The sequence below is a fragment of the Budorcas taxicolor genome, chromosome 18, assembly GCF_023091745.1.
Source record: "Budorcas taxicolor isolate Tak-1 chromosome 18, Takin1.1, whole genome shotgun sequence".
Taxonomy (NCBI): Eukaryota; Metazoa; Chordata; class Mammalia; order Artiodactyla; family Bovidae; genus Budorcas; species Budorcas taxicolor.
In genome coordinates this window covers 61,259,202-61,374,695 of record NC_068927.1, presented here as the reverse complement: position 1 = coordinate 61,374,695, position 115,494 = coordinate 61,259,202, and the positions used below count along the sequence as shown (strand labels likewise).

The following is a 115,494-nucleotide window of genomic DNA, read 5'->3' as shown; positions in this document are numbered from 1 at the left end:
CCAACCATTGCATCCTCTGTTGCCCTCTTCTCCTGCCCACAATCTTTCCCAGCATCAGGGTCTTTTCCATTGAGTCCGCTCTTTGCATCATGTGGCCAAAAAGAGCAACACATCTTTAAAAATTGATGAAAACTGCATTGTTCCTTTAGTACACATTCTAAACTTCTACTGGGAGAAGGCAATGGCACCCCACTCCAGTACTCTTGCCTGGAAAATCCCATGGACGGAGGAGCCTGGTAGGCTGCAGTCCATGGGGTCGCAAAGAGTCAGACATGACTGAGTGGCTTCACTTTCACTTTTCACTGTCATTCATTGGAGAAGGAAATGGCAACCCACTCTAGTGTTCTTGCCTGGAGAATCCCAGGGATGGTGGAGCCTGGTGGCCTGCCGTCTATGGGGTCACACAGAGTCGGACACTACTGAAGCAACTTAGCAGCAGCAGCATACATTTGGTTATACAAGAAACAATAATCTTGTGAAACAGGCAAAATACAAATAGTATAGCTAATAACATTAGTGGAATTAAAAGTAAATAATTTAGCCATGAGCCTCCCACACCAAACCAGTTATTTAAAAGATCATCAAGACTGGGGAATGGTCACTTAAAGCAGAAATCTGGTTTTTCATATGGTTCATCAAATGTGTTACATTAAAGGATTTATCAGGTATGAAATTATAACATTCACTTTGAATTGCAGCACTGATATCTCCCTGAGATGCTGTAAGGTGTCAAGGGCTTTGGAGTTGTGCACCATGGTCTTTCTCACCATAGAGATCTCAGAATTCAATAGGTTAATGGCCCAGTTACTATCATTTAAAGCTTATGTAAGTTGTCAAGGCTTTGATATGGCAAATTACATCCTCCAGTCCCACTGAAGGCACACACACACACAAAGAAAACAGCTGCTAAATGGTCATAGCAGTAGAACACAGATCTTTTGACCCATTGGGATCATACCAGTGGTAGGTTTGGTTGGGGTTACCTCTAATTTGTTAATGTGTATGATCTTAAATTCATGGGAATCCCAGGCTACACCTTTGTACCCATCCCTGTAGATGTCAAGGCCATAAATTAGTGCTGCAAATCCACTGAGTTTTACACCGATCACTCTCTCTAAGGGTAATAATAGGCGTAGTTCATAAGCACCTGGCTGTGTCTCATAATATTACTAGGTTGATCATTTTTAGCATGATTTAATTGTTCCCAACATACAGGAGCTTTTAAACTTAAATAACCATAGCCTTGTGTTAACCATACAGAATACATCCCATAATTTGAGAGTTTTCCTTTTAATAGATGAGAGGTTAATTTTGAGACTTAGCTCGTCACTCTGATTTTGAATGACGAGAGAAATTTGAGCTTGAATGACCCTAAGAGAAAATTTAAATCTATGGCCAACATCACTCAGTCATGTCCGACTCTTTGCGACCCCATGGACTATAGCCTACCAGGCTCCTCTGTCCATGGGATTCTCCAGGCAATAGTACTGGATTGGATTGCCATTTCCTTCTCCAGCAGATCTCCCTGACCCAGGGATTGAACCCAGGTCTCCTGCATTGTAGACAGACGCTTTACTGTCTGAGCCACCAGGGAAGTAACATCAGAGCAGGTATTATTAATTGGCCGGGTGAGAGGATCCTATTAGTAATATTATGAATAGACAGAACAGGACTGAATGCTCATCTAAAATAAATTTCCTAGGTGGTATCCAATCAGAGCCCTGAAGAACAGAACTCCAGCAAGGTAACCCAGAAGTACTAGACACAGATAATTGGCCACAACCCAACAATTGGATTGAGTTTTAAACTAGCATAGAATTGTACCTATGATAGAAAACATTTGACTGATACGCACAGGTTCAAGGAATCATGAAAACATTATAAATGATCATACGAGTCAGGTCAGCATCTTGGGCAAGCTGTCTACTGATGTCGTCATTTTCTCATCCTACTGTAGTACAGTTTCATCTGTTTGAGCATTGCTTTAGGGTGAGTTTGAGGTCAACAGGCCTCTCTATAGACTAGTCCAGCTTAGGGGCCTTTGGAAGTGGGAATTAATCTAAGAGTCAGTTTCCTTTCAATTTCACCATGCATGAGCTAGTTAAGAGTACCTATAAAAAGGTCCTGCCATCCAGGTTTGAGACAGTTTCTCAAATTAAGTCTTTTTCCAGTCTTGGTTGCAGGTTGTGCATGAGACATCTGATCTTCATCCAAGGAGAGATTACTGAGATAACCTTCAGAGACAAACCTAGAGTATCCTTAATAATTTAATTAAAATTTACATTAATATACCCTAACAGCAAAGAACTATCCAGGGAATGAGTCTTACTAGATACAGACCACCAGAGGAACCAGAGATCAAATTGCCAACATCACCTGCATCATGGAAAAAGCAAGAGAGTTCCAGAAAACGTCTATTTCTGCTTTATTGACTATGCCAAAGCCTTTGACTGTGTGGATCACAAGAAACTGTGGAAAATTCTGAAAGAGATGGGAATACCAGACCACCTGACCTGCCTCTTGAGAAATCTGTATGCAGGCCTGGAAGCAACAGTTAGAACTGGACATGGAACAACAGACTGGTTCCAAAGAGGAAAAGGAGTATGTCAAGGCTGTATATTGTCACCCTGCTTATTTAATTTATATGCAGAGCACATCATGAGAAACGCTGGACTGGAAGAAACACAAGCTGGAATCAAGAATGCTGGGAGAAATATCAATAACCTCAGATATGCAGATGACACCACCCATATGGCAGAAAGTGAAGAGGAACTAAAAAGCCTCTTGATGAAATTGGAAGAGGAGAGTGAAAATGTCGGCTTAAAGCTCAACATTCAGAAAACAAAGATCATGGCATCCAGTCCCATCACTCCAAGGGAAATAGATGCAGAAACAGTGGAAACAGTGTCAGACTTTATTTTCTTGGGCTCCAAAATCACTGCAGATGGTGACTGCAGCCATGAAATTAAAAGACGCTTACTCCTTGGAAGAAAAGTCATGACCAACCTAGATAGCATATTCAAAAGCAGAGACATTACTTTGCCGACTAAGGTCCGTCTAGTCAAGGCTATGGTTTTTCCAGTAGTCATGTATGGATGTGAGAGTTGGACTGTGAAGAAGGCTGAGTGCTGAAGAATTGATGCTTTTGAACTGTGGTGTTGGAGAAAACTCTTGAGAGTCCCTTGGACTGCAAGGAGATCCAACCAGTCCATTCTGAAGATCAACCCTGGGATTTCTTTGGAAGGAATGATGCTAAAGCTGAAACTCCAGTACTTTGGCCACTTCATGGGAAGAGTTGACTCATTGGAAAAGACTTTGATGCTGGGAGGGATTGGGGGCAGGAAGAGAAGGGGACAACAGAGGATGAGATGGCTGGATGGCATCACTGACACGATGGATGCGAGTCTGAGTGAACTCCGGGAGTTGGTGATGGACAGGGCAGCCTGGCGTGCTGTGATTCATGGGGTCGGAAAGAGTCGGACACGACTGAGTGACTGAACTCTACTGAACTGAACCAAGGGCATTGCCAATGAGTGAACGGCAAAAGTATTTACTCTCTGCCTCCACGGAGATTGAACCCCATTCTGCTAAAGCTGTTGACTTTCAACATCCCTGGAGGGACTTCGGAGTGGAGTGAGGCACTCTGTTCCAGGGACTGATAGGACTGGTCTGTAGATAGTTGGATGTTTTTAGGAACACATTTTATGATCTCAATCCTTGCGTCTCCTCCTATCTAGAGAAGCACTAAATCCCTTCATGGTGACATCAGATCCTCATGACTAACAAAAAACCTTCTGTGAAATGAGTGCTTCATGGTATTGAACTTCCCCTTCACCAAAACCTTATATATTGAACTTCTCCCACTGTTGCTTTGGAGCAGTCTCTCAGACTGCTCAGATTATTCTACTGGTATGAAAATGAAGTCGCTCAGTCGTGTCTGACTCTTTACGACCCCATGGACTGTAGCCTACTAGGCTCCTCCGTCCATGGGATTTTCCAGGCAAGAATATTGGAGTGGGTTGCCATTTCCTTCTCCAGGGGATCTTCCCCACCCAGGGACTGAACCCAAGTCTCCTGCATTGTAGGCAGACGTGTTACTCTCTGAGCCACCAGTGAAGTCCTGGTGATATGATCATTTAGCAAATATGACCCTCCTTGGGGGGCATTTCATGACCGTTTGGTCCCGCATTGCTGGGAAGGCTCATTCCCAGTTCTGAAGAAGGTTTTTGCTGATACGCCACTCAATGTGCTATTACTGGACTAGGTCTTAATAGTCAAAGATCTCTGGACACCTGTCAGAGCTATCTGAGATGATGCCTCCCTGGCTGCAGTCCTCATTTTCCCCAAATAAAACTTAACTCGCAACTCTCAAGTTGTACATCTTTTTTAGTTGACACACCCTCTTCCGACAACACGAGATGACTCTACACAAGGACATCACCAGATGGTCAATACCAAAATCAGATTGATTATGTTCCTTGCAGCTGAAGATGGGAGAGCTCTATACAGTCAGCAAAAACAAGACCAGGAGCTGACTGTGACTCAGATCATGAACTCCTTATTGCCAAATTCAGACTGAAATGGAAGAAAGTAGGGAAAACCACTAGACACCATTCGGGTATGACCTAAATCAAATCTCTTATGAATACACGGTGGAAGTGACAAATAGATTCAAGGGATTAGGTCTGATAGACAGAATGCCTGAAGAACTATGGACAGAGGTTCATGACATTGTACAGGAGGCAGTGATCAAGACCATCACAAGGAAAAAGAAATACAAAAAGCCAAAATGGTTGTCTGAGGAGGCCTTACAAATAGCTGAGAAAAGAAGAGGTGCGAAAGGCAAAAGAGAAAAGGAAAGGTAAACCCATTTGAATGAAATGTTCCAAAGAATAGCCAGGAGAAATAAGAAAGCCTTCCTAAGTGAACAATGCAGACAAACAGAGGAAAACAATAGAATGGGAAAGACTGAAGTGAAGGGTTAATGCAGCCACAATAGGGAAAGTGGAGATGTGCCTGCAAACGGGGCTCTCTGCTCGGGCTGAACATGCTTGCAAACGACGCGTTCTGCCAAGGAGTCTAGACACAGCCTTGAGTTTAATGGTCCCTTGCAAACGAGGGAACATTCCCTTCTTGTGATAAGAAGAAAGAAAGGGCTCTGGACAGACTCTGCAGTAAGCAGAAATTTCACTCCCTTTTGCTGTACGATAACATTTATGCACATGCGCTATACTGAAAAGGCTTAGTCATACAGTCTGGAATTCTGCCCGGGGGGGCTATATAAAGGTAAACCACAAGCTTGCTTGCTTGCGCAGTGCTTTTTCCTCTGGCCAGAGTGGTGTCTGTCTCTTGTGTGTGTCTTGTCTTTGTGTCATTTCACTCGCAATCTCCGACATCTGGCGCCCAACGTGGGGCTCAAGTGAAACCGAAAGGGTGAGTAACCCCAGGGGGATTTTAAATCCATAGCAGGGGAACTTTCAGGAAAATCATGGGGAATTCCTCACCCTAGCAGGGGAACTTTCAGAAAATCATGGGGAATTCCTCATCATCATTACGGACACAATACATGGAGTTAGTCAAAGGACTTCTCCACTCCATAGGCGTTAAGGTCTTGACTTGCGATTGAGTGAGCTCTTTCGCTTGGTGGAGAAATATTGTCATTGGTTTCAATATCAAACTAAGTTACAGTTAAATTCGAAGGAATGGAAAATAATTCAAAAAGAATTGAGAAAGCAACATCAGAAGGGTAATGTGATCCCTTTGAAGTTATGGACTTTATGTAATGCTATAACACAGGCTTTGACTTTTTATCTACTGATAATGAAACTAAATCTAATGCTTCAGTGAAGGAAGAGGCAATTTATGAGGATGTGCCAAACGTTGGTGGGGCTTCTGCATTGCCTGAAGGCAAGGATACAGGTGAACCTCCTCCTGTAAATGGTGAAACATCTGATAGTTCAGAATCAGAATCGGAGGCTTCTTCAGTTTCATCAGAGGAGGGCAAAGAGATTAAAGAAATGACCCATCTATTCCAGGAATGGTGGAAATCCCGTAAGGAAGAAAAGAAATGTGCGCCTTCTGCTCCTCCTCATGCTTCTCTTTTCCCCACTGCGGTTGATCGGCCCGATGTGGGCAGGGAACATTGTCGGTTCTCCTTTCCTTTGTCTATGCTTCATGATGATGACTTACCTGCTCCCCCTGGTGGTTTTATCGATTCTCTACAATTATTTCCCATCCAGAGACAGCAAAATGACAATGTGATAAATGTTCAATACACTCCTTTGGCATATAAATTTTTTAAAGATTTTAAAGCTGCACTAGCGCATTACGGTCCTTAATCTCCCTTTGTTTTGGCTATGCTGGAATCATTGGGAAAAGGCAAATTAATCATTCCGTTAGATTGGGAATCTATTGCCCAAGCTGTCTTGGAGGGTTCTCAATGGTTGCAACTTCGTAGCTGGTGGGAAGAAGAAGCTAGAAAGCAGGCTCAGATTAATGAAGGACAGAATCCCCCTGGTCCTCTCGAGAACAAGTTAATGGGAGAGGGCCGTTATCGGGCTTTAAGAGAACAGGCTCAGTACTCTGATCAGGACTTACAACAAGTCTGCCAGGTCTTTTTACGAGCATGGCGCCGTGTGGTGCCTACTGTCCACGCCCAGCCCTCCTTTGTTAAAACAATGCAAGGCCCCAATGAGCCATATACTGATTTTCTAGCAAGATTGAGGGTAGCTGTGGAACAAGCTGTAGGGAGGGGTGAAATTTCAGAGATATTATTACAAACTTTAGCATTTGAACATGCAAATACTGAATGCAAACATATACTGGGACCATTAAAGGGACAGGGTGCATCTATAGCTGAATATATCAGAGCCTGCTCGGGAGTAGGAGGAACAGAGCATCAGGCTAATGTCTTTGCTACAGCCTTGGCCAAAGCTATGAGACCACAAAAGGGAGGTAACTGCTTCCATTGTGGAAAACCTGGTCATATGAGAAGAGAATGTCGAAATTAAAAACTGATCAAGGTGCAATTCCTAAAGACAGATCTTTTGCTGGGAGGAATAAGACTCCTCCTAGATCTTGCCGTCGATGCGGGAAGGGGCTTCATTGGACTAATGAGTGCAAATCTAAAACAGACAAAATGGGCAACCCGATACCGGGAAACTATCTTGTGGACCTAAGTCCTTGGGGCCCAGGAACAATACCGGGGACTTTTCCTCCTTGCCCTCCTGCCATCCCACCTGCACCAACCCTGTTCCCTCCCAGCAACAGTTACCAGTCGATGCCTCATTAAAAGGACCTCAAATGATGATTTCAGACTTACAGTCTGCTACTTCAGGGAATGCTGCTGCTGATTTGCCACTAGCTGAGAATGTTCTTTTGTCACCAGGAGGAGGCATTTACAAATTAAAAACAAGTGTATTCGGACCACTGCCTAAAGGCACCTTTGGCTTAATATTAGGCCGTAGCAGTGTGGCTTTGAGAGGTCTAACCATAATTCCTGGGGTAATAGACCCCGACTATGTTGGGGAAATTTTGATTATGGTTTCTACTTCTACCACGCTTTCATTATTAGCTGGGGAACGTATTGCTCAAATACTTCTCCTACCTTATCATCCCTTTTTGGCTCTTCCTAATGAATGAACAAGAGGATTTGGAAGTACTGGGTGACATATATTTTGGGAAATGCTTATCAAAGATCCTCACCATGTTCTCTCCTTGATTATACAAGGAAAAAACTTTGAGGGACTAGTAGACACAGGGGCAGATGTTTCAGTTATTTCTTCTCAACAATGGCCCCAAGATTGGAAAAAAGAAAAAAAGCCCTCTAATGCTGACGGGACTGGGCTCTGTTGCAGATGTCTGGAAGAGTACCCATCCCTTGCAATGCCAATTCCATAATAGAAGATCAATGTCTGTTACCTTTTATATTGTAAACATACCTATTAATATGTGGGGACGAGATCTTCTCTCTCCTTTGGGGCCTTCTGTAACCATTCCATCGGAAAACTAGTAGCCACTGCTCAAATTCCTCGAGCACTCCCATTAAAATGGTTAACTAATACTCCAAAATGGGTTGAGCAGTGGCCATTACCACAAATGAAGCTCGAGGCATTAGAACAATTAGTACAAGAACAACTCCAACTTGGTCATATAGAGCCTTCTACCTCCCCCTGGAATTCTCCTGTTTTTCTTATAAAAAAGAAATATGGAAAATGGAGAATGTTAACTGATTTACGACAAGTTAATAAATGTATTGAACCTATGGGAGCATTACAACTGGGACTCCCCTCTCCAGCTCTTATTCCTCAGAATTGGTTCTTAATGGTGCTAGATCTTAAGGACTGTTTTTTTGCCATTCCCCTACAATTGCAAGATAGAGATAAATTTGCTTTTACAATTCCTGTTCTTAATCATGCTCAGCCTGTTAAGCGTTATCAATGGACAGTCTTACCACAGGGAATGCCAAATAGTCCTACTTTATGTCAAGAATTCATAGCTCGCTCTTTACAATCCCTCCGTCAAGAATACCCCAATTATATTCTATATCATTATATGGATGATCTCCTATTAGCAGCTCCTAGTATTGCCGAACGTCATGAATTCTTTCTAAAAGTACAGGAGGCTTTAAGACTATACAATTTGCAAATAGCCCTGGAAAAAATTCAAAAGGACTTTCCTATTTCGTATTTAGGGACAATATTGGAACAACATAGAATAAGGCCCCAAAAGTTGCAAATCAGAAGAGACCACCTCAAAACCCGAAATGATTTTCAAAAGTTATTGGGAGATATCAATTGGCTACGCCTGGTACTTGGGATTCCTACTTATCAATTACAACATTTGTTTTCTACTTTAGAGGGAGATACAGCTCTGGATAGCCCCCAAACTTTAACCCCATTGGCTTTACAGGAACTTCAATTTGTTGAGCAACGACTAAATGATGGTTTTTTGACTTACATGTGTCTCAACCTATTCTGTTTATAGTATTTCATACCCCTTATTCTCCATCTGGTGTAATTGCTCAAGAAAAAGGATTAATAGTTGGGTTTTCTTACCTAACAGCTTTTCCAAAAAATTGACTACATATGTGGATAAATTAGCCTTCCTTATACAGAAAGGTTGCCGTCGTATTTTACAATTGTCAGGATGTGAACCACACCAGATTGTTACTCAGTTAACAACTGCTCAAATATCTCGATGTTTACAATTTAATGAAAACTGGCAAATTTCTCTGGCCTCATTTCCTGGTTCATTTTCTAATCACTATCCGTCATCTAAATTGATTTATTTTCTCCGGACTAAGTCTATGATATCTCAATCCCCAATTTCAGATGTTCCAGTTAAGGGACCCACTAGTTTTACAGATGCAAATAAAAATACTGCTGGATATTGGACCCCGGAAAGTTCCAAGGTTCTCCCCCACTCATTTTCTTCTGTACAGCCCGCTGAATTTTGGGCTATCTATTTAGTTTTGCAAGATTTTCCCCAGCTTCCTATTAACATTGTTTCAGATTCTCGATATGCTGTTCTTTCTTGCCTACAGCTTCCACATGTCTCCCTTCCACTGACCCTTAAAACAGCGATTGATAAATTGTTTTACCAAGTACAACAATTGCTCTTGCAGCGTTCAGAATTAATTTTCTTTACTCACATTGGAACACATTCCGCCCTTCCTGGACCCTTATCATTCAGAAATGCTACAGTTGAGGCCTTACTTTATCCTATAGAAGCAGCAAAACAAGAACATTTCTTACAGCATACCAACTCCTAAGGGTTACAAAAATCTCATACTATTACTCAAAAACAAGCTCAAAATATTGTTCATTCTTGTTCCATATGTGCACCCTTTAATTTGCCATTTACCCCATCAGGTGTCAAAATGAGAGGACAACAAGCAAATCAGATATGGCAAATGGATGTAATTTACATTTCTTCTTTCAGACAACAAAAATATGTGCATCATACTATAGATATATGCACACATTTTCAATGGGCCACTGCATTGCATTCTGAAAAGGCTGACGCTGTTATTACTCATTTGTTATCTTGTTTTGTAGTTATGGGATTACCAATTGAATTGAAAACTGATAATGCACCTGCCTACCAATCCACAAAATTAGCTCACTTTTTATCCCAATATCATATAACTCATACTTTTGGTATTCCTTATAATAGTCAAGGGCAAGCTATCATTGAAAGAGCTAATCGTACGTTGCGTGAATATCTTGAAAAAATAAAAAAGGGGGAGATGAAGGGTTAATGCAGCCACAATAGGGAAAGTGGAGATGGGCCTGCAAATGGGGCTCTCTGCTCGGGCTGAACGTGCTTGCAAACGACGCGTTCTGCCAAGGAGTCTGGCTGGACACAGCCTTGAGTTTAATGGTCCCTTGCAAACGAGGGAACATTCCCTTCTTGTGATAAGAAGAAAGAAAGGGCTCTGGACAGACTCTGCAGTAAGCAGAAATTTCACTCCCTTTTGCTGTACGATAACATTTATGCACATGCGCTATACTGAAAAGGCTTAGTCATACAGTCTGGAATTCTGCCCAGGGGGGCTATATAAAAGTAAACCCTAACCCTAGCCCTAACGCTAACCCTTGCTTGCTTGCACAGTTCTTTTTCCTCTGGCCAGAGTGGTGTCTGTATCTTGTGTGTGTCTTGTCTTTGTGACATTTCACTCACAATCTCCAACACTAAAGATCTCTTCAAGAGAATTAGAGATACCAAGGGAGCATTTCATGCGAAGATGGGCACAATAGAGGACAGAAATAGCATGGACCTAACAGAAGCAGAAGAGATTAAGAAAAGGTGGCAAGAATACACAGAAGAACTTTACAAAAATGATCTTAATGAGTCAGGTAACCATGATGGTATGATCACTCACCTAGAGCCAGACATCCTGGAATGTGAAGTCAAATGGGCTTTAGGAAGCATTATTGTGAACAAAGCTAGTGGAGGTGATGGAATTCCAACTGAGCTATTTCAAATCCTCAAAGATGATGCTGTGAAAGTGCTGCACTCAATATGCCAACAAATTTGGAAAACCCAGCAGTGGCCACAAGACTGGAAAATGTGAGTTTTCATTCCAATCCCAAAGAAAGGCAATGCTAAAGAATGTTCAAACTATCACACAATTGCACTCATCTCACCCAGTAGCAAAGTTAAGTTCAAACTTCTTGATTAGAAATCAGCTTCCATCATCAGCTCCTCCTCCTCATCGGGTTGGGGAATTTTCTTGTCCTTACATGGTCAAGCTTGGACTCTCATGGCTCAGTGTAAAGGTCCCAAAATTTGGTAAATCATCTCAGGTTTCAGAATAATGTCACCTTTTCCTTATATTTTTGTCTTTAGCGCAGACAAAGAAGCATGTCCTAGGGGGTCATTAACTTACTGAGCCCGCTGGGCAGGAGGTGGGGCTCATGCCACAGCTGTTTTATTGTTTGGGGGCAGGTCCTGTGCCATTGCCACATGGTTTTGTTGCTGAGCAAACCTGCTTTCTTGACTGATCCTTTAACTTACAGAGTCTCCCATACTTTTCTCTTTACTTACAATCCCCTAGTGGCATTAACTGTTTAGCCACCCACTCTGTCTCTTTTCTCTATCCTTACCAACTTGATTTACTTTAGTCTACTTGGCAGTCCTGGGCGACCAAGGTTCCTGTGTTGGGTCCCCAGCTGGGGAGGCCTGACAGCAGCCTTTATTTTTAGCATGAATCATGCAAGTTTGAGGGGCTCGCTGGATGGTCTTCCGCAGATTAGGCTCCATTAGGAACTTGTGAATCTGTTGTGGCATCTCTCCTGGTGTGGGTGCTGTTACTGTGGTGTGGCACAGTGTACAAGAGGGCCTCAGGAGTCAGGACAGTTCCATATGCACACATCTCTCCCGAGTGTGGTGTGGTCCAGAGTGAATCCCCACTCCTTTTCTGGATATACCACCTGGTATTTTGACAAGTTGATCTGTAGTGACCCTCTCATGGCTTGAGAATCGCCTGCCTTTGCTGCCTGCCTTTGCAGCTTGGTCAGCTAACTGGTTGCTTTGGATTATATGAATTTCACCCTTCTGGTGGCCTGGTCAGTGCACTTCGGCCACCAGTGAGGGCTTGTGGATAATTTCTCATCGTGACAGGATCTCAAAGCATGTTTTCTGTCTTTATTGTCTGAAGCGAGGAGCCCCCTTCTCTGCAGATGGTCCTGTGAGCAGACACTGCAGAGAAAGCAGAGCAGGAGCCTCTGTACGTATCACTCACGTGCCTTCAGGGAGCAGTAAAGCTATTGTCAGAGGAGTGACTTCTGCCTCCTGAGCTGACCTCCCTAGGGGCAGGGCTTTTGCTTCTACCACCTTTTCAAGGGTTAGCACCACAGGACTTCCCTGGCGGTCCAGTGGTTAAGACTGCACTTCCACTGCAGGGAGTGTGGATTTGATCCCTGGTTGAGGAACTAAGATCTTGTAGGCTGTGTGGCAAAAAAAAAACACACAAAGGGTTTTCACTACATACTGAATATGTCCCCTGCCTTGGTCCATGAAGCTGCTTCCATCCATGAACAGGTCCACCTCCGACTCAGCCAAGGGTTGTGTGTAGAGCCCAGTCTGCTCGAGGCAGTCATGCTCAGGGGGTTGTGCAGCAACCGTTGGGAGCAGTGACGCTGGACTCAGGGCCAGAGTGACCTGAAGTTTTAGAGTGGAATTGCCTGAGAGAATGGCGTGGTACTTCCCCATTCTCCCAGAAGTCAGCCAATAGCCCCCTTTTTGTTCCAGTGAAGAAAGGACATGAAATGAAAGTCACTCAGTCATGTCCGACTCTTTGCAACCACATAGACTATACAGCCCATGGAATTCTCCAGGCCAGAATACTGCAGTGGGTAGCCTTTCCCTTCTCCTGGGATCTTCCCGACCCAGGAATCAAAGTCGGGTCTCTTGCACTGCATGCAAATTCTTTACCAACTGAGTTACCAGGGAAGCCCGAAGAAAGGACATGGTGAGAGAGGTACACAGTGGTGGGTTGCCCCAGGGTGAACTGCTCGGTTTCCTGAAGTCTGGAACAAGGACTTGCCACAGCTCGAAGGCTAGGGGGCCACCCTGAACACTCTTTCAGTTGAGAAGTAAGTAGTGGGCCGAGGGATGTTCCCTGGAGCTTGAATTAATATGTGAGACTCAGGCCTTGTCTCTCATGGACCTACAGTGTGCAACATTTAAGTCTGCTAGTTCCAAAGCTGGAGCTGAGACTAACCTTGTTTTTATCATTTCCCAGGCTGTTTGGTGTTCTTTTGTTGAAGTAAGAGCTCAACATATGTTTTTTTAAGGCCTGAATTCGAGATCCTAATTGGACAGAATCCTGCCTTTTCCAGAAGCCCCTCAGCTCTGTGTGTCTTGGGTGTTCCCAAGCTGGCAGTTGCCTATTTTCTGTCAGGTAGAGGATAAAACCCAGGTATGTGATTTGTTAGTTACATATATGAGCCTTCTTCTGGGAGCCGTTCCATCCACAATTGGCCGAGTTCAGGGTTCTTATGGTATTTTTTAGACACTTTGCTTGTTGAGAGCAAGTCATCCACACACATTAGAGTAAGAGCCTAAGCCAACATTTCCCCAAACAAGGTAGGGGAAATCTTCAGTCCCTGAGGCAACACTGTCCAGCAGTACTGTTGGACTCCCTGTGTTTCCGGGTCCTGCCACCAGAAAGCAGAGAATTGCAGTGGTTCTTCTGCAGTAGGAATGCAGGGAAAAGTATGCTTCAAGTCCAGAACTGAGCACCAGCAGTATTGTCCCACAGTAGTTGTGAGCACAACATATATGGATTACTTACTACAGGCTGCCAATCTTGGGCTGTCTCACAAATGGCCCTCACGTCTTGGACAATGATTCATACACTGCTGAGTTCGGCTCTTTGGGAGGATAAGAGTTTGATATAGGAATCTACAAGGTTTAATTAGTCCCAGTTAAGCCAACTTTTCAAGAATTGTCTGAATTATCTTTGGGGTCTCTTGCCTCAGAAGGTATTGTTTTAAATTAGGTGTCCCAGTGTCCTTTTTTTTTTTTTTGCGGCTGTCCTGCACAGTTTGCAGGATCCTAAGTTCCCTCACCAGGAACTGAACCCGGGCCACTTGTGCCAACTTGTAGCCACTGACCCACCAGGGAATCCCTCCAGTGTCCCTAATAACAGGATTTGTATTGGCCACGTGTTTGTCGGCTTTCCCTGTGGTGCTGTCAGTCCACACTCCCTGCCTTACCTTTCTTTATACCTGGGGAGGGGGAATCAGTCTCCTTCTCCAGAGTGTCCACAAACGTCATCTGCCTGCTTACCGGGTGCCCTGACAGGATGCTGAGATCAAACTGTTCTAGTGAAAAAATTATTTGTGCATTTAATTTACAGAAGAGGGATTGGACATGTTGGCATATATAAGCAACTGTGTTTCAGGTTGAGGTCCCTTAATCGGCATTGCAGAGGTTATAAGAAAGAATAGCTTTGCACTTCTCCCAAAAGTCCTGTGACTGGGATGGACTGAGTCGTTCTCTGCGCCATCTTGGTATCTACCAGAGTGTGCTGCACTGTAGCTATCAGAAGGTCAGTCAGCTTGTCCCCACTGTCACAGGTACCCAGGGCTCCTGGGGCATCAGAGTGTTCATCTCTTTCTACTGCCGTGACAGGCTCCTGTCTGTTACTGTTTTCCTTCTTACTCCTTAGCCAAGGACAGTCTGTTTCCCAGTGCCTTCCTTACACTAAGCGCGTTGTTCCCTCCCCCATGGTGGCTCACCTCTCCTCAGGTTACTCGTGCTCTGGGAATCCACTGCTGCCACCAGGTAATGTGGCTTTCAGTCTTGCATCTTCTTGCTTCTTTTATTGCTCCCTGTTGTTGAACACTTTTAAAGCAACATCTGCCAGTTGAGAAGGGGTCATTCCAAGTGGACCTTCTAACTTCTGTGATTTTCTTATGTCTGGGGAGCTTTGTCCAATAAAGGTTATGTTTACCATTCTCATTATTTTCAGAGGCCTCAGGGTTTGCTTCAGAGCAGTGCCTATAAGTATGATCAACTCTTTCTAGAAATTCTGATGGATTGTAATTGGGTTTTTGGTGTAGCTCTTGAATTTATCTAAGCTCTTTTGCCTGGATACTCCTTTTCAAAGACTTGCTCAGATACACTTACTGTAATGCTCTCAATTCAGTTCATTTCAGTCTCTCAGTCATATCTGACTGTCTGTGACTCCGTGGACTGTAGCATGCTTGGCTTCCCATTCCATCACCAACTCCCAGAGCTTACTCAAACTCATGTCCATCGAGTCAGTGATGCCATGCAACCATCTCATCCTCTGTCGTCCCCTTCTCCTCCTGCCTTCAATCTTTCCCAGCATCAGGGTCTTTTCCAATCAGTCAGTTCTTTGCATCAGGTGGCCAAACTATTGGAGTTTCAGCTTTAGCATCAGTCCTTCCAATGAACACCCAGGATGGATTTCCTTTAGGATGGACTGGTTGGATCTCCTTGCAGTCCAAGGGACTCTCAAGAGTTATCTCCAACATCACAGTTCTAAAGCATCAATTCTTCAGCATTCAGATTTCTTTATAGTCCAACTCTCACATCCATACCTGACTACTGGAACAACCATAGCCTTGATTAGATGGACCTTTGTCAGCAAAGTAATGTCTCTGCTTTTTAATATGTTGTCTAGGTTGGTCATAGCTTTTCTTCCAAGGAGCAAGTGTCTTTTAATTTCATGGCTGCCATCACCATCTTTAGTGATTCTGGAGCCCCCAAAATAGTGTCTCACTGTTTCCACTGTTTCCCCAAGTATTTGCCATGAGTGATGGGACAGAATGCTGTGATCTTAGTTTTCTAAATGTTGAGTTTTAAGCCAGCTTTTTCACTCTCCTCTTTCACTTTCATCAAGAGGCCCTTTAATTCTTTACTTTATGCCATAAGGGTCGTGTCATCTGCATATCTGAGGTTATTGATATTTCTCCTGGCAATCTTGATTCCAGCCTGGCATTTCGAATGATGTACCCTGCATATAAGTTAGATAAGCAGGGTGACAATGTACAGCCTTGACGTACTCCTTTTCCTATTTGGAACAAGTCTGTTGTTCCATGTCCAGTTCTAACTGCTGCTTCCTGACCTACATACAGATTTCTCAGGAGGCATGTCAGGTAGTCTGGCATTCCTGTCTCTTGAAGAATTTTTCATAGTTTGTTGTGATTCACACAGTCAAACAGTATTCAATGGAGCAGAAGTAGATGGGAGGACTATTCTATTTAAGGGGCAGGGTTTCTGGGAATTGGGCCTCTGCCTGCCTTTTGGCCTTTTATGGTTATCCTGTGAACTATCATTGTGCCTGTGTGTATGTCGTTTAGGTGATGTGTTACAGTGAGATTGTAATGAGGCTTAAGGTCAACTGGAAGTAGACTCTTCCACCATCTTGTGCCTAGTTTTGGTCATATCCTTTTTTTCTCAATGACTGTGGCATCCCGTCCCCTCACTTATTTTAATGGTTGTGCCCTGCCCCCTTCCTTCTGTCTCATTGTGATCCTTAAGAATATTGAGAATGTTGTCTTCTAAGGAGTGATGTGGCTTGGTGCCAGAGGAAGAAAAATTGATCTTTATGGTTGAACAGGGTCTTCCATCAAGGTCTGGTTAACAGTGGGCTCATGCAAAAGGAAGGAGGGGGCCAAAATGGGCAGAGGGAAAGTTTGCATTTAATTTTCCTGTCTTGCCTTAAACTGTTGAGTTTTCATTTCATCAGTGCTCTCTCAGGAGGCAGATATCTTACTGCATCTGACCTACTCTGAATATGTGGGCAAGAGGGATCAGGAGACAGAGTGACTGAGAGAAATAGAAACGAGAGGAGAACAGAAGAGTGGGCGAGATCAGAGGGCAGTGTGGAGGATGGGTGTTTCACAAAGAGATGGTAAGAATGAAAGAATAAACAGTGAAAGAAGCAGATGATAAAAAACAAAGTGAAAGAAAGCTGGGATCTCTTGGGACATGAAGGAGTAAAGACAGAATAGGAGAGGAGCCCCTGATCAGTATGAAAAGGGAAGGTTCGTCCCTTAGTCGTGTCTGACTTTTTGTGATTCCCATGGACTGTCGTCCACTAGGCTCTTCTGTCCATGGAATTCTCCAGGCGAGAATACTGGAGTGGGTTGCCATTTCCTGCTCCACGGCTGATCAGTATAGTGAGGGTATAAAGGGTGGAAGGCATGACCTAGGGAGAGACTTGATCCTGGGAGAGAAGGGCTGGAGTGGGGACAAAGTGAGCAGAGGAAGAGAGGGTGGAAAGGTAGTTCGGCCACCAGAGGCGGGGCAGAGTGGGGTTGAAGGGCGTGTCACGAATTCAATGGTGGTAACCTGGAGGACTGAAAGAGAGGGACACAAGGAAACAGGTCAGAAAGGTTGAGGGGGAGCAACGTGCAGAGAGGCAGAACAGCAGAGGGGAACAGAGAGACAAACCAAATGAAAGGGAAAGACGTGGAAGTGAGGGGGTGGAGATCTGCACCCAGATGAGTGCTGAGCTGTTTGCTTATGCATGATTAAGTTGTGATGTATTTGATTTGTGGCTTTGGACTCCAAAAAATACCTTGTAAAATTATTCTGATAAGGATGAGAATTGAAACTGCCCTGTCTGTATGTGTGCATCTTGTAACTATTTGTATCATAATAGAGCTTCCATCTGCTATCCTGTTCAGCCCAGGGGACAGTGCCTTGACTCAGACAGCTGTGGGTCACCCCTTCTGTTTCCTGGTGTGGAGTAGAGGACTGGGAGACTGGTGGAGCCAGAAATGACATCTGTCACCATGCAGTGCCTCTCTGAAGGAATGTTAAAGGTGCTTTTATTCCTTCTGGTGATGGTTTTGCTTTTTGCTTTACATTGAATTGTTTTCTATAAAGAATTATTCTGAAATGTACTTTGCTGCCTTCCTATACTCCACTCATATTCTTATGCTATATTCTAAAAGCTTTAAAAATATTTGGCTATGCTGGGTCTTCATTGTAGCATGTGGGATCTTAGCCACTGGACCACTAGGATAGAAGGACTGTGACACTGGAGTTTTTTTAATTAAAAAAACTTTATAGTTTTTTTTTTTTCATTCATTTCAAGTATAGATCAGGACATGTATGCTTTCTCCTCTTTATGTTACATGTTGAAAAAGTTCGTTGCTAATAACTTAATAATTTTACACTTTTGATGAGTACCTGGGAAGAAGTATTACCAAGTATTACCAAGTACTTGGAGTGTAGTCTGCCAGGCTCCTCCATCCATGGGATTTCCCAGGCAAGAATACTGGAGTGGGTTGCCATGCCCTCCTCCAGGGGATCTTCTGGACCCAGGGATAGAACCGGGGTCTCCGAATTGCAGACAGACTCTTTACCATCTGAGCCACCAGGAAAGCCCAGTAAAGAAAGTTGATGATCATTTGACAGTCTCTTTCCTTCCCTTTTTTATAATGTAAAACAGTGAGCTGTGAGGTACTAAATAGACATTCACCTAAGTCCGTTCTCTGTAAATGAGAATCTGTCTATTCATGATGAGATAAATAGACATGTCTGTTCAGCATATTTCTAACCTAACTCCATTTCAGTGTTTTCCTGAGGAGTAGCTATGTTTTTGCAACTCAGTATATTTTTAAAGTATTTTATTTAGATTTTTCTGGCAAAGAGGAATTACATGGTTGTTATCAATGTGACGAGGGATTCCTTGTTTGCTCAGTGGTAAAGATTACACCTGCCATGCAGGAGGCACGGAAAGACCCTCTAGAGAAGGAAATGGCAACCCACTCCAGTGTTCTTGCCTGAAGAATTCCATGCACAGAGGCGCCTGGCAGGCTATATAGTCCATGGGGTTGCAAAGTGGGACACTGAGCAACTAAACCACCACCAGTGTGATCAGATCTTGAAAGAGAGCTTTCCTTTGTGCTTATGGACACAGAAGATGGTCCCAGTGTTTTTAAATGGGATGCACACTAAGGACAAACTGCCCACTGACTAGCCCATCATGTGACCTCTCCAGAAGTCAGTTATACCTGGTTGTTTCACTCAACTCAAGACAGTTTCAGAAATGTCTCTCTGGTGGGCCTGAGGGAGATTGAGAGACCCCTGAAGTGATTGGCTCAGTTGGGTGTGTGTCTGTGTGTTCACGAGGATAGTGCCTACTTGTAATTCAAATTTTGAATGGATCCCAACAAATTCTCTGGCACTCCAGTGGTTAGGACTCAGTATTTTCACTGCCTCCGGCAGGGACTTGAAGAACTAAGATGCACAAGTCGTGTGGAATGCCAGTCCTTTCAGAATGAAAAACAAAAAATGTCAGAGTGCAGGCTGGTGGGGTCATATGTCTTTCTCTGCATTAGGATAAACATGAAAAATTATGTGTCCAACAGGCTTCTAGTTGTCTGTCCTCTGGACATGTAGTCACAACCCCACCCTAGGCACCGACCGTTTTCTCATGGTTCTCTCTGCTCTGGTCACTTTCACCTTTTCTTTCTCAAAGCTGAGTTTCCTGTTCCTCTCCTTTGTCTCTCAGATCTTCAGGTCTAAGGCTCAAAGATATCTTCCCATCCATCATGAACTTCTCCCATGGTTTTATGGCCTCCCTATCAACAACCACATCAGAACTGCCCATCTCCTTTGATTGAGTTTTCCTTCCTGTCTGTTCATCGACGACACACAATGTTTATTTTCTTCCCTGAATGCCTACAACATGTCACTCTAGGGATGTGTGTAGGGGTTAAGATTGAGTAATCCTTAGGAAAGACCAAAGGATCAGGACAGGTTTGGATGGTTCCATCTTTGTTCTGCAAAGTTCAAATGAACAACCAGTGTCCTTGGATTTGCAGCTTGTGTGCATTCCTGTTGTGACACCAGTGCCTGGAGGGAGGAGAGTGTGGAGCTCTAAAGGAACCCAGTGAATGGTGTGCATCGCAGGTGATTGTGGGATCAAGCAGTGTGTGGAACTGCTGGACATCTCAGGTCTGATTGGAAGCCTGAGGCTGAGTTTATGGGTAGTTTCCGGATCAAGGAATTGGTGTGAGGCGCCACAGTGGGTGGTGAAACTCAGATTTTCATGCCTGGGGTTTGAACTGGGTAATTGATAATCATATCTGGCACAGAAAGGAAGGAAGCAGAATTAGGTAAAGAGAATATTATCAGAAACCAGCCTTGAGCTGAGCTCACATGCAGTGTGCTCAGTGAAGAACAGGGACCTTGGCCCTGCGGTATTTACTCTTTTTGCTATGGCAGACTGGGAGTTAAGGAAAACTCCCATTTGCCTGCCATTCCTTAATCTCTCTTTCTGACTTTTAGTGCACAGAAAATGCAACAGATTTCTGTACGTTTAATATCCTGCAACTTTCATCAAGTTCACTGATGTGGGCTATAATTTTTGTTTTGGTGATATATATTTATAATGTCCCCAGACAGTGACAGTTTTACTTGAATAAAAGTGGTACTGGGCATCCTTGCCTTATTTTTTGATCTTAGAATGTTCAGCTTTTCACTCTCAACTGTGATGTTAGATGTGAATTTTATGAAAAGGTCTCTTTTGCATGTAACATTTACTTGACTGGAGTCTTTTCTTACGAATGCCACAGGTGTTACTTTGTTTCTGCAAAAATCCCACAATCAAAATGTTCATATGGTCTTGTATCACCTGGATGAATTTACAATTACTGAATCTCTTCTGGTGCCCATGGGAGATCCACTTGATCATGGAATGATTCCTTTTAACCGTTTCTTTTACCAGGGTGTTTGGTGGAGGCCTTGTTGAATAAGTCTTAGAAGCATCCTTCTCTAATTTTTTGGAATAGCTTGAGAAGAATCAGTGAAGTCTGACTTAGAAATCACCCTGTAAGCCAATCTTGTATTTTCTTTCTGGTTCATATTTGTCATTTCATTGGCCTAGAGTTTTTTTATTCTTAAGTATTTTGTGGTGTTGATTGTAATTTATTTTTCATTTTATTGATTTTGACCCTCTTTTTTCTTGACTTCTTTGATCTTTTTTATTATCTTCTAAAATTTCATTCCTGTCTGTTCTGATCTCTTTGGGTTTTCTTCTTTTTCTAGGTATAAAGATTCTTTGAGATTTTCCTTAGGTGGTAGGTATAAGTTTCCCACATGTGAATTGTGTTTTCCTTTCATTTTTGTCTCAGTTCAGTTCAGTCGCTCAGTCGTGTCCGACTCTTTGCAACCCCATGAATCACAGCACGCCAGGCATCCCTATCCATCACCAATTCCCAGAGTTCACTCAGACTCACATCCGTTGAGTCAGTGATGCCATCCAGCCATGTCATCCTCTGTCGTCACTTTCTCCTCCTGCCCCCAATCCCTCCCAGCATCAGAGTCTTTTCCAATCAGTCAACTCTTCTCATGAGGTGGCCAAAGTACTGGAGTTTCAGCTTCAGCATGATTCCCTCCAAAGAAATCCCAGGGATGATCTCCTTGCAGTCCAAGGGACCCTCAAGAGTCTTCTCCAACACCACAGTTCAAAAGCATCAATTCTTCGGTGCTCAGCTTTCTTCACAGTCCAACTCTCACATCCATACATGACCACTAGAAAAACCATAGCCTTGACTAGACAGACCTTTGTTGGCAAAGTAATCTGTCTGCTTTTCAATATGCTATCTAGGTTGGTCATAACTTTTCTTCTAAGGAGCAGGCGTCTTTTAATTTCATGGCTGCAGTCACCATCTGCAGTGATTTTGGAGCCCAAAAAAATAAAGTCTGACACTGTTTCCACAGTTTCCCCATCTGTTTCACATGAAGTGATGGGACCAGATGCCATGATCTTCATTTTCTGAATGTTGAGGTTCAAGCCAACTTTTTCAGTGTCCACTTTCACTTTCATCAAGAGGCTTTTGAGTTCCTCTTCTCTTTCTGCCATAAGGGTGGTGTCATCTGCATATCTGAGGTTATTGATATTTCTCCCAGCAATCTTGATTCCAGCTTGTGTTTCTTCCAGTCCAGCGTTTCTCATGATGTACTCTGCATAGAAGTTAAATAAGCAGGGTGACAATATACAACCTTGACGTACTCCTTTTCCTCTTTGGAACCAGTCTGTTGTTCCATGTCCAGTTCTAAGTGTTGCTTCCTGACCTGCATTAGTTTTCTCAGGAGGCAGGTTAGGTGGTCTGGTATTCCCATTGCTTTCAGAATTTTCCACAGTTTATTGTGATCCACACAGTCATAGGCTTTGGCATAGCCAATAAAGCAGAAATAGATGTTTTTTGAAACTCTCTTGTTGACTTCACAAGCTAAACAGTTTTATCACTTACTGGATCTGAAAATGCCACACACCAATGCACCACTAACTGAGAATTCAGCTTGTCTTTTGTGCCCTTTGACAAGCACGACCAAGAGAAGCTGCCCACGTCCAAGATCGGGGCAGCAGCTGAGAGGACCTACCCCACATCCAAGGTCAGGGTGGCGGTGGAGAAGAGCTACCCCATGTCCAAAGTCAGGGGTGATGGCCGAGTGGAGCTACCCCATGTCCAATGTAAGGAGCAGAGGCTGTGCTTTGCTGGAGCAGTCATGAAGAGATATCCCACGTCCAAGGTAAGAGAAACCCAAATAGGACGGTAGGCACTGAGAGAGGCTATCAGAGGGCAGACAGACTGAAACCACAGTCACAAACAACTATCAAGTCTGATCACACGGACCACAGCCTTGTCTAACTCAGTGAAACTAAGCCATACTGCGTGGGGCCACCCAAGAAGTATGGGTCATGGTGAAGAGATCAGACAGAATGTGGTCCACTGGAGAAGGGAATGGCAAACCACTTCAGTAGTCTTGCCTTGGGAACCCTATGAACAGTATGAAAAGGCAAAAAGATAGGACACTGAAAGATGAACTCCGCAGGTCGGTAGGTGCCCGATATGGTACTGGAGATCAGTGGAGAAATAACTTCAGCACAAATGAAGGGATGGTGCCAAAGGAAAAACAACATCCAGCTGCAGATGGGACTGTTGATAGAAGCAAGGTTCAATGCTGGAAAGAGCAATATTGCATAGGAACCTGGAATGTTAGGTCCATGAATCAAGGCAAATTGGAAGTGGTCAAACAGGAGATGGCAAGAGTGAACATTGACCTTTTAGGAATCAGGGAACTAAGGTGGACTGAAATGGGTGAATTTAACTTTGACCATTCTATCTACTACTGCAGGCAGGAATCCCTTAGAAGAAATGGAGTAGCCGTCATAGTCAACAAAAGAGTCCAAAACGTTGTACTTGGATGCAATCTCAAAAACGACAGAATGATCTCTGTTCGTTTCCAAGACAAACCATTCAATATCACGGTAATCCTAGTCTATGCCCCAACCAGTAATGCTGAAGAAGCTGAAGTTGAACTGTTCTATGAAGACCTAAAAGAACTTCTAGAACTAACACCCAAAAAAGATATCCTTTTCTTTATCGGGGACTGGAACACAAAAGTAGGAAGTCAAGAAACACCTGGAATAACAGGCAAATTTGGCCTTGGAGTACAGAATGAAGCAGGGCAAAGGCTAATAGAGCTCTGCCAAGAGTTTCTCTTTTAGTCCTCCATTAATAATGATATGATTTCTAATAGATAATAAATTATTGTTACTCTAAGGTGTTTTGTCTCTTACTCATGGTTCTCTTCTAAACCTCAGCAACCGCAATCTTGTCCAATTATTTCAGTAGTTGGCACCAATTTACACTTGTTCTTGACTAAAAGGAAATGTGTCTTCTCTATCAATCAGAATGAACCACTCTTGCCTAAACAAATACAACTTCACCTTGGATAATCTCTCTTCTAGGATTATATGGTAATCAGTGTACCTACATCTTATTTAAACATTCATTGGCGACACTGACTGATGCAATGAAACTAAAGACATGGTCTGCAGATATTGTGGGTTCATTTCCGGACTACCCCAACAAGGCACTTATCACTGGGTCATGGTGGTGCTAGTGGTAAAGAACAATTTGATCCCTAGGTCAGCAACATACCCTGGAGGAGAGCATGGCAATCCACTCCAGTATTTTTGCCTGGAGAATCCCATGGACAGAGGAGCCTGGGGGCGCTACAGTCCATAGGGTCACAAAGAGTCAGGCATGACTAAAGCGCCTTAGCAAACACACATGGTGCATACAAAAGTTATATTTTCACTATTCTACAGACTAAACTATGCAACAGAATTATGTCTTAAAAAAAAGTCTAAATACATTAATGAAATGTTTATTCTTTTTCTTTTTCTTCTGGGAGGTGGCCCACTGGACACAGAGATTTATTGGATTGCCCAAACAGTTTTGTTCAGGTTTTTCTGTTAAGTTCTTCCAACAAATCTTTGTAAGTACACGGAGGTCATCCTAACTGCCCAGCAGCATTTGATTTTTGTGGGCACAGAGCTGGTGGATGGCCCTACTCTCTCAGAATTACTATATGCAGAGTCCACCTGCACCTGGTCTGATGCCTGAGGTGCCACCTCAGGGAACCTCCCCTCAGCTGTTCCCCCAGAAATACAACTGTGACGGGCTTTGTGCCTGCCTGCACCTCGGCCCTGTTAACTGCACCAAGAATTACTGTAGCCATGCCAACAACCTAGGCCTCAGTGTAGCAACATGGTGAAGAGATCTTTGAGGTGAGACAATGTGGATTCAAGCCTCCAATTCAGTCACTTCCTGGGACGGGGTGCTTTTGTTCTGTTCAAGTTCCTTCATACGGGAAACGAGAAACAACGTCACTACTTATTTTGGAGTTCAAGTTCAAAAAGATAGCATGCATAAAGTATTAAAACAGGGATTTTCAAACTGTGATATAAAAGTGATTTTGAATCAAATTTAACATCAGTTATCAAGGAAAGTATTTTCTGTTGGGAACAAAGAACACATCTCACTTTCTCTGCAAGATCTTCGAGCTCTGAATGTGAACACAACACTGAGAAACAGCAGGATGGCTTGCAACCATTTGGCACTGGAGACTATTTCCCTGTCACAAAACACAGTTGGAATCTGTAGTCACTCCCTTCACTGTGTGCTTGTACAGTTCTGCTCACTTGACTTTCAAGCACCTGATCACAGCCAACTCCCAAATTAAACATTTCATTTCACCATTTTGCCATTTCAGTTTTTTCATGGAAGTGAACCCCACCCCTAAAGAAACTCAGCTTCTTCACTGCACCTACTTTGTACACGTCATGGCATTTATGAGCATATTCAGGTCACAAAAGTTTGAAAACATCCCACAGCTTTATATATACCTTGGTGTAAAGAGGACAGACAGCTTCTGGGAGCACCTGTTCATTTACCAGGTGGGATACTGACCAACCCATGAATCAATGAATAAGGCCATAGGGATCTTTTAATATTTACTTGTGAAGACCAGTGAGCCCTGATTAAAGGAGCCCCACAGGAATGGGGAAAACAGAGACTTCACTCTTAACAGGTGCAGACGAAGCCTCATGCACACTGAGACGAAGCTGAGATGAAGAGCAAAACACAATCGTTTGCTAGGATCCTGGATGGTGTGACCTGCCTGCTGGTCTTGAAGAATCTCCAGGGGGTGGGAGGTGGGCTGTGGTTCACTGTGGGGACACAGATCCTGAGGGCAGAACTATGAGAGAGCACTCATCTGCGTGAGGTCTCCATCTTGGCCCGACACTGGCTCCACTCAGAACCTGTAGGCTACAGCAATGGGGCCCCTAAGGCCAAAGGATGAAAGGGCCAGGATGCAGCCCTAACCATCAGCAGACAGGCTGTCCAAAGGCTTCCTGTACACATGCCTTTCAATGTAACTCTATCCACAAAAGGGTCAAGACCCAGTTCTAAACATCACTGTGCAGGCACAAGCCTCCACACCAGCCTCACCCAGCAGGGTTGTTGGTCAGCTGCTCAGTTGTGTCCGACTCTGTGACCCCATGGAGTGCAACACGCCAGGCTTCCCTATCCTTCACCATCTCCTGGAGTTTGCTCAAACTCATATCCATTGAATCGGTGATGTCATCCAACCCTCTAGTCCTCTGTTGCCCTTTTCTCCTCCTGTCCTCAAACTTTCCCAGCATCAGGGTCTTTTCCAATGAGTTGGCTCCTCACAGCAGGGGGCAGACACCAAAAGCAAGAAAAGTAGAGACCCACAGCTTTAAAACCGAGTTCACAAATACACGTGGGACACCACCCTGGGATCAGATGTCCTCTGGCTCTTGGATCAGGAGAAGGATGCCTGGGTTATCTTCTGCAGATGGCCACTTCTCCAAGGTCAAGAAACGTCACTACGCTACCAGATAGATTAAAATACAAATAGAAATTTACACAAAATGAGGTAACAGATCAATATGTTTCAGAGGGAGGAACAAGACAAAACCCTAGAAGAACTAAGTAATGTGGAGATAGACAATCTACCTGAAAGAGTTCAGAGTAATGATAGTAAACATGATCAAAGAACTTGGGAGAAGAATGCATGACTTGAGAAATGATAAGTCTTTAACAAAGACTTAGAAAATATAACAACCAACCAAACAGAACTGAAGAATATAGTAAATGAAATGAAAAAAAAAAACCCCAGAAACTAAAATGAATCAGAACAGGCTAAATGAGGCAGAAAACACATCAGTGAGCTAGAAGAAAGAGCACTGAAAATCACCACTCCTGAACAGAATAAAAAAGAATAAAAGGAGGACATTTTAAGAGACCTCTGGGACAAGAAGCCACTAATATTTGCCCGGTAGGGTCCCAGAAGAAGACAGGAAAATCTTAGGAGGAGAAAACAGCTGAAACCACGCTAATCTTGGGAAGGAAACAGTCACCCAAGTCTAAGAAACACCAGGAGCCCATATCTAAATAAAAACGTCACAGTAAGGACAAGCCAAAACTCTGTGACACACAATGAAAATGCACATGAAAATACCCTCAACATCCTGAGACTGTCCACTGTGTCAGGCTCGTTGGCGCACCCATTTACCAGGCTGTATTCTGCCCAATGCATCAATCATTGAATAAAGCCAATTAGGGACTTCCCCAATGGTTCAGTGGGTAAGAATCCACCTGTCAATGCAGAGAATACAGGTTCCATCCTTGGTCTGAGAAGATCCCACATGCCACAGGGCAATTAACAGCGTGTGCTGCACCTACTGAGTCCATGCTTTAGAGCCTGTGAGCTGCAACTACTGAGCCCTGGCACCCAGAGGCTGTGCTCCCCAACAAGAAAAGCCAACACACACAGCAACTAGAGAAAGCTTGCATTCAGCAACGAAGACCCAGCACAGCCAAAAATAAAAATAAAATTAAAATAAAGCAAATTAGACCTTTAAATTTATTTGATGCAATTTTTGCACATGAATGGAAGTCGGTCTAAAATGCACTGCTGTGCTATTTGGATTACAGTCATATGAATGTTCTGGTATCGAGTGTAGAGAGAGTAACTTTAGTTACAAATTATGACTACGTACCCCCCAAATTTTACGTTGTTTGATTCCATGGTGACAAGAAATTGTTCTAGATTTATTTAAACCTGAGAGCCTAATGCTGCCTTCTTAGCTGCTGTTACAAAGTACTGACGTGAGATAAAACTGTGTTGATGGAATAACACAATTCATCCAGGGTTATGACACAAGTGTTTCTATTTTATTCATGGAGACAGGAAACCTTGATACATTCAGAATGTAGTTCTTTGAATACAAGAGTAGCAAATGGTAATGACAGGTGTTAAATGTGATTCATACAGATACAGATATTACCCTGGTTCGGATCAAATCTGATGCTCAAGATAATTGCTCTGTGTCAGGGGACGTTCAACTTTAAGGGATGCAATATGTTATTTTCTTTTTTGTGTGCCGTTTCTCAAGGACTCTCTATTCCTTATCAGTTCCAGGAAAACAGAAACGAGCAGAGCTGCACGCAGTTCTCAGGACTGAGGTCATGAGTAAGGGCATCTGCTTGGATTTCTTTCAGTGACTCCCTTCAGTGACCTTTTACTTAAAGGTAATCTATTCGGTTATGCCCCTCTTACTCAGGATATGGAATGCTTTCTGGCCCTTTCAAGACTGTTATTTGCTTGGCTTTGTTTTTGCTCAATATTTTTTACTGCCTAAAGCCACCTTGTATGAAGATATAGAAACATGCGTTTCTGCAAATAAAGCACACTTGTTTCATTCGAGACTTGGGTCCCCTGCATCCTTCTTCTCATCAACTCCAGTCCCCAGGTCCTGGTCTACAAAGACCGTGACAAGTGGCGCCCAAACAGGGACCTGGTGAACACCCTTGGCAAGCGGACGGAGTGACTGTTAGGACCTAAGGAGGTCAGTAAGTGCGGGATTATAGGACAAACAGCTGGAAAGCCCCACCACTTTTCTACTTTCCTTCACCATTTATTTAAGATTCAAGGACTTTCAGTTTTGTGTCAATGGATAGAGGCTTTTCTTCAAACAGTGGTTAAATATAATCCCTGGTTACCCGATGAAGGCAGTTTTGATTTAGAAATTTGGAGACGGGTTAAAGAAAATGTGAGCAAGCTGCAAGACAGGGAGAAAATATTCCAATAAGTTTCTGGCCCTTGTGGGTCGTCATTAAAGCCATGACCTTGCCATATCAAGGTAACTCTAGCCCCCCTGATATTCGTCAACAAGCAGAATGCTCATTATACGAATATAAATTAGATGATAAGACTTTACAGAAGGCCCAATTACAACAACATAACATGTTTTAAAACTTTCCCACCATCCCTGCTCCGGCTGTCCCAAGCGCTCCTCCTCCTCCTCTTGTAACGGGCATGAAGCCAAAGGTCCCCTCAATTAGAGGACAAAATTAATCTGATGATGATTCTTCTGATGCTCTCTTTGACATTAAAGCCAACAATACTTTTTTTTATATGACAATGATAAACCCCTAACACACACTCATATTTATGAAAACAGATGATTCACTTATTCTCCTTCGTGACGAAGGCCTTCTGATTTACTGGCTTTGCAATCTCGAGTCTCTGAGGCTGATGATCTTTTTGCCTTTCCTGTGTTAGGAAATGTTTATGCTCAAGGGCAACTAATATCGCAATATGAAGGCATTGATTTTTCTCACATGCAAGAGATGAAAAAGGCTGTAACTGTGTATGGCCCTCATTCACCTTTTACTGAAGAACTTCTAAATGCTATGGCATCTTCTACTGGAAACTTTATTCCTATGATTGGCTAATTTTGATAAAAGCTCTTCTTAAACTACAAAAATATCTTCAATGGATAATGTAGTTTCAGGATGTGACCCGAGATCATGCCAATTCTAATGCTCAAGCCAGCACTCCCCCAAACCAAATTACTTTTAAAATGTTAACTGGTGTGGGGCAATTTGATTTGGTGAGAGCTCAGATACAATGTCCTCTTTTGTTGCATGAACAATTGAAAGAAATTGCCCTTGAAGCTTGGGATCGAATTACTCCTCAAGGGGAACCTAATAGTAACTACACAAAGATATTACAAGGGCCTAATGAAGCCTATGCTGATTTTAACTAGACTGGGAGTTGCTATCTCCCATAATGTTGTTGAAGAAGAGACATGAGTGCAATTAGAAAAACTGCTTCCATATGAGAATGCCAATCAGGAGTGTCAAAGAGCCATTGCTCCAATTTGTGAGGCCAGGAATGTTACTGATTATTTGAAGGATTGTCACAACTTAGGATCAGAAACTCAGACAATGCAAATGTTAGCTGAAGCAATGGCTGCTGCCTTTAAAAAGGGGGATGAAGGATGTTTTGTTTGTGGAGATAAGAGCCATTTAAAAAACAATGGCCCTCAAAAACACACAGAAAAAAAAAAAAATAACACTACTAAAAAACCTCCAGGAGTCTGCCCTCAATGTCATAAAGGGGTACATTGGGCAAAAAAATATCGATCTAAGTGTGATGTTTAAGGGAACCCTATTTAAGGAAACTCAAAGATGGGGACTCCCCGGGTCCCCATCCACAAATACCAGGGGCAAACTCCATCTTTTCCCTCAAACCTTCAACATTCAGCAATGCTGCCATCAATATACCAGCCCTAAATGATTTTCTTCTTTTTCCTCAAGCAGTCCCTTCTAGAATACCTACCAGCCCTTATGGACCCCTACCCCCACCAACCTTCAGCCTTATACTTGGCCAGTCTAGTCTGACTTCTAAAGAAATTACTATTCACCCTGAAATAATTGATTCAGCTTATGAGAAAAAAAATTCAAATTATGATGTCATCTCAGATACTATGACAATTCAAAAAGGGGGACAAAATTGCCCAATTACTTCTTTGACAATTCTATTAACTCCTCTAATGGTATACAGACAGGTGGATTTGGTAATACAGATCAAAAGCAATCCTTGTGGACAACGATAGTATCTGAATATGCACAACCAAATATCAATATGAAAATTAATGGCAAAAGATTTTCTGGTCTTGATACTGGATCTGATATTATCATTATTTCCAAACATTTATGGCCCAAATCTTGGCCTATACAGAGAATTTCTTGCTAAATTGCAGGAATTTCTCAAACCAAAATACAAGAGATTTATCAAAATGTTCAAATATATCCATATGAGGAACTAGTAGGCCAGCCTGCAACATTACAACCTTTTGTGATAGAAGCACCCCTTATTTAATAGGAAGAGATTTACTTATGCAATGGCAAGCTCAAATATATATTCCACATATTTCCTAGGGGCCACCACTCATTTAACAAACAATACAATTATTAAAATAACTTGGAAAAATGACGAGCCTATTTAGACAGAGCAGTGGCCCCTTACCAAAGAGAAATTAGAGGCTGCTATGGTCCATCTAGTCAAGGCTATGGTATTTCCAGTAGTCATGTATGGATGTGAGAGTTGGACTGTGAAGAAAGCTAAGTGCTGAGGAATTGATGCTTTTGAACTGTGGTGTTGGAGAAGACTCTTGAGAGTCCCTTGGACTGCAAGGAGATCCAACCAGCATGTTCCAAAGAACACCCAGGAATGATGCTAAAGCTGAAACTCCAGTACTTTGGCCACCTCATGTGAAGAGCTGACTCATTGAAAAAGACTCTGATGCTGGGAGGGGATTGGGGGCAGGAGGAGAAGGTCACGACAGAGGATGACATGGCTGGATGGCATCACTGACTCGATGGACGTGAGTCTGAGTGAACTCCGGGAATTGGCGATGGACAGGGAGGCCTGGCGTGCTGCGATTCATGGGGCCGCAAAGAGTCGGACGTGGCTTAGCGAATGAACTGAACTGAACTTAACTGACACCCTCTTCCTTATCATAATCATATTGGGCGTCATAAACAGTATCAATGGACTGTGTTGCCTCAAGGAATGATGAATTCTCCCACCATGTATCAATATTATATAGCCAACGCCCTTGAACCTGTGAGAAAACAATGACTTTGTTATTCATTATATGGATGATATATTGCCTTCAGCTCCATCTATTTTAGAAACTCAACAGATGTTTGACATAGCTCAACAATGCTTAAAACCTTCTAAATTGCTCATTGCCCTTGAAAAGATTCAAACATCTACACCTTACTATTACTTAAGATTTGTTGTTAAGAGACAACATATTACTCCCCAACTAACACAGATTCATATTAATAAGTTATCAACCTTGAATGATTTTCAAAAACTTTTAGGTGATATAAATTGGATTAGACCCTCTTTCAGTTCAGTTCAGTTCAGTCACTCAATCGTGTCCGACTCTTTAACTAATTTATTTAACACTTTAAAAAGAGATCCTGATTTAAATAGCCCTCATTCACTTTCACAAGAGGCACGAGAAAAACTGTTTAATACAAAATAAATTGCAAAAACAATTTCTTACTCATATTAGACTTGATTTACCTCTAGAATTATTTATACCCACCTCTCTTCATTCTCCCACAGGACTTCTTACCCAATAAGAATATGGATCTATACCCATTTTAGAGGGACAAAGTCACTTACACCCTATCTTGATTTGATCATGCTAATCACTATCAATGGAAGAAAGAGAGCTAAGACTCTAAGTGGCTCTGATCCTCATAAAATTGGAGTACCTATTAATAAATCTCAATTCAAGAAGGCATTACAAACGTCTACTGATTTCCAAATAGCCTTTCTGGAATATTTTGGAGAAATTTCATTTCATTATCCTTTTAACAAACTCTGGAATTTCTTCAAGAATACTGAATTTATTCTCTTTCACATTGTCACATCACAACCTATACCTCAAACTGATGTTTTCTGTATAGATGGGACTAAAAACGCCAAAGCCTCATTTTGGTCTCTCAAAGAATATAAAATCTTTTATACTAAATTTCACTCTGCTCAACAAAACGAATTAGATGCTCTCATTCAGGTTATTCACCTACGTTCTTATCCTTTTAATATAGTTTCTGACTCCTTACATTCAGTTTTTGTATTAAGAAATATAGAAACTTCTACCATAAATTCTAATCAATCTATTATCCAACAACTTTTTCTTGAACTACAGTTATTGTTAAGAACGACACTTCCCCCATTTATATTCAGTTGATTTCAGTTCAGTTCAGTCGCTCAGTCGTATCTGACTCTTTGTGACCCCATGAGTTACAGCACACCAGGCTTCCCTGTCCATCACCATCCCCCAGAGTTCACTCAAACTCATGTCCATCAAGTCGGTGATGCCATCGAGCCATGTCATCCTCTGTCGCCCCGTCTCCTCCTGCCCCCAAACCCTCCCAGCATTAGAGTCCTTTCCAATGAGTCAACTCTTCACATGAGGTGGCCAAAGTACTGGAGTTTCAGCTTTAGCATCATTCCTTCCAAAGAACACCCAGGGCCGATCTCCTTTAGAATGGACTGGTTGGATCTCCTTGCAGTCCAAGGGACTCTCAAAAGTCTTCTCCAACACCACAGTTCAAAAGCATCAATTCTTCAGTGCTCAGCTTTCTTCACAGTCCAACTTTCACATTCATATGTGACCACTGGAGAAAGCATAGCCTTGACTAGATGGACCTTTGCTGGCAAAGCAATGTCTCTGCTTTTCAATATGTTATCTAGTTTGGTCATAACTTTTCTTGCAAGGACCCATATTCAAACACAATCTTGTCTTCCTGGCCCGATGGCTCATGGCAATGAACAAGTTGATAAACTTGTCTCTTTTGTTACTCCTGAAGAGCATCATGCTCTATTATACAATATTGCTGGCTCATTACATCAATTTTGGAAAATTCCATACCAACATGCTAAAGAAATCATTAATAATATCTCTACTTGTTGGCCCCTACATGTTTGACCCTTTGCACAAAGTATCAATCCTCGAGGATTACAACCCAATGAACTATGGCAAATGTATGTAACTCATTGCCCTTAACTTTCTCCCTCTTCTTTCGTATATATCTCAATTGATACAGATTCTTCTTTTATATGGGCCACACCTCCCCGAGGTGATGCTACACATGTTATAACCCACCTATTAACTTGCTTTACAATAATGGGAACACCTAGTTCTATAAAAGCAGACAATGGCCCTACCTATATTTCTAGGCCTTTCAAACAATTTTTACAATCATTTTCTATTAACTATATTACAGTTATTCCTTATAATCCACAAGCATACTGCATAGTTGAATGAGCACATCACACACTGAAACTACAAATAAAAAAAAATTAAAAGGGGATATACACAGGAACACTTCTATATTCCTTATCTGTTATGATCTTTACAGACTGAGACCTGGGGACTAGAGTCGATGAAAAGAAGGCAAAAGAAGGATACGGGGGACCCAAGTCTCAAGTGAAACAAGGGTACTTTATTTTCAGAAACGCATGCTTATATATCTTCAATAAAAATGATAACTCAGCCATTAAGAGTGAAATTCCATCAGTTGCAAGAAAATGGATAGTCCTATAAGTAAAAGGTCACTGAAGGGAATCACTGAAAGGGAATCCAAGCAGGTGCTCTTTCCTATGATCTCAGTCCTGAGAACTGGGTGCAGCTCTGCTCATTCCTGTTTTCCAGGGGAACTGATAAGGAACAGAGAGTCCTGAGAAATGGCACACAAAGGAAGAAAATGCAACATATTGGATCCCTTAAAGTTGAACGTCCCCTGAGAATTCCCCCTTTTTATTTTTTTCATAATTGGGGGTGACCGTAGATACTTTTGTGAAAAAGGCCCTGACCAATTGAGTTTGTTTAGTTTGAACAATTTTAGTTGAAAAGCATCAGTATACTACAAATATAATCACCAGGATAATTATCAGCATTATAGCTCCAGATCTAATACTACATGTAATTCTTTGAAACCATCCTCGAGGGTCTAGCCCAGATAATTGATCAGCTAGCTGTTCCACTCAGGTTTCCAAATTGTTGGAAGAAGGTAGACTCTTAGAGAAGTTTTCAAAGAGTTCCTTTTGTGATAATTGTACATTTAAGGAAGCATTATCATGTATGTCTTGCAAATGAAATTTGATTTGTTCCCAATAGTAGGCACTATAGTTGAACCAAACAAGGGTAAGACAAAATTGATTAGAATTCCAGTCACATTTTAGTATAACTTGTTTTTGTAAATCTACCCCTTTCCCTGTAAGATAATTTCCCAGATTTCCATTGCTTAGTTAGCCCGTCTGGATACCAAATGGGCAGAGGAAGAGAGGTATCCTTTAATTCCTCGAAAGGTTTTTCTGTTTCTGTCAAGATACCTCCTTGAGGTAAGTTTAAAAAATTTAAAACAAATAAAGCTGTATTAACAATAGTTATAGGGTTAGAGAGTATATAGTGTTGAGATCTAGTACAATCTGCTCTGGATAAGGAAGATAGAAATGTTCCTGTGTATTCCCCCTTTTTAATTTTTTTATTTGTAGTTTCAGTGTTTGATGTGCTTGTTCAACTCTGCCCTGTGCTTGTGGATTGTAAGGAATGCCTGTAATATGTTGAATAGAAAAAGACTGTAAAAATTGTTTGAATTGCCTAGAAGTATAGGCAGGGCCATTGTCTGTTTTTATAGAGTTAGGAGTTCTCATTATTGCAAAACAAGCTAATGGGTGGATTATAACGTGCCGTGTAGCCTCACCTCGAAGAGGGGTGGCCCATATAAAAGAATTTGTGTCGATACAGACATGTAGGAAAGAAGATGGAGAAAGTTCAGGGCAATGAGTTACATTCATTTGTCATAATTCATTGGATTGTAATCCTCGAGGATTAACACCCTGTGCAATGGGTCGAAGATGTAGGGGTCTACAAGTAGAGCAATTATTAATGATTTCTTTAGCATGGTGGTATGGAATTTTCTAAATTTGGTTGAAGGAGCCAGCATTATTGTACAATACAGCATGTTTTTCCTCGGGAGTAGCAAAAGAAACAAGTTTATCAGCTTGTTCATTACCATGAGTCATAGGGCCAGGAAGGCAGGAATGTGTTCGAGTATGGGTAATATAAATGGGGGAAGTGCAGTCCCTAATAAGAGACTGTAGTTTGAGAAAAAGTTGTTGAATATTAGGTTGATTGGAATTTAATAGAGCTTTCTATATTTCCTAATATAAAAACTGAATATAAAGAGTAGAGACTATATTAATAGGGTAAGGATGTAGGTGAAAAACTTGAATGAGTATATAAACCGTTTTGTTGAGCAGAATGAAATTTAGTATAAAAGACTTTGTATTCTTTGACAGACCAGAATGAGGCTTTGGTGTTTTTAGTCCCATTTATATAGAAAACATCAGCTCGAGGTATAGATAGTAATGTGACAATGCAAGAGATAATAAATTCAGTATTTTTCAAGAAATTCCAGAGTTTGTTAGAAGGATAATGAAATGAAATATCTTTAAAATATTCCAGAAAGGCTATTTGGAAATTGGTAGAGGTTTGCAGTGCATTCTCACATTCAGATTTATTAATTACAATTTTATGAGGATTGGAGCCAATTAGAGTCTTAGTTTTATTTCTCCCATTGCTAATTATTAGAGTGATCAAATCAGTATAGGGTGTAAGTGACCTTGTCCCTATAAAATGGGTATAGATCCGTTCTATTGGGTGTTCTTGTTGGGCAAGAAGTCCCGTGGGGGAATGGAGAGAAGGAAGTATAAACAACTTGAGAGGTAAATCAAGTCTAACACGAGTAAGAAACTGTTTTTGCAATTTATTTTGTACTAAACGAGGGCTATTTAAATAGGGATCTCCTTTCAAAGTATTCAATAAATTAGTCAGTTGATCATTTGCAATGCCTAAAGTGGGTCTAATCCAGTTTATATCGCCTAAAAGTTTTTGAAAATCATTCAAGGTTGATAATTTATCAACATGAATCTGTGTTAGTTGGGGAGTAATACGTTGTCTATTAACAACAGATCCTAAGTAATGGTAAGGAGTAGAGGTTTGAATGTTTTCAGGAGAAATGATTAATCCAGAGTCTTTCAAGAATTGTTGAGCTATGTCAAACTTTTGTTGAGTTTCTAGAACAGATGGAGCTGAAAACAATATATCATCCATATAATGAATAACAAGAAAGTTAGGAAATTGTTTTCTCACAAGTTCAAGGGCTTTGGCTGTAGGGAACAAGGTATCAGGAAGGTTGGGAAGTGCTTGCAAACAAGACTCTCAACTAGGGCTGAACATTCTTGCAAATGAGATGTTCTGCCCAGTGTAGGGATCAAGGTATAAGGAAGGTCGGGAAGTGCTTGCAAACAAGACTCTCAACCAGGGCTGAACATTCTTGTAAAAGAGATGTTCTGCCCAGAATCCTCTGTTTGTTCCCGTGGGAAAAGAACATTTCTTGCACACAAGGATGTTTCTTTGATTCCTCAAAAGGAACAGACCTGGGGACAAAATGGATTCTAAGTTGATAAGCAAGTTCTCAAAACAAAGTCTTAGCTGCAGTAAATAAGTTAAGGAAAAGGTTATCTCACCCCGCGCCTGGGCACTGTATAGTCGCTGAATCATAGTGTTTGGCAACTTGCCTTGTAGGTTGTTGTGCAAAAGATATAAAATAAAGCAGCTGCAAGAAGCAGCAGAAAGATTCTAGCCACTCTGCAGTGTTGGTGTTTCATTTCGTCGCCAGCATCTGGCGCCCAGCGCGGGGCACGACGGAACCGAAAGGGTAAGCATCCCGGGGCGGGACGCTGAAAGGGGGACTTTCGGGAAAAAGAAAAAAAGAGAAAAAGAAACAAACAAACAAACAAAAAAAACCATGGGGAATTCCCCATCTTTAAAGTCACAATATATGGAGATGGTTAAGGAGCTCCTGCATTCTATAGGAATTAAAACGTCTACTCGCCGCTTGAGTGAGTTGTTTCGCCTTATAGAGCAGCATTGCTATTGGTTTCAATATCAAACAAAAGTACAGCTAAATTTGAGGGAATGGAAAGTGATACAAAAGGAGTTAAGAAGGCAGCATCAAAAAGGAAATGTGATTCCTTTAAAGCTGTGGACTCTATGTAGCGCTATAATGCAGGCTTTAAAATTAATGGCTGCTGACAGTGAGGCCGCCTCTTGTTCTCTTAAGAAGGATGATCCCTGGTATGAGGATGTGCCTATGAGTGAGAAGGAAGGCGAATGTGAGTGGGGGGCTTCACCTCGGCCTCCGCCCAAACCTCCGGATGATAGTACAGATTCATCCACTGAGACAGATAGAGATGTGAGTTCGGGGGAGGATTCAGATTCTGTAGAGGCAATGACTGCTGCCTTTCAGAAGGTTTTATTAAATAGAAAATGAACTTCCAAGGCTGTTAAATCTTCTGCACCACCTTACGCATCCCTGTTTCCCGTGGCTGCGGACAAGGCTGAGGTAGGGAGAGAGAATCAGCGATTTACATTTCCTGCTACTATGTTCTATGATGATGATGATCTTCCAGCGCCCCCTGGAGGTTTTGTGGATCCGCCTCGCCTCTTTCCCATTACACGTCAGCATGATGCACGGGCGGGAATGATTAATGTTCAATATATGCCTTTGGAATATAAATTTTTTAAAGATCTTAAGGCCGCTGTTTCTCAATATGGTCCCCAATCTCCTTTTGGGTTATCAATGTTAGAGAATGTGGGAACTTCTAAATTAATTCTTCCTCTTGATTGGGAATCCATAGCTCAAGCTGTTTTAGAAGGATCTCAATGGTTACAGTTTCGTAGTTGGTGGGAAGAGGAGGCTAGGAAACAAGCAAGAATTAATGAGGGACAAAATCCACAAGGTCCCTTAGAAGATAAATGGATGGGAGAAGGGCAGTATCGAGCCTTGAGGGAACAAGCCCAGTACACAGATCAGGAATTACAACAGGTGCGTCAGGTTTTCTTAAGGGCGTGGCATAGAGTGGTACCTACTGGACAAGCTCAACCGTCTTTTGTGAAAACTATGCAAGGTCCTAATGAGCCTTATACAGATTTTTTGGCCCGCCTTCGGGTGGCTGTTGAACAGACAGTCGGTCGAGATGAGATCTCAAAAATTTTACTTGATACATTGGCATATGAAAATGCTAATCCAGAATGTAAAAGGATTTGGGGACCTTTAAAAGGACAAGGAGCTTCTGTGGCTGAGTTTATAAGAGCACGCTCTGGGGTTGGAGGAGCTGAACATCAAGCCTCTGTTTTTGCAGCAGCTATGGCAAAGGCTATGAAACCTCAGAGAGGAGGAAACTGTTTTCATTGCGGGAAGCCAGGACATTTTCAAAAAGATTGCAAGAAACGAAAAGATGAGCTAAAAAATGAGCGAATGCCAGAAAAGCGACAGCCCCCAGGTCTTTGTAGGAGATGTGGCAAGGGAAAGCATTGGACTCAGGAGTGTAGATCCAAAACTGATTGGGAAGGGAATCCCTTAAGTGCCCCTTTGTCGGGAAACTTCCCAGTGGGCCTGAGCTCCTGGGGCCCAGGAACAGTACCGGGAGCTCCTTGCCAGTTTCCTGCACAAGTCAGTGCCAATCTCGACAGCCAATTTCCTCGAATGGTGCTCAAATGATGATTTCAGATTTGAAGGCTGCTACATTAGGTAGTGCAGCTGCAGATCTTCCATTAGCTGAAAATGTTCTTTTATCCCCAGGAGGAGGTGTTTATGAATTACAGACTAATATCTTTTGGCCCATTGCCAAGAGGAACTTTTGGGTTAATTCTGGGACGAAGTAGTGCAACATTAAGAGGATTGATTGTATTCTCAGGAGTAATTGATTCTGACTATGTCAGGGAAATTTTAATTATGGTTTCTACATCACAAACTCTTTCTCTACTGGCAGGGGAATGGATTGCACAACTTCTCTTGCTACCTTATCACCCGTTTCCTTCATATTCAAATGAGAGTCGGTGGTTTTGGAAGTATGGGACAAAGCATATTTTGGGAAATGCTTATTAATGACTCTCGTCCTTTAATGTCACTGATTATTGAAGGTAAACAGTTTGAAGGATTAGTGGATACAGGAGCAGATGTTTCGGTTACTTCTCTCCAGCAGTGGCCTAATGACTGGAAAAAAGAAAAAAGTCCTCTTGTTTTAACAGGCTTAGGATCTATAGCAGATGTGTGGAGAAGTGCTCAACCTTTGTCATGCCAATTGTCTAATGGAAAGAAACTATTTATTTCTTTTTACATTGTTAATATACCTATTAATATCTAGGGAAGGGATCTTTTATTCTCTTTAGGAACAACGCTCACCATCTCTTCGGAAAACTTGTAGCCACTGCTCAGATTCCTCGAGCTCTCCCATTGAAATGGTTAACTGATGTCCCTAAATGGGTTGAGCAGTGGCCTCTTCCAAAAGTGAAGCTTGAGGTTTTAAAACAATTAGTAGAAGAATAGCTTCAATCTGGCCATATCAAACCTTCCACGTCTCCTTGGAATTCCCCTGTTTTTGTCATTAAGAAAAAATCTGGTAAATGGACAATGTTGACTGATTTAAGGGAAGTTAACAAATGTATAGAACCTATGGGAGCTTTGCAATTAGGTCTCCCTTCTCCTGCCTTGATTCCACAGAATTGGTCTTTGATGGTTTTAGATTTGAAGGATTGCTTTTTTACTATTCCTTTGCTAATTAAAGATAGACATAAATTTGCTTTTACTATTCCAGTGTATAATCACGGGCAGCCCATAAAACGTTATCAATGGCCAGTGTTGCCTCAAGGAATGATTAATAGCCCTACACTTTGTCAGGAGTTTGTTGATCGTGCTCTTATCACTGTGAGGCGACAATTTTCTAATTGTCTTCTTTATCATTATATGGATGATCTTCTATTGGCTGCTCCTAGTAAAGAGGAGCGAGATAAATTTTTTATTCATGTGAAGAAAGCTTTAAGTGATTTTAATCTTCAAATTGCCCCTGAAAAAATTCAAACTGAATGTCCTATTTCATATTTAGGTGCTATTTTGGAACGACAAAGAATAAAACCTCAAAAAGTCCAAATTAGACGAGATAATTTGAAAACTCTTAATGATTTTCAGAAGCTTTTGGGTGATATTAACTGCTTACGTCCCATGTTTGGGATCCCTACACATCAATTGCGTCATTTATTTTCTACCTTGGAGGGTGATGCTGCTCTTAACAGTCCTCGATCTCTTACTTCTCAAGCAATAGAGGAATTACACTTTGTAGAGCAATGGTTGAATGAAGGGTTCCTTACTTATCTACAACAGGATCAAACTATATATTTCATAGTGTTCCATACTCCCTATTTTCCTACTGGAGTTATTGCTCAATCTGCAGGGTTGATCGAGTGGGTATTTTTACCCAATGACTATACAAAAAAGCTTACTACTTATATGGATAGAATTGCTTTCCTCATTCTGAAAGGTTGAGGCCGTATTACCCAGTTAATTGGAAGTGGCCCTCAAACAATCATTACTCTACTTACTTCCACCCAGATTTCTAATTGCTTACAGTTTAATGAAAATTGGCAGATAGCTCTTGCATCTTATTCAGGGACTTTTTCTAATCATTATCCTCAATCTAAAATGATAGATTTTCTTCGACATACATCAATGGTTTGTAAATCCCCTATATCTAATATTCCGGTTGAAGGGAAAACTATTTTTACAGATGCCAATAAAAATATTGCTGGCTATTGGACTGATACTACTTCTAAAGTTGTTCCACATTCCTTTTCTTCTGTGCAGCCTGCTGAACTTTGGGCCATTTGTCTGGCATTACAGGATTTTTTTGATATTCCTATTAATATTGTTTCTGACTCTAAATATGCAGTCTTTTCATGTATTTATCTTCCTGAAGCCACTCTACCGTTAACTTTAAAAACTAATATTGATAAATTACCTTTTCAGGTTCAACAATTATTAATCAGGTGAACAAACCCTGTCTTTTTTACTCATATTCGATCTCATTCTTCTCTCCCCGGACCATTATCTCAAGGAAATGCAAATATAGATGCCTTACTTTATCCTTTACAGTCTGCAACACAAGAACATTGCTTACATCATACTAATTCTAAAGGATTACAAAAAACTTATTTATTAACACGAAAGCAAGCTCAACGCATTGTTCGTTCTTGTTCCATATGTGCACCATTTGTTTTGCCCTTTGCCCCTCCTGGAGTAAATCCCAGAGTATTACAATCTAACCAAATCTGGCAAATGGATGTTGTTTTTATTTCCTTATTCGGTAAACAGAAATATGTTCATCATACTATAGATACTTATTCTCACTTTCAGTGGGCTACTGCTTTCAGTTCAGAAAAGGCTGATTCCATTATTACTCATTTACTATTTTGTTTTGCTATTATGGGCGTACCTATAGAATTAAAAACTGATAATGCTCCTGCATATCAATCCTCTAAATTATCTCAATTTTTAGAACAATATCATATTAAGCACACTTTTGGGATTCCTTATAACAGTCAAGGACAAGCTATAATTGAAAGAGCTCATCGAACTCTTCGAGAATACATTGAAAAAACTAAAAAGGGGGAAAAGGCCATTATGATATCACCAAGGGATGTATTAAATAAAACATTATTAACTCTTAATTTTTTGAATGTCTGGGGAAAAAGTAAGATGACTCCAGCAGAACAGCATTTTGGCAGTTCAGAAGAGAAGACAAAAAGCTTTGAACATTCCCGGGTATGATATAAGGATGAGATACAGGAATGGATTCCAGCAGTACTTCATTTCTTGGGGCGAGGGTATGCTTTTATTTCTGTGAGTGATTCCAGGATCTGGGTTCCATTGAGACTGGTGAAGTTTCAGGATGAGCGACCCATTCGTGCACCAGTTTCAGGAGCTGTCCATGCAGAGGACCTTCACCTTTGTGACAAGAGAGGCAGGTCCACCGGCATGGGGACAGTTGAAGAAGCTGACTCAAGAAGCTGAGAAAACATTGCCCAAAGCAGGATAACCATTGAATCCTGCTAATCTTTTGTTGGCCATGATGGCGGTGGTAACTTGTCAGGTAATGTATGTGGAAGCTGCAAACTATACCTATTGGGCCTATATCCCTAATCCTCCTTTGGTGCGGGCGGTATCCTGGGGTGAAGTAGAAGTCCAAGTCTGTACTAATGAAACTAACTTTTTCCCTCCACCTGATTGTGGAGGGATTGAGCAATTATCCCAGCATGTACAAAATTATAACGTTACTAATCTCACTATAGCAGCTGAAGGTATTCCTTTATGTATAGGAGGGCATTCTTTTTGTCTGTCTACAAAAACACACTCACATCATTCTTATAATACTTGGGGAGTTCAATATAGGGGACAACACTTTGCAGTTTTTACTGTGCTCATTTCTTCTCGTGGTTTTAATACTTTCCAGTCTTATTTAAATAAGAGTAAGGGGGTACATATGTCCCTCTGCCCTGCTTCATTTTTTGAAGCATCTCTATCACGTCTGGAGTGGGAACATTGCAGGGATCATGACCGTCGTCTAGTTATGAATTATTCAAATCATACAATTGTAGATTGCAGTCCTACTTATGGGGAATTTTTAGAAAAATGGTCTAATCAATCTTTAAAATGGCATCGCATAAATGGTACCCTGAATGGTCAAGGAAATGAAACTGTAAAATGGCAACATTTTGCATTGGTTCCACCTCAATTGCAAATGGATGGGTACCCTCAATTACAAGGGGAAATATGGAAATTATGGGCAGTGTCAGGTAACCTTACTATATGGACGGGAAACTTTACTTTGAATATTAATGATCCTAGAGGGCCGTTTCAAGTTCATTTGCGTATTAATAAATCTTACTCTGCTATAGCATGTGTAAAATTTCCTTATTCTTTACTGTATGGGCAATGGATTCGGAATGAAATTTTGGGAGTTATATCATGTTCTGATTGTAATTTGACTCAATGTATAAACGTTCCTGGTGGGAAAATGTTGAAAACAAGATGGTCCTTTCCAGTAATTACTCTTTGGTTATTGTGAAAGCACGGACTGAACTCTGGTTACCTGTTAATCTTACTCGGCCTTGGTCGGACTCTTTTGCTGTCACTCCTCTTGTGAATTCTGTACAAACTCTTCTCCGTCGATCCTGAAGAATGCTTGGCATCGTCATTGCATCAATTCTCGCCGTGGCTTCAGTAACAGCAACAGCAACTGTAGCAGGTCTTGCTTTGCATCAGGGTATACAGACTGCTGATTTTGTCAGGGAGTGGCATAAGGATGCTTATTTATTGTGGCAATTAACAGCATGATTTCGACGCTCAATTGGCTACTGATGTATTGAATTTACAACACACTGTTTCCCGGTTAGGAGATCAAGTGACTGTGTTAGCTACAAGGAGTGTGTTAAGATGTGATTGGAATTCATCCCACCTATGTGTAACCCCTGTTCCCTTTAATATGAGTGAAGGTTGGGAAAAGGTGAAAAGGTCTTTGATGGGACACCAGAATTTAACTGCTGAAATTATGGAATTGGAACAAATTATATTGTCAACTTTTAGTAAGACGCTGCCTGATATTATTGGTTCTGATATACTGAAGAGTCTTCAAGAAGGATTAGATAACCTCAATCCTTTAGGGCATGTATCTACATTGTTAACAACATCCTTTGTGAATATTTTGTTAATTGTTGCTTTATGTTTTACTGCTTTTATAGTCTACCGGCTGCGCTGGTGAAAAGGGAAACAACTGAAAGCAGAAGCTTTGCGTATTCAAGCACCTGCAAGAAAAGAAAGGGGGAGATGTAGGGAACAAGGTATAAGGAGGGTTGGGAAGCTCTTGCAAACAAGACACTCAACCAGGGCTGAACATTCTTGCAAATGAGATGTTCTGCCCAGTGTAGGGAACAAGGTATAAGGAAGGTCAGGAAGTGCTTGCAAACAAGACTCTCAACCAGGGCTGAACATTCTTGTAAAAGAGATGTTCTGCCCAGAATCCTCTGTTTGTTCTCATGGGAAAAGAACATTTCTTGCACACAAGGATGTTTCTCTGATTCCTCAAAAGGAACAGACCCTGGGACAAAATGGATTCTAAGTTGATAAGGAAGTTCTCAAAACAAAGTCTTAGCTGTAGTAAATAAGTTAAGGAAAAGGTTATCTCACCCCACACCTGGGCACTGTATAGTCGCTGAATCAGTGTTTGGCAACTTGCCTTGTAGATTGTTGTGCAAAAGATATAAAATAGAGCAGCTGCAAGAAGCAGCAGAAAGATTCTAATCACTCTGCAGTGTTGGTGTTTCATTCCGTTGCCAGCATTTGGCTACATAATATTGACACATGGTGGGAAAATTCATCACTCCTTGAGGCAATACAGTCCACTGATATCATTTATTAGGCCCGATATGATTAGGATAAGGAAGAGAGAAAGCAAATCTCTCTGGGTCTAGAGGGTGTAAAGGTATAGTAAAAAAAAGCAGTCTTGTAAATCTATAATAATAATATGCCAGTTTTGAGGGATAGTGGAAGGTGATGGAATTTCTGGTGGCAATGCACCCATAGGTTTCAGATAGTATTAATTTTTCTAAGGTCTGTTAAGAGATGCCATTTGCCAGATTTATTACAAAAATAGGAGATTCCAAGGGGAATAAGATTCTTCAATATGCTGTGATTTCAATTGTGTATTGATAAGTTCTTTAGTAGCCTCCAATTTCTCTTTTGTGGGGGGCCATTGCTCTGTCCAACTAGGCTCGTCATTTTCCCAAGTAATTTTAATAATTGCATTGATTGTTAAGTGAGCAGTGGCCCCTAGGAAAAATGTAGAATATATATTTGAGTTTGCCATTGCATAAGTAAATCTCTTCATATTATATTGAGGGGTGTATCTATCACATAAGGTCATAATATTGCAGGCTGGACTTTTGGTCCCTCACATGGATATATTTGGACACTGTGCTAAACCTCTTGTACTTTGGCTTGAGAAACTCCTGCAATTTGGCAAGAAGTTCTCTGTATAGGCCAAGATTTGGGCCATAAATGTTTGGAAATAATAGTAATATTGGATCCAATATCAAGAAGACCAAAAAACCTTTTGCCATTAATTTTGATATTTATATTGGGTCATGCATATTCAGATCCTATTGACGTCCATAAGGATTGTTTTTGATCTGTATTGCCAAATCCACCTGTCCAGATGTCATTAGAGGAGTTAATAGACATGTAAGGTAAAAGAAGTAGTTGGGCAATTTTGTCCCCCTTTTTGAACTGCCATAGTATCTGAGATGACATCATAATTTGAATTTCTCCCTTATCATCTGAATCAATTGTTCTAGGGTGAACAGTAATTACTTTAGAAGTCAAACTAGATAGGCCAAGTAAAAGGCAGAAGGTTTGTGGGGGCAGAAAGAGTATCCACCTCATTAGTTTAAGTGGGACCTTATATACTTCTCAACTAGCTGCTGAGAACAGATAAAAAGAATACCTCAACGTTGTAAGAGGTCTATTAGGCCCTTTCCCAAGACATACATCCTGAGATTACTTTGGTACAAGATTAGCCAGGGACAACAGGTTCCAGACAATGTCTCTATGCAAGATACACTGTTGCTGTGTAAGCAGGGGTACAAGTCTTGAGATATAGGTTCCCAGGCAAGATTTGTTACAATTATAATGATTAGCATAGAGCCTAAGAAAAGCATTTCCATGAGTAAGACATTAGGCTGTGTAATCATTAGTTCTGGACCTAGAGAAAGGTCAGTTCTCTGGCAAGATATGTTGTTGCACAAGGCTTAAGGAAAGCATGAGTGAGAATGTTTGTCTCCTCCTTACAGGGCCTTGGACTGCCTGCCTAATCATTAACTCTTTCATTTCTTCCTGCTTTTAGGAGAATAGTGTTGCCAGGGAAAGGGGTGGAGAAATCGTTCTGTAACTTCTTCCTGCTGGGAAGGGGTGTAGACCCTAAATTGTTGAGGTAACATATTGTCCTTATCCTCATATGGAGGGTCTCTGATCCAGTGGCCCTGAGTAATAGCTAGAGGAGGCAGCAGAAACTGCAGGAGCATGAACAATCACTTGTAACTTAAATGCCTAAGCCACTTAAATACAAAGTTCATTATATAGTTACAGATATAAAAGCAAACAGCAAGAACCAGATGACTACATTTATTACAGTCAGGATAATTTTGCACCAAGCAGGACTTTGTATTTGATCTTCTATAGCATCACATTGCTCTGTATGGGTTAACATTTCAAAAGGAATTTGGTTTTGGGGAGTACCAGCTCGAGCATTAGAATTGGCACGATCTCGGGCCACACCCTGAAGCTACATGGTCCACTGAAGACATTCTCCTGGTTTAAGATGAGCCCTTATCAAAAGTCGCCCAATCATAAAGTTACAAAATTTCCAGTGGAAGATGCCATAGCGTTTAAAAGTTCCATAGTAAAAGGCAAACGAGGGCGTATGTAGTTACAGCTTTTTTCATTTGTTGCATGTGAGAAAACTCAATGCCTTCCTATTGAGGTATTATTTGCCCTTAGGCGTTAGTATTTCTCAAAAACAGGAAACGCAGAGAAACCATCGGCTTCAGTGATTTGAGAATGCAAAGCCAGTAACTCAGAAAGCCTTCATCGTGATGGAGAATGAGTGGATAGTATTTTCTCATGAATACAAGTGCGTGCCAAAGGCTTATCATTGTCATCAAGAAAAGTATTGTCAGCCTTAGGGTCAAAAAGAGCCTCAGAAGAATTATCGTCAGGGTCATCTTGTTCTTGAATTGAGGGGACTTTTGGTTTTGTGCCCATTGCAAGAGGAGGAAGGGGAGCACTTGGGGCAGGGCTGGTGGGAAAACTTTGAAATCTTTTATGCTGTTCTAATTGAGCCTTTTGCAAAGCTTCATCATCTAATTCATATTCATGTAACAAGTATTCCACCTGTTATCGAATATTGGGGAGGAGAGGGGCTACAGTTACCTTGAAATGGCAGAATCACAGCTTTATTAATAAGAGCCCATAAGGGCCAGAAAAATCCTGGAATAGTTTTTCCCCATCTTGAGCCTCGTTTAAGATTCTCTCCAATCTGGTTCCAAATTTCTAAATTGAAACTGCCTTCATCGGGGAACCAGGGATTATGTTCAACCACCGTTTGGAGATAAGCCTCTATTCGCTGACATGAAACTGAAAGTCCTTGAACTTACACAAAGAAGGAAAATGCAACATATTGGATCCCTTAAAGTTGAACGTCCCCTTACACTTATCCAGAGCAGACTTTACTAGATTCCTGTCAGGGAATGTACACTACAGGAGGATTCCTATGTGCTGTTTCTCATAAATCCTCTGTTCCTTATCAGTTTCTGTTGTCAGAAACCAGTGGAGTAGCACGCTGCTCCCAGGACTGAGGTCATAGAATGAGACAGGCTTGAATCTCCTTCAGTAAACATTCTCCTTACAACAAAATGGCTTAGTCTCGATCCTCTTTCTTAAGATATAGATTGTCTCCTGACCTTGTGACCATTATCAATCCCTTGTTCCCTTGGTAACGGTTGCTGTACGTTTGGTTTTCTGATCTTTATCATTATTGAAAGAAATTTCTTATACAACAGTCTATATATACTCACAGAAATATTAAAGCACCATTGCACCACCAGAGCTTGGGTCTCCATGTCTTTCTTTCTTTCTCTCTCTTCCACTTTCTTATCATCGTTCCGGACCGCCAGGTTCTGGTCCATTAAAGGCCCCATAGTGGCGTCCGAACAGGGACTCTGGTATATGTGGCATTTCGGACAGAGGGACTCGGGACCTATTGAAGTTGGGACCTATTGAGGTCGGTAAGTACTAAGACACGGGTCAAATGGCTGGAAAGCCCCATCTTTTCTCTACTTTATTTTACCATCTGTTTAAAGCTCAGGGACTTTTGGTTTCGTGCCAATGAATAGAGGCTTGCTTTCAAACAGTGGTTAAATGAAATCCTTGGTTCCCTAATAAAGATAGTTTTGATTTAGAAATTTGGCACCAGGTCAAAGAAAATGTTGAACGAGTCACCAGGCAGGGAAAAAATATTCGAGTTGATTGCTGACCCCTATGGGCTCTCATTAAAGCTGTAATTCTGCCATTTCAAGGTAAATTCTAGCCCTTCCAGTACTTGACAACAGACAGAACACTTATTGCATGAATATCAAGTAGATGATAAAACTTTCCAAAAGGCCCAAGTAGAACAACATAAAATATTTCAAAATGTTCCTACTAGCACTGCCCTGCTGCTTCAAATGCTCCTCCTCTGCCAGCAGGCACAAATCCAGAAGTCTCTCCTTGGTTAGAACCTAATGATTCTGACAACGACTCTCCTAAGATGTTTTTAAAAGGTTCTTCAGACTGCCATCCTGCAAGCTCCTGCTTTGAGCTTGCCCACAGGGTCAGAATTTAATTTGTTTGTCAGTGAAAGAAAAGGTGTGGCCTTGGGAGTTTTGCCACAACCCGGAGGGCCTCACCAGCAACTTGTTGCTTATCTAAGTAGAGAATTGGATGTAACTTCACGTGGGTGGCCCCACTGCCTAAGAGTAATTGGGACAGCAGCTTTATTAGCACCTGAAGCTTTAAAAATAATTAATCCATGAAATCTTACTGTACTGACTTCTCATAATGTGAGTGGAATCTTAAATTCTAAGGTTAATATTTGGATGACAGACAGTAGGCTTCTTAAATATCAGTCATTGTTGTTAGAAGGACCAGTAACTAAGCTTAAAGTCTGTGGACATTTAAATCTTGTCACTTTCCTTCCTGAGATGGAAAATGAAACACCTGATCACGATGGTTCCCAATTTCTAACTTTAAACTATGCAGCTTGGGAGGATCTAATGGATACCCCATTAGACAATCCTGACATGGAAATATTTACAGACAAAGAGCAGCGAGTAAATATTTACATGGATTCTAAGTATGCGTTTTTGACTTTACACGCTCATGCTGCAATATGGAAAGACAGTTTAAAACAGCAACAGGAGAACCTATTAAGCATTTCAGAGAGATTGAGAGACTTTAACTGCTACGTATTGTCCTAAAGAAGTAGCTGTTATGCATTGCAAAGGGCACAGCAGGGATGGGAGTAAAGCAGCTGAAGGTAATCAGCTGGCTGATTGTCAAGCCAGAAAAGCTGCACTTTAAGAAACCCTTTCACTACAGAGACCCTTGATCTGGACAGGTCCCGTAGAACAGGAAAAAACACAATATACTGAGCAAGAATTAGAAAGATATAAGATAAAGGATAAAGGATGGTTACAGTCTGAGGATGGACGATAAATAATTCCTGAAAATTCTCAATGGAAAATTCTTAAGGGTTTACACCAGAATTTTCATTTGGGTGCAAAGAGTACTTACCAGATGGCATCTCGTTTGTTTGAAGGTAAAAATGTAATGAAAACTTTAAAGAACATTATCCAAACGTGTGAGATTTGTCAGAAACATAACCCAAAGACTGAAAAGCTAGCAAAATCTGGATTACAACGAAGTGGAAAGTATCCTGGAGAGGACTGGGAAACTGATTTTACTCATATGCCAAAAGCTAATGGGTATTCTTGGTTACAAGTTTGGGTGGATACTTTTACTGCATGGATCTTTGCATGGTTCAGCAACGACCTTTCATGCTCTTCTGAACAAAAAGTCCTTGGCACAGACTCATATTTGCAAAAAATCAGCACTTACTCACTCTCCTCTGTGACAGAGGCTCTCTGAATTACAGGCTTTGCTATGACAAGTTTCTGATGGCGATGGTTTCTCCATCTTTCCAGTTTTAAGAAATCCTGACGCTCAAGGGCACATAATAACTCAATATGACGGTATTAAACTTTTTTTACATGCAACAAATGAAAAAGGCTGTAACTATGTATGGTCCACATTCTCCCGTTACTAAAGAGCTTCTAAATGTTGTGGCATCTTCTATCGGAAATTTTATTTCCTATGATTGGTGAACTTTAATAAAAGCTCTCCTTAAACCAGGAGAATATCTTCAATGGACAATGTGGTTTCATGATATAGCCAGAGATCATGCTAACAAGAATGCTCGAGCTGGCACTCCCCCAAACCAAATTACTTTTGAAATGTTACCTGGCGTCAGACAATTTGATACCATAGAAGCTCAAATACAATGCCCTCCCTTATTGCATGAACAATGGAAAACAGTGGTCCTTGAAGCTTGGGATCAAATTAATCCTCAAAGAGAGCCTACAGGTAGCTACACTAAAACATTACAAGGACCTAATCAACGTTATGCTGGTTTTTTAGCTCGATTAGAAACTGCTATTTCCCATACTGTAATCGGAGAAGCAGCCAAAAAAACAGCTAGAGAAATTACTTGCTTATGAGAATACAAATCTGGAATGTCAAAGAGCTATCGTTCCAATTCGTGAGACTGGGACTGTTATTGATTATTTGAAGGCTTGTCGCAATCTAGAATCAGAAAGTCAAAAGATGCAAATGCTAGCTAAGACAGTGGCTGCTACCTTCCAGAAAGGGAAATGAAGGATACTTTACATGTGGAGATAAAAACCATTTAGAAAGGGACTGCCCTAAGAAGGCTAATAGAAAACTTCGAAGAATCTGCCCTCGCTGCCATAGAGGAATGTATTGGGCCAAAGACTGTAAATCTAAATTTGATATTGAAGGAAAACCTATTCTGGGAAACTCCAAACAGGGGATCCCCCCCCACCCCCCACCGCCAGGTCCCCTACAACAAAAACCAGGGGCAACTTCTATCTTTTCCCTCAAACCCTCAGCATCCGGCAGTGTTGCCGTCAATATACCAGCCCTAAATGATTTTTCCCTTTACCCTCAAGCAGCCTCTTCTAGAGTACCTACCGGACTTTTTGGACTCCTGCCCCCACAAACTTTCGGTCTTTTACTTGGCCAGTCTAGTTTGACTTCTAAAGGAATTACTGTTCACCCTGGAGTAATTGATTCAGATTATAAAGGAGAGATTCAAATTATGATGTCATCTCAGATTCTATGCCAATTCAAAAAGGGGGACAAAATTGCTCAATTACTTCTTTCGCCTTACATTGCTATTAACTCCTCTAATAATGTATGGACAAGCAGATTCAGCAGATCAAAAACAATCCTTATGGACATCATTGGTATCTCAATATGCCCGACCAAATATAAATATCAAAATTAATGGTACAAGATTTTCTGGTCTGCTTGACACTGGATCTGATATTACTATTATTTCCAAACACTTATGGCCCAAAACCTGGCCTATACAAAAAACCTCTTGCCAAATTGCAGGAATTTTTCAAATCAAAGTACAAGAAATTTATCAAAATATTCAGATCTACCCATATAAAGGACCAAAAGGCCAGCTTGCAACATTAAGACCTTATGTGATAGATGCACCCCTTTATCTAATAGGAAGGGACTTACTTATGCAATGGCAGACTCAGATATACATTCCACAGTTTTCCTAGGGGCCACTGCTCATTTAACAAACAAAGCAATGATTAAAATAACTTGGAAGAATGACGAGCCTATTTGCACAGAACAATGGCCCCCTTACGAAAGAAAAATTACAGGCTACTAAAGAACTTACAGACACACAATTAGAATGAAAACATATTGAGGAATCTTACTCTCCTTGGAACTCTATTGTTATAAAAATGAAATCTAACAAATGACATCTCTTAACAGACCTTAGAAAAGTTAATGCATCTATGAAACCCATGGGTGCACTACAACCAGGGATCCCATCCCCTACTACTGTTCCTCAAAATTGGCACATTATTACTGATTTACAAGACTGCTTTTTAAATATATCTTTATACCCTTTAGACCGAGAGAGATTCACTTTCTCTCTCCCTTTTCCTAATCACATCGGGCCTCATAAAAGATTTCAGTAGACGGTGTTACCTCAAGGTATACTAAACAGTCCTATTTGTCAAAATTTTGTAGCCAAGGCTTTACATCCAATGTGACAGCAATTCCCTCATGCATGTATCATTAATAATATACTGTAACTACAAAAAGGAGAAGTGATATTTTTGACACTGAATGGCCATGATATTCATTCTTTAGACTCTGGAAAAAACTGATTAAAATAAAATCTTTTTTGAAATTGCAAAACCGGTTCTTCTTACATGTGCAGTTAGGAAAAGGTTAACTTGTTAAAATACTTTTTTGGAGCTTGAAATCTGCCTGGGAAACAAAAACAGGCCTAAGAAAAAAACCTAAAGTTAACTCTTATCATGTCCTTGGGATACACAGCCCACTCTATCTGGGACTCCAGCCATAAACAAACGGGTGGAACTCAGGAAAAAAAAAAATTATATATATATATATCTATATATATATCTACATAGATATATATCAAAAAGATATTTTAAATGTCAAGTGGAAAACTATATCTGTCTATCTAAAATTAGCTATGTCTCAATGTATGTCTTTGTTTTTGGATAATATGAAATTAACAAGCTTTATTTAAATAAATGGTAACCCACTCCGGTACTCTTGCCTGGAGAATCCCACGGACAGAGGAGCCTGGTAGGCTACAGTCCATGGGGTCGCAAAGAGTCAGACACGACTGAGTAACTTCACTATTCACTATTTAAATTCAAGTTCATATGAACTGAAAAATATTCAATATTAAATGTTTATTTAAATATAAATTAAATATAATTGTTTGCTAGTCTAATTAAGACATGTCTTAAATCATCATTATATAATACTTTTATTGTGCCTAGATTTAAGGTAAACTAAGTTTGTCAACAGAAAAGTAACTCTTTATATATATATATAAATATATAAATGAGATAAAACTTTTAGATAAACTCTAATAAAAATAATTATATTTTCAAAATGTCTACCTGAAATAATCTCTTAGGATTGGGTTAACTTAAATTCAAATAATTGTACTAAACGAAATAAGAAAAGTTTATTAAATAGCTAGGTCATTTCCAAATAAAGTAAGATTTTAGAACACTACTGAACACTAACTTCCTCTTACAAAAAGTTTTTCTTACAGAAAAAATAAAGAGATTTTAGACTATTAATACATATATATTTTATTTGTCATAATGATGAACACAAACATATAAAAAAGTTTTCTGTCAAATGAAAGAGAATTTTATGGCAAATGGATGGAACTCACTGCTCTGAACTTTCTTCCTCTTCCTTCTTACATGTCTCGATCAATACAAATTCTTCTTTTACATGGGCCACACCTCTCCGAGATGAAACTACACGTTATAACCCACCTGTTAGCTGTTAGCTTACTTTGCAATAATGAGAACACCTAATTCTATAAAAACAGACAATGACCCTGCCTGTATTTCTAAGCATTTCAAACAATTTTTAAATTTATTCTCTATTAAACAGATTACAGACATTTCTTATAATCCACAAATACAAGACACAGTTAAACAAACACATTACACACTGAAACTACAAATAAAAAATTAAATACAGGGGAATACACAGGAACACTTTTATCTTCCTTATCCAGAGCAGAGTTTACTAGATTCCAATGCAATATGTTCTTTAAGCCTATAACTATTGTTAATATAGCTTTAAATTTTTTAAACTGACTGCAAGGAGATATCTTGACATGAGCAGAAAAACATTTCGAGGAACTGAAGGACTCTTCTCTTCCTCTGCCCATTTGGTACCAAGACAGGTTGAATAAACAATGGAAATCTGGGAAATTAATCTTATAGGAAGAGGGGTATGCTTGTATTTCCTCAGATGGATCCAATGAACTCACATGGCTTCCTCTTTGGAAGATCCAACCCAAGGGGGCCCCTGCCTTCAACACAAAAACGAGACAACAAAAACCCCATGAGGAAGAAATTCCAATACAGGCCATGGTGGCTCTAAAGATCTCCAGAAAGCACCACCCTCGGCAGCATGAACCTTATGATCTCCTGTCTTGGGGAACAAATAAAAACCCTTACTAATCAAGCTGAGGGGCTTCCCTGGTGGCTCAGATGGTAAAGCGTCTCCCTGCAATGCGGGAGACCGGATTCGATTCCTGGGTCGGGAAGATCCCCTGGAGAAGGAAATGGCAATCCACTCCAGCACTCTTGCCTGGAAAATCCCATGGACGGAGGAGCCTGATAGGCTGCAGTCTATGGGGTCACAAAGAGTCGGAAACGACTGAGTGACTTCACTTCACTCAAGCTGAAAATCCGGTTTCTCAATAGAGAATACCTGGGAGTCCTGAAAATATTTTTGTTCCCTGCTTGCTCTGCTTGCTGGCACCTCCCAACTCAAGCTGAACTAATCAATCACACTGGGCTTACATACCCAACCCACCTTTACTTCAGGTTGTAGAGTGGACGGAGAAAGGACCAACGTATTATCCAATGACTCCATGCATATGCCTTCTCCCTGGAGCCTTAAAGGGCCCTCATACCCTGAAGAAGAAGGGAAACTATTATCTCTCTAGATTATGAAGTCCTTCCTTTGTGTATGGGCCCAGCAAAATTATGCATAAACGTTAGCAGACAAATTTGGGCTTTTGCCATGCCTCCAAAAGAGGACTTTCGGATGTTCCTTAGATTATTTACTGCCCTTTCTTTGTCCGTGAACCACGTTTATACTACTGAAACTTTAGGGAAAGAACAAAGAACACTATCCAAAGCGTTTACTAATAAGAACTTTAAATATACTCCAGTTCATTGGGACAAGTGTCAGGCCAAATCAGGAAAATTAATGTTTGTGGCTAATCATACAAATGTCGATTGGGGACCCCATGGTATGTGGTTATCTAACTGCTCAGATATTAACAGCACTGCCTGTGATTATGCTACTCAAGTAGCAAAGAAGGGTAGTAGCACTATAATGGAACATTACTATGACAAAGGACTTCTTGGGTGGCTTGACGGTGGAATGGCACCCACCTGGTCCTCGAAAAAAACCAGATTGGGCCTGAACAATGGGACACCTGGAAACTTGTTGTGAGCACCGAAGAATTTAGGACTTGGACTAGACATTTCACAGGGACTAATTGTAGTCTCAGAAACTATTTCTTTGGTTATACTCAAACATATTTCATACAAGCTTGTGTTCCCCTTCCTTTTGTTCTAGCTATAGGAAGTTTACAATTCAATAAGACTTTACGTTCTGTAACTTGTATAAATTGCAAATTATATACTTGTCTTAGCTCTTCTGTTTCCTTAAGAAATGAATCCCTTCTGATTCTTCGATCTTGACGTAGTCTGTGGTTACCAATAAATCTCCAGCGGCCCTGGGAAGAAGGGCCCATAGCTGGACTTGCTTCCTAGTTACTTACTAAACTGCTCCAGTGATCGAGACGATTCATTGGGTGGCTGATTCTTGGCATTTGGGGATTAACAGCTATTTGCACCACTGCTGCCATCACTGGCATTGCTTTACAAACCTCAATTCAAACACATAAAAAATTTTATCCAAAACTGGACTAAAGATGCTCATACTATGTGGGCCACTCAGGCTCAGACAGAGGAGGATATTCAAAATGAAATACAGGAACTAAAATCAGTCATCAAATGGGTTGGAGATCAATTAATAGATGTACAAAAACAGGTGATGCTAAAATGTGACTGGAATTCTACTCAATTTTGTGTTACACCTGTTCAATTCAATAATAGTACCTAGAACTGGGAACAAATCAAATTTCATTTGCAAAACCTACATGATAATGCCTCTCTGAATGTACAATTATTACAAAAAGAAATATTTAGAACCTTTTCTAAAAATCTGCCCTCTTCCACTAATTTGGAAACTTTAGCTGAACAACCAGCTGATCAATTATCTGGGTTCGACCCACACGGATGGTTTCAAAGCATTACTCACAGCACTGGGTCTGGAACTGTAATTTGGGTGATTGTCTTGACAATTATATTTACCGTTCACCATTGCCTTCATGTAAAATTGTTAGAACTGAACAAACTCCAATGGTCAGAACCCTTTTTACAAATATTATAAATAAGTAGGAATTGTCAGGGAATGTTTAACAGGAGGATTCCAACGTGCTGTTCCTCATAAATCCTCTGTTCCTTATCAGTTTCTGTTGTCAGAAACCAGTGGAACAGCACGCCATTCCCAGGACTGAGGTCATAGGATGAGACAGGCTTGAAACGACTTCAGTAAACAGTCTCCTTACGACAAAACTGCTTAGTCTTGCTCCTCTTTCTTGAGATATGGATTGTCTCCTGAGCTTGTGACCATTATCAATCTCTTGTTCCCTTGGTGATGGTTGCTGTACATTTGGTTTTCTGATTTTTATCGAAAGAAATTTCTTGTACAACAGCCTATATATACTCACAGAAAGATCATTAAAGCACCTTTGCTCCATCACAGCTTGCGTGCCCGTGTCTTTCTTTCCTTCTCTTTCTCTCTTTCACTTTCTTATCGTTGACTCTGGATCGCCAGGTTCTGGTCCATTAAAGAACCCCAACAGATTCCAACGCAATATACTCCTTAATCCTATAATTATTGTTAATACAGCTTTATTTGCGTAAAAATTTTAAACTTGCCACAAGGGGATACTTTGACAAAGCAGAAACATTTTGAGGCATTGAAGGATACCTCCCATCCTCTCCCCATTTGGTATCAAGACGGGTTTTGGATTTCTCCAGATGGACCCAACGAAATCAGTTGGCTCCCTCTTCGGAAGATCCGCCCCAGGGGAGCCACCACCATCAAGATAGAGAAGAAACGGTGAAATCCCCAGGATGAGGAGTTTCCAGTACAAGCCATGGCGACTTGAAAATTTCCAAGAAACACTGCACTTGAGGTCATCGAACTTATGATTTCCCCACTTGGGGACAGATAAAAACGCTTACTAATCAAGCTGAAAATCTGGTCTCTCAACAGAGAATGCCTAGGGATCCTAAAAATATTTTTGCCGCTATGCTTGCTTTTGCTTCCCCCGCTAGGGTGACTTGATTAATCACACTTATTGGGCTTATATACCTAACCCCCCTTTATTGCAGGTTGTCAAATGGACAGATATAGGACTGGTTGTATCCACTAATGATACGTATGGCTCCTCCTTGGAGCTTGGAGGGGCCCTCTCATCCTGAGGACGAAGGAAGATTAATTAACATTCCTGTAGGCTATAAAATCCTTCCTTTATGCATGGGCCCAGCAGAATTATGTATTAATGTTAGTTGACAAATATGGGCTTTCATCCTGCCTTCAAAAAAGAACTTCCACACATTGTTTAGACCGTTTACTGCCCTGTCCTTTTATGAGAACCATGTCAATACTACCAAAACTCTAGGACAAGGATAAAAGTTGGAATGTAAGGTGTTTACTTATAAGGATTTTAAATATACTCCTGTTTATTGAGATAGATGTCAAGCTAAATCATGGAAATTCATGTTTGTGGCCAATTACACCATTGTTGATTGGGGACCCTATGTGGTTATCAAACTGCTCAGATGATATTAACAGTCCTATGTGTGATTATTAAGTAACATGGAAGATTACCAACAGTTCAATGGAACACTTCCATGACAAAGGACTCCTTGGCTGACTTGATGGTGGAATGGCACCTCCTCGCCCTCAAATTGTCCTCAGTAAACAAATTGGGCCTGAACAGTGGGACATCTGGAAACTTTCTACAAACACTGAAAACTTGGAACTTGGACTGGATATTTCACAGGGATAAGTCATAGTCATAACTATTCCTTCCATTATAATCATTCATATTTTATACAAGCTTGCGTTCCCCTTCATTACTGCCATAGGAAACTTACAATTTAATAAGACTTTACGTTCTGTGACTTGTATAGATTGCAAATTGTATACTTGTCTTAATTCTTCTATTTCTCTAAAAACACAAATCCCTTTTGATTCTTTGATCTCAATGTAGTCTGTGGCTGCCAGCAGATCTCCAACGACCCTGGAAAGAGGATCCCATGGCAAGACTTATCTCCCAGTTACTCACTAAATTACTCTGGCGATCTAAGCGATTAATTAGATGCTTGATTCTTGGCATTTTGGGATCAATAGCCATTTGTACCACTGCCGCTGTCGCAGACACTGCTTTACAAACTTCAATTCAAACACAAATCTTTATTCAAGACTGGACTAAACATGCTCATACTATATGGGTCACAGGTTCAGAAAGATGGAAAGGTTCAAGATAAAAATCAGGAATTAAAAAACAGCCATCCAATGGGTTGGAGACCAATTAGTAGATTTACAAAAACAAGTATTATTAAATTGTGATTGGAATTTTACTCAATTTTGTTTCACTCCTATTCGGTTCAACCACAGTTCTTACAATTGGGAAAAAATAAAATTTCATTTGCAAGATATGCATAATAATGCTTCCTTAAATGTACAATTGTTGTAAAAGGAAATCCTTGAAACCTTCTCTAAGAGTCTACCCTCTTCCAACAATTTGGAAACCTTAGCTGAACAGCCAGCTGATCAATTATCTGGGCTAGACCCTCGAAGATGGTTTCAAGGCATTACACATAGTATTGGATCTGGAACTATAAGGCTGATAATTATCCTGGTGATTATAATTGTAACATACCAATGCCTTTCAACTAAAATTGTTCAAACTAAACAAACTCCCTTGCTCAGGGCCTTTTTCGCAAAAGTATCTACAGTCATCCCCAATTATGAAAAAGTAAAAAAGGGGGAACTGTCAGGGGACATTCAACTTTAAAGGACCCAACATGATATTTTCTTCTTTTGTGTGCCAAATCTCAAGGACTCTATTCTTTATCAGGTCTGGAAAACAGAAACGAGCAGAGCTGCACGCAGTTCTCAGAACTGAGGTCATGAGAAAGAGCATTTGCTTGGATTCCCTTCAGTGACCTTTTACTTGAAGGTAATCTATTCAGTTATGCCCCTCTTCCTCAGGGTATGGAATGCTTTCTGGCCCTTTCAAGATTGTTATTTGCTTCGCTTTCTTTTTCCTCAATGTTTTTACTGCCTAAAGCTGCCTTGTATAAAGATATATAACCATGCATTTTTGCAAATAAAGCACCCTTGTTTCACTCCAGACTTGGGTCCTATGCGTCCTTCTTCTCGTGGAATCCATTCCTCAGGTCCTGGTCTACAAAGACCGTGACAGCTCTGTCTTCAATTTCCACAAATAAGAGTAACTCTTCTTTAATCACACATACAACAGTTATTTCTATCCAATGGAGAACATGACCCTATTCCTATGCATTGTTCCTAGCACACCATCAGTCCCTGATAACTCTCCCTCTCCTCCTACGAAAAGCCCAGGCCTTTTAACATCTGCCTACTCTGTTCAAGGTCAGTTGGTAGAATATTATGTTTTATAACAGGCTGGACTATGTACAGAAGGGCTTCCTGATCCTACTGACAATGATGTGTCATGTCTTATTACAATATTTTCTCTCCTCCCTGTTGCTAATTCACACAAACTATTGAATTTTGTAATTCAGGCTGTGTGCTTTTCCAGGAAACATGGATGTGAATGAATTGTATCTAATGAAGTCGGTCCCTTCATCTCATTGAATCCTTCCCAGAGACCATCGTGAAACGCATGTAGCAAATGCATTTGATCAGTGTATTACCAAAGCCAAGCTCTTAGAGCTCACCACACAACAGGCCAATAAACTGAGACTACTTGTTGGGCAAGGAATAGTGACTTTATTCAGAAAGCCAGGAGACCAAAAAGATGGCGGACTACTGTCCGAAAGAATCATCTTTGCTGAGGTACAATTTGGGTTTCTTTTACACGAAAAGATCTCTATAGCTTCTCTTCAAATATGGACTTATTGCAGTTGCAGAGTACCCGAACTAGAGTCATCAGAGAATACATACAGTCAAAAAGCTAAAGGATTTGCCACAACCGCTGAGTCTGGGAAGTATGGCTCCACTATGTTTCTATCTGGTGACTTTTGGGTAAGATCCTTGCCACACACATTACATTGCTATGTGTTTTCTCCAGGATAAATACTCTGATACTACTGGTGAGATGTGAGGATAGGGTTTTTTTGTTTTGTTTTGTCTTTTAATTTGTGAAATTGGTGAGGAATCTTTCTAGAATGAATTCATGTTCTAAAGACCTGACTAAGAAATACATGTATATCTCCCTTCTATCCAGTATGAATTTTCTCATGAAGCCTAAGATGTTGCCACATTCATGATATTCGTATGGTTTTTCAGTAAGATGAATTCTCTGAGCAACTGTAGCGTGTGAATTTTGAGCTTTGAAATTTGAAGACTTCTACCATATACCACATTCACATGAGTTTCTCTCATGTGTGGATTTTCTGATGTTTAGCGAGTGCTGAGAACTGAATAAAGGATTTTCCACACTTGAAACATTTGAATGGTTTCTCTATATGTATTCTCCAATGATTTTTAAGGAGTGAATTTTGACTGAAGAACTTGCCACACTCATTACATCTGAAAGGTCTCTCTCCAGTATGAATTCTCCAGTGAAGTTGAAGATGTGGTTTTTGACCAAAGACTTTTCCACACTCATCACATTTGTAAGGTTTCTCTCCAGTATGAACTGTCTGATGACTTAAAAGGGTTGACTTTAGACGAAAGGCCTTGCCACAGTCATCACATTTGTAACGTTTCTCTCCAGTATGAACTGTCTGATGACTTAAAAGGTTTGACTTTAGATGAAAGGCCTTGCCACACTGATAACATTTGTAAGGTTTCTCTCCAGTATGAACTGTCTGATGCCGTAAAAGGCTTGACTTTAGACGAAAGACCTTGCCACACTCATCACATTTGTAAGGTTTCTCTCCAGTATGAACTGTCTGATGACTTAAAAGGGTTGACTTTAGACGAAAGGCCTTGCCACACTCATCACATTTGTAACGTTTCTCTCCAGTATGAACTGTCTTATGCCTTAAAAGGGTTGACTTTAGACGAAAGGCCTCGCCACACTCATCACATTTGTAAGGTTTCTCTCCAGTATGAACTTTTTGATGACTTAAAAATGTTGACTTTTCACGAAAGGCCTTGCCACACTCATCACATTTGTAAGGTTTCTCTCCAGTATGAACTGTCTGATGACTTAAAAGGTTTGACTTTTCACGAAAGGCCTTGGCACACTCGTCACATTTGTAACGTTTCTCTCCAGTATGAACTGTCTTATGCCTTAAAAGGGTTGACTTTAGACGAAAGGCCTTGCCACACTCATCACATTTGTAACGTTTCTCTCCAGTATGAACTGTCTGATGACTTAAAAGGCTTGACTTTACACGAAAGGCCTTGCCACACTGATCACATTTGTAAGGTTTCTCTCCAGTATGAACTGTCTGATGAGTTAAAAGCGTTGACTTCAGACGAAAGGCCTTGCCACACTGATCACATTTGTAAGGTTTCTCTCCAGTATGAACTGTCTGATGACTTAAAAAGGTTGACTCTTCACGAAAGGCCTTGCCACACTGATCACATTTGTAAGGTTTCTCTCCAGTATGAACTGTCTGATGACTTAAAAGGCTTGACTTTAGACGAAAGGCCTCGCCACACTCATCACATTTGTAAGGTTTCTCTCCAGTATGAACTGTCTGATGACTTAAAAGGGTTAACTTTAGACGAAAGGCCTCGCCACACTCATCACATTTGTAAGGTTTCTCTCCAGTATGAACTGTCTGATGACTTAAAAGGCTTGACTTTACACGAAAGGCCTTGCCACACTCATCACATTTGTAAGGTTTCTCTCCAGTATGAACTGTCTTATGCCTTAAAAGGCTTGACTTTACACGAAAGGCCTTGCCACACTGATCACATTTGTAAGGTTTCTCTCCAGTATGAACTGTCTGATGACTTGAAAGGGTTGATTTTAGACGAAAGACCTTGCCACACTCATCACATTTGTAAGGTTTCTCTCCAGTATGAACTGTCTGATGACTTAAAAGGGCTGACCCTAGACGAAAGGCCTTGCCACACTCATCACACTTGTAAGGTTTCTCTCCAGTATGAACCGTCTGATGACGCGTAAGCTTTGAATTTCGACCAAAGACTTTGTCACAGGTATCACATTTAAATAATTTCTTTCTTGTATGACTTTTCTTATGTCTCCTGAGGTATGAGCTGTGAGCAAATGCCTTGCCACACTCATCACATATGTAAGGTTTCTCTCCAGTATGAACTGTCTGATGACTTAAAAAGTCTGAATTTTGGTCGAAGACTTTGTCACATATATCACATTTAAATAATTTCTTTCCTGTATGAATTTTCTTATGTCTCCTGAGGTATGAGCTGTGAGCAAAGGCCTTGCCACACTCATCACATTTGTAACGTTTCTCTCCAGTATGAACTGTCTGATGATTTGAAAGGCTTGACTTTACACAAAAGGCCTTGCCACACTCATCACATTTGTAAGGTTTCTCTCCAGTATGAACTGTCTGATGCCTTAAAAGGCTTGACTTTACACAAAAGGCCTTGCCACACTCATCGCATTTGTAAGGTTTCTCTCCAGTATGAACTGTCTGATGCCTTAAAAGGCTTGACTTTACACGAAAGGCCTTGCCACACTCATCACATTTGTAAGGTTTCTCTCCAGTATGATCTGTCTGATGACTTAAAAGGGTTAACTTTACACGAAAGGCCATACCACACGCATCACATTTGTAAGGTTTCTCTCCAGTATGAATTGTCTGATGACTTAAAAGGCTTGACTTTACACGAAAGGCCTTGCCACACTCATCACATTTGTAAGGTTTTTCCCTGTGTGCTTTGAGTTCTTGTGTTGTTACAGAAGGATTCATAAAATCATTCCCATATATATTAGAATCACTGGTTTGGACACAAGGAGGAATTCTCTGAAGTGATGAAAATGAGAAACTGTTGTTGACAGAACTCTTAACTTCATTATATTCAGAAATTATTCCACCAGTTTGAAACATCTGCAGTTTATCCTGAAAGTTAAATCCAAACCTGTTTGCAAAGGGCTTAATGCCTGCATCCCTTCTATCATGCAAATCTCTTCCATCAGGCACATTTCCATTAAGGCTTACAGGTGTGCCTTTGTAATTTCTTTTGTCATCTCTCCACTGACACTCGAAGTCATGCATATTTTCCTGACTTTCCCAAAGATGAAAATGTTTGATTTCACAGCTTTCAGGGTTTCCCAGCATCAATGTTTGGAATGTTTCTAGTTTATCACTGTTCGCTTTGGGTTCTGAATGCTTGATCACATGTGTAGGTGAGATATCTACAAGATAAAAAGAATCATAGGTATCCTGCTCACAATAATTCAAAAATAAATGTTTCATGTTGAATATGTATTACACCAAAAGTAATACTTACATCAGGTTATGAAACACCACAATGATCACCTTAAGTGTTTAGAAACACTAAAGGAATATAATTCTTAACTTAAGAAAGCATAACATAAATTCACCATTAATGTAGCCTAGTTTTAAAAACCATATGCCAAACACACTCACATTGGACAATCCTATGCCAACTCTGAAAAACAGAGTGTTTTTCTACCAGGACCCTTAGGAACATATTGCTGCGAGCCAGCACCAGCAGTCCCGCCCATGGCAAAGGTCATGAGGTTAAAGGGTCCTACAGGTAAAGGCGAGTTCGGCCTGAAGGGAGCCTCACTGGATTTTCTTGAGCAGCTATCCCCCAAACCAGAGTCTGCCTGCCATACTGCATTACGGTTTTTGCTTATGCTTCTGACATTAACAGGGGCTGTCCCCCACCACCTGCCCCTAAAAGGAATTAACATAGAGCTCCAGTCAATAAGTCTCCTGGGCGTAAAAAGAATGTCTCAGCTTAAACCCCTCTGATAGCTTTCTAACTTACCTGACCCATCTGACCCCACTTTTACAACTATGCATGTGATTGTTTACAGCCCCCCAACAGCGGGGCAGGAAGCTTAAAACATCTTAAAGATACAGAGCCTTATTTAAAGAGCTAAGAATTATATCAGTGTAGGTTTTCATTGTTGAGTTAATGACTGCTGCCAGGCCTCCATATCCTTTATCTTTTAGGCACCTGGAGGATATTAATCAATGTAATTAGGATGTAGAAAAAAGAATATAGTAGTTTTGATGTTAGCAATACTAGACTTTTGATTTAATGAATTTTCTCTTTGTTATAAATCACTGTACTCCTCTTTCCTTGTTATAAATTGTTGTGTCCTTGCTATGTAAGAATGTAACCTTAATTAGTGCTTTCTGAGACTGGCACCAGACTTTAGTAAGAACAATACTTTTAGGGAAAATAAGTTTTCTGGTTGGCGGACCCTTATCAGAAAAGGGCCATGAAATGCTAATAGGCCTCTTGGCCAAAAGATGATGTAAATCACCTAAGACCTGTGTATACAGCTAAGTATGCAGAGAGAAAGTCTGGTCTCAATAAGGGTCAGGGCTGCTGACCCTACATGACTTTGTATTATCCATTGATATCTATGTACAACTAAAAGTACAAAAGCTTTTCCTGGAAAATAAAGGACGGACCAGTTTCTCAGACCAGTTCCTGGAAAGACTGGCTTCCCCCATGTCTTCTTTTCTTTCTTACTCTATTTTCTGGCTGATTCCCATCTGGAGCATAGAGGCTCATCATGTCTACTTATTTGCCTGGGCTTCTAAGACCCACACGAGAGCGAGCCCAAGGTGGGGCACTCTCCGCTATTCAAGCGGGCACCTGTGGCCTTACATAGACGGTGAAAGTCTCTTGTCTGAGGCTTTATTGTCTTTCTATGTAAACCAAGGAATACAGCCTCTTTCTCTCCTCTCTTCTCTTAACTGCAAACTCTTTCATTCTCTCTCTCTAAATCTATATATCTCTCTCTCCACGCTGTCCCCACTTAGAATTACCCTGGATCAACTGAGGCTGGTCCCTGGCATCATATCAATCAACAGTTGTCTCAAATTGAAAAGAAAAATATTACACTATCATTGTATTCTGCAAACTTACTGTACATAAATAAATTCTAAACATTCATTATATATTGTAACAGTAAATAATCCAAAACCAAGCTTACCCAATTAATAATTAACTTTTCATAATTGGTTGTTTACAACTGAAAACAATGAGAAAATGAAGACTATGACTAAAACAATTTTTTGGAAACAACATAGTTTTTTAAATCTGCTATAGAAGTACATATCCAAAAAGAAAAGGCATTTTACAATGTTAACAAGTAGTATGTGTCAACTGTATTGAGAAATACATGCTAAAAGACCATCATCTGTAAATGACACATAAATTAAGACATAAAATATTCACCGGTTTTCTAACAGCCAATAAACAATGCAATCCCCACTTATGTTGTTGTTGTTCAGTCACTCAGTCGTGTGGACTATCGTGCACCGGACTCCTCAGTCCATGGGATTTCCCAGGCAAGAATAGTGGAGTGGGTTGCCATTTCCTTCTCCATGGGATCTTCCTGACTCAGGAATCAGGAAGCATCTTCTGCATTAGCAGGTGAATTCTTTACCACTGAGCCACCAAAGAAGGCTAATCTCTAGCCACGCACTATTCTCAATTACCTAGTTTAATGGCACCAAAATATAACAAATAAAAAGCGAGTGCTTTGTGTATTTATTGACCAGGGTCAAACACAATATTGCTGAAAAATGTTGCAAGTGAAACGCATAGAAGATATAATGTAGTTGAGGTCTGACAGAAAACATAATTTGGTAAAGCCATTATCTTTCAATTAAAAAATAAATAAAATTTTAAGAAGATATAATGTAGAGCTAGAACAAATAATTCCACAATTTGTATGGAAATACAAAAAACCTCGAATAGCCAAAGCAATCTTGAGAAAGAAGAATGGAACTGGAGGAATCAACTTGCCGGACTTCAGCCTCTACTAAAAAGCCACAGTCATGAAGACAGTATGGTACTGGCACAAAGACAGAAATATAGATCAATGGAACAAAATAGAAAGCCCAGAGATAAATCCATACGTCTATGGACACCTTATCTTTGACAAAAGGGGCAAGAATATACAATGCATTAAAGACAATCTCTTTAACAAGTGGTGCTGGGAAAACTGGTCACCACTTGTAAAAGAAAGAAACTAGATCACTTTCTAACACCATACACAAAAATAAACTCAAAATGGATTAAAGATCTAAACGGAAGATCAGAAACTATAAAACTCCTAGAGGAGAACATAGGCAAAACACTCTCCGACATACATAGCAGCAGGATCCTTTATGACCCACCTCCCAGAATATTGGAAATAATAGCAAAAATAAACAAATGGGACCTAAATAAACTTAAAAGCTTCTGCACAACAAAGGAAACTATAAGCAAGGTGAAAAGACAGCCTTCAGAATGGGAGAAAATAATAGCAAATGAAGCAACTGAAAAACAACCAATCTCAAAAATATACAAGCAATTCCTGCAGCTTAATTCCAGAAAAATAAACGACCCAATCAAAAAATGGGCCAAAAAACTAAATAGACATTTCTCCAAAGAGGACATACAGATGGCTAACAAACACATGAAAAGATGCTCAACATCACTCATTATCAGAGAAATGCAAATCAAAACCACAACGAGGTACCATTTCACATCAGTCAGAATGGCCTCGATCCAAAAGTCTAACAAGCAATAAATGCTGGAGACGGTGTGGAGAAAAGGGAACCCACTTACACTACTGGTGGGATGCAAACTAGTACAGCAACTATGGAAAACAGTGTGGAGATTGCTTAAAAAACTGGAAATAGAACTGCCTTATGACCCAGCAATCCCACTGCTGGGCATACACACTGAGGAAACCAGAATTGAAAGAGACACGTGTACCCCAGTGTTCATCGCAGCACTGTTTATAATAGCCAGGACATGGAAGCAACCTAGATGTCCATCAGCAGATGAATAGATAAGAAGGCTGTGGTACATATACACAATGGAGTATTACTCAGCCATTAAAGAGAATTCATTTGAATCAGTTGTAATGAGGTGGATGAAACTGAAGCCTATTACACAGAGTGAAGTAAGCCAGAAAGAAAAACACAATATACTAATGCATATATATGGAATTTAGAAAGATGGTAAAAATAATCCTGTATGCAAGACAGCAAAAGAGACACAGATGTATAGAACATGCTTTTGGACTCTGTGGGAGAGGGAAAGGGTGGGATGATTTGGGAGAATGGCATTGAAACATGTATAATATCATATATGAAACGAATCACCAGTCCAGGTTCGATGCATGACACTGGATGCTTGGGGCTGGTGCACTGGGATAACCCAGAGGGATGGTATGGGGAGGGAGGAGGGAGCGGGGTTCAGGATGGGGAACATGTGTATACCTGTGGTGGACTCATGATGATATATGGCACTACCAATACAATATTGTAAAGTAATTAACTTCCAATGAAAATAAATACATTTATATTTTAAAAAAAGATATAATGTAGATAAAGTCATATCATATAGAACATGACAGAATATAGATATTACCTTTATTAGACAAATCAATTTTGAGTATTTACTATAAAACATGTACTACTGACAGCACTAATTTGCTTTAAAAGGCTTGAGGTAAACTAACAAGCTTTCCTCTAATCAGAGTAGGAGACACATCCAATTGGCCCACAAAGTGGTAAGAAAACCAGGATATGAATCTGAACCTACTGGGATGACTGAAAAAACTTATTTGTAAACATGACCACTCACCAAATGAATAGACTAGAAAATATTAAAAAATAAATACAAGGAACTTACAAAGAAAATATCAAAGATATACAAGACAGAAGTAATCTGTTTAACTATTATTCAACCACCCCATCTCGAAATGGGTTGTGAGTCATCCTGGATGCACAGAGTGATTTAGGTCATGTCCTGAGAAACCTGTTCAATAAATGATCAGAGATTATCTTTACAGTGAGAGTATGTAGAAGGTGGAGGGACGTGATAGGTAAGAACAATGTTTCCATCCATATCAAGGTACTATGTGAGGAAGGGTCAGGACTAAGAAAGGGCCAGCGTGGAGCATAGGGTACACAGGTTTATGTCAGATATCAGCTTGTGACTGCATGTCTTTGTGAAAATAACTGAGAGCGCAAACTAATATACTGACCTTAAAAGAAAAGAACTGGTTCAGCAACTTTATGGGCATTATACTATGGGTATGGGACAGAAACAAGAGAGATTTTAAAAGTGTGATATATGGAGAAAGCAGGATAATACCTGTTATACTATTTACAATGTAATGTATCCAACTCTGATTTTGTAACTTACAATGGAATGCTTATATTCAAGAAAAACATACACAATATTCCAGGATATTGTGTAACTATCTTATTAGCAGAAATCAGAAGGAAAATCCACGAAAAGGCTATCTAAACCTGGGTTCCTCTGCCAAGTATGATTAACCTCTCCATTGGACATTTACTTCGTTTCTTCTTCCACACATGGTCATCTCATGATCGAGGAGTATCAAAGGAAAGGAGGGACTGACACTGACTCTGGAAGACCTTCCCAGTTACAAAAGCCTTTCTGAGGCATCCAACTCTTTTTTGTAGAAAAAGGCTTTATTCTCCTAGACCTTCCCTGAGTTCAAAAGAGCAGATTCAAACAGTTACTAACACATTAAAGGACATAAAAGGATCATACCATGAGCAAGTGGGATTTACTGCAGGGATACAAGATTTCTCAATATCCACAAGTTAATCACTATGATACATCACAGTAACAGTTGAAGACTAAAAGCCATATGATCGTCAATAGACCCAGAAAAGGTTCTGACAAAATTCAAGTGCCATTTATGATAAAAACCCTTCAGAAAGTCAGCACAGATGGTCCCTACCTCAACATAATTAAGACTGTATATGTCAAACACACAGCTAACATCATACTCAACAGGGAAAAACTGAAAGCACTCCTCTTAACAACATGAATAAGACAAGAATGTTCACTATTGCCACTTTATTGAACATATTTTTGGAAGTCCTAGCCACAACAATCAGAAAAGAAAAAGAAATAAAAGGAATTCAAGGTAAAAAAAATAAAGAAGTAAAACTGTCACTATGATGCTACACACAGAAAATCCCGAAGATGCCACCAGATGACTACTAGACCTCATCAATGAACAGAGTAAACTTGCTGGACACAAAATATATAGAGAACTGCTGCATTTCTATACACTAATAATGATATATCAGAAAGTGAAATTAATGAAACAATCCCATTTACCATCTCAGAGAAAACAATACAATTCTAAGGAATAAACCTACCTAAAAAGTCAAAAGAACTGTACTCATGAAACTAGAAGATGCTGATGACTGATACCAAAGATGACACAAACAGATGGCACAAACATATACCATATTCTTGGACTAAAAGAAGTAACACTGTCAAAATGACCATACAATCCAAGGCAATCTATATATTCAATGCAACCTTTATCAAATTAACAATGACATATTTCATAAAACAAAGAAAAACTTACTTTGTATCAAAATACAAAAGACTCTGACATCTAAAAAGATCTTGAGAAAGAAGTACAGAGCTGGAGGAATCATGTTCCCTGAGTTCAGACTATACTACAAACTGACAGTCAACTAAGTGAAAGTGAAGTCGCTCAGCTGTGTCCAACTCTTTGTGACCCCATCGACTGTAGACTACCAGGTTCCTCTGTCCATGGGATCTTCCAGGCAAGAACACTGAAGTGGGTTGCCATTTCCTTCTCCAGCAGATCTTCCTGACTCAGGGACTGAACCTGGATCTCCTGCATTGTAGGCAGATGGCTTTACCGTCTGAGCCAGCAGGGAAGTGGTATGATGATGGCACAAAACAGAAACACACATCAGTAGAACAGGACAGAAAACCCAGAAATAAACCAATTTACTTAGAGTCAATTATTCTATAACAAAGGAGGGAAGAATATGGAATGAAAAAGTCTCTTTAAAAAGTGATGCTGGGATAAATGGATAATTAGATGAAAAATAATGAAATTACAACATTCTCTAACACCACACACAAAAATAAACTCAAAATGTATTAAACATCTAAATGGAAGACCAGACATGATAAAATTCATAGTGGAAAACAAATGCAAAACACTGACATAAATGTCAGTGAAATTTTTTTGAATCTATCTCTTAGAGTCATGGTAATGAAAGCAAAATCAAACAAATGAGATCTATCTAAATTTAAAACCTTTTTGCAAAGCAAAGGGAAGCCAAAAAAGAACAAAAATTCAACTTTTGCACTAGGAGACTATATATGCGAATGATGCTACCTATAAGGGATTTATTTCCAAAATATACAAACAGTTCAAACAGCTTCATATCAAAACAAACCAACAAACAACCCAATCAAAAACTGGGCAGAAGATCAAAACAGACACTTCTCCACAGCAGACAAAAAGATGGCCAACAGTCACCTGAAAAGATGCCTGATGTCTCTACTTAGGAGAGAAATGCAAATCAAAACCACAAAAATGTATCACCTCACATTGGTCAGAATGACCACCATCAAAAAGTCTACAACAATGAATGCTTGAGAGGGTGTGGAGAAAAGAGAACCCTCCTACACTGTTGGAAGGAAAATAAATTGGTACCGCCATTTGGAGAATAGCATGGAGGTTCCATAAAGAACTAAAAATACAGCTATTACATGAAGCAGCAATTCCAATCCTGGGCATATATCCAGAAAGGATGAAAACTAATTCAAAATGATACACGCACCCCAATGTTTTTAGCAGCACTATTTATACCAGCCAAAACACGGCAGCAACCTAAATGTTCACTGACAGACAAAGGGATAAAGTATATGTGGTACATATATACAAGGGAATATTGTGAAGTGAAAGTAGCTCAGCTGTGTCCAACTCTTTAAGACCCCATGACCTGCAGCTGTCAGACTCCTGTCCACGCAATTCTCCAGGCAAGAACACTGGAGTGAGTTGCCACCTCCACAGCATAAAACACAATGAAGTAATGCTTTTTGCAGCAATATAGACAGACTTAGGGATTATTCTAAGTGAAATCAGACAGAGAAAGACAAATATCATAGGATATTATATGTTGAACTGAAATAAATGATACAAATGTACTTATTCACAAAATAAACTCACCAGAATAAAAAACAAACTTATGGTTACCAAAGGGGATATTACAGGATGGTGATGGGGGCAGGAAAGGGAGAGATAAATTAGGAGTCTGAATATTTACAAACTAATGTATATACAAAATAGATAAACAACAAGAACCTACGATAAGCTCAGGGAACTATATTGAATATCTTGTAAACTGCTGTATACCTCAAACAAAAAATTATAAATTAACTATACTTAAAAAGTGGAGAAGGAAATGGCAACCCACTCCAGTATTCTTGCCTGGAGAATCCCAAGGACAGAGGAGGCTGGTGGGCTGCCATCTAGGGGGTCGCACAGAGTTGGAGACAGCTTAAGCAACTTGGCATGCATGCTTTGGAGGAGGAAATGGCAACCTATGCCAGTGTTTTTGCCTGGAGAATCCCAGGGACAGAGGAGCCTGGTGGGCTGCCGTCTGTGGGGTCGTACAGAGTCAGACACAACTGACACGACTTAGCAGCAGAGGCAGCAGCATACCTAAAAAGAATGGTTAAAACAAAAACAAAAACACCTCTTTCGGTGCTGTTCAAAAGATGTTTCACAAGGGTGTAAAAACTACTAAATGGGGGAAGCAGTCTATGAAACAAGATATGTTGACAAAACTGAGTACCCACCAGCAAAAGAATTTACTTGGAACATTATCGTACACTACAGACAAAAGTGAACTCAAAATGGTTCAAAGACCTAAACCTAAGTCCCACATGTATAAAACTCCTAGAAGTAAACATGCAGGAAATGTTTCTGGAAATTGGACCCACAAATGATTTACCAGATAGAACACCAAAAGCACAGGCCACAAAATAAAACCAGATATTAATAAATTGAACTATATCAAAATTATAAACTACTATGCATTAAAGTGCAGTGAGTTTAAAAAGACAATCAACAGTAGAAGAGAAAAATATGTGGAAATCATACATCTGATAGTAAGTGAGTACAAAGAATATATAAAGAATTTTAAGAGGGACTGATCACCAGTTCCACCATAGGGACCATTCCCCAATCAAACATCCAATGCATTGCAAATACAAAACAGAAACACAAAGAGTAACACAGAAATTTGAACTCAATGATAAAATTAAAAACTAACTACAACGCACAGAACAACAGTGCAGCCAATAGCCCCATAGATATGAGAATGTGAACTTGGACAAAGTTGTCCTGGGATAAATTCCCATATCATTTACAGAGGCTAAAATATATGGTCCTTGATACACAGCAACAACACTGTCATGGTGCCCTTGACAGAGTCTCCAAAGCCAGAAAATAACCTGCAAAGATGTATCAGGCTCTCGTGATACTTTCTCGCTCATAATCCTAGAACTGACCACTCTACGGGCTAGCTTCAAGTGGTGACTTTGTACAGAGCAGGAAAATAACATTAGGAATAGTGTCTCCATCACAGTTTTCTGTTACCTACTAAATCCACTCCGCAGAGACTCACCAGAGGCTGCCAATTAAACATAGGTAGATTATCACAGCAAGGAAACCAGATAAAGTTTTCGGACCCTCAGGAATATATTTCAAAGAAATTGAAGTGGTAAAATGATACAAAGTAAGGAAAATGGAACCTCAGGAACAGCTGATATTCCCAGAATGGGCAGAGCAGCACAAGAGTAAAACTAACACAACATGAAGGTCAGACATTACAGCATCTTGAGATGGGACCATGCACTTGACCTACAGATGGCAAGCTAAGAGCCCGCGAGATTCACATATGCTCCCCTCGTAGGGTCTAGGATCAAAAAGATGATCTTTCTATCCACTCTTACATTCTTGTAAGTAACAACCACAGATGATCCAATCCACCAGCTTGTCCCACTCCTAAACAGAAAAAAACAGCCCTTTTGAGATACTCGTTTTTCTTTATGTGTTGTAGTTTTGGCTACTTTTACATCACTCCCCACTGTCCACAGCTTTTTCTCAGGCTTCAATGTGGAGATAATATTCAGATCAGAAACAGAAATTCTGGGACTCCCCTGGTGATCCAGTGGTTAAGACTCTGCATTTCCAATGCAGGGGGTGCGGGTTTGATCCTTAGTCAGGGAACTAAGATCCCACATGCAGAATGGTGCAGCCAAAAAAAAAAGGAAACAAGCAAGCAAAAACAAACAAGTAGATATTCAGCATTATCAGAAGAAAGAAATCTAAAGTGCTGTGGATTTTTTTAAACCCTGAGCCAAAAGTCAAAAGGTAGAAAATAGGAAATCGGGTTTTTTGGTATTTGTTTGTTAACATTTGCTAGTGAGCTTTGTAGATAATTAAGCTCTGGGACAACCTCAGATATTACATGAAACAGACACAGCATCTGAAGAGGGTCAGTTCAACCTTGTGAAGCTGTGTCATGCCCCAGTCACCAGAACTCTCAGATGAAAGACATCAGGGCCTCCCAAGGGGCACACAGGAAAAAATGCAGATACCCAAGGGCAGCTCTGGAAGGAAGTCATCCTCACCCACAGACAGCAGGTTCCTGTAGGTCTCCAGCATCACGTCCCTGTACAAGGCCCTCTGAGCAGGGTCCAGGAATTCCCACTCCTCCTGAGTGAATTCGATGGCCACATCCTCAGAGGTCAGTCGTTCCTGAAATGAAACCACATGTCACCAAAAGGGCCATGAAAAGTTCTCATTTTCATGCAAAAGAGAAAGGGTAGTAAGAGGTATGGATTGACTTGGTTGAAGTACGTGTTCTAACAGATCCATGCAGGGGTATCTGGAGAAATTATGCATCTCTAATTTTAATTTCTTATGCTGTTTCATATGGCCTTATGAGATCCTCCAATTAATATGGATTTTTCATCATTGTTCAAAATCCATGAAATATATAAAAATAAAGCTCAACACTGCTTTGGCTATACAGAAGTGTCAGATATTATGTTCTACCCAGTGAGTGCAACTCATTATCTCGATGAGGTACAGCATGAGTGGTGTCTTCAGAGATGACAAAGTCCATGGCACTTTTAATGGAAAGGTCAAAATTTTCAGGTATGATGTAGATAACAGCAGCAAGGACCAAAAGTGTCTGAAGGCTTCCTGTTGCTCTAAATTACTGTAATATTACTCTAAACATTAAATAAGTACTTTACAGGCAAGAACCTGTCATCAATATAATAGCTCATTAAAGAACCATCTGTTCCCACCTTAGAGAAGAAAACCTGTGTCACAGACACTCTGAGAAACTTGACTCAGATCAAGAAGGTAAGAAATGTTACATGAAGCACCTGAACTCAGAAGCTTGGGCTCAGCAACTGAAGCTTAAGCATCTAACAGTTAATACAGACAACATTAAAAGTCCTTTGACAGAGGGCTCCTAAAGAAAACTTGAAAGAAGAAGTCCAAGGTGAGCCTTCTCCCTGCCCCTCTGTCTTCTCTGCAGGTGTAGCAGCTCTCGGGCCTCAGGCCTTCATCCCTTGAAAATGGACACGTGTGCCAAATTAGGCTCTACCCCCTCCCTGATAGGGAGAACCTCCCCCCTGTTGAGTGATCACTGTCCACAGAGGTGGTGAAGGACCAGAGACACTGACCCATGAGAGCCACAGCAGCTTGGCAGCCCCAGGTCCCCGGACCATCTCACTTATTCTTAGCCACAGCTTCCAAACCAGTGCCATTTCAAAGGACTTTGACACAGCAGCCAAGTTCCCTGGAGCTAGAGTTGCCACAGCAGGGGTGGCTGGCTCCGGGGCTGGAAGTGGGACTGTGTTTGGGAGCTTCATCACTGTTATGCCAGGAACCCTTCTCTGAAACAGTAGCTCTTCTATGCCACGGGCTTGGCCCTCTCAAAGGCCATGGGGCTCTTTTGCCTGATGGTGGTCTAGCTCATCTTCTTCACCATATGAAGGAGCTGTTTCCACCTCCCACAGCTCTTTCTCCTGTGTCTGCCCTGTATGTTCCCTTTCCTGTAACTCCCCAGGCAGCCTGGGCAAAGTGGTGGGCTCAGGGTTGGACACAAGGAAAACAAATAAATATTGTATTAATATGAAAAAAAAAAAAAGTCCAAGGTGAACAATGTGAAATGGCATGAAATGTCATTATAGATGTGGATACAGAAACACAACTGTTAGTAATTTACTACGTAAAACACTAAGAGGTTTGTTTAGAAAATTTCAAGGCCATAGATTATAATGATAACATAATTTCAACTGAAAAAAAAAAGGTGATATGTAGTTTTTAAATCATGATGTCTTCTATCTAAATCACAGATTTGCACATGCATGCATACTTATCTATAAAAAATTGACTGAAATGAGAGGATTCGTCTTTTGATAGATTTTTTGGACAATTTTATATTATCCTTTTATTCACATGTATTTCAGCATCCTTCAGACGATAAAAATGTATTTTTTGTACTCAGCTGAGTTTGTCAACAGGATTCTATACTAGGCTACCAAAAGAAAACCGGTAAAAACATTAACAAAAAAAAAGAATACTTGAACTCAATTCATAATAACATTACCATATACAAAGATACAATTTTATCCATTTAAATTTACATAGCAAGGCATTAACAGAAGCCAAAGACTTTCTTTGCTTTTTTTCCCATTAATAAAACTGATTTCAAATTAGAAGAGTCATTAGATTATGACAAAAAAGAATTATCACAACAGCAAAGTAAAAAAACTTCTCGGAGAATTAAAAATCATGGCAAAAAATAATATGGAAAAAAATACAGTCATTAAGCAAGACTATCTGAAGAAACATCATGATAGGAAGGAAACATTCAATACATTCCTTCTGAAATTGCAGTGGCACAAAAGGAGCTGTCCAGGGTGCCTGTCTTTCACCACCATAGGATGCACAGGAGCAGGGGCCTCTAGAAGAAGTAACAGGAGGAAAAAACCAGGGCAAGAGACAGAGTTTGTCAGAGAGTTGAAACAGGTAGTACTCACAAACCTAAGGACATGGAAAGGTGAAAAGTGAAAGGATGGAAAAAGACAGTCCATCCTAAAGAGAGCAGGGGAGACTGTTATATCAGGCAAAATAAACTGAAGGAAAAAAAAAGTGCAATGAGATAAATATTGTATAATGATAAAACGGTCAATTTACCAAAAAGCTGTAACAAGTAAAAATATATATACATCTAACATTAGATATCTCAGAAAAATGAAGCAAATATTGAACAGGCATGTACAGATCACATGGCCCCAAAAAAGCAGAAAACACATGTATCTCAAGGACACAGAAACCATCCTCTATGAGAGACCATTCTCTATGAGCAATATGTTAGGCCAAGATTAACCATTTTAAGAGACTGATACCATAAAAGTATCTTCCCTAACAACAACGAAATAAACACAAGAAAAAAAGAAACTTCCTCACATGTGGACATTAAACAACTCACTCTTACACCACAAATGGGTCTAAGAGAAAAATCACATGGAAATTTTAAAATATATGGATCAAAACGAAAAGACAACATTACAAAATTTATAATACACAGAGACCATTGTACTAAAAGGAAAGTCTGAAAGGTTGAAGCTTACAGTAAAAAAGAGAAAAGATCTTAAATCTGAAATCTATTTTTAGACCTCTAGGAAGCAGAAAAGGGAAAACAAACTAAACTCAGGTTAGGCAGAAGGAAACATGTAAGTAAGAAAGATTAAACCAGAGATACAATAGAAAGTAGAAAAATATAAAAATCAACAAACCAAGAGTTGATGTTTTGAAAAAACTGTATAGGAAAACCCCCACCTAGACTAAGGACAAGAGAAAAAAAGATCCAAATAACTAAAAACAGATATGAAACAGGAGGGATTACAACTGATGTCAAAGAAAGTTTCTAAAGATAAGGAAGTACTATGACCAATAATGCCTTAAGTGACAGTATATAGGAGATACTGGCAAATTCTTAGAAACATACAAACTATTTTACTTATTAAGAAATAAAAAAATTGAGAAGTGTTGAAAGTGAAAGTGTTAGCCACTCAGTCGTGTCTGACTCTTTGTGACCTCATGGACTGTAGCCCACAAGGCTCCTCTGTCCATGGAATTTCTCCAGACATGAATACTGGACTAGAGAGCCACTCCTTTCTCCACGGAAGCTTCCAACCCAGGGATAGAACCTGGGTCTCCCACAATGCAGGCAGATTCTTTGAGCCATCAGGGAAGCCAATTATAACTAGAGAGATTTAAAAAGTAGTCAGAAACCTCTAAGAAAAATCCAGGACCAAATTCGACCAAACATTTACAAAAGAATTACCACTAATCTTGCTAATTCTATGAAGCAAGTATGATTCTAATAGTTTGCTGATTTCCCAAAGTCACAAGAAAGGAAAACTAGAAACCAATACCCCTGATGAATACTGATGCAAAATTAAAATACTTGCAAACCAACTTCAACACATATTAAAAAGATCTGGGGAAACAGACACAGAAAACAGATGGAGGGGGAAGGGGAGGAAGGAGAGAGTGAGATGTATGGAGAGAGTAACATGGAAACTTACATTACCATATATAAAGTAGAGAGCCAATGTGAATTTGCTGACTGACTCAGGGAACTCAAACTGGGGCTCTCTAACAACCTACAGGGGTGGGATAGGGAAGAAGATGGGAGGGAGGGGACATATGTATACCTATAGCTGATTCATTTTGATATTTGGCAGAAAACTACAACTTCTGTAAAGCAATTATCCTTCAATTAAAATAATTTAAATAACTAAATAAAAAGATCTGACACCATAACCAAGTGGATTTTATTCATGTAAGGCAAGGAGAAGTCAACATACAAAAATCAATTAATATGACACACTACATTAACAGATTAAAGGGGAAAAAAAAACCAGGATTATTTCGATGCAGAAAAAAACGTTTGACAAAAATTTGACAACCTTTCGAGATGGAACACTCAACAAACTAAAAACAATAAATTATACCATTATCAACATAATAAATGCCATTATGAAAAGAGCACAGCAATGGGGAAAGAATGAAAGCTTTTCCTCAAGGACGCACACTCTACACTACACTTCAACAAAGCACTGAAACCCTTAGAGCAATTAGATGAGAAAAGGAAATCAAAGGTCCCCAAACTGAAAAAGAAGTAAATGTATCTTCTTTCCCACATGACAAAGTTTCATCAGTAAAAATCATAGAGATTACAAAAGAAACATGTAATATCATAAAAGATTCTTTAATAACCACACAAAGGGTCAATCAACCAATCAACTCATTATCAAACCTGCCATGACAATCTTCGGAGAAGCAGAATAAAACATCATGAAAGTCACAGAACTATTCAAAGAGCAAACAGCAAAACTCTTGAAGAAGGAAGATGGACATCTTTCTATTTCAACACCTATTACAAGGTAATCAAGGTGATGTGGTACTGGTATAAAAACAGACAAATAAGCCAACTGAACAGAACACAGTACTCAGAAATAATTCTTTATGTATATATATGTAAGGTATATTCACAAGGATGTCAAGATATACAAAAGGGAAAGGACAGGCTCAATTGATCTGATTCCCAGATTTAACCAGCTATTGTGCATACTAACACCTGACTTTCACGTGCAGTTTCCTTACCCTGACTGACAGAGCAGACAGCTCATCCAGATAGGCCCTAAGCAATCCCTGCTGCCAACAGCACTGAGACCCCATCTCCAACCTGTGGGTGAGAAGCCCTGCCCTGGACGGTGACCAGGGGAGCCTCCTCACAAGTGACAAGTCACCGGGCCATGGGGAGACGGGATCTAGGTGGCGACGACAGGACCTGAGGGAAGGCCCCGGGTGAGTTTGCGACAGGATCTGAGGGAAGGCCCCGGGTGAGTGTGCGTGTACAGGAGTCACACTGGACACTCCAGAGTCAGACACAATTAGCGAGTCCAGAAAAGGGCATTTCAGGAAGGACAGACTAAATATGACCTTACCTGAGAAAGAGCCATGCCTCACTCCTTTTCTTTCCTTCAGGGCTTCCTCAGGCAACACGAGTCTTCAGAGGTCTATCATGAAAGTTGAAAACATGCTGTTTAATGCTTAGAGTCAACACATCCCCTTCTGCCTGGAGCCAGCGTGGGGAATCCCGCCCATGGCAAAGGTCATGAGGAAAAGGCCTGATGGGCAAAGGCGAGATCAGGTCTCGAGGGGACCCCCTTCTCGAGCATCTATCCCAAAACCAGAATCTGTCTGTTTTACTATTTCATGCCTTTCACTAACTCTTCTGATATCAACAGAGGGCTATCCCCGACCACCGTTCTCTGGAAAAATCAACTTAGGGCTCTAGCTAATACGTCTCCTGGACATGAGAGGAATATTTCAAATCAAACCCCCTCTGTTAGCATTCTACCTTGCTGGGCAGGTTTATCCAGACTCTTACAGCTACACATATGATTGTTCACAGCCTCCCAGCTGTGAGAGGCACGGGAAGCCTAAAATATAGAGCCTTTTAAAGAGTTAAAAGTTCTTAGAGTAGTCCTGGTGTAGGATTTCATTATTGGGCCAATGCTTGTTGCTAAATTCCCATATCTCTTATCCACTGTGCACCTGGGACTGCATTAATTAACATAGTTGGAATGTAAGAAAAACAAGTGTAGCCTTGAAATTAACCACATCAGACTTCTGAGCTAATTGGTTCTTTCTTGTAACTCACTGCACTTTTGCTCCGTGAGAAATGTAATTCTGTTTAACATTTTCTGAGGCTGACATAGATTAGAAATATAAAGAAAAAACATTTCAAGGGAAAATAAGTTTTCTGGTTGAACAGCCTTTATCAAAAGAGGGTCATAAAATGTTCACAGGCCTCCAAGGCCAGAAGATAATGTACACAACATCATTTGTGGGAAAGGTATAGAAGTCCCTTTTGAAAATAAAAGTAACGGGCCTTGCTAGAAGAAGCTTGGTCACCCTGTGTCTTTTTTTACTCTCACTTACTCTTTTTTTCTGGCTGATCCCTTGGAGCATAGAGGCTCCCCACGTTCACTTAACGCCTGGATTTCTAAGACCTGAATGGGAAGACGTTCTGTGTCTTCACTCCCTCAGGAGACCGGGAGGGCACCTGTGGCTTCCGTGAACACGGCAAACTCCTTGTCTGGGATTTTATTGGCTTACTAGGTAAACCAAGGAATATCAGCCTCTTTCTCTCCTCTATTTTCTTATCTACAACATTCTTTCCTTATCACTCTCTAAATCAATCGCCGACTCTGTCCCCGCTTCGAATTACCCTGGATCCACCGGGGCTGGACCCCAGCACCCTTCCTGAGCCCCAACCACACACACAGGGAAGCCCTCATGAAGAGGAACAGACAGTCCCCCTGTGGCCACTGTCTCAGGAGGGACTCAGGACAGTCACCTTCCACAGAGAGACCAACATGGAACTTTCCCACACTTTCCCTCGGATCACACTCCCCTCCTGATGAGGCCTCATGTACACAGCTGCAGGAGGCACCTCCACTGACCAGGCAATCGCCTTCAGGTCACACAACAGGCCCTGATCCATCCCGACTCAGAACAGAGCACCCCCTCCTCAGCCCAGATCTCAGCCCTCAGGACTCAGAGGACTCAAGAGTCCTGATGCTCAGTGAGGGATCCAGACTGAAATCAACTGGGCCATCTTAAACATTCTTGAGCTGTGGACCAACACAAACTACCTGAAGGGGAATCTCTGGTCAGAAGGTACAAAACACGTGTGTTGGGAGCCGCGTTAGGCATTACTGAGAAAATGGAGGCACGGCCGCAACCCCCTCTCCTTGTCCCGCAGTCACGGACCCGGGATGAAGGAGTTAGGTCTTGTGATTGTGACTTGTTTCTGCTTTCCTCAGTTAAGTTGACTGAAAGAATGTTAAGGTGCTTATTGTCCTTGAGAGGAGCAGGAGAAGGCACAAAGTCTTCTGCAGTTGTGCCCAGAGAATAATCCATAAAGTTAACCATTGACATTTGTTCAAGGATCTTTACAAAGAGTGTTCCAGGTTGAGCATGTAGGATGCAGCTTGAGGTCATGGGAAGGATTGTCATCTGAGACCTATCTGTGAGGGAAATGTTCATGGCAAAGGAAGTTTGCTGAACTTAGGGTTTAGGAATAATTAAGAAATGGAGTGGCCATTATGGTCGACAAAAGAGTCCGAAATGCAGTGCTTGGATGCAATCTCAAAAACGTCAGAATGATCTCTGTTCGTTTCCAAGGCAAACCATTCAATATCACAGTAATCCAAGTCTATGCCCCAACCAGTAATGCTGAACAATCTGAAGTTGAACGGTTCTATGAAGACCTACAAGACCTTTGAGAACTAACACTCAAAAAAGATGTCCTTTTCATTATAGAGAACTGGAATGCAAAAGTAGGAAGTCAGAAACACCTGGAGTAACAAGCAACTTTGGCCTTGGAATGCAGAATGAAGCAGAGCAAAGAATTGTAGAGTTTGGCAAAGAAAATGCACTGGTCGTAGCAAACACCCTCTTCCAACAACACAAGAGAAGACTCTCTGCACATGGACATCACCAGACGGTCAACACCGAAATCAGACTGATTATATTCTTTGCAACCAAAGATGGAGAAGCTCTATGCAGTCAACAAAAACAAGACCAGGAGCTGACTGTGGCTCAGATCATGAACTCCTTATTACCAAATTCAGACTCAAATTGAAGAAAGTAGGGAAAACCGCTAGACCATTCAGATATGATCTAAGTCAAATCCCTTATGATTATACAGTAGAAGTGAGAAATAGATTTAAGGGCCTAGATCTGATAGATCGGATGAACTATGCCTGATGACTACGGAATGAGGTTCGTGACCTTGTAAGGGAGACAGGGATCAAGACCATCCCCATGAAAAAGAAATGCAAAAAAGCAAAATGGCTGTCTGGGGAAGCCTTACAAATAGCTGTGAAAAGAAGAGCAGTGAAAAGCAAAGGAGAAAAGGAAAGATATAAGCATCTGAATGCCGAGTTCCAAAGAATAGCAAGAAGAGATAAGAAAGCCTTATAGCGATCAAGGCAAAGAAATAGAGGAAAACAACAGAATGGGAAGGACTACAGATCTCTTTAAGAAAATTAGAGATACCAAGGGAGCATTTCATGCAAAGATGGGCTCAATAAAGGACAGAAATGGTTTGGACCTAACAGAAGCAGAAGATATTAAGAAGAGGTGGCAAGAATACACAGAAGAACTCTACAAAAAAGAGCTTCACGACCCAGATAATCACGATGGTGTGATCACTCCCTGACAGCCAGACATACTGGAATGTGAAGTCAAGTGGCCCTTAGAAAGCATCACTACGAACAAAGCTAGTGGAGGTGATGGAATTCCAGTTGATTTGTTTCAAATCCTGAAAGATGATGCTGTGAAAGTGCTGCACTCAATATGCCAGCAAATCTGGAAAACTCAGCAGTGGCCACAGGAGTGGAAAACGTCCGTTTTCACTCCAATCCCAAAGAAAAGCAATGCCAAAGAATGATCAAACTACCGCACAATTGCACTCATCTCACACACTAGTAAAGTAATGCTCACAGTTCTCCAAGCCAGGCTTCAGCAATACGTGAAGTGTTAACTTCCTGATGTTCAACCTGGTTTTAGAAAAGGCAGAGGAACCAGAGATCAAATTGCCAACATCCTCTGGATCATGGAAAAAGCAAGAGAGTTCCAGAAAAACATCTATTTCTGCTTTTTGACTATGCCAAAGCCTTTGACTGTGTGGATCACAATAAACTGTGGGAAATTCTGAGAGAGAAGGGAATACCAGACCACCTGACCTGCCTCTTGAGAAACCTGTACGCAGGTCAGGAAGCAACAGTTATAACTGGACATGGAACAACAGACTGGTTCCAAATAGGAAAAGGAGTGTGTCAAGGCTGTATATTGTCACCCTGCTTATTTAACTTCTATGCAGAGTACATCATGAGAAACGCTGGACTGGAAGAAACACAAGCTGGAATCAAGATTGCCGGGAAAATATCAATAACCTCAGATATGCAGCTGACACCAGCCTTATGGTAAAAAGTAAAGAGGAACTAAAAAGCCTCTTGATGAAAGTAAAAGAGGAGAATGAAACAGTTGGCTTAAAGCTCAACATTCAGAAAACGAAGATCATGGCATCTGGCCCCATCACTTCATGGGAAATTGATGGGGAAAGAGTAGAAACAGGGTCAGACTTTATTTTGGAGGGCTCCAAAATCACTGCAGATGGTGATTGCAGCCATGAAATTAAAACACACTTACTCCTTGGACGGACAGTTATGACCAACCTAGATAGCATATTCAAAAGCAGAGACATTACTTTGCTGACTAAGGTCCATCTAGTCAAGGCTATGGTTTTTCCAGTAGTGTTGTATGGATGTGAGAGCTGGACTGTGAAGAAGGCTGAGCAACGAAGAATTGATGCTTTTGAACTGTGGTGTTGGAGAAGACTCTTGAGAGTCCCTTGGACTGCAAGGAGATCCAACCAGTCCATTCTAAAGGAGATCAGCCCTGGGATTTCTTTGGAAGGAATGATGCTAAAGCTGAAACTCCAGTACTTTGGCCATCTCATGTGAAGAGTTGACTCACTGGAAAAGACTCTGATGCTGGGAGGGATGGGGGCAGGGGGAGAAGGGGACGACCCAGGATGAGATGGCTGGATGGCATCACCGACTCGACGGACGTGAGTCTGAGTGAACTCCGGGAGTTGGTGATGGACAGTGAAACTTGGCATGCTCCGACGATTCGTGGGGTCGCAAAGAGTCGGGCACGCCAAGCGACTGAACTGAACTGAAGAATAGTTAGAAGCTAAAAATTTAAGGAATGTGGTAGTGCTAGCATGTTTTAGTATAGCTTATACAGATTCGGAATTTCAGAGATATTAGTAGCTAGAAGCCTTTTTAGGCGATAGTGAGCTTAGGATGCTAAGGGCAAACAGGATTTAGAACGATAAGAAATAAACTGAGGAATCTGGTTTGCAGTCCAGACATAAGCATGAGTTACAATGTAATCACACGTTAAAGTAAACAGGATTCTGAGAGAATCGCTGAAGCAGAAACTCTGTTTGAAGGGCAACAATCTTTTATGGAGACAATAAATCTGGGTGAGGGGAAACTGAAAATGCCAAACCTCTGCCCTAATGCTTTTCTCAAAGTATAAAACAGAACCTGAAGCTTAAAATAAACATGCAGTCCCGTACCTTGAGTCAGAGGCTGCATCATTCTCTGCCGACACCGCTCATCTCTTCAGGATGATTTCCTGGCTGCTGGAGCTGGACTCCAGCACATGTGTATGCAAAATGCATCATCAATGAAACGTGAAGCCTGGACTGAGCACCATTCAGAAGAGAAAATCATCGCCTCCCCAACTCTTTCTTTCCCAGCCTTACTAAGGTGTAACTAACAAAACTGGTATAAATGTACTGTGTACAAAGTGATCATGGGATAGACTCATACACTGAAAAATTATTATAGTCGAGGAAGTTACACATCCACCTATGACTACACTGTATTATTTCCCTCTGGGTGAATTTCAAGGATATAGAAGCACTACCGGCAGCATGCAGTACCTCAGATCCCCAGAACTTACTTATTTTACAACGGAAAATCTCTACTCTTTCACTACCAGTGCCCCATTTCCCCCTCCACCCACCTCCTGGTAAAGCCTTATTACTCGATGGCTCTATGAGTTTGACAGTTCTAATTTCCACATAGGGTCTGTCCTCCGTTGTCAAGCTTATTTAACTTGGCATACTGTTCTCTAGGTTCATTCATTCTGGCATAGATGCAGGATCCTTGATTTTTACATTTATATACAGAGAAAAAACAGTTCATGAATATACAGGATATAATAAGTATTTCTATACTACACTTTTGTAATCTATTCTTTTGTCAAGAGACATCTGGGCTATATGTATGCCTTGGCTACTGCAAGTCCAGTCACACCTATGGGACTGTGGACATATCCCTGAAAAACTGATTGCTTTTCCTTTGGATATCTGTCAGAAATGGGTTGGACAGACTGTAGGCCTGTTCTATATTAATTTGTTAAGGAACTTCCATTTTATTTTCCAACATAGCAGTACCATTTACATTACCACCAACAATGCAGTTAAGATTCCGTGTTTTCTGTACTGTGCTGTATGTGTGCTTATTTTGGGAGGGACAGGAGTGCATAGAACTCAGCCTGGCAGCAAGACATGTGCAGCTGCATCTTCTAGAGGACAAGGTTCCAGGATACAGATCACTGTGACATCGCTGCTCTCTGATTTTTTGGAGCCATCCTCCCCGACGTCACAGGACTTTATGACTCTTCTCAGGTTGGGCCCAGAGATTCCTACCAAGCAGGACCACCTTATAACAAGCATTCTGTGATCTTAACCTTAGAACTCCTATTTTCCCAGTGGGACTCAAAACAAACTTGCAGACTTTCATGGTGTCCAACAGAGTGTCCAGAGCCAATAATGAGCCTCGAACCCTCTTATACAAACAAAAAGCATCCCAAGCCCTGATAGCTCATGCATGAGGCAAAATACAAAAGAGGACACCCAAGGATCCACAGACACAGGACACCATATTTTCATTTACAGTGAGTGATCCAGGTCAAACATCGAAATCTCCAAAGACTATGAAAAAGAGGGATAATTCCAATGATGCACATGGCCCACTGAGACCTCAGCATCTTCCAAGGAAACACTCCAGATTCTCTTGGTATCTTCCCAAATGCACATGAACCTTTCTGCACTGGCAACCCCAAGTACACAATGATACCAAAGTTGATGCAAAAAATGACCTGAGATTTTCCGTTACTCTACAGTGCCTGCCTGCTACAAGAGCCAACAAAAGCCAGGGCGTGGAGTGGATGCTGGGGGCACCTGCTAGAACCAGCCCCTCAAGCCCAAGGCTCCCATCCTCCTACACCCACAGCTGCCCATGAGCTCAGCCCAGGCCACAGTTCTAACAGTGGAAAAGACTTCTCTTGGCTGAATTCTACGTTCTTGATTGCTGCTCACATGTGGTCATGAGTTGTGAAATCAAACCTGTGCAGGCTCAGCACTGCTGTCCTGGGGAACAACAAGCTCAGGCAGTAGAACCTCAAACCACTCCATGTGGGCTCTCCAACAAACCTGCTTCCAGGTGCTCCAGCCTGGAACGAAGACATTCTCTTCCAGCAGATCCACACACCCCTTGTCCCTGAAACTACACTTGGGATGGGTGCACACTCCATTCACTGGGCTCACCTTGATGCCCCCAAGTACTTCCACAGCCATCCTGCAGACCCCACCAGGCTCCCTCCACTTTCCCCATTTGTCTACCTCTCCTCCCTCATGACTGGACTAAGCAAGACTAAAGCGCACAGGGGTTTCCTGGCAAAGGGGGTCACAAGAGGAGTGCCCACTAGCTACCACCCAAAGGACACTGCACATGCAGTATGAAAATCAAGAGACTGGCCCTCCTGCAAAAGTCTGCCACCACCTGGGGACATTATGGAGTCCACGTACAAAGGCATTTGAGATGAGGAAGTCTCAAAGGAAGGGTCTCCAGGTCTCACTCTCTTCTGTTTTCTCCACCCACACCTACTTTGAAAATATTCTAGCTCTTGAGGGGTGCGGGGGGCAGCGTCTCCTTCCTACCCCATTAGGTTTTGGATTTCTGCTCATTCTCAGTGCACTGAAATCACAACGCTGACACTGAGCACATGAACTCCTAGATGGCAAAGCTGCTGTCCACGATGGTGACTGATCCTGGCTGGACAGAGCTTAGATCTGGGGGCTGCAGAGGATGAAACCCAGCAGACAAAACATGGGGACATCTTAGCTCATTGCTTGAGGACACCAGTTCTGTAGGGCTTTTCAGGACTTCCTATATTTCTTGGCTCATCTTTTGAGTAATTAAGTAGTCACATGGGGTAAAGATCAATTACAGCTGAAATGTCCAGAACATGGGAAACATCTTCATCACCTGCCCTGTTCTCTTGGTCTTCCCTGAGGATTATTCAGCCCAACCCATAGTCCTGTCATCTACAGACATTTCCAGTAACCGGTACTGCAGCCACATTGGGAAGAAGAGGTGTAGGGAACAAGGTATACAGAAGGTTGAGAAGTGCTTGCAAACGAGACTCTCAACCAGGGCTGAACATTCTTGCAAACGAGATGTTCTGCCCAGTGTAGGGAACTAGGTTTAAGGAAGGTTGAGAAGTGCTTGCAAATGAGACTCTCAACCAGGGCTGAACATTCTTGCAAACGAGATGTTCAGCTAAAAATCCTGTTTGTTCCTGTGGGAAAAGAACATTTCTTGCACACAAGGATGTTTCTCTGGTTCCTCAAAAGGAACAGACCCTGGGACAAAACTGATTCTAAGTTGATAAGGAAGTTCCCCAAAACAAAGTCTTAGCTGCAGTAAATAAGTCAAGGTAAAGGTTATCTCGCCCTGCGCCTGCGCACTGTATAGTCTTTGAATCATAGTGCTTGGCAACTTGCCCTGTAGGTTGTTGTGCAAGGGATATAAAGTAAAGTAGCTGTAAAAAGCAAGTGTTAAAATATAAAGACTTAAACCACTCTGCAGTGTTGGTGTTTCATTCCGTCGCCAGCATCTGGCGCCCAACGTGGGGCTCGACGGAACCGAAAGGGTAAGCACCCCGGGGCAAAAGGCTGAAAGGGGGACTTTCGGGAAATAGAGAAAAAGAGAAAAGAATAAAAATCCGAAAGGGTGAACACCCCGGAGCAAAGGCTGAAAGGGGGACTTTCAAGAAAAAGAGAAAAGAATAAAAATCCGAAAGGGTGAACACCCCGGAGCAAAGGCTGAAAGGGGGACTTTCGAGAAAAAGAGAAAAGAATAAAAATCCAAAAGGGTGAGCACCCCGGAGCGAAACGCTGAAAGGGGGACTTTCGAGAAAAAGAAAAATAAGAGAAAAAGAACAGAAAAAAGAGAAGAGAAAAAGAACAGAAAAAATAGAAAAGAAAAAGAAAAAACTATGGGGAATTCCCCGTCTTTAAAGTCACAATATATGGAGCTGGTTAAGGGGCTCCTGCATTCTATAGGAATTAAAACGTCTACTCGCCACTTGAGTGAGTTATTCTGTCTTATAGAGCAGCATTGTTATTGGTTTCAATATCAAACAGAAGTATAGCTAAATTTGAAGGAATGGAAAGTGGTGCAGAAAGAGTTAAGAAGGCAGCATCAAAAAGGAAATGTGATTCCTTTAAAGCTGTGGACTCTATGTAGCGCTATAACGCAGGCTTTAAAATTAATGGCTGCTGATAGTGAGGCCATCTCATGTTCTCTTAAAAAGCAAGATCCCCTGTATGAAGATATGCCTATGAGTGAGGAGAAAGAAGATGAAGGTGAAAGGGGGGCTTCATCTTGGCCTCCACTCAAGATGATAGTAAAGATTCATCCACTGAGTCAGATAGAGATGTAAGTTCTGGGGAGGATTCAGATTCTGTAGAGGCAATGACTACTGCCTTTCAGAAGGTTTTATCAAATAAAAAGCGAACTTCCAAGGCTGTTAAATCTTCTGCACCACTCTACGCATCCCTATTACCAGTAGCTGCCGACAAGGCTGAGGTAGGGAGAGAGAATCAGCGATTTACATTTCCTGCTACTATGTTCTACGATGATGATGATGATCTTCCAGCGCCCCCTGGAGGTTTTGTGGATCCACCTCGCCTCTTTCCCATTATACGTCAGCATGATGCACGGGCGGGAATGATTAATGTTCAATATATGCCTTTGGAATATAAATTTTTTAAAGATCTTAAGGCCACTGTTTCTCAATATGGTCCCCAATCTCCTTTTGTATTATCAATGTTAGAGAATGTGGGAACTTCTAAATTAATTCTTCCTCTTGATTGGGAATCTATAGCTCAAGCTGTTTTAGAAGGATCTCAATGGTTACAGCTTCATAGTTGGTGGGAAGAAGCAGCCCGAAAACAAGCTAGGATTAATGAGGGACAAAATCCACAAGGTCCTTTAGAAGGTAAGTTGATGGGAGAAGGGCAATATCGAGCCTTGAGGGAACAAGCCCAGTACACAGATCAGGAATTACAACAGGTGCGTCAGGCTTTCTTAAGGGCATGGCGTAAAGTGGTACCTACTGGACAGGCTCAACCGTCTTTTGTGAAAACTATACAAGGTCCTAATGAGCCTTATACAGATTTTTTGGCCCGCCTTCGGGTGGCTGTTGAACAGTCGGTCGGGATGAGATCTCAAAAATTTTGCTTGATACATTGGCATATGAAAATGCTAATCCAGAATGTAAAAGGATTTGGGGACCTTTAAAAGGACAAGGGGCTTCTGTGGCTGAGTTTATAAGAGCATGCTCTGGAGCTGGAGGAACTGAACATCAAGCTTCTGTTTTTGCAGCAGCTATGGCAAAGGTTGTGAAACCTCAGAGGGGAGGAAACTGTTTTAATTGCGGGAAGCCAGGACATTTTCAAAAAGATTGTAAGAGACGAAAAAATGAGCCAAAAAATGAGCGATTGCCAGAAAAGCGACAGCCCTCAGGTCTTTGTAGGAGATGTGGCAAGGGAAAGCATTGGACTCAGGAGTGTAAATCTAAAACTGATCGGGAAGGGAATCCCTTAAGAGCCCCTTTGTCGGGAAACTTCCCAGTGGGCCTAAGCTCCTGGGGCCCAGGAACAATACCGGGAGCTCCTTGCCAGTTTCCTGCACAGGTCAGTGCCAATCTCGACAGCCAATTTCCTCGAATGGTGCTCAAATGATGATTTCAGATTTGAAGGCTGCTACATTAGGTAGTGCAGCTGCAGATCTTCCATTAGCTGAAAATGTTCTTTTATCCCCAGGAGGAGGTATTTATGAATTATGGACTAATGTTTTTGGCCCATTACCAAGAGGAACTTTTGGGTTAATTTTGGGACGAAGTAGTGCAACATTAAGAGGATTGATTGTATACCCAGGAGTAATTGATTCTGATTATGTCGGGGAAATTTTAATTATGGTTTCTACATCACAAACTCTTTCTTTACTAGCAGGGGAACGGATTGCACAACTTCTCTTGTTACCTTATCACCCGTTTTCTTCATATTCAAATGAGAGAGTCGGTGGTTTTAGAAGTAAGGGAAAAAGTATATTTTGGGAAATGCTTATTAATGACTCTCGTCCTTTAATGTCACTGATTATTGAAGGTAAACAGTTTGAAGGATTAGTGGATACAGGAGCACATGTTTCGGTTATTTCTCTCCAGCAGTGGCCTAATGACTGGAAAAAAGAAAAAAAGTCCTCTTGTTTTAACAGGTTTAGGATCAATAGCAGATGTGTGGAGAAGCACTCAACCTTTGTCATGCCAATTGTCTAGTGGAAACAAAGTATTTATTTCTTTTTACATTGTTAATATACCTATTAATATCTGGGGAAGAGATCTTTTATTTTCTTTAGGAACAACGCTCACCATCTCGTCGGAAAACTTGTAGCCACTGCTCAAATTCCTCCAGCTCTCCCATTGAAATGGTTAACTGATGTCCCTAAATGGGTTGAGCAGTGGCCGCTTCCAAAAGTGAAGCTCGAGGCTTTAGAACAATTAGTAAAAGAACAGCTTCAATCTGGCCATATTGAACCTTCTACGTCTCCTTGGAATTCTCCTGTTTTTGTCATTAAGAAAAAATCTGGTAAATGGAGAATGTTGACTGATTTAAGGGAAGTTAACAAATGTATAGAACCTATGGGAGCTTTGAAACTAGGTCTCCCTTCTCCTGCTTTGATTCCACAGGATTGGTCTTTGATGGTTTTAGATTTGAAGGATTGTTTTTTTAATACTCCTTTGCAAATAAAAGATAGAAATAAATTTGCTTTTACTATTCCAGTGTATAATCATGGGCAGCCCGTAAAACGTTATCAATGGACAGTGTTGCCTCAAGGAATGATTAATAGCCCTACACTTTGTCAGGAGTTTGTTGATCGTGCTCTTACTACTGTGAGACAACAATTTTCTAATTGTCTTCTCTATCATTATATGGATGATCTTCTATTGGCAGCTCCTAGTAAAGAGGAACAAAATAAATTTTTTACTCATGTGAAGAAAGCTTTAAGTGATTTTAATCTCCAAATTGCTCCCGAAAAAATTCAAACTGAATTTCCTATTTCATATTTAGGTGCTATTTTGGAATGACAAAGAATAAAACCTCAAAAAGTCCAAATTAGATGAGATAATTTGAAAACTCTTAATGATTTTCAGAAGCTTTTGGGTGATATTAACTGCTTACGTCCCATGTTGGGGATTCCTACACATCAATTGCGTCATTTATTTTCTACTTTGGAGGGTGATACTGCTCTTAACAGTCCTCGATCTCTTATTTCTCAAGCAAAAGAGCAATTACACTTTGTAGAGCAACGGTTGAATGAAGGGTTTCTTACTTATCTACAACAGGATCAACCTATATATTTCATAGTGTTCCATACTCCCTATTCTCCTACTTGAGTTATTGCTCAATCTGCAGGGTTGATTGAATGGGTATTTTTACCCAATAACTATACAAAACAGCTTACTACTTATCTGGATAGAATTGCTTTCCTTATTTTGAAAGGTCAAGGCCGTATTACCCAGTTAATTGGAAGTGACCCTCAAACAATTATTACTCAACCTACTTCCACCCAGATTTCTAATTGCTTACAGTTTAATGAAAATTGGCAGATAGCTCTTGCATCTTATTCAGGGACTTTTTCTAATCAATATCCTCAATCTAAAATGATAAATTTTCTTCGACATACATCAATGGTTTGTATATCTCCTATATCTAATATTCCAGTTGAAGGAAAAACTATTTTTACAGATGCCAATAAAAATACTGCTGGCTATTGGACTGATACTACTTCTAAAGTTGTTCCACATTCCTTTTCTTCTGTGCAGCCTGCTGAACTTTGGGCCATTTGTCTGGCATTACAGGATTTTTTTGGTATTCCTATTAATATTGTTTCTGATTCTAAATATGCAGTCTTCTCATGTACTTATCTTCCTGAAGCCACTCTACCGGTAACTTTAAAAACTAATATTGATAAATTATTTTTTCAGGTTCAACAATTGTTAATTAGGCGAACTAACCCTGTCTTTTTTAGTCATATTCGAGCTCATTCTTCTCTCCCCGGACCATTATCTCAAGGAAACGCAAATATAGATGCCCTACTTTATCCTTTACAGTCTGCAACACAAGAACATTGCTTACATCATACTAATTCTAAAGGGTTACAAAAAACTTATTCTTTAACATGAAAACAAGCTCAACGCATTGTTCGTTCTTGTTCCATATGTGCACCATTTATTTTGCCCTTTGCCCCTCCTGGAGTAAATCCCAGAGGACTACAATCTAACCAAATCTGGCAAATGGATGTTGTTTTTATTTCTTCATTCAGTAAACAGAAATATGTTCATCATACTATAGATACTTATTCTCATTTTCAATGGGCTACAGCTTAAGTTCAGAAAAGGCAGATTCTGTTATTACTCATTTACTACTTTGTTTTGCTATTATGGGCATACCTATAGAATTAAAAACTGATAATGCTCCCGCATATCAATCCTCTAAATTATCTCAATTTTTAGAACAATATCATATTAAGCACACTTTTGGTATTCCTTATAATAGTCAAGGACAAGCTATAATTGAAAGAGCTAATCGGACTCTTCAAGAATACATTGAAAAAATAAGAAAGAGGAAAAAAGGTGTGATATCACCAAGGGATGTATTAAATAAAACACTATTAACTCTTAACTTTTTGAATGTCTGGAGAAAAAGTAAGATTACTACAGCAGAACAGCATTTTGGCAGTTCAGAAAAGAAGACAAAAAGCTTTAAACATTCCCAGGTATGGTATAAGGATGAGATAAAGGGATGGATTCCAGCAGTACTTCATTTCTTGGGGCGAGGGTATGCTTTTATTTCTGTAAATAATTCCAGGATCTGGGTTCCATTGAGATTGGTGAAGTTGCAGGATGAGCGACCCAATCGTGCACCCGTTTCAGGAACTGTCAATGCAGAGGACTTTCACCTTTGTGACAAGAGAGGCAGGTCCACCGGCATGGGGACAGTTGAAGAAATTGACTCAAGAAGCTGAGAAAACACTGCAGAAAGCAGGACAACCATTGAATCCTACTAATCTTTTGTTGGCCATGATGGCAGTGGTAACTTGTCAGGTAATGTATGTGGAAGCCGCAAACTATACCTATTGGGCCTATATCCCTAATCCTCCTTTGGTGCGGGCGGTGTCCTGGGGTGAAGTAGAAGTCCAAGTCTGTACTAATGAAACTAACTTTTTCCCTCCACCTGATTGTGGAGGGATTGAGCAATTATCCCAGCATGTACAAAATTATAACGTTACTAATCTTACTATAGCAGCTGAAGGTATTCCTTTATGTATAGGAGGGCATTCTTTTGGTCTGTCTACAAAAACACACTCACATCATTCTTATAATACTTGGGGAGTTAATTATAGGGGACAACACTTTGCAGTTTTTACTGTGCTCATTTCTTCTCGTGGCTTTAATACTTCGCAGTCTTATTTAAATAAGAGTAAGAGGATACATATGTCGCTCTGCCCTGCTTCATTTTTTGAAGCATCTTTATCACATCTGGAGTGGGAACATTGCAGGGATCATGACCCTCGTCTAGTTATGAATTTTTCAAATCATGTAATTGTAGATTGGAGTCCTACTCATGGAGAATTTTTAGAAAAATGGTCTAATCGATCTTTAAAACGGCATCGCATAAATGGCACCCTGAATGGTCAAGGAAATGAAACTGTAAAATGGCAACATTTTGCATTGGTTCCACCTCAATTGCAAATGGATGGGCACCCTCAATTACAAGGAGATATATGGAAATTATGGGCAGTGTCAGGTGACCTTACTATATGGACGGAAAACTTGACTTTAAATATTAATGATCCTAAGGGGCCATTTCAAGTTCATTTGCATATTAATAAATCTTACTCTGCTACAGCATGTGTAAAATTTCCTTATTCTTTACTGTATGGGCAATGGATTTGGAATGAAATTTTGGGAGTTATATCATGTTCTGATTGTAACTTGACTCAATGTATAAATCGTTCCTGGTGGGAAAATGTTGAAAACAAGATGGTCCATTCCAGTAATTATTCTTTGGTCATTGTGAAAGCACGGACTGAACTTTGGTTGCCTGTTAATCTTACTCGACCTCGGTCGGACTCTTTTGCTGTTACTCATCTTGTGAATGCTGTACAAACTCTTCTCCATCGATCTCCAAGAATGCTTGGCATTGTCATCGCATCAATTCTCGCCATGGCTTCAGTAACAGCAACAGCAACTGTAGCAGGTCTTGCTTTGCATCAGGGTATACAGACTGCTGATTTTGTCAGGGAATGGCATAAAGATGCTCATTTATTGTGGCAACAACAGCATGATTTGGACGCTCAATTGGCTACTGATGTATTGAATTTACAACACACTGTTTCCTGGTTAGGAAATCAAGTGACTGTGTTAGCTACAAAGAGTGTGTTAAAATGTGATTGGAACTCATCTCACCTATGTGTAACCCCTGTTCCCTTTAATATGAGTGAGGGTTAAGAAAAGGTGAAAAGGTCTTTGGTGGGACACCAGAATTTAACTGCTAAAATTATAGAATTGGAACAAACTATATTGTCAACTTTTAGTAAGACGCTGCCTGATATTCTTGGTTCTGATATACTGAAGAGTCTTCAAGAAGGATTAGATAACCTTAATCCTTTAGGGCATGTATCTACATTGTTAACAACATTCTTTGTGAATACTTTGTTAATTACTGCTTTATGTTTTATTGCTTTTATAGTCTACCTGCGCTGGCAAAAAGGGAAACAATTGAAAGAAGAAGCTTTGCGTATTCAAGCGCTTATTCAGCATCTACAAGAAAAGAAAGGGGGAGATGTAGGGAACAAAGTATAAAGAAGGTTGAGAAGTGCTTGCAAATGAGACTCTCAACAAGGGCTGAACATTCTTGCAAACGAGATGTTCAGCTAAGAATCCTGTTTGTTCCCGTGGGAAAAGAACATTTCTTGCACACAAGGATGTTTCTCTGATTCCTCAAAAGGAACAGACCCTGGGACAAAACGGATTCTAAGTTGATAAGGAAGTTCCCCAAAACAAAGTCTTAGCTGCAGTAAATAAGTCAAGGTAAAGGTTATCTCGCCCTGCACCTGCGCACTGTATAGTCTCTGAATCATAGTGCTTGGCAGCTTGCCCTGTAGGTTGTTGTGCAAGGGATATAAAATAAAGCAGCTGTAAGAAGCAAGTGTTAAAATGTAAAGATTCAAACCACTCTGCAGTGTTGGTGTTTCATTCCGTCGCCAGCAAGAGGAATACTATGAGCCCTAAAAAAGGGGAACCAGGAAGGACTCAAAATAACCCATGAAGAAGGGCATTAATTTCTGCTGATGGCAACTGATACAGAGGCAATAAACCTGGGTAACATGAGAGAGACTGTTAGGAGGGGATGGAGAGACCTCTCTGAGCCTAGACTTGAAGGGTGACAAAGGGCCTGAGGCACGGTGACCTGAAGGTGAGAAAAGGAACTACAATGTCAGACAGAAATGTTTTGGGTATTTGGAAACAGAGAAAAGGTAAATGAGACCAGGATAGGCTGAACCACGAGCAAAGGGTCAACTCCCAGAATGAGGTTGGAGACACTGACAGGGCCCTGAGCTTGACAGACGGCTGTGGAGAAACAGTAAGGAGTCAAGCTTTTGACCCAAGAACAAATGAAAGCCAGTGGAGGTCTGAATGTCAGGACATAAAAAAAAAAAAAAACTCCCTTCAGATTTAGCCTTATTCATAGAAGTCATCTAATTCTGAGCCTGTGATCCTGCCTCCATCCTAGTTTTCCTTTTCGTTTTTCATTCAGGGAGGACTGGGATCTATTTAAAATTCTCATTACCACCAGAAACTCCCTTCAAACCAGAACTGCCACACACAGAGACACAGCCAATTAGCTAATCATTTCAGGGGTCAGCGTTGCTCACGCTCAGAGATTCCAGTCTAGTCTCTCATCTGCATGTTACAAGTGGGCTCCCTCAGGCCCGTTTATGAGAAGGTCTGAACTGAGTGAAGAGAACCAGGTATAACTGAATAATGAAATGGGAGGCTGAAGGGCAATTGGGCCAAGTTTGTCCTTAATGCCCATCCCATTTAAGACCAGGAACATCTGTCATGTATCTGAGCAAAAGAAACTTTTATTTCAAGATTGGGTCAAACTGATACCAAGCAGGTAATTCTTTATTATATGACTGCAGTAAAATATTTTTAAAATACAGAATTGTATATATTTATCCATTTGTACAACAAACACTGTAAGGGGTCAGCTTGGGAATAGGATCTGAGCAATCTTTTTCATTATGAAGAGAGAGGCTCTGTTGGAAGGTTCCAGGTCAATCCAGCCCATCCTTCCTCATTTGCACAGAAAAGTCACAAAGGGACCTGAGGGAAACATCTTCATATCACCTCACAGCTCACTTTTTTTTCACTGATCATCGAAAATGGAGAAAACAGACCATTAGACTAACCAGTTAAACTAGGTGGTTTTCTTTTTTTTTCATTTTTTGAAAGGAAAGAATGAAGCATTTTGTTGGTTTTATCATGTTAAATGCTCTTTTATTTTTCCATTTCTCAAAGAAATGCCTTTAATTTCACAAGATCTAATGTCATACCTCCGTCATTCTCTGGTAAAGAGCTGAGACAAGAAATATCCATTTGTGTGTGCACACATAAACACATACACACAATTCATGTCTTTCGTAAAACCACAGTTGAAAATATGTCTATTTTATTACAAGATGTGGAGAGGGTAACCAGCAGGAAGGCCAGGGGTCTCCAAATGGAGGAAATAGGCTGCAAGTGTCAGACATTTTTCTCTCTCTTAAGCAGAAGGAGGAAACAAACTAGCGAAATTTTTTTCCTTCCCTATAAAATCTAAAAGGAGGTTTCTCTTAAAATACTGTGTTGTTATAATGACACCTGGGGTCAGACTCTCAAGACAATCAGGACTGAAGGTGCCCGGGGGTCCCCACACAAGCTCCTGTCCTAATTACACCTGAGGAACCCCGGGTATTAGTAACTGTGGGGGGCCAATCCGTCGATTTCCTTTTAGATACTGGGCAACTTCCTCTGTGCTTATTGAAGCCCGTGGCCCACATCCTTCCCAATCCGCTTCCATAATAGGACTGTCTGGACGAGCCAAAGGGTATTATTTCAGTTATTCTTTATGTTGTAACTGAGATTCTGTGCTATTTTCACACGCGTTTCTGATTGTGTCAGAGTCTACCTCACCCCTTTTGTGGAGGAATATACTGAACAAGGTCCATGCCTCTGCTTTCATAAATATGGAGCCCTCCCTTTCTCTACCTTTAGTTGAACAAAATGTAATCCTAGAGTATGGGCTGATGGAATATCTGTGGGTCGAGCACAAAATGCTATTCCTGTAGTTGTCAAGCTCAAAGACCCACTTATTTCCACATAAGAAGCACTATCCACTGAAACCTGAGGTAAAGGAAGGATTAAAACACATCATCGAAAATTTTAAGGAGCAGGACTATTAGTTCCCTATAACAGTCCATGCAACTCTATTTTGGGTATAAAGAAATCAAATGGGAAATGGAGACTAGTTCCAGATTTGCAAATAATAAATGAGGCTATAGTTCCTTTACACCTTTTGGTGCCTAATCCTTATACTCTATTGTCTGAAATTCCTGAACGAGCCAAATATTTCTCAGTAACTGATTTGAAAGATGCTTTCTATTCTGTGCCTTTGGCGGAGGAAAGTCAATTTCTATTTGCCTTTGAAGATCCTATGCAGCCAGCTTCTCAGTTAACCTGGACAGTTTTGCCCCAGGGATTTCGTGACAGTCCTCACTTATTTGGACAAAGTTTGTCACAGGATCTACAGAACTTTAACAGCTCCGAAGCAGTCGTGTTACCATATGTAGATGATATTTTGCTCTGTGCTGAGACAGAGGAAGCTTGTTCCGGAGCCTCAGATTTCTTAAACTTTCTGGCAGGCTGCAGTTATAAGGCATCAAGAGAAAAGGTTCAGCTTTGTCAACAATCTGTTAGATATCTGGGCCTAATCATATCAGAAGGGACTAGGGCCATAGGCCCTGAGAAAATTAAATCCATACTAAATCATCCCCTACCTATGACTTTAAGACAATTGAAAAGATTTCTGGGAATCACAGACTACTGTCATATTTGGATTCTGGGTTATGGGGAACTTGCCCAGCCTTTATATAAACTTATAGCTGAAATTTAGCAGGCCCAAACAGACAAACTGCTTTGGTCTCCAGATACTCAAAAGGCTTTTAAGGTTCTTCAGACTGCCCTCCTGCAAGCTCCCGCTTTGAGCTTGCCTACAGGGTCAGGATTTAATTTGTTTGTCACTGAAAGAAAAGGTATGGCCTTGGGAATTTTGACACAAGCCTGAGGGCCTCACCAGCAAACTATTGCTTATCTAAGCAGAAAATCAGATGTAATTTCACATGGTTGGCCTCACTGCCTAAGAGTTATTGGGGCAGCGGCTTTATTAGCACCTGAAGCTTTTAAAATAATTAATCGACAAAATTTTATTGTCCTGACTTCTCATGATGTGAGTGGAATCTTAAATTCTAAGGTTAATATTTGGATGACAGACAGTAGGCTTCTTAAGTATCAGTCACTGTTGTTAGAAGGACCAGTAACTAAACTTAAAGTCTGTGGACATTTAAATGCTGCCACTTTCCTTCCTGAGAAGGCAAATGAAACACCTGATCATGATTGTTCCCAATTCCTAACTTTAAACTATGCAGCTTGGGAGGATCTAATGGATACCCCATTAGACAATCCTGACAAGGAAGTATTTACAGATGGCAGTTCTTTTGTTCGGGATGGAAAGCATAAAGCAGGTTACGCCGTGGTGACTGCTGAACAGGTTTCAGAAACAAAATCTCTCCCCCAGGGAACCAGTGCTCAGTTAGCGGAGCTTGTGGCTCTGACCCCGAGCTCTAGAGTTAAGCAAAGGGCAGCGAGTAAATATCTACATGGATTCTAAGTATGCTTATTTGACTTTACATGCTCATGCTGCAATATGGAAAGAAAGACAGTTTAAAACAGCAACAGGAGAACGTATTAAGCATTTCAAAGAGATTGAGAGACTTTTAACTGCTAAGCTGCTGCTGCTGCTAAGTCGCTTCAGTCGTGTCTGACTCTGTGCGACCCCATAGATGGCAGCCCACCAGGCTCCACTGTCCCTGTCTTCTCCAGGCAAGAACACTGGAGTGGGTTGCCATTTCCTTCTCCAATGCATGAAAGTGAAAAGCGAAAGTGAAGTCGCTCAGTCCTGTCCGAGTCTTAGAGACCCATGGACTGCAGCCTACCAGAATCCTCCATACATGGGATTTTCCAGGCAAGAGTACTGGAGTGGGGTGCCATTGCCTTCTCCATTTAACTGCTATATATTGTCCTAAAGAAGTAGTTGTTTTGCATTGCAAAGGGCACAGCAGGGATGGGAGTAAAGCAGCTGAAGGTAATCAGCTGGCTGACTGTCAAGCCAGAAAAGCTGACACTTTATTAAACCCCTTCACTGTAGATGCCTTTGATCTGGACAGATCCTGTGGAACAGGAAAAACCACAATATACTGAGGAAGAATTAGAAAGATATGAAAAAAGACGAGCAAAGATTACAGATAAAGGATGGTTACAGTCTGAGGATGGACGATAAATAATTCCTGAAAGTGCTCAATGGAAAATTCTTAAGGGTTTACAACAGAATTTTCATTTGGGTGCAGAGAGTATTTACCAGATGGCTTCTCGATTGTTTGAAGGTAAAAATGTAATGAAAACTTTAAAGAACGTTATCAAAAGGTGTGAGGTTCGTCAGAAACATTACCCAAAGACTGAGAAGCTAGCAATATCTGGATTACAACGAAGTGGAAAGTATCTTGGAGAGGGCTGGGAAATTGATTTTACTCATATGCCAAAAGCTAATTGATATTCTTGCTTACAAGTTTGGGTAGATACTTTTACTGGATGGATTGAGGCTCTTCCCTGTCATATCAAGCAGGCTAAGGAGGTTATAAAGATTTTAATCCATGAAACTATCCCCAGGTTTGGGCTGCCACAGAGCCTTCAGAGTGACAATGGCTCCGCATTTAAAGCTGCTGTAACTCAGGGAGTATCTAAAGCTCTAGAAATAGAGTATCACTTACACTGTTCCTGGAGACCCCAATCCTCAGGAAAGGTTGAAAAATCTAATGACATTATCAAAAGACATCTGCGCAAATTAACTCAAGAGACCCAGGACAACTGGATTAAAGTCCTACCCATAGCTTTAATGAGGGCTTGAACTGCCCCCAAAAGGAGGGACTGTCCCCCTTTGAATGTAGTTATGGAAGGCCTTTCTTATGCACAGACATCGTTATAGACCCTGAAGCCTTGGAATTAACTAGTTATGTAACTCAGCTCTCAGCTTTTCAACAGGCAATAACAGAACTCTGGGAGACGACTCCTGACCCAGCCTCTGAGTCAAGCAAGCCTTTATGTGAGCCAGGAACCGAGGTCCTCATAAAAACATTGGGATCTGGGGGCCCCATCCCTCAAGCCCCTCTGGGAAGGCCCTTACCAGGTTATTCTTTCTTCTTCCACAGCTGTCAAAGTGCCAGGAATTGATTCGTGGGTACATCACACTTGAGTTAAGAGGTGGCAACCTGACCAGAACTAAGTGACTTCATTTTATGTCTTTACTTTCTATGCTCTGACTTTGTACTTTTCAGACGGGCTTGATAGTCTATGTGAGCCTACTTCTGCTGACTCCAAAAATCCTGAGTGTGCCGTTTGATCCTTAAGACAATGACTTCCTGTCCTGGGCTCACTCCTACGCTGCATTCCACAACTGGTCTAACTGCTGGATCTGCAGAGCGCTTCCCTCTTCATCATGAAAGGCTTTTGTGGTGGACATCTCCACTTCAAGAAAAAGACTTTCTCCAAGTCTCTGAATACCTTCGACAACAATCATATGTGATGCCTCTTCTTCATCTGATGACATCTACCAACCCTAAAATGGACTGATGCAACACTTTGTACTTTAACTATAGACATAAGGTGACGTTTAATTTTGATTATACATTGTCTCGGTTTAATGACTATTTCGCTACACATAAGGCAAATAGGTCTGGATCTAATGGTTTTTTACCTGACGTTTATCAAATATGGGATGAGGTTATATGGCTAACTCCTGAAAAAGGACGTCTAGTATCTACTACCCCTATATGCTGGGAACAAACAGAGCCATCCCCAAAAGTTAGCCAACAACTTCATTACAATGATTGGAAACAATTGGGATTTTTGCCTCAGGAAGTATGCAGTGTAATCATTTCTATGTCTTCCAACCCCAATTCAAGTCCTCCCTTTGTCTGGCCAGGCACTAACTGGGACTGGATATCTCAGTCAGCTGCCTTGCTCCAAACAGGACCTATTGGATATGTGGCTCTTACCTATGGGCATGGCTTACCCTTGGTTGGATAGGGAGATGCACCCTGCGTCTAGCCTTTACTCACGGCTTTATATTTTCAGAGGTTCCAGAAAAGCCTACTAATTTACCCCACCTTAAAACTCGGTGGGCAAGGTCTGTATTTCACTGGTATCATTATTTGGCTGCAGTCTTTGTTCCCTCCTTTGGAACTACAGATGTTATACTACGAGTGGATCTTTGACAAATTTTACTCAACAGGCATTACAGGATTCTCAAAAAGCTATTTCCGCTCTTAATGCAGAACAAGCACAAATTAGAAAGGTGGTTTTACAAAACAGATTAGGTTTAGATATTCTGACAGCTGTGCAAGCAGGAACTTGTGCCATTATTCATACCCAATGCTGTACATATAAACTTGATATGAGCACTAATGTTATTCATTTGACTAAACACATGAACAAGATGATTGAGGCTATGGATATTCCTGAAGCCTCAACTGCCTCATTTTGGGAGATGTTAACTAGTGCCCCATGGTGGAAAACTATCTTACTTACAATAATTCTGGTTGTTTTGTTTTTGCCGTTTGCTCCCTGCATCTGTAACTGTGTAACTGGATTTGTTTCTAGTTGCATGAAAGCTTTTAAGTTACAAATGGCTGTGTTAGAGGAAGCACACTGATTGAAACCGCCCACCCTGGCCAGGCACCATAGTAACTATCTGCATGAGTTGTTTTATGACAGGAAATCCTGATAAGGAATACAGAACTAATGAGCCACCTCCAACCTGAAGAGTTCAGGAAAGGTCGAAAGGAGACAGAGTGTCTGTCCACTTCCCAGAATCTCTCTGGCTAGCATCCATCTTGGCTGAGCCATGCGTGTGCCACCAGGAAAGACTCCAAATTAGAATGACTGGCCAAACACCACCCTGAAACTAAACTCATCACCATAAAACCCGAGACTGCGACCCACACGGCTGAGCAGTTCTCCTGGGTTCCCTTACCCTACTGCTCTCCACCCAGGTGCCCTTTCCCAATAAAATCTCTTGCTTTGTCAGCACATGCGTCTCCTCAGACAATTCATTTCCAAGTGTTAGACAAGAGCTCAGTTTCAGACCCTGGAAGGGGTCCCCCTTCCTGCAATAGTTGCTCAAACTCCTGCTACGGCTGCAGCTGCTTCCAACTACTATTTGGGGGCCCTAGATCAGACATCTTCGGTATGAGGGTTAGGAGAATATGTTGCCTCAACAATTTAAGGACAACACCCCTTGTCAGCTTGGAAGTAGTTATGGAACAAGAACGATGCCCCTTTTTCTTAGGCAACATAATTCTTCTAAAAGAAAAGGGGGGACTGAGAGGGTAACAGGCAGGAAGGCCAGGGGTCTCCAAATGGAGGAAATAGGCTGTAAGTGTCAGACATTTTTCTCTCTCTCAAGCGGCAGGAGCAAACAAACTAGTGATACTTTTTTCCTTCTTTATACAAATTTAAAAGGAGGTTTCTCTTAACATACTTCTTGCCATAATGACACCTGGTTTCACCTGAAGTTAACTATTCTCAAACCTTGAGTTAACCAATCCATTTTTCTTATGGAAATGTTTGTCTTAAGCTATGTGAGTGGACTATACACTTACCCCAGACTCTGTCTTCAAGTCAGTTCCGCCTAATGGCTGAGAACCTACTTCACAAACCAGTATGTTATACTAAGATATTGTTCCCCTAATCTATGTAAACAAAACGATTTGTATGGTAATCTGCCCTTCTACAAGATTCAAGTTAATCATTGTATGGCCTGGGATGAATCATCTGGTGCCAAGATTATCCCAAAATGTATTTTATGGATGAGGGGCCTGGTGCCATTCTGAGTTTTAAAACTTTCCTTTTCTTCATTAACAGACTGCTAGTGACTATAATGGCACCCCACTCCAGTACTCTTGCCTGCAAAGAGTACTTGCCATGCAAGTACTCTTGCATGGATGGTGGAGCCTGGTAGGCTGCAGTCCATGGGGTTGCTAAGAGTCGGACACGACTGAGCAACTTCACTTTCACTTTCATGTATTGGAGAAGGAAATGGCACCCCACTCCAGTACTCTTGCCTGGAAAATCCCATGGATGGTGGAGCCTGGTAGGCTGCAGTCCATGGGGTCACTAAGAGTCAGACACGACTGAGCGACTTCACTTTCACTTTTCATTTTCATGCACTGGAGAAGGAAATGGCAACCCATGCCAGTATTCTTGCCTGGAGAATCCCAGGGACAGAGGAGCCTGTTGGGTTGCCATCTATGGGGTCGCACAGAGTTGGACACGACTGACACGACTTAGCAGCAGAAGCAGCCCCTCCATTCTTAACCCTCTTCCACCTCCCTCCTCACCTTATCTCTCTGGGTTGTTCCAGAGCACTGGCTTTGGGTACCCTGCTTTGTGCATTGAACTTGCACTGATCATTCTATTTTACATATGGTAATTTACATGCTTCAGTGCTATTCTCTCAAGTCATCCCACCCTCACCTTCTCCCACTGAGTCCAAAAGTCTGTTCTTTACATCTGTGTCTCCCTTTGTTGCCCTGCATGTAGGATCACTGGTACCATCTTTCTAAATTCCATATACATGCATTAATATATAGTATTTGTCTTTCTGACTTATTTCACTCTGTATAATAGACTCTAGGTTCATCTACCTCATTAGAACTGATAAGCAAGGTGACATTTTTGCTAAGTATGGCACAAAATAGTCTAAGATGATTTACTACTTACCAAAGAAAATTTCAAATGTATGAGATGAAGGGAAAAAGCACTCAGGCAAGGAATGAATCTGAAAAAAAATTGAAAAAAAAAAAACTGAGAAATATTTCTAATCTAAAAATCTGGTGTCAAAGTTAAAAATATGTGGAGAATAATCATATTTAGAAAAGGATGGTAAGAGTAGAATACTGGAAACTAAAAAAGCTTATTTCTGAAGTTAAAAATGAGTACAGAAACTGAATGAATTAAGACCTATTCCAAGCTACAAAAAGCACCATACATAAAGAAAACAGAAAATGTGAGTAAGTTTTTTAAAAAAAGTGTTCCTTTAAAATTGTTATCTAATAATGATACAGTGGACAAGAATCTGCCTGACAATGCAGGAGACATGGGTTCTATCCCTGGTTCAGAAAGATCCCACAAGTACAAGCAACTAAGCCTGTGCACAACGACTGAGCCTGTGCTTCAGAACCTGGGAGCCACAACTCCTAAGCCCATGGCAGAATACAGCCCAAAAAATTCATCAAAAAAAAACAATAAAATGGGACCACAGACTGACACTCTAGAGTCAGTCATTTCTTGCCCCAGGTCTCTCCTTCCCCAACCTCTATCTTATGATAGGACAAGGGAAGGGGGTCACTCACAGCTCAGTGAATCAAGCCACTGCCCAGGCTCAACAGGGTTTGCAAATGAAAGTCATCTTCTGCCACAAGTAATAAAAAAAGACACAAGCATTATAGACAGGAGTTTTGAAATTCTCATCCTCCTCTGTATAACTAAAAAAATCATCTGTATCCAAATAACTGGCCACGCCTGGATCGAGCTGACCCCTCTGTTCACCTATTTCATCTGGGTCTCAGTGTCTCACTTTCTCCCCCTCTGCTCTACTGCTGTTCTTTTCCTATTTCCCCCCTCACATGTGTGCTGTCCCAGGCTGCTGCAATTCGTTCCCCCTCGAAATGCTCTCTCTCTCCAACCTTCCTGAGTCTTTCAAAAATCCATACCTATGTCTGCCTCTTTCCTCCCCCATTTCGGCTCCCTCTCTGCGCTCCAGATTACTCCCCTCCTCTCGCTGTGACTCTCCCTTCCTCCCCACTCTCTGGCAGGCCATGTGGCTATCCTTCCTTCCAGCCCTTTCTTCCTCTGCTCCTTACCTTTCTCTGCCAGCACCATAAAACCGGCCACCTCAGATTGAGACTTGAACCCTTGTGGCGGGGACTCCAAACGAGTGAAAACACAACTCGGGACGCTGACCCAAGAGGCCTGGACTGAAACCCGGCCGAACACCAGTTAGGGACTCTCCACCTCTGACGTCCCTCATCGCCCTTCCCTGATACAGGGCAGTTCTCCCTGTGCTGTTTCCCAGTCCCTGGAGATCTGGCTTTCTAAATTGTTAATACTTCTCTATTTTACTCACTTGGCTATTTTCAAGGCTTAACCTCTTCGACTTGACTATCCCTTTGCAAATCCCTCAGCCAGTCTCAGTTTTCCCATTGGTTCTCCCTGATGCTTTTCTCCTCAGCTTCAGTCATTTCTCTCAGTCCTTCTGACTCTGCTCCTCCTGATCCTCCTGCCTCCTGAATTCACTGAGTGGCCGACAGAACGAGACGCCCCCGGACCGGAAGAGCACCTTTTCCGACCGAGTTGAACTGCGCATGCAACAGCACTGGCTGTCACATGGCTGGCCCAGGTCACCTGCCCTATGAGGGGTGAGGGGACGGGCTGACAGGAAAGGGGGCTGCTGCGGGGCAGAAGGACCGGCCTCAGGAGACGCGAGGACAGAAGCCTGGGAGGGAGGGGGCTCAGGAGCGGGGCGGCCTCTTCGGAATCCCAGGACCGGGGAAAGAGCGCGCGGCCTATCTGGGCTCTGCCTCCAGCGGTTGAGAAGGTGACGCGGCGGGCGCGACTCCAACTCGCGAGAGAGGGCTTTACTTGGCGAGGCAGAGGTAAACAAGGGTTTTAAGCAGGAAAATGTCGCCAGAGGCGGTGTCTACGCGCACCGAGGGCCGATACCGCCTCAGCAACACTTAAAACCCAAACGAAAAGATAACTGGGCCGCAACGGCAGCGGCAGCGTTTATTCGGGGCCGAGCACCAGGAGCCAGGGTGTTCAGGTCGCTGGCAGTTCCCACACCATGAGGACGAGTGAGCGGCGGCGGAGGTGGGGACTGGAGGGGTGGCGAGCTCTGCAAACTTACTCTAGAAAGAAGCTTAGGCGCCGCTCGGGGACCTCGGCTGCGCGCTCTCCGACTTCCGGCTCCGTGGGAAAGGGCTTTTGGTGTTAGAGCCGCGGCTTCCGACCAGGGGCGGGGCGAGCACCCGCTGTGCGCACTGTTCGTGGGAGGGGCGGGGCGCGGAGGGGGCGGGGCCTGCTACCTTAACAGCATTAAGTTAAGGTCTGTAACACTGCTCAGGTAAAAGCTTCAAGTTATGTCGGAAGCCAAGATATTTCCTCTTAAAAGGGTTTATTCTCAATAAAAAGCTGTTTTTTAAAACATGTTGTGCTCAGATCCTGCTAGTGAGGCCTCACAAACATGAGGGTGTGAACCTGGACAGTACCCTTGTCAGGAGAAGTTCCTATACCTCTTGGTGAGGCTCAAAGGGCATGGTGATAGTACACGTGAACAACACTATCACAGTGCCCTTCACGCAGGCTTCTCTGGCATCACTCAAAGCCAGAAAAAGATGTACAGGTCAAGGTCTTCAGATACTTTCTCATATCACAGAACACGCTGACCTCTATACTAAGCAGTTTCAAGTGGTAATTCTGTATGCAGCAGGAAACTATTACAACCAATAAGGGAAAGTATTCTCCTTTAAAAATTTTCTCTTACCCAGTAAACCCACACCACAGAGAGTCCATGAGGAGCTGCCCTGTAAACACAGGCGGATTACCACAGCAGAGAAACTGGACATGACTTCGGAGCCTAGAGCCACACACTTCCAAATCAAATTTAAAAGGAAAAATTATACAAACTAAGGAGAAGGCAAAGTCAGGAAGAGTCTACACTCCCAGACTAGATAGACCAGTACAGTGCTCACTTCAGCAGCACATATACTAAAATTGGAACGACACAGAGAAGATTAGCACGGCCCCTGCGCAAGGATGACACACAAATTCGTGAAGCATTCCATATTTTTGAAACGATGCTCAACATCACTCATTATCAGAGAAATGCAAATCAAGACCACTATGACGTACCATTTCACACCAGTCAGAATGGCTATGATCCAAAAGTCTACAAGCAATAAATGCTGGAGAGGGTATGGAGAAAAGGGAACCCTCTTACACTGTTGGTGGGAATGGAACCAGTACAGCCACTGTGGAGAACAGTGCAGAGATTCCTTTAAAAACTGGAAATTGAACTGCCTTATGACCCAGCAATCCCACTGCTGGGCATACACACTGAGGAAACCAGAATTGAAAGAGACAGGTGTACCCCAATGTTCATCACAGCACTGTTTATAATAGCCAGGACATGGAAGCAACCTAGATGTCCATCAGCAGATGAATGGATAAGAAAGCTGTGGTACATATACACAATGGAGTATTACTCAGCCATTAAAAAGAATTCATTTGAATCAGTTCTAATGAGGTGGATGAACCTGGAGCCGATTATACAGAGTGAAGTAAGCCAGAAAGAAAAACACCAATACAGTATACTAACACATATATATGTAATTTAGAATGATGATAATGATAACCCTGTATGCGAGACAGCAAAAGAGACACAGATGTATAGAACAGACTTTTGGACTCTGCGGGAGAGGGAGAGGGTGGGATGATTTGGGAGAATGGCATTGAAACATGTATACTATCATGTCAGAAACGAATCACCAGTCTAGGTTTGATACAGGATACAGGATGCTTGGGGCTGGTGCACTGGGATGACCAGAGAGGTGATATGGGGAGGGAGGTGGGAGGGGGATTCGGGATTGGGAACTCATGTACACCCATGGCAGATTCATGGCAATGTACAGGAAAACCAATACAGTATTGTAAAGAAAAATTAAAAATTAATTAATTAAAAAAAAAAAAGACCAGTACAAGAGTAGAAAACTATGAGATATGGGGGTCTTATATCCTAAGACCTTGAGATGGGACTATTTGGTCCACCCAGAGATGCCAAGCTAAGAGCCTGAAAGATTCACATGTATTCCCTTTGTTGGACTGCTGTCCTTACAGTTTTCCCAAGTAACAGGCACAGAAGATCCAATCCACCAGCTTATTCCACACACCCTGACATGTATGGCAGCAAAAGGAGAACAGCAGAAACGGCTGAGTGATCTCAAGAGGCAGACAGGGACTAAGACAGTTCATTACAGGTTCTGAGGTGCCAGATAAAATTAAACAGCAGCCAGTACTTTCCCATTTTCCGATTCTATCTTCCAAATATGACAACTGTGATGAAAGCAGCACTGGATCAGGGTTTAGACGCTTGGGGCATCAGCTCTGATCTATATGGACTAAGAATTGAGTAGCCAATAGATCCAAGCCCACAAAGAAAGAAGAGGGGGCAAGGCAGCCCACCTCATGCTCCTCACACTCAAGAACAACCAGCTCACAGCAGGGGGATGGCAAGTGTTGTGGATACAAACCTTGCCTTTGTGTCTGATGGAGCTGCAGCACCACTGGCGGGTGAAAGAACACATGATACATGTTGAAGGACAGGCTGAGGACTTGGGGAAAGGTTAAGCTTCCTCTGGGACTTTAATAAACAAACTTCTCTTTGGCCAAAGAGCTGAGAGAGTCAATTCTGAGGTAGGTTGAGAAGTCCGGGGTACCCGAGGAGGAGAAAGGGGTCTGGGGCTCTCAAGGAGGATAGAAAGTGGTCTGGAATTATCAAGGAGGAGAAAAGGACAAACTTTTTTCTTTAAGCCCAGAGCTGATGATTACACAACATAATGACTCTATTAAACTCTGTACTGAGCGGAGACATTACTTTGCCAACAAAGGTCCGTCTAGTCAAGGCTGTGGTTATTCCAGTGGTCATGTATGGATGTGAGAGTTGGACTGTGAAGAAAGCTGAGCACCAAAGAATTGATGCGTTTGAACTGTGGTGTTGGAGAAGACTCTTGAGAGTCCCTTGGACTGCAAGGAGATCCAACCAGTTCATTCTGGAGGAGATCAGTCCTGGGCGTTCTTTGGAACAGAATCTATGTCAGATTTTAAAGCTGAAACTCCAATACTTTGGCCACCTCATGTGAAGAGTTGACTCACTGGAAAACACTCTGATGCTGGGAGTGATTGGAGGCAGGAGGAGAAGGGGACGACAGAGGATGAGATGGCTGGATGGCATCACCGACTCGATGGACATGAGTTTGAGTGAACTCTGGGAGTTGGTGATGGACAGGGAGGCCTGGCATGCTGCACTTCATGGGGTCACAAAGAGTGGGACACGACTGAGCGACTGCACTGAACTGAAGATAATAGAACAACAATGTTTCCTGCTTGAGGACAGGTTTCTCCTTCTTGAGAACCTTCTGACTAATCCTGTCATCTTGAAATGTAAATTCTGGGCATGGGTCTGGTAAAAGCTTTACAACCTTGAGACCTTCTTTTGACTTACTGTAATAGGCAGTTGAGAAACTATATAGCTTCCTTGCTAAGAACAGCGAGGGGGGGCATTCTCCATCCCCCTTCCGATGTGTATGTCAGAAGCTTTCTCTGTCCCATTTCATATTTTAATAAAACTCCGCTACAAAAAAGCTCTTGAGTGATCAAGCCTGGTCCCTGGTTCCAAAGCTATATCTTCTTCTTCGGAGATCATGAATCTGATGTTGTTCACCGTAAGCTATCATTTCTATGTACCATTACAAGACATTTCCAACCACTATTAACATTGTGCTTTCCCCTCTGCCCTGAATCTCATGTCTGTTCACACTTTTGATACATTCCCGTCCATTTGGGGGTCTTGTTTTGTTTTCAAAACAAGTATCTCAAACTAAAATATATGATGTATGAAAAGAGCACACCTAACATTGTTCTCAATGGTGAAAGACTGAAAACTTTGCCTCTGAGAGTGGGAAGAAGGCAAGGACGCACACTCTGCAACACTGTTCGACAAAGGACTGAAACCCCTAACCAGAGCAATTAGACAAGAAACAGAAATCAAAGCTTCCCAAAGTGAAAAATTAGAAAGTTACCTTCTTCCCTAGAGGACAAGGTCTTTTATGTATAAACTGTAGATTCCACACAGACACAAAAAACCCCCTGCCACATCAAATAGCAACTTTAGCAAACTTGCAGGATACAAAAGTCAATCTACAAATCAGCTGCATTTCTATACACAATGAACAATGTGAAAAGAAAATCACATAACAATTTTATTTACTATTGTATTAAAAATGGATGAAATATTTAGGAATAATTCACCAAGGAGGTGAAACATATACACTGAAAACTACTTAACCATTTCTAAAAGAAATCCAAAATAAATAAATCTAGTAGTCATGGACTGGAAATCTCAGTACTCTATATTTCCAAGTTACTCAAAGTGTCCCACAGATTTAATGAATTCATTATGAAGTGTACAATAGAAATGTTGGCAGAAATAGAAAAAACTTGCCAGAAATCATAAAGAATCTCAAGGGGACCGCAAACTGCAAAAATAATCTTCAATAAGTACAAAGATGAAAGATGAAGGCCACCCTTTTTAAAATTTCAAGCCATATCACAATATCATCCAGATGGTGTAGTACTGGCATAAACACGGATTTATACACCAAGGGAACAGAAGAGAATGTTCAGAAATAACCAATTGCATATATTTGCCTATATTTAAAATATAACCATATGCATATAAATATTTGCATATATTTAAAATCTAATGACAAGGATGCTAAGAAAACCCAGTGGAAAAAAGACAGCTGCCATAACAAATGGTGAATCTATGGGTTAAACAATGAAGAGGAAACCTCACCTGCATCAAAAGTAAAAACATCTCTGCCAAACCACAAAATAAACACAGTGAAAAGACAAAATCTGAAGAATGAAGGCAATGAAAGTGAATTTCCAGCTCTCAGAGATTCAGATTCATGTCACAGTTTCAAACAGATGATGGAATAGCACACCCTTTATCACTGATACCTGGTTCTGAACTTTACATCCCATTTCCAATCAGGATTTTGAAATCAGTGACTCACTCACTTCACTTCAATTACCTTAGAACAAATTTCCCTTTTTAGGTCTACTTCCAGATTTTACCAGGTACTGTGCATGGTAATACCTGACTTCCACCCACAGCTTCTTAATCCTGATTCACAGAGAGCAGACTGCACATCCAGAAGGACCGGAGGCAATCCCTCCTGCCCAACAGCACTGAGAGCCCTTCTCAAACCTGTGGGTGTGAAGCCCTGCCCAGGATGGTGCCCTCCACACAAGGTCCAGGCCACTGGGTCATGCAGAGATGGGATCTAAGTGGAGACGACAGGCCCTGAGGGAGGTTCCCTGGTGAGTGTGCATGTACAAGCATCAGGAAGGATACTTCAGAGTCAGAGATGATTAGTAAGTCCAAAGAAGGGATTTCAGGAAGGACAGACTGAGAATCAACTGAGAATATGATTTTACCTGGGAAAGAGCCATTCCTCTTTTCTTTCCTTTTTTCCTCCTCTTCCCAGCTTCTTCCTCAGACAATGTAAGTTTTTAGAAGTTGATCTGGCAAGTGGAAAACAGGCTGCTTCAGGCTTAGAATCAACATCCCCCCTTCCTTCGCCACAACCACAAAAACAGGAAGACCTCACTATGTGGAACAGTCCTTTGGTGTCCACTTCCTCAGGTGGGATGCTGTTTCTGCCCTCCTATTTCTTCCCTCACACCTGGCCTGCCCCCTTCGGCAACTTGTTTCTCCTCTTGCTGCTCTTCTCCCCACCCCACCCTTCTAATTGTCCTAAACATCTATACATCTGTCTCTTTCTTTCTCCAACTCTGCTCCCTCTCTGCCTTCTAGTCACATCCCTTCTCTCCCTGTTACACGCCCACTCTGGGGCACTCCAGGTGTCTAGGCTTACTTCCTTCTCTTCTCTTCTAGTCAACACCTATCCCTGTTTCTCTCCTAGGATCACCCCTGTCAGCCCTCCTACCGCAGACGCGGGGCCCCTGTCTCCTTGTCTCCAAACCTGGAGATCCCACGCCTTTGTCCATTATTCTTTCACCCACCCGCTGCTTTAGGGGCTAACTCGATTTCATTTTACCATCCCTTTGCAACTGCCTCAGCCATCCTGGGCGACCCCGTCGGTTCTCTCATTGTTTTCCACTTCTGAGTTTGCCTTTCACTCTCAGTCACTGCTTCTTCTGATCCCCCTCGCCCACGTATCTACAGAAACGATGAGTAAATGAAATGCCCGCCTATCAAAAGAGCACCTTTTCCAACAAGACGGACTCGTGACGGAAAAACACTGGGTGCCACACGTCCAGCCCAGGGGTGAGGAAAAGGGACTGACCAGGAAGGGAGGCCTGCGGGGCAGAACGATCGGCCTGAGAAGACCCGGGGGCAGAGAGGGTGGGAGCCAGGGGCGTCTCCGGCCGGGCGGGTTCTCCGGAATCCCAGGACCGGGGAGAGGACGCGGCTTCTCCGGGAGCGGGGCTGTCCACGCGACCTCCAGGGGCCGACAGGGTGAGGCGGTGGAGGTGGGCGTGCCCGAATGCCCCTCGCGCCCGGGGACCTTACAGGGCACAGGCGTAGGTACTAACGATTAAGTTTTAAGCAGGAAAATATCCCGAAAGGCGGTGTCTCAGGGGCCGAAGGCCGAAAAGCCAACCGCAAGGACAAGCCTTAGAGCGATTTCGAACACTCGACGTGCAACCGCGGCCTCTGGGTTTATTTGCTGTGGACGGCGCGGTAGTGGGATGTTACCGCTACAGAACCAGCGAGACCCTGAAGATGGGCTGGCGAGGGCGGCTTGGACGGCTAAGCGCACAGCACACCTTTACACTAGGAGAAAAAAAACCTCAGCGACCTTCTCTAGCGGCCTTCCCCTTCCGCAGGAAACTGCGCACACGCGGATTGCGAGGCGGAGCTTCCCGGTCGGGGGCTGGGCGGTTCGCTGCAGGATAGGGGCGGAGCGAGAAGCGTCCAGGTCTCCAGAGCGAGAGCAAGGCGGGGCAAGGGGCCGGGAGGTGTTTAACAGTCCTGTGATGCCCCATAAATTACAGCCTGTTTTTTTAAATTTGTTGCCTTTAACATCTAAATAGATAGCATAGTCTTCTATAATTACAATATGGACATGTCGATGAACAAAATAAACTTTTTGTCATATGTTGAGGAAAGAACGGTGGTAGTACTGAATGTCGCTCAGTCGTGTCCAACTCTGCGACCCCATGGTTTATACAGTCCATGGAATTCTCCAGGCCAGAATACTGGAGTGGGTAGTCTTTCCCTTCTGCGTGGGATCTTCCCAAGCCAGGGATGTAACCCAGTTCTCCCGCGTTGCAAGCGTATTCTTTACCAGCTGAGCCACAAGGGCAGCCCCTGTTAGTAAGACTCATCCAGTGTTTTAGCAACAACATCTAAGCAGCCAGGGTATGGGGATAGACTTAAAAATCTGCAATCCGTGCCCACCTTTGAGTTCTTCTTTTAGTGCCTGTTGGCTGCTAGACAGTTCTAGTCTCCTTAAATTCTTCCGATTTAATTTGAATTTTATACATTCTGCACAGCCTCCTGGAAATTTTGAGGACTTGGGTCACTTTGCACTCCCCCTCGGGATGCGAGGAAAACATGCACTGGGCACAGTGGAGAGGAGAAAGTTGATGGGTTCCGCGGACCAGAGGCACCGCTGTGGTGGGGCTCCACGTGGCCATGCAAGCAGAGGTGGCCTGCCTTCCCAGGTTGCTGTGTCACCCCGTTACACTTTTAAGGCAAAAGCCTATAACTTTGTAGACCAGTATGTTGGAAACTAGGATATGTCCTCCTAACAAGTAGAAAAGTTTCAATAAAGATTTTATTTTCCTTTTTAAAATTTTTTGAAATGACAAAAGTATGACAACACATTTACATGAGGCTTTCAAAATAGTTACAAACAGTTCCACTATATATTACAATTTTTTCAGGGGACAAATTAAGAGTTTTCATGGAATTTCAATATTAAACTCTCAAAAATTAATAGAATGGACAGGAAAGTAGGGTATACTAGACCTGAAAAGAATTGTGAACCAATTCAACATAATTAAGACTTATACAATTTTCACACAAGAGCAGGATACAAATTTTATTCAAGTTCCCATAGACTATTAACCAGGAGACACTGGAACATGAGGTAATACAAGGTGCAAAAGTTTCATGGCCTACATAAAGAGTACTGAAATCATACAGGGCCTGCTCTCTTATTACTGTGAAACTATGTGAGAAATCAATACCAAAAGGTATTTGAAAATAACCCACATATTTTCAAGTGCAATAAATAAATAAAGAAATGGTTTTGTCAGCAGGTTCTTGCCTGTCCTGCTCTTGGCAATTCAGGGGTTGAGAACCTGGGTTTCCGAAGAGTTCCTATAGGGCGGTAATTGGATACAGATCATTTCCTGCCATTAAAATAATTTAACCATCTTAAGAAAACAAGAAAAATTTTCTGGATTTCTCTCTGTACTGCAAACTAAAATAAGAAATACAAAACTATCTCTGGGGAAAACGTGCCATTTTACAGTGACATCCTGTATAACAACTTTTCCTCTTTCCACACGGCTCAGTTCCAGAGACACAAGGTCAAAACCTACTGTCTGAGACTGCAGGACTAAGGTATGGGATGGGAACTTCTGGCGGTACCTGGTTTGTTTGTTTGTTTTTTAATTTTGACATTGACAAAGTTTACTAACCATTGCTTTTAAAAGAGCAATTTTCGTTGATCAGTTGCTAAGTCGAATCTGACTCTTTCCAACTCCATGAACTGCAGCACACTAGGCTTCCCTGTCCTTCACTATCTCCCAGGGTTTTTTCAAACTTGTGTTCATTGAACGGGTAATGCCATCCAACCATTGCATCCTCTGTTGCCCTCTTCTCCTGCCCACAATCTTTCCCAGCATCAAGGTCTTTTCCATTGAGTCCGCACTTTGCATCATGTGGCCAAAAAGAGCAATACATCTTTAAAAATTGATGAAAACCGCATTGTTCCTTTAGTACACATTCTAAACTTCTACTGGGAGAAGGCAATGGCACCCCACTCCAGTACTCTTGCCTGGAAAATCCCATGGACAGAGGAGCCTGGTGGGCTGCAGTCCATGGGGTCGCACAGAGTTGGACACGACTGAGCGACTTCACTTTCACTTTTCACT

At 41.4% G+C, this 115,494-nt stretch overlaps 1 protein-coding gene and 1 non-coding gene across 2 annotated transcripts; one reads left to right on the top strand and one right to left on the bottom strand.

The window, feature by feature from the left end:
* Window positions 1-60,267: 60,267 nt before the first annotated feature.
* On the bottom strand, window positions 60,268-106,477 carry LOC128064124 (zinc finger protein 91-like). The gene is made up of 6 exons (XM_052656918.1): window positions 106,427-106,477; window positions 104,242-104,299; window positions 79,026-79,097; window positions 73,625-73,743; window positions 72,776-72,785; window positions 60,268-62,794 (listed from the first exon to the last, which is right to left on the bottom strand). The coding sequence occupies exons 3-6, from the start codon at window positions 79,038-79,040 to the stop codon at window positions 60,386-60,388; spliced, it is 2,553 nt and encodes an 850-aa protein (XP_052512878.1). The 5' UTR covers window positions 79,041-79,097; window positions 104,242-104,299; window positions 106,427-106,477; the 3' UTR covers window positions 60,268-60,385.
* A 785-nt stretch (window positions 106,478-107,262) lies between these two features.
* LOC128064246 (U6 spliceosomal RNA) lies at window positions 107,263-107,369 on the top strand. Its single transcript, XR_008200963.1, has one exon. It is a non-coding gene; the product is annotated as a U6 spliceosomal RNA (small nuclear RNA).
* Window positions 107,370-115,494: the final 8,125 nt, after the last annotated feature.